At 50.2% G+C, this 133311-nt stretch overlaps 14 protein-coding genes, 1 long non-coding RNA gene and 1 pseudogene across 36 annotated transcripts in view; 8 read left to right on the forward strand and 8 right to left on the reverse strand.

Annotated features, from left to right (window-relative positions):
* Positions 1 to 12502: 12502 nt before the first annotated feature.
* LOC120869792 lies at positions 12503 to 19217 on the reverse strand (annotated as a pseudogene).
* A 2279-nt stretch (positions 19218 to 21496) lies between these two features.
* SMIM40 (small integral membrane protein 40) lies at positions 21497 to 21739 on the forward strand. Its single transcript, XM_040249054.1, has one exon. It carries the CDS (start codon positions 21497 to 21499, stop codon positions 21737 to 21739), a length of 243 nt encoding a protein of 80 aa, XP_040104988.1.
* Positions 21740 to 22879: 1140 nt separating this feature from the next.
* Positions 22880 to 28664, forward strand: DAXX (death domain associated protein). 5 transcript variants are annotated; one of them, XM_040249113.1, is made up of 8 exons: positions 24318 to 24421; positions 25295 to 25549; positions 25698 to 26526; positions 26651 to 26865; positions 26975 to 27200; positions 27365 to 27836; positions 27992 to 28214; positions 28416 to 28664. In XM_040249113.1, exons 2-8 carry the CDS (start codon positions 25343 to 25345, stop codon positions 28473 to 28475), a joined length of 2232 nt encoding a protein of 743 aa, XP_040105047.1. In that variant the 5' UTR covers positions 24318 to 24421; positions 25295 to 25342; the 3' UTR covers positions 28476 to 28664. The 5 variants fall into 5 exon arrangements, with proteins under 5 accessions (XP_040105048.1, XP_040105047.1, XP_040105049.1 ...); XM_040249115.1 differs by having other exon boundaries at positions 25298 to 25549; XM_040249116.1 differs by having other exon boundaries at positions 24332 to 24476.
* Positions 28665 to 28763: 99 nt separating this feature from the next.
* Positions 28764 to 32975, forward strand: ZBTB22 (zinc finger and BTB domain containing 22). Of its 2 annotated transcripts, XR_005722644.1 has the most exons (3): positions 28764 to 31955; positions 32583 to 32656; positions 32883 to 32975. XR_005722644.1 is itself a non-coding variant. In XM_040249118.1 (1 exon), exon 1 carries the CDS (start codon positions 29988 to 29990, stop codon positions 31992 to 31994), a length of 2007 nt encoding a protein of 668 aa, XP_040105052.1. In that variant the 5' UTR covers positions 28764 to 29987; the 3' UTR covers positions 31995 to 32609. The 2 variants fall into 2 exon arrangements, 1 of the variants encoding a protein (XP_040105052.1); XM_040249118.1 differs by lacking the exon at positions 32883 to 32975 and having other exon boundaries at positions 28764 to 32609.
* Positions 32772 to 42596, forward strand: LOC120869839 (TAP binding protein). Its single transcript, XM_040249119.1, has 8 exons — positions 32772 to 33018; positions 33144 to 33314; positions 33548 to 33808; positions 39328 to 39726; positions 40123 to 40464; positions 40555 to 40644; positions 40778 to 40812; positions 41502 to 42596. Exons 1-8 carry the CDS (start codon positions 32982 to 32984, stop codon positions 41511 to 41513), a joined length of 1347 nt encoding a protein of 448 aa, XP_040105053.1. The 5' UTR covers positions 32772 to 32981; the 3' UTR covers positions 41514 to 42596.
* A 701-nt stretch (positions 42597 to 43297) lies between these two features.
* RGL2 (ral guanine nucleotide dissociation stimulator like 2) lies at positions 43298 to 50705 on the forward strand. 7 transcript variants are annotated; one of them, XM_040249120.1, is made up of 18 exons: positions 43317 to 43429; positions 43625 to 43824; positions 45078 to 45161; positions 45419 to 45597; positions 45727 to 45777; positions 45867 to 46164; positions 46435 to 46686; positions 46765 to 46868; positions 46961 to 47045; positions 47123 to 47191; positions 47358 to 47432; positions 47966 to 47998; positions 48118 to 48239; positions 48335 to 48430; positions 48513 to 48624; positions 48710 to 49021; positions 49543 to 49657; positions 49787 to 50705. In XM_040249120.1, exons 2-18 carry the CDS (start codon positions 43666 to 43668, stop codon positions 49993 to 49995), a joined length of 2355 nt encoding a protein of 784 aa, XP_040105054.1. In that variant the 5' UTR covers positions 43317 to 43429; positions 43625 to 43665; the 3' UTR covers positions 49996 to 50705. The 7 variants fall into 7 exon arrangements, with proteins under 7 accessions (XP_040105059.1, XP_040105054.1, XP_040105056.1 ...); XM_040249121.1 differs by having other exon boundaries at positions 43326 to 43429; positions 48731 to 49021; positions 49787 to 50447; XM_040249125.1 differs by lacking the exon at positions 43625 to 43824 and having other exon boundaries at positions 43298 to 43429.
* Positions 50706 to 51196: 491 nt separating this feature from the next.
* Positions 51197 to 52515, reverse strand: PFDN6 (prefoldin subunit 6). Of its 4 annotated transcripts, none has more exons than XM_040249127.1 (5): positions 52394 to 52515; positions 52167 to 52245; positions 51856 to 51926; positions 51652 to 51776; positions 51197 to 51426 (listed from the first exon to the last, which is right to left on the reverse strand). In XM_040249127.1, exons 2-5 carry the CDS (start codon positions 52228 to 52230, stop codon positions 51297 to 51299), a joined length of 390 nt encoding a protein of 129 aa, XP_040105061.1. In that variant the 5' UTR covers positions 52231 to 52245; positions 52394 to 52515; the 3' UTR covers positions 51197 to 51296. The 4 variants fall into 4 exon arrangements, with proteins under 4 accessions (XP_040105061.1, XP_040105063.1, XP_040105064.1 ...); XM_040249129.1 differs by having other exon boundaries at positions 52167 to 52312; positions 52394 to 52499; XM_040249130.1 differs by having other exon boundaries at positions 52454 to 52498.
* Positions 52516 to 52801: 286 nt separating this feature from the next.
* On the forward strand, positions 52802 to 62355 carry WDR46 (WD repeat domain 46). Its single transcript, XM_040249137.1, has 15 exons — positions 52802 to 52958; positions 53058 to 53252; positions 53362 to 53442; positions 53577 to 53689; positions 53814 to 53901; positions 54038 to 54099; positions 54336 to 54440; positions 54548 to 54698; positions 54820 to 54955; positions 55273 to 55372; positions 60986 to 61299; positions 61444 to 61538; positions 61680 to 61775; positions 61902 to 62015; positions 62122 to 62355. Exons 1-15 carry the CDS (start codon positions 52890 to 52892, stop codon positions 62218 to 62220), a joined length of 1818 nt encoding a protein of 605 aa, XP_040105071.1. The 5' UTR covers positions 52802 to 52889; the 3' UTR covers positions 62221 to 62355.
* A 276-nt stretch (positions 62356 to 62631) lies between these two features.
* On the reverse strand, positions 62632 to 64304 carry B3GALT4 (beta-1,3-galactosyltransferase 4). Its single transcript, XM_040249138.1, has 2 exons — positions 64226 to 64304; positions 62632 to 64084 (listed from the first exon to the last, which is right to left on the reverse strand). Exon 2 carries the CDS (start codon positions 64059 to 64061, stop codon positions 62925 to 62927), a length of 1137 nt encoding a protein of 378 aa, XP_040105072.1. The 5' UTR covers positions 64062 to 64084; positions 64226 to 64304; the 3' UTR covers positions 62632 to 62924.
* A 779-nt stretch (positions 64305 to 65083) lies between these two features.
* On the reverse strand, positions 65084 to 69968 carry RPS18 (ribosomal protein S18). Its single transcript, XM_040249139.1, has 6 exons — positions 69878 to 69968; positions 69311 to 69409; positions 65691 to 65777; positions 65510 to 65611; positions 65308 to 65399; positions 65084 to 65197 (listed from the first exon to the last, which is right to left on the reverse strand). Exons 1-6 carry the CDS (start codon positions 69878 to 69880, stop codon positions 65122 to 65124), a joined length of 459 nt encoding a protein of 152 aa, XP_040105073.1. The 5' UTR covers positions 69881 to 69968; the 3' UTR covers positions 65084 to 65121.
* An 82-nt stretch (positions 69969 to 70050) lies between these two features.
* Positions 70051 to 85950, forward strand: VPS52 (VPS52 subunit of GARP complex). Of its 5 annotated transcripts, none has more exons than XM_040249132.1 (20): positions 70051 to 70377; positions 71187 to 71271; positions 71424 to 71476; positions 71653 to 71728; positions 71922 to 71989; positions 72280 to 72455; positions 73046 to 73196; positions 73490 to 73590; positions 73664 to 73796; positions 73921 to 73978; positions 74339 to 74472; positions 74900 to 75055; positions 75526 to 75644; positions 75907 to 76030; positions 76305 to 76400; positions 76493 to 76600; positions 76824 to 76889; positions 84612 to 84723; positions 84913 to 85031; positions 85237 to 85950. In XM_040249132.1, the coding sequence occupies exons 1-20, from the start codon at positions 70288 to 70290 to the stop codon at positions 85381 to 85383; spliced, it is 2172 nt and encodes a 723-aa protein (XP_040105066.1). In that variant the 5' UTR covers positions 70051 to 70287; the 3' UTR covers positions 85384 to 85950. The 5 variants fall into 5 exon arrangements, with proteins under 5 accessions (XP_040105066.1, XP_040105069.1, XP_040105068.1 ...); XM_040249135.1 differs by having other exon boundaries at positions 70297 to 70377; positions 71918 to 71989; XM_040249134.1 differs by lacking the exon at positions 70051 to 70377 and adding an exon at positions 70382 to 70461 and having other exon boundaries at positions 71918 to 71989.
* Positions 85951 to 95545: 9595 nt separating this feature from the next.
* Positions 95546 to 116555, reverse strand: LOC120869849. Its single transcript, XR_005722646.1, has 3 exons — positions 116545 to 116555; positions 103862 to 103867; positions 95546 to 95644 (listed from the first exon to the last, which is right to left on the reverse strand). It is a non-coding gene; the product is annotated as an uncharacterized LOC120869849 (long non-coding RNA).
* Positions 116556 to 116561: 6 nt separating this feature from the next.
* Positions 116562 to 120444, reverse strand: RING1 (ring finger protein 1). Its single transcript, XM_040249140.1, has 7 exons — positions 120310 to 120444; positions 120093 to 120215; positions 119233 to 119393; positions 118919 to 119134; positions 117670 to 118059; positions 117218 to 117494; positions 116562 to 116972 (listed from the first exon to the last, which is right to left on the reverse strand). Exons 2-7 carry the CDS (start codon positions 120168 to 120170, stop codon positions 116871 to 116873), a joined length of 1224 nt encoding a protein of 407 aa, XP_040105074.1. The 5' UTR covers positions 120171 to 120215; positions 120310 to 120444; the 3' UTR covers positions 116562 to 116870.
* A 1724-nt stretch (positions 120445 to 122168) lies between these two features.
* On the reverse strand, positions 122169 to 124241 carry HSD17B8 (hydroxysteroid 17-beta dehydrogenase 8). Of its 3 annotated transcripts, none has more exons than XM_040249146.1 (9): positions 124163 to 124241; positions 123790 to 124007; positions 123564 to 123680; positions 123359 to 123451; positions 123171 to 123256; positions 122994 to 123078; positions 122790 to 122832; positions 122555 to 122629; positions 122169 to 122361 (listed from the first exon to the last, which is right to left on the reverse strand). In XM_040249146.1, exons 1-9 carry the CDS (start codon positions 124206 to 124208, stop codon positions 122345 to 122347), a joined length of 780 nt encoding a protein of 259 aa, XP_040105080.1. In that variant the 5' UTR covers positions 124209 to 124241; the 3' UTR covers positions 122169 to 122344. The 3 variants fall into 3 exon arrangements, 2 of the variants coding, with proteins under 2 accessions (XP_040105080.1, XP_040105079.1); XM_040249145.1 differs by having other exon boundaries at positions 123338 to 123451; XR_005722647.1 differs by having other exon boundaries at positions 122344 to 122361; positions 122756 to 122832; positions 123338 to 123451.
* Positions 124242 to 124427: 186 nt separating this feature from the next.
* SLC39A7 (solute carrier family 39 member 7) lies at positions 124428 to 128500 on the reverse strand. The gene is made up of 8 exons (XM_040249144.1): positions 128357 to 128500; positions 127635 to 128049; positions 127377 to 127545; positions 127166 to 127219; positions 126868 to 127032; positions 126576 to 126716; positions 126173 to 126369; positions 124428 to 125284 (listed from the first exon to the last, which is right to left on the reverse strand). The coding sequence occupies exons 2-8, from the start codon at positions 128043 to 128045 to the stop codon at positions 125012 to 125014; spliced, it is 1410 nt and encodes a 469-aa protein (XP_040105078.1). The 5' UTR covers positions 128046 to 128049; positions 128357 to 128500; the 3' UTR covers positions 124428 to 125011.
* A 97-nt stretch (positions 128501 to 128597) lies between these two features.
* Positions 128598 to 133311, forward strand: part of RXRB (retinoid X receptor beta) — a 6812-nt gene continuing 2098 nt past the window's right edge. For both annotated transcript variants that reach the window (XM_040249142.1, XM_040249143.1), the window contains exons 1-7: positions 128598 to 129052; positions 129711 to 129958; positions 130455 to 130611; positions 130954 to 131133; positions 132239 to 132411; positions 132966 to 133095; positions 133305 to 133311. The exon at positions 133305 to 133311 is cut by the window's right edge and continues 126 nt beyond it. In XM_040249142.1, the coding sequence (XP_040105076.1) occupies positions 128821 to 129052; positions 129711 to 129958; positions 130455 to 130611; positions 130954 to 131133; positions 132239 to 132411; positions 132966 to 133095; positions 133305 to 133311 (1127 nt within the window). In that variant the 5' untranslated portion in view covers positions 128598 to 128820. The remainder of the gene's footprint in view (positions 129053 to 129710; positions 129959 to 130454; positions 130612 to 130953; positions 131134 to 132238; positions 132412 to 132965; positions 133096 to 133304) is intronic.

Raw genomic sequence — 133311 nt, forward strand, 5'->3', positions numbered from 1 at the left:
ATGCAGCCTAATTAATTAATTAAAAAAGAGGTGGGTTTTTGAGGTCCACACCTCCCCTCCATGAATCTAAACAGGTTTGTAAGTGTCTTGTAACCAACAGAAGGAAACAGAAGTCATGCTGCATGATTTCTGAGGCTAGCTCAGAAAAGATGATATAACTTCTGCCTTATTCACTGCAACATACCTTTGGAGCCGTGAGTGCCGTGTAAGAATTTTTATCTCAAGGTTTCCATGCCATGAAGAAACACAGGCTCTGCTTGGAGAGGACACGTGTAGGTGTTCTAGCCAACAGCCATAGCAGAGAACCAGCTGACAGCCAGCATCAACTGCCAGATGTGTAAAAGAAAGTGATTCCAGATGATCCCAGCTCTTATCAGGTAAGTCACCCGCCTCACCATGTCCTTTCTGATACAGTATTCTATACCAGTTTTGGTGGTGGTATGTTAGGTGGCAAAAGTAACTGGAGTAGTGTATGCGTGCGTGTGTGTGTGTACATACATAGTAAATTCATATATTCCTTAGTTTTATCTGCTGAGAAGGCCTAGAAACAATGGCATCATAGTAGCAATGAGAACATCTGGCACCTAGATCCTGGTTTCCAAATACTGCGCTGTGCTGTGCTTAGTCACTCAGTCATGTCCAACTCTTTGTGACCTCATCAACTATAACCCACCAGGCTCCTCTGTCCATGGGAATTCTCCAGGCAGGAATACTGGAGTGGGTTGCCATGCCCTCCTCCAGGGGATCTTCCCAACCCAAGAATCAAACGCAGGTCTCTCATGTTGCAGGCAGATTTTTTACTGACTGAACCACGAGGGAAGCCCAAGAATACAGGAGCGGGTAGCCTATCCCTTCTCCAGGGGAATCTTTCCAACCCAGGAATCAAACTGGGGTCTCCTGCATTGCAGATGGATTCTTTACCAGTTGAGCTACCTGGGAAGCCCCTTTCAAATACTATCTTTTGTTAAAAGAAGCCAGAGCCCCTTGGAGAAATGGTTGATTCTTGGGCTAAGTCAAGAAAAGAACAAGTTGAGCCTAGATTGCCTTTTGTACCAGAAAGTAAGGAAAGAGACTGGTCCAAGACGACAGAGTACAAGGATGTGCACTCATCTTTTTCTGCCAGAGCACCAAAATCACAACCAGCTTTTGAACAACCATCAACAGGAAGACACTGGAACCTACCAAAAAAAAGATACCCCGTATCCAAGGACAAAGAAGAAGCCACAATGGAATGGTAGGAATGGCACAATCACAACAAAATAAAATCCTATTGAAGAAGGAATTCACAGGGCCTGGACCTCATATGAGGCCTGTTCATGCTGATCACGCTTGGCCACCTCTCCAACGGACTCTGAACTCTGTGCTTAGTGCTTATGAAAACTACAACAGAAGGATAAGACCCCCTCTGGACAGGGGAATCTTGAAGATCACATCCAGGTTACTCATCGCCTAAGAGAAAACATACTCTAATCACCCCTGCCTCTGGACAGGTCATAAATTTTTTCTGTATTTATAGGAATGTAACCACAGGCTTATAGATTATTAACTGTTTGAACACATAACACATGAATGATGGGGGTTATTGTGATTGTATTTACCCTTCTTTTGTTTACGTAAGTCTCAAGGAATTTGGGGTGGTGGGTTCGGACACGTACACATGGGGTATAAAAGATTTTCACAAATGCTGGTCGGGGTCCTTGGCTAAGAGGAGACTCTGCCTTGGGCCGCCGGTGTAATAAACTGCACTCCACTATCTGCATTGTCCTTCTGAGTGAGTTTGTTTCCCGGAACGCATGGCTATAACACTATACCCACTGAGTGGGTGACCCAAAAACCAGAGAACATTAATACCAAAGAAATTCTCACACTGTTGTGAAGGTTCTAGACCCCACATCAGGCTCCCCAGACGGGGGATCCAGCCAAGGTATTGGGAATCCCAAGGGAATCTGACTTTGAAGGCCAGTGGGACTTGATTACAGGAGCTCCACGGGACTAGGAAAAACAGACTTCACTCTTGGAGAGCACAAACAAAACCTTGTGTGCACCAGGACCAAGGGGAAAGGAACAGTGACCCCCGCAGGAGACTGAGCCAGACTTACCTGTGAGTGTTTGAGGCTTTCCTGCAGAGACGTGGGTCAGCAGTGGCCTGCCATAGGGACAGGGCACTAGCAGCAGTCTTGGTGTTGCCAAAATCTTGGTTCTTTGTGGACCAAGGCCAAACAGATGCAGACAGAGTTATGGAGGAAAAAGAAAGAGCGGCTCTATTACTTTGCCAGGCAAAGGGTGAAGACAGTAGGCTAGGGTCTCAAGAACTGTGTTTCCCTTCCCTGGTGAGTAGGGAAAGGTTATGTAGTCAGGCAGGAGTATGTGATAAGGATCAAGGCAGTAACATACTTGTATTCTTTCTTCTGCAGTTTGCAAAGGTGGGGTTGCCGACAAGATTAGGGTGTATGCAGGGTTCTAGGTGGTCCATCTCTTAATCCTGCTGAACCTCTGCCTTAGGTGGTCTTGTTGCTTCTTCCTCTTTGATTAGCAACTGTTCTGCCCTTCGGAACTCAGAGGTCATGAGTTCCAGGCCAGAGTTCTGGCCAGAGTTCCGGTTCAGGCAGGCCAGAGTCCTGCCTACAAGGAATGGGGAACAAAAAGGCCTCTGTGCCCTGGAGTCCCACAGGGCTCTGCTTCGCATCACTGGGAGATGCATCTCAGTGTAAGTCCCCTTGGAGGTCTTTTCCAATAGCCCTGCCATAAAGCCTGTAGACTCCAGGACTGGGCCACCTCAGGCCAAACAACCAACAGGGAGGGTGTGCAGCCCCAGCCATCAGCAGACAATTGGATTAAAGTTTTACTGAGCAAGGCCCTGTCCACCAGAGCAAGATCCATTTCTTCCCACAACCAGTCCTTCCCATCAAGAAGCTTGATGCAAGCCTCTTATCCTTACCCACCAGAGGGCAGGCAGAAAAAATAAGAACTACAATCCCAGCAGCGTCCAGAACTAAGACCACAATCACAGAAAACTAACCAAAATGAAAAGAAATAGGAATGTGTTCCAGATAGAAGAACAAGATAAATCCCCAGAAAAACAACTAAATGCAGTGGAGATAGGCAACCTCCTAGAGAAGAATTCAGAAGCATGGTAATGAAGATAACCCAGATCTTGGGGAAAGAATGGAAAAGATGCAAGAAATGTTTACCAAAGACCCAGAAGAACTAAAGAAACAAAAAGAGATGAACAAGACATTGCTGCTGCTAAGTCACTTCAGTCATGTCCGACTCTGTGCAACCCCATAGACGGCAGCCCACCAGGCTCCCCCGTCCCTGGGATTCTCCAGGCAAGAACACCAGAGTGGGTTGCCATTTCCTTCTTCAATGCAGGAAAGTGAAAAGTGAAAGTGAAGTCGCTCAGTCGTGTCCGACTCTTGGCGACCCCGTGGACTGCAGCCTACCAGGCTCCCCAGTCCATGGGATTTTCCAGGCAAGAGTACTCGAGCAGGGTGCCATTGCCTTCTCCAGAACAATACATTAGAAGGAATCAATAGCAGAATAACTGAGGCAAAAGAACTGATTAGTGACCTGGAAGACAGAATGGTAGAAATCATTGCTACAAAACAGAATATAGAAAAAAGAATGAAAAGAAGTGAGGACAGCCTAAGAGACCTCTGGGACAACATTAAATGCCCTAATATTCACATTATAGGGGTCCCAGAAGGAGAAGAGAGAAAGGACCTGAGAAAATATTTGAAGAGATAATTAGCTGAAAACTTCCCCAACATGGGAAAGAAAATAGTCAACGAAGTCCAGGAAGCACAGTGAGTCCCAGCCAGGATAAACCCAAGGAGGAACATACCGAGACACACAAAAATCAAACTGACAAAAATTAAAGACAACGATACATTATTAAAAGAAACAAGGGGGAGAAAACAAATAACATATAAGGGAAATCCTATAAGGTTATCAGCCAATTTCTCAACAGAAACTCTACAAGCCAGAAGAGAATGGCACGATATATTCCAAGTGATGAAAGGGAAGAACCTACAACCAAGAATACCCAGCAAGACTCTCATTCAGATTTGATGGAGAAATCAAAAGCTTTCCTCACAAATAGTTAAGAGAATTCAGCACCACTAAACCAGTTTTACAATAAATGCTAAAGGAACTTAGCAAGAAACACAAAAGAAGGAAAAGATCTACAAAAAAAAAAAAACAAAACAAAACCCAGAACAATGAACAAAATGGTAATAGGATCATACATATTGATAATTAAGTATAAATGGATTAAATGCACCAACCAAAAGACATAGACTGGCTGGCTGGATACAAAAACAAGTCCCATATATATGTTGTCTACAAGAGACCCACCTCAGACACAGACTGAAAGTGAGGGGATGGGAGATGGTATTTCATGCAAACAGAAATCATAAGAAAGCTGGGGTAGCAATACTCATATCAGAAAAACAGACTTTAAAACAAAGACTGCTATAAGAGACAAAGAAGTAGACTATGTAATGATCAAGTGTTCAATCCAAGAAGTGATAACAACTATAATATATATGCATCCAACATAGGAGCACCTCAATATGTAAGGCAAATATCAACAAACATAAAGGGGAAAGCTGAGAGTAACACAAAGTGGGGGACTTTAATACTTGAAATACTTTTAACTATTTTTAAAGTATTTATTTTAAATACTTTAAAAATACTTTAAATTTTTAATACTTTAATACCTCACATTCATCAATGTGGAGAGATCATCCAGACAGAAAGTCAATAAGAAAACACAGGCCTTAAATGACACTTTGGACAACTTGGACTTAATTGACATTTATAGAGCATTCGATCCAAAAGCAGCAGAGTACATCTTTTTCTCAAGTACACACAGGACATTCTCCAGGATTGACCACACACTTGGCCACAAGGTGAGCCTTGGAAAATTTAAGAAAACTGAAATCATACCAAGCATCTTTTCTGATCACAACACTGTGAGATTAGAAATAAACTATGAGAAAAAAACTCTAAGAAACACAAACACGTGATGGCTAAACAATATGCTACTAAACAACCACTGGATCACTGAAGAAGTCAAAGAATAAATTTTAAAAATACCTAGAGACACAAGAAACTGAAAGCATAATGGTCCAAAACTTAGGCAAGCAGCAGAAACTGCTCTAAGATGGAACTTTATAGCAGTATAATCTTACCTCTAGAAACTAGAAAAATTTCAAATAAACAACCTAACCTTATACCTAAAACAACTAGAAAAAGAAGAAGAAGCCCAACCTAAAGTTAGTATGAGGAAGAAAATTATAAAAGATCAGAGCAGAAATAAATGAAATAGAGACAAAGAAAACAGTCACAAAGATCAATGAAACTAAAAGCTGGTTCTTTGAGATGATAAGCAAAATTGATAAACCTTTAGCCAGACTCATCAAGAAAAAAAGAGAGAGGACTCAAATCAGTAAAATTAGAAATGAAAAAGGAGAAGCTAAAACCAACTCCAAAGAAATACCAAGGATCATAACAGACTACTGTGAGTAGCTGTATGCCAATAAAATGGACAACCTAGAAGAAACGGACAAATTCTTAGAAAGGTACAGTCTCCCTAGACTGAACCAAGAAGAAATGGCAAATATGAACAGACCAATCACAAGCACTGAAATTGAAACAGTGATTAAAAACCTCCCAACAAACAAAAGTCCAGGATCTAATGGTTTCACAGGTGAATTTTGTCAAGTATTTAGAAAAGAGTTAACACCTATCCTTCTGAATCTATTCCAAAAAGTCACAGAGGAAGGAAAACTTCCCAACTCATTTTACAAGGCTACCATCACCCTAATACCAAAATCAGACAAAGATACCACACACAAAAAAAAAAACTTACAGGCCAATATCACTGATGAACACAGATACAAAAATCCTCAATAAAATACTAGCAATCCATATCCAGCAATACACTAAAAAGACCATACACCATGATCAAGTGGGATTCATCCCAGGAATGTAAGGATTTTTTAACATCTGCAAGTTAATCAATGTGATACACCATATCAACAAATTGAAGAATAAAAACCATATGATCATCTCAACAGATGCAGAAAATCTTTTGACAAAATTCAGCACCCATTTATGATAAAAACTCTCCAGAAAGTAAGCATAGAGGCTACATACCTCAACATAATAAAGGCCATATATGACAAACCTACAGCTAGCATCATACTCAATGGTGAAAAGCTGAAAGCATTCCAGGAACCCTAACACCAGGAACAAGACGAGGATGTCCACTCTCACCACTTTTAGTGAACATAGTTTTGAAAGTCCTAAATGCAGCAGTCAGAGAAGAAAAAGAAGTAAAAAAAGTCCAAATTGGAAAAGAAGTTAAACTGTCACTGTTTGCAGATGACATGATACTGTACATAAAAGATCCTGAAGATGCTACCAGAAAACTACTAGAACTCATCAATGAATTTGGTAAGGTTGCAGGTTACAAAATTAATACACAGAAGTCTGTTGCATTTCTATACACTAACAAGGAAAGATCAAAAAAGAGAAATTCAAGAAGCAATTCTTTTACTACTGCATCTAAAGAATAAAATACCTAGGTATAAACCTACCTAAGGAGACAAAAGACCTGTACTACAAAAACCATAAGATGCTGATGAAAGAAATCCAAGAAGACATAAACAGACGGAAAAATATACCATGTTCATGGAGTGAAAGAATCAATTTTGTCAAAATGACTATACTACCCAAGGCAAACTACAGATTCAATACAACCCCTAGCAAATTACCAATGGCATTTTTCACAGAACTAGAACAAAAAAAAAAATCTCAAAATTTTTATAGAGAAACAAAAGACCCTGAATAGCAAAGCAATTTGAAAATGAAAAACAGAACTGGAGCAGTCAGGCACCCTGATTTCAGACTATACTACAAAGCTAAAGTCATCAAAACAGTATGATATTGGCACAAAAATAGAAATATAGACCAATGGAACAGGATAGAAAACTGAGAAATAAGCCTATGCCCTTATAGTCAATTAATCTGTGACAAAGGAGGCAAGGCAACACAATGTTGAAAAGACAGCCTCTTCAACAAATGGTGCTGGGAAAACTGGACAACCATGTGTGAAAAAATGAATGGACTTCCTGGTGGTCCAGTGGATAAGACTCCTCACGCCCACTGCAGGGGGCCTGGGCCCAATCTCTGGTCAGAGAACTAGGTTCCACGTGCCCCAACTAAGAAATCATATCCCGCTACTAAAATCTGGTGCAGTCAAATAGATAAATAAATTAAAACAAATGAAATTAGGTCATCCCTTAACTCGACATGCAAAAATAACCTCAAAGTGGATTAAAGGCCTAAATGTGAGACCAGATACTATAAAACTCCTAGAGGAAAACATAGGCAGAACACTCTCTGACATAAATTACAGCAACATCTTTTTTGATCCATCTCTCAGAATAATGGAACAAAAAGCAAAACTAAACAAATGGGACCTACTGAAACACAAAAGCTTTTGTAGAGCAAAAGAAACAATAGACAAAACAAAAAGACAATCCATAGGTTGGGAGAAAATATTTGTAAATGTGACCAATAAGGAATTAGTCTCCAAAATTTACAAACAACTTGTAACACTTAACCAGCATCAAAACAAACAACCCACTAAAAAATATGGGCAGAAGGCCTGAATAGATATTTCTCCAAAGAGGATATACAGATGGTAATTAGGTACATGAAAAGATGTTGAACATCACTAGTCATGAGAGAAATGCAAGTCAAAACTACAGTGAGGTATCACTACACACTGGTCAGAACGGCTATCATTTAAAAATCCAAAAGCAGCAAATGCTAGAGAAGGTGTGGAGAGAAGGGAACTCTCCTGCACTGCTGATGAGAATGTAAATTGGTATAACCACTCTGGAGAACTTAAAAAAACTAAAAATGGAGTATGGAGTTTCCTTAAAAAACTAAAAATAGAGCTACCTACAACCACACTCCTGGGCATATATCCAGAGAAAAACACGGCCCCAAAAGATCCATGCACCTTACCATTCACTGCAGCACTGTTTACAGTAGCCAAGACATGGAAGCAACCTCAATGTCCATCGACAGAGGACTGGACGAAGAAGATGTGGCACACATATACAGTGGAATATTACGTGGCTATTAAAAAGAATGAGATAAGGCCATTCACAGCAACACGGACGGACCTAGAGAGCGTCATACTGAGCAAAGTAAGTCAGACAGAGAAGGAGAAATACGTGACATCCGTTATATGTGGAATCTAACAAGAAATAATATAAATGAACTTATTTACAAAGCAGAAAGAGAATCACAGACTTAGAAAACAAACTTATGGTTTCCAGGGGGAAAGGGATAGTTGGGACTTTGGGAAAGTCAGGTATACACTGCTACATTTAAAATGGGTAACCAACAAAGACCTATTGTATAGCACATGGAACGCTGCTCAATGTTATGTGCCAGCCTGGATGGGAGAGGGGTTTGGGGGAGAATGGATATATGTATGTGTATTGCTGAGTCCCTTTGCTGTTCATCTGAAACTATCACAACATTGTTAATTGGCTATATCTCAATACAAAATGTTTTTGGGGTTAAAAAAATAATAAAATTTAAGAAAAAAGAAAGTAAGGAAATGATCAAATAATATTGAGGATATTGCAGAAGGACACAGAAGCTAGCTTGAAGGACTTTCCCATTTGCCAAATTGGGATAATTTTTTTTAAACTTACTTTCTGGTTTAATTCATTTTGCCAAACACACACAGTGAGAACTTTAATCTGACTAACTGTACAGAAAGTAGAATCTGTAGCAAACATAACAGCATATACCTAAGTCCCTGGCAAGCTGAATCCTCATCAACAAATCACCAAGATCCCCCTAAAAGTGGCCTTCTGAGAGGGAGGTCCTAGGAGGAAGAAGCAGAGATCTGCCAGTCACCCAAGGAACTGCTTTGGGTGGGGGCGGGGTGGTGGGGGAGGCACAAAAAGTAAGAGAACTTATGTTACTTGGATCTCTGATCACTGCACACAAAAGAGTTGTCTCTGATTGCTGGCCAAACTCAAAGTGTTGTCTGCCCAAATCTCTAGTCGTGGGCATCCTGTCTGTATCCGTAGGGGATTAGTTTCAAGTTAAGTAGTTCTGAAGCTTCTGCTTTTCCAGAACATGCAGTATAAACTTGGGGGGTGGGGTGGGGATGAAAGTGGGGAAAGGTAGATAAAGTCATAATTGCTGGTGTCACCAGTGCAGAGTCTGAGGTCCCAGACTTCAGGACCTTGCTTCAGGAGGCAACAAGAGAGGGTGCCAAGTCACCAGCAAAAGAGTCCAACTGCCCTAAGCCTCAGTACTGTCAAACAGTGCCCCAGAGGTATAGGGAGTTCAACAGCAGTGGCCTGAGGTCTCTTCTAAGCCGGCAGGGGTCTGGGAGTCCCAAAGGCCAAAAGGGAGCTTGTTCACATTCTGTCACTTTTTGCAGATGATAGCCAAGGGCAGCAAGACTTCCACAATGGCTCAGTGGTAAAGAATCCACCTGCAATGGAAGAGACACAGGAGACGTGGGTTCAGTCCTGGGGTCAGGAAGATCCCCTGGAGTAGGAAAAGGCAACCTGCTCCAATACTCTTGCCTGAAAAATCCCATAGACAGAGGAGCCTGGCAGGTTACAGTCCAAAGGGTCACAAAGAGTCGGACGTGACTGAGCACACACACACAGCCAACGGTCAGCAGGTGATCCTTCTCACCGAGCTCTTGAGATACAGGTGAGGATGCTGCCCTTCACATTCTTCATCTTCACCCTCATCAGCACCAGGATGTCTCACTGCTTGCCCAGCTTGCACAGGAGCTCCTCAGTGGTGCCTGATGACAAGTAGAGGGGTCCAAGCCACTATCAGGGAAATGCTTCCCGCTTCTCTCTCCCTGCACCAGCTAGGAACCCATGGGGCACTGCTGCTGTAGCAGCTCAGATGCCTGTGAACTTCACTTGCACCAGCAGGCCCACGGGCTTCCCATTCTCTCCTGTGGGAGTGGTAGGGGCTGGTGGGCATGAATCTTGGAACCTGGAGATGCCCAAATTTGGGATAACTTGTGCATGAAATTAATGATGATAATAGTAACTGATTACAATCAATGAAACAAAATAGAAATGCATGGGCCCAGACAATATAAATACATATGGTAATAATGGATTACAATTCATTGAATAAAATAGGAATCCATGAGTTCATATGAAATAAAGAAAGGAGAAAGAAATTCCTCTTTATAGTAGACTGTTTACTGAAAACTGAAGAAAAAATGATGGAATAAAAAAATCACCATTTAACAAATATCGTCATGCTTATTCTGATGAGAGTCATCAGTGAATGATGACACAGCAGAAAGGGGGAGATCTGATGAAGTGCCAGATACTTAGGAATTACAAAGGGACAGTCATGGCTTTAAGGTGGAGAAACCTGCCAGACTGGTTTGGCAGCATCAAGAGTGAGATGGTTTCATTTCCTGTAACTTCTGATGTGAAGCAAGGAGAGGGGCACATTATTTCTCTCTTCCCCTTACATGCACTGAGGTTTGTCTCTATAAGAGACATCTTACAGAAATGAAAATCTTGTACTCTTTAAAAGTGATTCATGGAAGATGGAGAAATACAGAAGTACTGCTCACAAGTACTGTGGAAAATTCTGAAAGAGATGGGAATACCAGACCACTTGAACTGCCTCTTGAGAAACCTGTAGGCAGGTCAGGAAGCAACAGTTAGAACTGGACATGGAACAACAGACTGGTTCCAAATAGGAAAAGGAGTACATCAAGGCTGTATATTGTCACCCTGCTTATTTAACTTATATGCAGAGTACAGCATGAGAAACTCGGGGCTGGAGGAAGCTCAAGCCGGAATCAAGACTGCCGGGAGAAATATCAATAAGCTCGGATGTGCAGATACCCACACCCTTATGGCAGAAGGTGAAGAAGAACTAAAGAACCTCTTGATGAAAGTGAAAGAGGAGAGTGAAAAAGTTGGCTTAAAGCTCAACATTCAGAAAACTAAGATCATGGCATCTGGTCCCATCACCTCATGGCAAGTAGATGGGGAAACAATGGAAACAGTGGCTGCCTTTATTTTGGGGGGCTCCAAAGTCACTGCAGATGGTGACTGCACCTGTGAAATTAAAAGACACTTACTCCTTGGAAGGAAAGTTGTGACCAATCTAGATAGCATATTCAAAAGCAGAGACATTACTTTGCCAACAAAGGTCCATCTAGTCAAGGGTATGGTTTTTCCAGTAGTCATGTATGGATGTGAGAGTTGGACTATAAAGAAACCTGAGTGCCAAAGAATTGATGCTTTTGAACTGTGGTGTTGGAGAAGACTTGAGAGTCCCATGGACAGCAAGGAGATCCAACCAGTCCATCCTAAAGGAGATCAGTCCTGGGTGTTCATTGATGTTGAAGGTGAAACTCCAATACTTTGGCCACCTGATATGAAGAGCTGATTCATTTGAGAAGACCCTGATGCTGGGGACGATCGAGGGTGGGAGGAGAAGGGGACGACAGAGGATGAGATGGTTGGATGACATCACTGACTCAATGGACATGGGTTTAGGTGGACTCCAGGAGTTGGTGATGGACAGGGAGGCCTGGTGTGCTGCGGTTCATGGGGTCGCAAAGAGTCGGACACAACTGAGTGACTGAACTGCTCACACTGAAGGAGACTGCAGGTATGTGACAACCAAATGCGATATGTGATCCTAGAACAGAAAAGACAGAGCCATTAATGGGACAGCTGATAAAATCTGAATTGTACCTATGAACTGGATACTCGTATTGATTTCCTGAATAGGATGGTGTATTACTTTCCTAGGGCTGCCACAGCAAAGTACTGCAAATAGGGAAGCTTAAACAGCAGAAATTGATCATCTTACAATTCTGAAGGCTAGAAGTCAGAAAACTAAGTGTCAGTAGGGTTGGTTCTCTCTGAGGGCTATGACAGAAAAGTCTATACCACGCCTCTCCCATAACTTTTCATGGTTTGTTGGCAATCTTTGGCATTCCTTGACTCGTGGAAACAGAAACCCTATCTCTGCCTTCATGTTCATATGATATTCTCATGATATGCAGGTCTGTGACTAAATTTCCCTTTATAAGAACATCAGTCATATTGAATTAAGGGTCCACTTACTGTAGTATGATTTCAATTTAATTTAACCAATTACATCTGCAACAACCCTATGTCCAAATAAGATCATATTTGGAGGTACTGGGAGTTAAGGTTTCAATATTTGAATTTTGGAGAAACACAATTCAGCTCATAACAGACAATTACATTGGGGTTGAGAGAAATAAGCAAACAGAGCCAAATGTTGACAAATGGGGAACTGGGGAGAAAGGACACCAGAGTCCCCAGTACTGTTCTTAAATGTTTTCTGTAAGTTTATAATTGCTTCCAAAAAATTTTAAATTCAACAAAGTGCTGGGTTTATGTATTACACAAGATCCTAGTTGTTTTTTTTTTTTTAACCATATGTCCAATTCAAACTTTATCTATTTAAATGTTGTATTTGTCTCCCACTAACAAATCTTTATTTCACTCAAACTTGGAACAATAAATCTGCCACACTGATGTATCTTACTTGCCTAATTCAATGGAAAAAATCAAAATCATTAGTAAAGAAAATTGTAGGGGTTAATACACCTTTTAAAATATTTTTAAGGTTTAAAAATTGCTTAAAGTTTTAAATTTATAGTAAGAAAACATTATCTGAATGAATACCCTAACGGCAAACCATTGTAAAATGTTTTCAGCTGCATTTGGGGCAAAGGGGTAGGGATTATCTTCAAAGCACCCCAGCTTTCTTCATGAGAAGGTCAGAAGTACACTGGTTTGTATTATTGCAACATCCATTAGGTGATCTAAGTTGCTTTTCCTCCAGCAGGGCTTTATGTCAGAAGGGCATTATGCTTGACCTCCAAATTTGGCCGACAATTTACTGATGAGATTCCTAACCTGTGGGTTGCTCTGATATTCTGACATATTTGCCAGGTTCTGGGCCACATCCTGGAAGGCCACCATAACTTCTGGATCCTGCGTGCCTGCAATGCAGGACTTCTGGATCACTAAGAATTTCATTGAGCCTAGGCTTTCCCAGCATTCCAGGCATGCCCCCTCCCATTCCAGGCATTCCTCCAGGAAAATTACCAGGCATTCCCCCAGGAAAGCCTCCTGGAAAAGAGCCATACTGAGATCCTGATTGTCTTCTGGCTGCTTCCTCCCTCTGGGCTCTCTCACGTTCTTCCCGAGCCTTCTTAACCCTTTCTTTGATCTCACGCCCTTCACGTTTTCGCTCATACTTCCTCGATGTTCAGCAATTTTCTGGGCCCTTGGTTGAACTTCCTTCAGCATTGCACTAGCATCTTCATCATAATCCAGCTTCCAGGCAAGGGCGAGATCATGGGCAGCTTCTTCCCAATGGCCCAGAAGTCTGTGCACTTTCCCTCGCCACTTGTATGGCTGAGCTGAATCAGGATTTATTTCAATAGCTCTGTCACAGTCTTGGATGGCAGCATTTGGCTTCTGTAATTTGATGAAGACACTGGCTCTCTTGGGATACAGAATAGCCAAACGAGGATTTAGCTTGATGGCATCTGTGAACCAGTCAATGGCTTTCTGTAGTTCACCATCATTTAGGGCATCAATGGCAGCCACTTTTTTATCATTTGCCTGACCCATCATCTCCTCAGTTATCTCTACATTCTCATCTCCCATTTCTTGAGGTGCATCAGTGTCTGGTTCAATCACACCTTCATTGTCAATTTCTAGATCACTTTCCGCACTTGATGGTTCCTCTGTCTTTATGTTTTCCTCCGCCTTCTTACTATCTGTTTTTTCTTCCTTGGTATTTTCTTCCAATTTAGTTTTATGAGCAGCAGGTGGTATTTTACCCCCCATGCTCTCCACCCACTCCCTCAGGAAGCGCATTTCCTCGGTGTGCAGAACGCTGGGGTCCTGCTTACACATTTTCAGGAAGGCTCGAAGCTCGCTCACTTTGCGGAGGGTCCATAGTCTAGCGGTGGCGGGAGGCGGAGGGCGCGGAGAAGGCGGAGGCCCGATTCCAGGCCCTGGGCGCTACTTCAGCGTGACCGCGTAAAGGGGAAGATCCTAGTTTTGAACTTACCATGAAGAAGGAACTATAAGGAGATGATGAAGGTGTTTGGGTGGCATTATTGCAAACTTATCTGAGACATAGTGAGGGTATCAGAAATTGATACATTATATTTACACAGCATTTCATGATTTACACAAAAGAAAATCTTATTTCATTTGTCATTCATGACATCAGGTGACTTGTCTAAGGTTCTGCTCACACAACTGTTAATGTTAAACTGAAGCATGTTAACACTTTTAAGTTTATTTGAGCAAAAATGCATGGAATGGTACTGCGTCAAACCAGAAGTGGTTATGAACACTCCTCAGACCTGTTGCTATTGTTGTTAAGTCACTAAGTTGTGTCCAACTCTTTTCCATCTCATGGACTGCAGCACACCAGGCTTCCTCTGTCCTTCACTATCTCCCAGAGTTTGCTCAAACTCATGTCCATTGAGTTGGTGATACCATCCAATCATTTCATCTTCTGTTACCCCCTTCTCCGGCCCTCAGTCTTTCCCAGCATCAGGGTCTTTCCCAATGAGTCGGCTCTTCGCATCAGGTGGCCAAAATACTGGAGCTTCAGCTTCAGCATCAGTTCTTTCAATGAATATTCAGGGAATTGTTAGGTATCCTTGCTGTTCAAGGGACTCTCAAAAGTCTTCTCCAGCACTACAGTTCGAAAGCATCTATTCTTCAGCGCTGTTTTCTTTATGGTCCAACTCTCACATCCATACACAACTATTGAAAAAAAACATAGCTTTGACTAGACGAACCTTTTTCAGCAAAGTGTTGTCTCTGCTTTTTAATATGCTATCTAGGTTTGTCATAGCTCTTTTTCCAAGGAGGAAGTGTCTTTAATTTCATGACTGCAGTCACTGTCTGCAGTGATTTTGGAGCCTGAGAAAATAAAATCTGCCACTGTTTCCATTTTTTCCCCATCTGTTTGCCATCAAGTGATGGGACCAGATGCCATGATCTTAGTTTTTTTCATTTTGAGTTTTAAACTAGCTTTTTCACTCTCCTCTTTCACCTTGATCAAGAGCTCTTTAGTTCCTCTTTGCTTTCTGCCATTAGTGTGGTATCATCTGCATATTTGAGTTCGTTGATATTTATCCCGGCAATCTTGATTCTAGCTTGTGATTCAGCCCAGCATTACACATGATGTACTCTGCACAGAAGTTAAATAAGCAGCATGACAATAGACAGCCTTGTCTTACTCGTTTCCCAATTTTGAATCAGTCCATGAACACTATGAAAAGGCAAAAAGATATAACACTGAAATATGAACTCCCCAGGTCGGTAGGTGCCCAAAATGCTACTGGAGAAGAGTGGAGAAATAACTCCAGAAAGAATGAAGAGACAGAGCCAAAGGGAAACAACGCTCAGTTGTGGATGTGACTGGTGATGGAAGTGAAGTCCGATGCTGTAAAGAACAACGTGGAGTGTAAGGTCCATGAAGCAAGGCAAATTGGAAGTGGTCAAACAAACAAGAGATGGCAAGAGTGAACATTTACATTTTAGGAATCAGTGAACTAAAATGGACTGGAATGGGTGAATTTAATTCAGATGACCATTATATTTACTACTGTGGGCAAGAATCCCTTCGAAAATATGGAGTAGCCCTCATAGTCAACAAAAGAGTCTGAAATGCAGTACTTGGGTGCGATCTCAAAAATGACAGAATGATCTCTGTTCATTACCAAAGCAAACCATTCAATATCACAGTAATCCAAATCTATTCTCTGACCAGTAATGCTGAAGAAGCTAAAGTTGAATGGTTCTATAATGACCCACCAGACCGTCTAGAACTAACGCCCAGAAGAGATGTCCTTTTCATTATAGGGGACTGGAATGCAAAAGTAGGAAGTCAGGAGATACCTGGAGTAACAGGCAAGTTTGGCCTTGGAGTACAAAATGAAGCAGGGCAAAGGATAACAGAGCTTTGCCAAGAGAACACACTGATCATAGCAAACACCCTCTTCCAACAACACAAGAGAAGACTCCACACGTGGAGGTCACTAGATGATCAATAATGAAATCAGATTGATTATGTTCTCTGCAGCCGAAGATGGAGAAGCTCTATACAGTCAGCAAAAACAAGACTGGGAGCTGACTGTGGCTCAGATCACGAACTCCTGATTGCAAAATTCAGACTTAAATTGAAGAAAGTTGGAAAACCACTAGGAGAAGGCAATGGCAACCCACTCCAGTACTATTGCCTGGAAAATCAGTCCATGGGGTCTCGAGGAGTCGGAAACGACTGAGCGACTTCACTTTCACTTTTCACTTTCATGCATTGGAGAAGGAAATGGCAACCCACTCCAGTGTTCTTGCCTGGAGAATCCCAGGGATAGGGGAGCCTGGTGGGGTGCCATCTATGGGGTCACACAGAGTCGGACACAATTGAAGTGACTTAGCAGCAGCAGCAGGGAAAACCACAGACCATTCAGATATGACATAAATCAAATCCCTTATGATTGCACAGTGAATGTGACAAATAGATTCAAGGGATTAGATCTGATAAAATGCCTGAAGAACTATGGACGGAGGTTTGTAACACTGTACAGGACGCGGTGACCAAGACTATCCCCAAGAAAAATAAATGTAAAAAAGCAAAATGCAAAAAGTCCAAAAAAAGGCTTACAAATAGCTGAAAAGAGAAGAGAAGCAAAAGGCAATGGAGAAAAGGAAAGATATATCCATCTGAATGCAGAGTTCCAAAGAATAGCAAGGAGAGATAAGAAAGCCTTCCTAAGTGATCAATGCAAAGAAATAGAGGAAAACAATAGAATGGGAAACACTAGAGATCTCTTCAACAAAATTAGAGATACCAAGGGAACATTTATGCAAAATGGGCACAACAAAGGACAGAAATGGTATGGACCTAACAGAAGCAGAAGATATTAAGAAAAGGTGACAAGAATACACAGAAGAACTACACAAAAAAGGTCTTAATGACCCAGATAACCACAATATTGTGATCACTCACCTAGAGCCAGACATCCTGGAATGTGAAGTCAAGTGGGGCTTAGGAAGCATCACTAGGAACAAAGCTAGTCGAGATGATGGAATTCCAGTTGAGCTATTTCAAATCCTGAAAGATGATGCTGTGAAAATGCTGCACTCCATATGCCGATAAATTTGGAAAACTCAGCAGTGGCTCCTGGACTGGAAAAGCTCTGTTTTCATCCCAATCCCAAAGAAAGGCAATGCCAAAGAATGTTCAAACTACCACACAATTGCACTCATCTCACATGCTAGCAAAGCAATGCTCAAAATTCTCCAAGCGAGGCTTCAACAGTACATGAACCAAGAAATTCCAGATGATCAAGCTAGATTTAGAAAAGGCAGGGGAACCAGAGATCAAACTGCCAACATCCATTGGATCACAGGAAAAGCAAGAGGATTCCAGAAAAATATCTACTTCTGCTTCATTGAATACATTAAAGCTTTTGACTGTGTAGCTCACAACAAACTGTGGAAAGTTCTTCAAGAGATGGGAATACTAGACCACCTTACCTGCCTCCTGAGACATCTGTGTGCAGGTCAAGAAGCAACAGTTAGAACCGAACATGGAACAACAAACTGGTTCCAAATTGGAAGGAGTCAGACAAGGCTGTATATCGTCACCTTGTTCATTTAACTTATATGTAGAGTACATCATGCAAATGCCGAGCTATATGAAGCACAAGTTGGAATCAAGATTGCAAGGAGAAATATCAATAACCTCAAATATGCAGATGACACCACCCTTATGGCAGAAATCGAAGAGGAATTAAAGAGCCTCTTGAAAGTGAAAGAGGAGAGTGAAAAAGCTGGCTTAAAACTCAACATTCAGAAAACAAAGATCATGGCATCTGGTCCCATCACTTGATGGCAAATAGATGGGGAAACAATGGAAACAGTGAAGAACTTTATTTTGGGGGGCTCCAAAATCACTGCAGATGGTGACTGCAGCCATGAAAGTAAAAGACGCTTGCTTGGTCCTTGGAAGAAAAGCTATGACAAGCCTAGTGAAATGAAGTGAAAATTGCTCAGTTGTATCCGACTTTGCAACCCCATGGACTGCACTGTCCATGGAATTCTCCAGGCCAGAATACTGGAGTGGGTAGCCTTTCCCTTCTCCAGGGGATCTTCCCAACCCAGGGATCGAACCCAGGTCTCCCACACTGCAGGCGGATTCTTTACCAGCTGAGCCACAAGGGAACCCCAAGAATACTTGAGTGTGTAGCCTATCCCTTCTCCAGCAGATCTTCCTAGATTGAACCCAGGTCTCCTGCATTGCAGGCAGATTTTTTACCAACTGAGCTATCAGGGAAGCCCATGACAGCATATTAAAAAGAGAGACATTTCTTTGCCAACAAAGGTCCGTCTAGTCAAAGATATGGTTTTTCCAGTGGTCATGTATGGATGTGAGAGTTGGACCATAAAGAAAGCTGAGCACAGAAGAACTCATGCTTTCAAACTGTGGTGTTGGAGAAGACTCTTGAGAGTTCCTTGGACTGCAACAAATCCAACCAGTCAATCCTAAAAGAAAATAGTCCTGAATATTCATTGGAAGGACTGATGCTGAAGCTGAAGCTCCAATACTTCGTCCATCTGATTCGAAGAACTGACTCATTGGAAAAGACCCTGATGCGGGGAAAGATTGAAGGCAGGAGGAGAAAGGGATGATAGAGGATGAGATGGCTGGATGGACATGAATCTGAGCAAGCTCCAGGAGTTGGTGATGGACAGGGAAGCGTGGCATGCTGCTGTCCATGGGGTCGCAGAGTCAGACACGACTGAGCAACTGAACTGAATTATTTTTCCATGTCTGGTTCTATCTATTGCTTCTTGACCTGCATACAGGTTTCTCAAGAAGCAGGTAATGTGGTCTGCTATTCCCATCTCTTGAAGTCTTTTCCACAGTTTGTTGTGACCCACAGCCAAAAGCTTTAGTGCAATCAATGAAGCAGAAGTAGATGCTTTTCTGGAATCCTCTTGCTTTTTCTATGATCCAAAGGATTTTGGCAATTTGATGTCTGGTTCCTCCACCTTTTCTAAATCCAGCGTGTATATCTGGAAGTACATGGTTCATGGTACTGGCTTGAAGTAGGTTCAGCCTAACTTGAAGGATTTTGAGCATTACCTTGCTAGCATGTGAAAGGAGCACAACTGCATGGGTAGTTTGAACATCCTCAGACCTGACCCAGCGGAAAGGCTTTAATGGAGAAAATGTGGAAGTAAAGAAAGGAAATTATTTGATTGGCTATAGCTTAGCCCAGTTGGCTGTGTGTGACTGTCTTCCAGTGTTTCTTTTTTTTTTGGCGAGTTGGGGGAGCGGGTTTGGGCCTGCCCATGCAGCATTTGGGACCTTAGCTCACCCACCTCGGTGGGACCTGCAGTGGAAAGTGCAGATTCTTAACCACTCTGGGGAAGTCCCTCCTCTAGCTTCTTGATTACCTGATCTTGAGTCATTTATAGGTTTAAATTTTGGCTTAAGTAGACCGCCAGGGCATCAGAGTCACCTCAGTCTCAAGTTCTCCTTGTTTAATTAACACAACTCATAAACGATTAGTATGGGGTTTCCCTGGTGGCTCAGTGGTAAAGAATCCGACCACCAATGCAGGGGACAGGTTCTGGGTTCAATTCCCAATGGGGAAAACATCCCACATGTTGGGGAGCAATTAAGGCCACGTGCCACAACTACTGAGCCTGTGCTCTAGAGCTGAGGGAGCAGCAACTACTGAGCTCAAGTGCTACAGCTGCTGAAGCCTCTGCGCACCTACAGTACTCGCTCGGCAAGAAGAGAAGCCACTGCAATAAGTCCATGCATAGGCGGCTAGAGAGTTGCCCCCGCTTGCCCCAACTAGGAAAAAATGCCACACAGCCACAAAGAGCCAGAAGAGCCATAAATAAAATTATTTTAAAAATAAATCTGTGACTGATTTAAAAACAAATGATTAGTTCAGACTCCGATCTAGTTTCTTTCTTTCTTTTGACTGGTAATGTGGTTTCCTGGGGCGGCCGCAAACGATAATATGAGTTGATTCTAAGCGAAACTGTGACATCCGTTGTACTATTTTGGGGTAAACAAGGTCTTCCTAAGAAAACAATGTTTTTTTATCAAGGTCAAAGTGGAGTTTAGCTAAGAGGCCCTAGAGACTCCAGATATGAGGTCTAATTACCTATTGGGCTGTTCCCTCCCTCCGCAATCCACCCACCAACCACAATTTATGGGGGGCGGGGTTGGGCAGGTCTCCATATGGACATTGATTTCCCTCACCAAGCTTCAGGTCAGTGCCTGGGGAACAGAGTCAAGAAAAGGCCTTCAATCCTTGTCCCAGTGTCCTCATTGACATTTCCCACCAGCAATTCTCAGATCAGGGCCCCTCAAGCGCAGCTCACCCTTCCTTATTATTGCCTCAGTAGTTAAGTCCCTATCGTTAACCATCGCTCCGCTGGCCAACCACGGTCTTTCTCGTTTTATAAACCTCTGCTTGGGCATCCGCAGTCCAGTTATAATCGTACTGGAAGTCACAAAGAGAGCATGCCGCGTTTCGGCGCAGCAAGCTCAGCGCCCCCCGACCTGGAGAAAAACTACGCCTGCGCAGACTGGAGCCTCCTCAGCTTCTGCGGCCCCCTGTCCGGCCCCTGCCGCCCGCACACATGCGCCCCCAACCCGCGCCCCCTGCTCCCGGCACTGCCGCCCAACCGCGCCTAGGTTAGGTCGTTCCTCCCCACCCCTCCAACCCCCCGCAGTGTTGAAGTGCTTGAGTGACCCCGGCTCACAGTAGGTACTAGGTCCTGGGCTGTAGGGGCCCAGTACCTTGAACCTTAATCTTAGAGACCTAGAATGACTTGGGCAGCTGCAGCTGGCGTGTCTCTGTTGGGACTTCAGTTTCTGAAACACAAGTTAAAAAGCTGGACGTGGGTGTGTGCGTCCTCAGTGGCTCAGTGGTGTCTGACTCTTTGCAACTCTATGGATTATAGGCAGCCTCCTCTGTTCCGGCTCCAGGCAAGCATACTGGAGTGGGTTGCCATTTCCTCCTCCAGGGGATCTTCCGGACCCAGGGATCCAACCGGTGTCTCCTGCATTGGCAGGCGGATTCTTTTATCACTAAACCATCTGGGAAGCCCAAAAGCTGGACAGAGTTTAGGAATTATTTATTCCAGAACATTCACATTGTATTGATCGTTCAAAGACTCAGAGGCCCTCCTCTCCTTTTTTCCTCTTGGTTGGGGGAATTAGGGTCAAGCTGGGCAGGTGCAGGACTTGCCGACATCACTCCCCTTAATCCTGGCAAGGCTGACTAAGGGCTTCCATCCCAGCCTCCTCGCTCAAGCCGGCGGTCAGACTGTGGGTTAGAATGGCCGAGGAGGAGGGCGATGTGGACGCGGAGGATGTGTTCCTGGCATTTGCCCGACATCCCACTCCTCCCAGGGGTCCCCTGCGGCGGGCCATGGACAAAGCCTTCTTTATCTTCCTGGTCCTCATCGTGACACTGCTGATGCTGGAGGCTGTTTGCAAGCTGCTATGGCTGCTTCCTTGGGCGAAGTTTGAGGACTGGCTCCTGAGAACGCCTGAGAAGGAAGAGGAGCTGGAATTGTGACCACCTTTCCTATAACCTTACTCTTGCCCTGCCACAGAGGTGAGAGGGGGGAAAGGGTGGAGGGGAATGGCACTGTTGGGGGCTTTGGAGGGACACTTGGATAGTTGAGAGCAGCTATCTTAAAATTTCTGCACCTATACTTCAGGAAATAATTTTGAAAAAGTTTGTTCTTCTCAAGCACTTCTAAGTAAGCATCTAAACTTTATCATCATAAGTTAACATTGTTTCAACGATGTAATTCCTGGGATATACAAAATATTCACTTTTAAAATAAATCAATCTTTTGTGTGTCCAGGGGAATTGAAATATCAGAATGATGATATCCACTAGCCCTCATTAAAAAAATATAATTGAGACTCTGTCCTTTTCTTAATCCATCATTCTCTATTCTCCTAGAACTCCTATTACCATTTGACTTTCCCACAATTTTATGCTTTTATACTTCAAAGTCTTTTATTGACCAGTTTATCACACTTTAAAAATTTTTTTTTTTCTTTGGTTGCACCCATGGGGGAATGTGAGTTCCTCTATCAGGGATCTAAGGCCGGTCCCCTGCAATGGAAGCACAGTCTTAACCACTGGATGACCAGGGAAGTCCCCTATCACACTTTCTTACACATATATATCATAATTGAGATGAAAAATATTATTCTTTCTTGTGACCATAAAACTCTAGGTTTTTAGAAATATTTCTTCTGGGTTTTCATTACAATTATGAGAGCAGAAGTGATAAAATAGCATAAAGATTGTACACATTTTCATAACTTAATATTAAAAGTACATTTAAAATGAGATAAAAGAAATAGGCTACATGTCTTTTTTTTTTAATTAGAGGATAATTACATTACAATATTGTTACATTTCTATTTAAGACAAGGTAAGGGAAATCCTTGATCGTCCATCAGTTAGGACTTGGTGCTTTCATTGCTGGTGCTGGGGGCCAGTTCCATCCCTGGTTGGGAAACTAAGATCCCTGCAAGATTCAGGGCGTGGCCCAAAACAAACAAACAAAAAACAACCAAGGTAAAACAAGATAAAGTTATCCCTAGATTTCATGGTTAAGACTATACCTTTTTTTCCTTTTTAAATAGAGAGGGAGAAAGTCTATTGTAAAAGAGAAAAGGAAGGAGAAGCTCTAGTGCAAGCATTTATTCAGGAAAACAAATTTTGGGAAAACTGAGAATCTGGAAATTAATCCTTTATATGTCCCAAATCCAAGTATCCTTAGGTGAGTCTTCATGTCTCCCAATTTAAGACTACAGACTTAGACGACTGGAGAGAAGTGGTGTAGGATTCTTTAATGGGAGTGAGGGTTTGAGGTTTTGGAACTCTTGAGAGCTTGGGGATGTAAGAGACTGTGGTCCTAGAAAGTGGCAAGATGCTCACCCTCTGTGGAATTCTCAAGGATGCGGGAAACTCAGAGATTGGAACCATGTTAACCTTTCCAGTTTCCTCAGAAGTTCACCTTTGGGCCCAGCTTTGCCTCTTCGAGCCCCTCGAGTTTCCCTAAAGTTGGTTTAGGGTGAGGGTGTGGGCGAGACGGGCGCCAATGTTGGTTTCTTCTCTCTTCCTTCGTCAGCTCTCCCAGAGGAAGAGGAGGAGACGAGACTCAAGGTATTTTACGAGCCTCGAGCCTCGTTTCTTCTCACAGCTCTTACAGATTCTGCTCAGAGCCCCCTCCCCACATTGCCTGTCCTCAGGCCCTAGAGGTCCTGGACAAAGCACAGCCTCCTTGTCATCAGCGCCTGCGCCTCGGGAACCCCCTCCAGAAAACGACGGAGAACCAACTAGGTCCCACCTACTTGGTTGGTCATTAGTTCTGTGGTGGAGCTTGGAAAGCACGCCAACAATCGCAATAATAATAACAACACATTTGTATAGCGTGTTGTGCTCGTCTGTATGCATGGATTATGACTTCTTGATTGGGAGATGTGGCACCTGGATGTAGAAGTAGCTTCTGGGCAGCTGCAAGGGAGCGCGCAGACCATAGAAAGGAATGACAGGTACAGTCGATTGAGCCGCGGAAAGTGGGACCCGGCAGGTAGGAAAGTAGCGCCACAAGGGTTGTCAAAAGCCCAGCGGATAGAACAGGTTTTATTTCCCTCTTAAGGGACTCCTGCCTTCTCGTGCCTCCCTGTTCAGCCTTGGAGGGCCCAATTCCTCACCCCGCGCTGTTCCGTTATTTCCTCCCCCAACGCCGCCCCCCCCCCCAACGTAGAAAGGTGGATCAGTCCTCCCCGCACGCGACTAGCGGTGGTTGGGCCGGGATGCGGGAAGTTTCTGATTGGCGGAGTCGCGGAAGCACCGGGTGAAAAGAGCTCCACAGACGGCGTGCCCCGCTGCCGGCGCAGCCAGAGCCGTACGGCAAAATGGCGGCCCCCAGGTATTTAGGACGCCCGGAGGCGACAAATCCGGCCCCTGCAGGTCAGGGTGAAAGGAGCCGCAGACTAGGGGGGCGGCCGTGGAGGCTCTAGGAGGGGCGGCCCTCCCTCCCTTCCTGCCTGCCTGACGGCGGCACAGGATTCCGTGCGACAATATGGCCGCGCCCAGAGCGTGTGGGCGGAAGCTCCGCGGCTTCCGGTACGGAGTAGGGCCTGCGGTGGGAGGGGGAAGGAAGACGGAGGGAACCATGCGAGGTTCTGAGATCAGCGGAGAGGGTCGCCTCGAGAGACCGTTTGTGAGGTGGGGGCCGGACGGTGTGGGGAGCGAAGGCGGGGGCAGGAATGTCGAGGGAGAGGTACTGGGGAGTCCCGGGCGCTGAGTCTGAGGGGCAGGCTGCGGGATCCTCCTTCCTATCCCTGACGGGGAGTGGGGCGGCCAGGGGCTGAACTGGGGGAGGGGGACTTGGCGGGAAGCTCGTTGAGGGGAAGGACTGGACTCAGGGCTGGGGTCTGAGAGGAGTCGCGAGAGCCCAGCGTGGAGCTCACGATCGGTTACAGGTCACTGAGAGAGCACGGGGAAAATCAGGGTGGGGTGAGAAGGAGGGGACTTGAGGTGAAATATCTTCAACCTAGCGCTTCGGTTTGAGGAGACCCGTCAGAAGGTGGACTATAGCGATAATTTAAGTAGGAGAAAAGGGAATGGATTCTCAGAGGGTCTCCGCGTTGGGGTTATCTGTCAGGATGGGGTGAGCGTATAGATTGGACGTGTGTGAGAGCGAGCGAACAGGGAAAACGGTGGTGCCGGCGGGGCTGTGGTGTCTGTTGGAGAGAATGTCAGGGAAATCTGGAGTGCAGCGTGCGAGGTCGTCCAGGGGTTGAGGGGAAGACCCAACTTGCCAACTCTGAGAAATAGTGGGGAAAACGAGACTGGAAGACGGGATACAGGCGTGGGGGGTGGAGCTGGGGGTGGGACTTCAGGTTTTCAGAAGGTTTGGAACTCCCCCAGTAAAGGGCCAGAAAAACGTTCGGTACTAATGCTTGCTGAAGCTAGGAGATGAGGACCCTGTGGGGCATGGCTGGGTGCTTTTGAAACCCAAGAAGACTGGAAAACGTGTGAGATGAAGGGATGGGGCGATGCTGGAGGGGCTCTGTCTGAGGCCCCATCCCCTTCCAGCAGGAATTAGGAAATCCCCAACACTTCCTCCGGGGGATTTGATCCCCTATGGCCACCGCTAACAGCATCATCGTGCTGGATGATGATGATGAAGATGAAGCAGCTGCTCAGCCAGGGCCCTCCCACCCACCCCCTAATCCGGCCTCACCCAGGGCAGAAGCCCCTGGCTCCTCTCAGCCCCATGGGGCTGGAGGAAGCAGTAGTTCGGGCGGCAAGAAATGCTACAAGTTGGAGAATGAGAAGCTGTTTGAAGAGGTGAGCTTTAGGGGAGAAGACTTTCGTGCCCCAGGGAGGGGGATGGCTGCTTGGCTCTGTCCTTTCTCCCCCACTAACCCCACCTTACCTTTCTCTCAACCCTATCCTTTGTCTTTTTCCCCTCCCTTTTCCCCCGTGAACCTTCCAGTTCCTTGCACTGTGTAAGATGCAGACGGCGGACCACCCCGAGGTGGTCCCATTTCTCTATAACCGGCAGCAGCGGGCCCACCCTCTGTTTTTGGCCTCGGCGGAGTTCTGCAACATCCTCTCTCGGGTCCTCTCTCGGGCCCAGAACCGGCCAGCTAAGCTCTATGTCTACATTAATGAGCTCTGCACGGTTCTCAAGGCCCACTCAGCCAAGAAGAAGCTGAACCTGGCCCCTGCTGCCACCACCTCTAGTGAGCCCTCTGGGAATAACCCTCCCACAGACCCCTCCTCGGACCCAAATGCTGAGACCACTGGCTCTGAGGCCCCAAGGACCCGTGGTTCCCGGCGGCAGATCCAGCGCTTGGAGCAGCTGCTGGCACTGTATGTGGCAGAGATCCGGCGGCTGCAAGAAAAGGAGTTGGATCTCTCAGAATTGGATGACCCAGACTCCACTTACCTGCAGGAAGCAAGGTTGAAGCGTAAGCTGATCCGTCTCTTTGGGCGGCTGTGTGAGCTGAAAGACTGCTCTTCACTGACAGGCCGGGTCATAGAGCAGCGCATCCCCTACCGTGGTACCCGCTACCCAGAGGTCAACAGGCGCATCGAGCGGCTCATCAACAAGCCAGGGCCTGATACCTTCCCTGACTATGGAGATGTACTGCGGGCCGTAGAGAAAGCAGCTGCTCGGCACAGCCTTGGCCTCCCCCGGCAGCAGCTCCAGCTCATGGCTCAGGATGCCTTCCGAGATGTGGGCATCAGGTTACAGGAGCGTCGCCACCTGGATCTCATCTACAACTTTGGCTGTCACCTCACAGATGACTACAGGCCAGGTACGCATTAGTGAGATACTCCTTGGTAACCCTCGTTCGTCAGGTGTGTGTGGTGGAGGGGGCATCTCTTTAGACCCTTCTGGAGTTCTGGGTGACTACACTGACTTTATGTCTTCCCACACAGGCATTGATCCCGCACTCTCAGATCCTGTCCTGGCCCGGCGCCTGCGGGAGAACCGAAGCTTGGCTATGAGCCGGCTGGATGAGGTCATCTCCAAGTACGCGATGATGCAAGACAGGAATGAGGAGAGCGAGAGACAGAAGAGAAGAGCCCGGCTCCCCCAAGCCACCTCTTCCCACTCTGAAGATACCCCCAAATCCTCGCTGGATTCTGGTGAGGTATGAACGGAGAGACCTTGTCCTTCCCTGCACTGTCCAGGAATGCAAGAAGCATTCCTTTGAGAATGGGGCAACAGATTCCTTCAGGAAACTCCTTTGTCCTCTGCAGGGCCCTAGTGGAGTGGCATCCCGGGAGTGTCCTACCACTTCCAAGGCTGAGATCGATGATGAAGAAGATGAGGAAAGTGAAGAGGAGGAGGAGGAAGAGGAGGAAGACGAGGAAGAGGAGGAAGATGAGGAGGAAGAAGATGAGGCCACAGATTCCGAAGAAGAGGAGGATCTGGAACAGATGAAGGAAGGTCAGGGGGACGATGAAGAGGAGGAGGAGGAAGCAGGTATGTCAAGGAAACAGTCTTCTGGTGTGTCAGTTCTCTCTACTCTGTTGGGCACGAGCCCCCTCTTTGAGATCCTTTGCTTCTTCCTCTCACTCTGTGTCCTCTCAGCAGTTTTCTTTCCCCCAGTTCTTTTGCTACCAATCTGCTCTTTTCTTTTTTTCCAGAGAAGGATGGAGATAAGAGCCTCATGTCCCCACTACCGGTCTCCACTGAAGAGAACCTGGAACCTCATAAAGGGAACAGTGGGTCTTCAGAGGAGCAGCAAAACAAAAGACTCACAGAGTCACCATCTTCACCGGCAGAAGAGCCCCCGGCCCCCTCCAGTGTAGTTGCTGAAAGCAGGGACGAGCACCTCGAGGAGTTGCCCCTGGAGGAAGAGAGCCCTATGTCTCAGCTCTTCGAGCTAGAGATTGAAGCCTTGCCCCTGGATACGACCCCTTCCCCTGAGGAGCGGGACGTTTCCTCTTCCAAGAAGTCAGAGGACCTCCTCACCACTGTGCTGGAGAATGGGGCCGCCATGGTCACCTCCACTTCCTTCAATGGGGGTGTCTCTCCTCACACCTGGGGGGATTCCAGTCCCCCCCGCAAGAAATCTCGGAAGGAGAAGCAAACAGAAGCTGGGCCATTAGGAATGAGGTAACAGCAGCAAGGAGAAAGAGGGAAGCCATGGAGGGGCTGAAGGGGCTTTCTGAGAGAAATATTGTAGAAAGGAGTCTGGGGAAAAACTGCATGTTCCCCCTCCAGCCTCAGGCTCCACACCCCTCTCCTCCCATGTGTGTTTCTGTCTCTAGCCATGTGGAAGTGCAAAGGGCAGTGCAGAAGAAGAACGGGCAGAAGACACATGCCCTGGCCAGCCCGCCTTCCCCCCTGGCTTCTATGGCTCCAGTTGCTGATTCCTCCACAAGGGTGGACTCTCCTAGCCATGGCTTGGTGACCAGCTCCCTCTGCAGCCCACTTCCAACCCGGTTGTCCCACACTCCCCAGTCACAGCCCTCCAGGCCTGGTACTTATAAGGTAAGAGGGGGTGGCTGTGTTTCCTAACTTCATTCCCTTTCATTATTCATTTGGGGTTCTCTGACTGAATGTTACACCCATTACCTCCTGCCTCTCTCTTTTTTCCCACCCTAAGTTTTGATCTCTGATAAAGTCCTTCCCTGGCTTCTCCTCCACTATGTTCCAGACCTTTCTGACTCTTTGTCTCTCACTCCCCTGCAGATGAGTGTGGCCACACAGTGTGATCCGGAGGAGATCATTGTGCTCTCAGACTCTGATTAACCGCCTCCCCCTCCTCCCTGTCCCCAAAATGTTTGGGATGGTATTTGGAGGATGGTAGGAAGCACATGACTGAGGAAGGGATGGACTGAGCTAATCGCCTTTTGGTGGTTTCTTTTTAAAAACAACAACAACAAAGCTTAAGTTTTACACAGAAACATTAATGAACAATAAAGTTCTTTTCTTATTGTATCCCTGTCTTTTCCTTGTCTCGCCCTCACCAGCTGGTGATTGGCACCAGCTGTTCTCTGGCTCAGGGTTAGCCGTTCTCCCGGGACAGCACTGGATATGCCCTGTCCAGCTGCCTTCACGCCTCTGTTGGAGTTTTTCTCATCCTCAGGCCTCCTTGCCCTCTGCAAGGTACTAAAATGTGCTTCAGCCTCCTGAGTGCGCTTTTCTTTCCCACTTCGAGCGGTAGCAGTAAAAAAGCCAATCAGGGGCCGACTCAAGGTTATCTAGCCAATCCAGGACCAGAGGTGGGGGGCGGGGCTTCAGGAGGACTGTCAGAAGCTGGGCGACCAGGGCGGTTAGACATCGTAAACGCGCTAATGGCCACAGCTCAGGGGCGGAGCCCAAGCAGCGAAGGCCTAGACCCATCGCCAATAGGAAGAGGCAGGCTTACCAAATTAAAGGGGAATGAGAGCTTCGGCAGACCCGAGTCCTGAGTCCTTAGCGGCGTAAGAGACGTGGTACCTTTAAGGTGGAATGAAACAGCTGTTTTTTAAAGGAGAAGTGGCCGAGTCGGCCGAGTACTGCCCAGCGGCTCGGGCGGGGTGCCCGCCTGTGCCTTTAAAGCCTGAGGGGCGGGAGGCGGAGCGGAGGCGGAGGGCGGAGGGAGTCGGCGCAAGATGGCGGCGGGAGGGGCCCAGGCTGCGGCTCTGGCCGCCGAGTGAGGGGCGGGGGGGGCCCGGGGGCGCGCGGCCCGGTAAGCGGGGACGCGCGGGGTTGGGGGGCGCCTTCCGGGGGGGAGGGGAGGTCGAAGTACCGCTTGGGGCGGCGCCGCGGGGGGCGGGGTCCTATGTGGGCGGGGGTACTCAGGGGCGGAGCCAAAAGGCCACGGGGCGGGCCTTGAGATGGGCGATTAGGGATAACTGGGGGCAAGGGGCGTGGCTAGCCAGGGGCATGGCCTAAAGGGAAATGGTTTTTGATGCCAGAACCGACCTGTCCCCTCCACCCAAGAAAAGTGTACAAAACCCCAGTAAGGTAAATTTTATTAAGTTGGGGTCTCAGGCAAATGGGGATTTCTGAGGGGAGGCACCCCATTCCCCAGGAGTACCTTATTTCTCTAACCTCCAAAGAAAGAGCACTGGATTTGGAGTTAGGACTCCTGCGTTTGTGGGTGTTGCCACTTAATGGTGTGACCTTGGATAATCTCTTAATCTTTCTGAGCCTCAGTTTCGTCATCTGTCAAATGGGGTTGAGAGGAGTGCCTACCTTATAGTGTCCTTGTAGGGGGTTACTCAGATAATAAATGTGAATGTGTTTTTAAACTGTAAAGGGCTGTGTCATTATGAGATGTTATCATTCGTCTCTCTTTTTCTTTCCAGAGACCCCCCCCGGCCGCCCTCCTCCTTCCCTTGTTCCTGTGGCTGGGGGGGTACCCCTTCCCTCCACACCATGGAGCCATCTCCTCTGTCTCCCAGCGGGGCAGCACTCCCCCTGCCTCTATCGCTGGCCCCGCCACCACTGCCCCTGCCTGCAGCGGCGGTGGTACATGTGTCCTTCCCAGAGGTGACCAGTGCCCTCCTGGAGTCTCTCAATCAGCAGCGGCTGCAGGGCCAGCTCTGTGATGTGTCCATCCGGGTGCAGGGACGGGAGTTCCGGGCTCATCGTGCTGTCCTGGCTGCCTCTTCCCCTTACTTCCACGACCAGGTCCTACTCAAGGGCATGACTTCCATCTCGCTGCCCAGCGTCATGGACCCAGGAGCCTTTGAGACTGTCTTGGCTTCAGCTTACACTGGCCGCCTCAGCATGGCCGCTGCTGACATTGTTAACTTCCTCACAGTGGGGTCCGTGCTCCAAATGTGGCACATCGTGGATAAGTGCACTGAACTCCTCCGAGAGGGCCGGGCCTCAGCCACCACCACCACCGTCACAACTGCTGCAGCCACGTCGGTCACTGTCCCCGGTGCTGGGGTGCCTTCAGGGAGTGGGGGCACGGTGGCCCCTGCCACTGTGAGCTCCGTGCGCTCCCATGCCTCCAGCCGGGCCAGTGAGAATCAATCCCCCAGCAGCAGCAACTACTTCAGCCCCCGGGAGTCCACTGATTTCTCATCTTCCTCCCAGGAGGCCTTTGCAGCTTCTGCAGTGGGCAGTGGGGAGCGCCGCACGGGCGGCCCTGTCTTCCCTGCCCCTGTGGTTGGCAGTGGGGGTGCTACCTCTGGCAAGCTGCTGCTGGAGGCAGATGAGCTGTGTGATGACGGTGGGGACGGGAGGGGTGCAGTGGTCCCTGGGGCTGGGCTCCGCCGGCCCACCTATGCACCCCCCAGCATTGTGCCACAGAAACACTGGGTATATGTGAAGCGGGGTGGAAGCTGCCCAGCATCGGCACCCCTGGCTCCGCAAGACCCAGACCTGGAAGAGGATGAGGAGGAGGAAGACTTGGTGTTGACCTGTGAGGATGATGAAGATGAAGAGCTGGGGGGTGGCTCCAGGGTTCCAGCAGGGGGAGGACCTGAGGCTACCCTTAGCATAAGTGATGTCCGGACCCTGTCTGAGCCTCCGGACAAGGGAGAGGAGCAGGTCAATTTCTGTGAGTCCTCCAACGACTTTGGTCCCTATGAAGGTGGGGGTCCTGGGGCAGGGCTTGATGATTCAGGGGGACCAACCCCTTCATCCTATGCTCCAGCACACCTTCCAAGGCCCCTGCTCCCACTGGACATGCAGGGCAACCAGATCCTAGTCTTCCCATCCTCTTCCTCCTCCTCCTCCTCCTCACAGCCGCCAGGGAGCCAAGCTGAACACGGGGCGGTGACCCTGGGGGGCACACCAGCAGGAGCCCTGGGTGGGCCAGGTGGTACCGGCGGGACCCCTGGAGGGACAGGCAGTGGGGATGGAAATAAGATCTTTTTGTGCCACTGCGGGAAAGCCTTCTCCCACAAGAGCATGCGAGACCGCCATGTGAACATGCACCTCAACCTGCGGCCCTTTGACTGCCCCGTGTGCGACAAAAAGTTCAAGATGAAGCATCACCTGACGGAGCACATGAAGACGCACACGGGCCTCAAGCCCTACGAGTGCGGCGTCTGCGCCAAGAAGTTCATGTGGCGAGACAGCTTCATGCGCCACCGGGGACACTGTGAGCGCCGGCACCCCTTAGGCGGCGGGGGCGGGGCTGGCCCCGGCCGCGGGGGCAGGCCCAGCGGAGCGGCCGTGCCGCCCAAGAGAGAGTCCCCCGGCGGCGGCGGGGGCAGCGGCGATGAGGCGAGTGGGGCCACGCCCCCGTCGGGCCGCTGCGTCTGGTCCCCGCTCAGTGTCCACAAGGTGGAAATGGGCTTCAGTGGGGGCGGCGGAGCAAACTGAAGGGGCGGCCCACCGGGGTAGCTTTCCGGGAAGAGAGATTAGGGATCACGAGTCTGGGGGCACTGTGGACCCTAGGTGATCTCCCAACTCACTGTCTTCCTGTCTCTATGGACTTGTGTATATATATCCTGGAGGGGGAACCGCGTCGCACCATGGGCTACCCCATTCCACTCCTCAGCCCCTCCTCCCCAAAGTATCCCTGTAACTCAGCCCTTCCTTCCCTGCAGATGGGTGCACAGAAGCCCCAGCTCCCGAGCAGGGCGCATGTGGGGTGGGGGTGGGGGTGGGGGTGAGGGGGCTTGTTGAGCATCCAGGAGTCACTGGGTCAAGGGTCAGGTGGTTGTAGTCTGTACCTGAAGTCTGTGTTTGTGTAGTTGTGGGGACCAGGCCTTAGAGCCCCACCCTTGTCCTAGAATATAGCCTGCCCCGCAAAAGGATGTGCCCTTTATTTCTACCCTAATCTCTCCTCCCCCACTTTGGGGGTCCCCAAACTCAATTCTCACTGGGGAGAGAGGGGGATGGAGACAAGGAGGGACTAAGTTGTAGGAGTACAGGTTTTTATTTTAAATCTTATTTTTTTCTAAACAGTGATTAAAATATTTATTGGTCATTTCATTTGGCTTCCCGACAACCCCGATGTGTCTGCTTGGGACCCGGCACAGGTGGGGGAAGGTGGAGTAATGGTTCTCAGGGAAGTGGATTCGGGGGCGCCTCGGGTGTGGGAAGGCTCCCGGACTCTGCGGCGCTGGGTAGTCCAGGAGGGCTGGGCGGGATTGAGGTCCCCAGACCGGAACTCCTCAACTGGAGAGGATGTTCCGGGAACCCTGCCCGGCGCAGGGGAGGGGGGAAGGCGGGGAGAGAACCTGCCTCCCACGAGCTTTCCCCTAGCCTGAGAGGGGATTTCCTCCGCCCCACCTGCTGGCCTTTGGAGGAAAGTGAAAGCGAAAGGAGGAAGAGGCGGCTTCAGAGCTGAGAAATCCGAGCGCCATGAAGCGCCTGTCCCTGCTCCTCGCTGTGGCTTTGGGTGAGCGACCCCCGTGACTCCTTGCACAGGGAACGGTGGGAGGTGAGCCCCGCCACGTCCGGGGATGCGGGAGGTCGGGTCACCTGAGGTTGGGGCCGTGCCTTCACTCGCGCCCCTCTCCCCAGGCTTGGCGACCGCTGTCTCGGCCAGACCCGCGGTGATTGAGTGCTGGTTCGTGGAGGATGCGGGCGGGGGCAAGTTGGCCAAGAAACCCGCTGCCCTGCTGCTGCGCCAGGGCGCGGAGAGCCCACCTCCTCGACCGGACCTCGCCCCAGAGCGCTACCTCAAAGTTCACGGTGAGTCATCCCTGACTCGCTCCCAACTCTGTTGCCTCCCCCGAAACCCCCCAGCCCTTTGGGTCTCAGTGACCTCGGGCCTCAGTTTCCCCCAGCTGTAAAGTGAAACGATCCGCCCTCTCAGTCTCTCACGACCGGCTAGTCTGCACCTTTGAAAGTCCCTGGACGCTGCCCTCCCCTCTTCTTTCCTGGCGGAGAGTCTATGCCTGCAGCTCCTCTCTCTGCGTTCACAGACCCCGCGGGCACCCTTCAGGCCGCCTTCAGACAGTATCCCCGGGACGCCCCCGCGCCACGCTGCGAAATGAGCCTTTATTTCCCGCTCCCAGCCTCGGCCAAATGGCTCAGCGGCTTGACCCCAGAGCAGAGCTGCCCGCGGGCCCTGGACGGGACTTGGCTCATGGTCAGCATGTCTAGCCCGTTGCTCAGCCTCTCCAGCCTCCTTCGACCACAGTCGGAGCCTCAGCCCGAGCCTGCTCTCATCACCATGGCAACAGGTAGCTATAGAGGGGAATGGGAGATTATTGGGTAGATTGTAAGGGTCCAGATCAGCCGTTAACTCGCTCTGCGGACTTGAGCGAGTCACTTCCCCAGTCGAGTCTCCGTTTCTTTATTTGTAAATCAAGGCAGTTCAGTTAAAATGTCTTTACCGCTTCATCTAGTCCCAACCTAATCTAAAATAAAATGCGGTTTGGGGCGGGGTTTTGGAGAGGCGGGGGTTCCGGACATCTGACCTTAAGAATGGAGAAAGAAATGGCAACCCACTCCAGTATTCTCGCCTAGAGAATCCCGTGGACAGAGGAGCCTTGGTGAGCTGCCGTCTGTGGGGTCGCACAGAGTCGGACACGACTGAAGCGACTTAGCAGCAGCAGCAGACCTTAAGCAACTCGCTAGGCGAGGGGCTTGGGAGGGTCTCAGAAGCAGGAACTTTTGCTCCTTTCCTCCAAGATCTTGCTAGGCGCCCCCACCTTTGCTGTTCACCATGTTGTTTTTTTTTTAAAAAAAAAAAAACTGCCTTCACGCCCCACATCCCACATCCGGCGCTGCAACAATCAGCAAAGCACAGGCTCTTGTGCTCAAGCGCGTTAACCTCCCCTGACAGCCTCCTCTTAGGGCTCGTGATGATGCGTTGACTCTGTGGTCACTGAATGTTGGGCTTGAGTGCATGGAAGGGAAGCGGCGGGGGACCTGGTGGTTCCGGCTGCAAGGACGGACCACTTGCTGCATTGTGTAACCCGCTTCGAGGCCCAGGGCTTGGGCACTTTTCGGGTCTTGGGCGCAGGGAGTGGGCGGATAAAGCAAAAGTGGGGAAGATGCGACCTGGATTTGGCTTTCTTGGAGCTCTTCTCTGGAGGGTGATGGGAACAGAGTCCTCGGCAATTCTTAAACGTGTGATTTTATGGAAAGGATACAGCCTGACCTGCCAGTCAACCCCTACTGAGCCCTACACCCTGCCTTCCCCAGTACCTTCTCCCTGACATTCTCCTCACTGAGAGAATCACCCATGGGACTCAGCACCCACTACACAATCCTTACCTCTGCATCCATCTCCATTCTTTGTCCCCAGACCTTGCCCAGGGCAGGAACAGAGGCAAACTGCTCCTTGTGGGGACGGTGGTTGTCTCTAGTGGGCAGGAATATTTCCAAGGCTGTTGGTTTCACGGGGTAGGGTACGAATGTCCCTTTTTTCTCTGAATCTGCTTTTCCAACTGTAAAATGTGGATGGTATTTCCCATCTGCCTTCCTGTTGTTGTGACAATCAAGGGAGACACTTTGTTAATTTATTCACTGGTTTAATAAATGTTTATTATCACCAAGAATAAATTGGGGCCCTGTAGTTCTCAGTTTGGTTTGCAAATAAGAATCCTTAAAAATTTCACTCCAGGTGAATTAAATCAGAATCTCTGGGGCGGCCTTGAACACTTTTAAGGGTCACAGAGGTGACCAGATGTAGAGTCTACTCTCAGAAACGTTCTCATCAGATTTGTCATGGGATAATTGTAGAGTAGAAAGTGACTTGAGCCCTAAAAGAAGTGCGGACAGGGAACCAAGGGCCGTGGCCAGGTGAGAACGCTACTGCAGCTCACCCACCACCGGGGGTGAAAACTAGTTGCTGTGCTCAGTCTTTTCAAACATTCTTGCTTGATTAGGGATTTAAGAAAATGAAATGTTTCTTTTTAATGTAAAATTAAAAATAGACTCTTTCCAGGGTCACAGATCAATAATTTTGCCGGTATGGATTTACTTATACTTTATTTCTTACCAAATAAATTATTAAATACTCTAAAATGTTAACAAATATACTTTCTTAATATATTTTGTGTGTATAGTATTTCTCATCATTCTTTAAAAATTATTATAGAAAGTTTCAGTGATACACTAAAGTAGGAGAGGAAAATGAACCCACCATACACCGTATACCTACTTGTATAGTTATTACATTTACCAAATATTTTAATGGGAATAACATCTTATTTATTATTTTTGGCTGTGCTGGGTCTTCGTTGCTGGGCGTGGGCTTTCTTCAGCTGCAGTGTGAGGGCTTCTCATTGTGGCCGTTTCTCTTGTTGCAGAGCACAGGCTCTACAGTGCAGACTCAGTAGTAGTTATGGCACATGGGTTGTTACTCCAAGGCATGTGGGATCTTCCTGGACCAGGGATTGAACCTGTGCTCCCTGCATTGTAAAGGGGATTCTTAACCAGGGAAGCCCTACCAAATTGTTACACCTATCTTCCTCCAATCTTCTATTCTTTTTTGGAAGTGTTTTTAAGTATATCCCATCATATTATTTTACTCATAAGTACTTCAGTAAACATCTCTATTACATAAGGACTTTAACATCCCCCCTACACACAATAGCATTATACCTAACAAAACATAATAATTCCTTAATATGATTTAATTTCCAGCCTATACTGAATTTTTCCCAATTGTCTCAGTGATGCTATTTTACAGTTGATTTGTTTGAATCAGGATCAAAAAGATGTCTGTATTTTCTCTTTGGTTGTTGAATCTGCTTGGGCTGCCATCACAGAATATCGTAGAGTGGGGGGCTTAAACAACGGGAATTTATTTTCTCACAGTTCTGGGGGCTAGAAGTCCAGGATCAGTGTGCTAGCATGGCTATTGTCTGCTGAGAACTCTCCACTTGTCACAGATGGCTGCCTTCTGGCTGTGTCCTCACAGGGAGGGAAGAGAGAGAGAGAGAGCTTTGCTATTTCTTCCTCTTCTTATAAGGGCACCAGCTCTATCAGATTAGGGCTTACCTGTGACCTCATTGACTTATGTCACCTCGTCCAACTCCCTGTCTCCAGTCACCTTGCAGGTTAGGGCTTCAACATATGAATTGGGGTTGGGGAAGGCAGAGCCGCAAACATCCAGTCCATAGCAGTTTTGTCTCTTGAGTCTCTCTTATTGTAATTGCCCCATCCCTTTAAATGCTGTTGGCTTGTCATCTGTTCTGTAGATGTCCCCATATTCTATATTTGGCCAGTTGTCTCCTCATCCTGTCATTTCCTGTGTCCCTTTTCCCTCCATGTTTCCTATACATTTCCTATACATTGATAGTTAGAGCTAGAGGCTTGATTAGATTTGGGTTTCATTTTTTTCAGTAATACCTTATAATAGTTGTTATCATTCACTTTTAACAAAAAAGCATAGACCTATATAATACAAACTGTGAAACAGTAGAAATTTCCTTACCAGCAGGTTCTGGCCCTGTTATGTTTACATTTATATTTTTACAGAGTCCAGGTTGTGGAATGCAGGTCTAAAATTGCTTCAATTACCCATATTAAAGAGCACTGTTAGCTTAAGATTTGTTTATAAATTCTACAGATTGATTCACACAATTCAAAAGTGTGTTCTGGATTTAAATAAACTAAATGAAATTGCTTCCTTTTTTTACTCTCTTGAACAAAAACAGTCCTATGAGGTTCAGAGAAGTTTAACTTTGTAGGCCTTAGAAGCTAGGATTAAAAGTTACATAAAAGGGAATTCCCTGGTGGTCTAGTGGTTAGAACTCTGCTATGCTTTTACTACCAAGGGCTCCAGTTCAGTCTCTGGTTGTAGAACTAAGATTCTGCAAGCCAAGTGGCCCAGCCAAAAAACAAAAATAATCACAAGAGGAAAAAAAAAATTACTTGCACTTGGAAAACCAAGACATTTCTGGCAGTTGAACAAAGCGAAGAAAAGCCCAGTGACAACAGATTTTCTACTGGTCATAGAAGGGCTTCTTCGTGGCTGGTTCTTAGGGTACAAGAGAAGTCCGGAAAGGTAGGTTGGGGGCTAGATTACCAAGTTCCTTGAAAGCTGGGGCTTATGATAGTGAATCATCAGAAGTTTCGTGTGTATGTGTATGTATGTGTGTGCCATTTTTCCAAAAGCCTGTTGTTTTACATGATTCCTACAAAAGGTAGGCAAGGATCAGTCATTGGACTACTGGGAAAAATAGATTAAGTCATTTTTCCAAGATACCCTGCAAATCCTTCACCCTGATGACAGTAATGAAAGTAGTAACAGCTAAGCATTTTCTATACACCAGCTCCCTCCTGTTCTAAAGCACTTTATAGGCATAATCTTATTTATTCCTCTGAATAACCATAAGAACTAGGTACTGATGTTATACCCATGTCACAGATGAAGAAATATGAGACAGAGCAGTTAGGTAACTTGTCCAGGGACGCACAATTTGTAAGAAGCAAGGCTAGGGATTGAACCTGGGCCCTCTAGCTCCAGCCTCTGCTTTTAGTTGCTAGGTTCCTAGGTAACGGATTTTTAAACAGGCAAGTGCCCAGGTCAGACTTGCAGCCATGTTATTTGGTTATAGTGTGGAGGATGAAATGAAGGAGAGCAAGATCTGAGAGGAGGCTGCTGTAACTGCCCAAATGTATATAGATGAGCACTTGAGTTGGAAACAAATGTAACATCTATCTGGGAGACAGAGTTAGGGCCTAGTGGGGATGGCGCATAGCATGTTGTGTTTGGCGATCTGTCTTTCTTATCAGACTGTACAGTTTGAGGGCAGGGGGCTGCCTGTCTTGTTCACCACTCATCAACTTTGAACATCCTAGGTGCTCAATCAATATTAGTCGAATGAATGAATTAGAAGGAATCTTAGGAATTGCAGATGTTTTGGCTTTAGTGCCTGGGGGCTGGTGGTGATCATTTAAGGCAGGGAAGACCGCCACTGGAGCTGGCCAGGAGATGTTCTAGAGATGTTGTTCAGCTGGGACATGTTGTTTGTCTAGCAGATGACTGGCTGTAATCATAGCAAACACTTTTGTAGATGTACTGCGTTCCAGGCACTATTCTAAGCAGCTTTTATATATAGGTGTCTTTGTTATCCAGGTCGGTAGCAGATATGAATTGACTTACCCTTCACTGCTCCAACTCCTTGGGATGAGTGCTAGCATCATCATCCTTATTTAGGAGAAGGGAGACTGAAGAGTAAGCTAACTGGCCCAAGGCCATATAACAGCTGCTGAGTTGGGATTGATCAGGGCAATCAGGCTCCAGGCACTTAACCAACCCATACTTGCTTCAGCAGAGCCCAGAGGTCTGTGTTCAGCTTTAGTCTAGAGCCAGAACCTTCCAGAGTCAGTCAGTACTCTGTGTAGCACCATAGGATTGACAGTCATGAGTCATCACTGTCTTCACCAGCAAACCAAGGAAGGCCTGGCTCCTCAAGGGTGGATGTGGAGACTGGTGGGCTGGTTCAGGTTGTGTCACAAGTACCCTCAGATCCCTCATCCCCAGGGCTGGTGCAGTATGGGCTGTGTGTTCCTAGCAGCCTTTAGAGGCTGCCCTTATTCACCTTGAGACCTCTCTGCTCACTCTGAGTTACAGTGGGTCCCACACAGTCCCAGGGCAAAGGGGATTTGCAGGGAGGGCTGGGAGATGGTGAGTGTCCAAGGAAGTGTCCTTAAGAGTTAACTCCTTCCCGTAACCCAATTTCTCTATTTTTTCTCTTTCTTTCTCTTCCCTTCCCGACTCTTCTTTCCCCACCATCCCCAGCTGTCCTGACTGTCTTCACTCACACCCCCACCCCTTGCATCCGAATAGGACAAGATGCCTTGCTGGACTTGAGCTTTGCCTACATGCCCCTCACCCCCAAGGCTGCTGCTTCTCTGGCCCCAGGTCCCCCTCCCTTTGGGCTGGAGTGGCGACGCCAGCACCTGGGTAAGGGGCACCTGCTACTTGCTGTGACTCCTGGACTGAATGGGCAGGTGCCAGCTGCCCGAGAGGGGGCAGTGGCATTTGCTGCTTGGGATGACGATGAGCCCTGGGGGCCATGGACCGGAAATGGGACCTTCTGGCTGCCTGCAGTTCAGCCCTCCCAGGAGGGTACCTATCTGGCTACTGTTCACCTGCCATACCTGCAAGGGCAGATCACCCTGGAGCTTGCTGTACAGAGTGAGTGAGGATATGGGGATTCTCATGGGTAGACGATGGTCTCTAGGACTGTACGGTCTCCATGATGGGAGGATAGTGGAGAAAAGGGTGGTGGGTGAATATGGGGAGATAGACTGGGATCCCTGGGAGTCAGAGGGGCAATGGGTAAAGGGATCCTAGGGATCTAAGGGGCTTTGGGATGGAGATTCCCAAATCTGAAGGAGAAGGGGTCCCTGAGGCTGGGGACACGGCATGGAGATTCCTGCGAAACACCAATGGGGAGATGGTGGGCTCCCCAACCTGGGAGGAAACCCCTAAACCCCTCTCAGTACTGGGGAGCCAGAGGGCACACAGAGGGCCTCTGAGGGAGCACTTTGTAGATCAATTCCTCATGTTCCTTTCTTCCTCTCTCCCCAGAACCCCCAAAGGTGGCCCTGACACCAGCGCCTCTTGTATGGGCTGCTCCTGGGGAGGCACCCCCAGAGCTGCTCTGCCTCGTGTCCCACTTCTACCCCTCCCAGGGCCTGGAGGTGGAGTGGGAGCTTCGGGGTGGCCCAGAGGGTCGCTTTCAGAAGGCTGAGGGCCAGAGGTGGCTCTCGGCCCTGAGACATCACTCAGATGGCTCTGTAAGCCTCTCCGCACACCTGCAGCCTCCCCCAGTCACCAGTGAGCAGCATGGGGCCCGCTATGCCTGCCGGGTCCACCACCCCAGCCTGCCCGCCCTGGGGCGCAGCGCTGAGGTCACTCTGCAGGTGGCTGGTAAGAGCCTGGAGGATGGAGAAATGGGGTGGCGCTGGGGGGTGTGCCTGGGAATTTCAGACTCACTCTCTTGCCCCTTTTGCCTGCTAGGTCTCTCTGGGCCCTCTCTGGAGGACGGCATCGGCCTCTTCCTGTCTGCGTTTCTCCTCCTTGGGCTCCTCAAGGCACTGAGCTGGGCCGGTGAGTGTGAGCCCCACCCAAATTGGGACCCCTGAGAAGCAAGACATTATCTGCCTCCTCCCAAAGAAGTCTGACACTCATCCCTCTGCCCTACTGCTCCCCCATCCCATCTCTTCTCAATCTCTCTCCACAGCTGCCTACCTGGCCACACGGAATTCAACGGAAAAGGTAACAACACTCCACTTTCCTTTACTTTTCCCTTCTCATTTTATCCCCTTTCCCCAACTCCTCACCCAAGAGGGCGGCTGCTGGCCTGGTGGGCAGAATCCAGCCTTGGAATTCACACAGACCTACATTAAATCCTGCCACCTCAAACAGGCTACACCTGTTTCCTTGGGTGTAAGGGGGGGAAAATGACTTAGGCAGTGATATCCTATAGAAATATATCACAAGGCACATATATAAAGTTAAATACATAGTCTAGGGACTGCATTAAAAAGGTAAAAGATATCTAATATATCCAAAATGTTGGCACGGCAACATGTCATCAGTACAAGAAATTATAGTGTTTTCTCCATCCTGAGTCTCCAAAAACAGTGGTTTATTTTAAACCTCAGTTTGGACTAGCCACATTTCAAATGCTCAACAGACACAAATGAGTGGTGGCTACCGTACTGGTCAGCAGAGCCTCAGAGGGCTGTTGGAAGGATTTAAGGAGATAGGGCATCTCCTTTGAAAGATGCAGGAGCAAAAGCACTTGGTTCAGCATCTGCCAGGCTTAAAATACACAGAAAATGTTACCCTCTTTCTGCTGCCACCTCTGTGCCCACGACATCTACTTCTCTGGACTGACCATGAGCACTTCGCCCTGCTTTCTAATACCCTGAATCCCTCACCTCCTTTTATTTCTCTTCCAGAAACTAGAGTGAGGCCAGCTCAGCACCATCCTGGGGAAGCCACCATCCTCTCTGGTCTAAGCTACTGTAATAACTCCCCAAACTGTATGTCTTCTGTTCCTGCTCCCTCCAGTCTCTCTCCACTGAGCCACTGGAATGCCTCCTGAAAAGACACATGGCATTCACCTCCTTAGGACTCTAGAGCAGCGGTTCTCAAAATTTTTGGTCTCAGGATCTCTTAAAAATTATTAAGGACTCTATAAAGCTTTCACTTATGTAGATTATAAGCCACAGGTATTTACTGTACTGTTCTCAAAACTGAGAACAATTTATTACACAGGAAGACACAAGCACACGTTCCATTAGCTGTGGGGACGATGTCAGTACACGTCATGTAGCTTCAGGAAAACGCCAGTGTAGGTTCTTTAGTGAACCGAGAGTGAAAATGCAAGTTAACAGTTTAGGATTATTATGAACATAGGCGAAACCTCACGTAGCCGTTGAAATAGTCTCAGGGACCTCTGGGACAGGAACCGGTGCTCTAAAGGCCAAATCCATTCTTTCCTGCCCTGACTCAGTGCATCCCTGCGCTCCAGCCACTGCTCACCTTTTCAAGCCCGCTTAGCGCTCTCCCGCCCTCCTCCCGATGCTCATTACACCTAAAGCTGATCCTTTTCTCCAACGGCCTCCCACTCCCACTGGGTCCTAGAGCGTTGTTCTCTCTGCCTGGGCTACAGACCAGGTCAGCCTCGCCCCCTCAGACCGCCGCGTGTCCCTCTAGTGCGGTTCACCACGGTTGTATTTAAGTGATTGTGCGAGTCGTTGTTAAAAGCCTGCCTCCCTGCCCGGACTGTTGCCTCCTCGAAGGCTGGGACGACCCTGTCCTTTCCCTGCGGTGTCTTCCGCGCCTGCACAGGGCCCGCTGGAGGGCGCTCAATTTAAGAAGTTAGTTTTTTTCGTCCGAAAGATTAAAAAATGTGTTGAATCAAATAAACTGCTGGAAGAAGGAAGCAGCGGCTCGGCTGAGGGGTCCTTCGAGGGCCAGGTCGGTCGGACCGACGGACGCAGGGTGCGGGTCTAATCGTGTGGGAATAAACTCGTTCCAGTGTTTTCAAAGGGATGTCTCAGTTCTACCTCAGGGACCCTCTTTCCAGGCGCTGTGACACTTCCACTCACGCGTGGTTCCTTCTCACGGCCCTGCCTCTAACGCCTTGGCGGCACCCGATGCCCCTTTGGAAGGGACAGAAGCCGGCGCCACCCAAGGCCGACAGCGCGCCCTCAGGTGATCAAGGCAGCGGAGAGGCCGACCTCGGCGCCGGAAACAGCCCCCGGCGCGCGCGCTCTGGGGCCGGAAGTGGCGGCTTCCTGCCCCGCCCACTCCCGAACCGGTGGGAACCCCGGGCTCCCCGGAAAACCTGGAGTGGATTTTGACCCGCTACACGCGTGGGTGGGGGCGGAGTGGAGCCCCCGCGGCCCGGAGAAACTGGGTCCGTCCCCCCTGACACGCTCCCTGCGGGAGTTTTAGCCTCGCGGTGCGCGAGGAGCGGAATGTCAGATTCGGCTGTCGCCCTTCCCCGGGGGCTGGAGACGGGAATCCCTGTCCCCACTCAGCGCAGGGCAACGTGGGCTCCAGGCTCCCCGAGCACAGTCGGGCTGGAGACCCGGGCTCCTGGGTCCCGGCCCCCAAGCGTCCGGCGCTCCTCTAAGTCCGCGGCCCTGGCTCCTGTCCTCATTTCCTTCCCTTTTTGGCTCCTGCTCTCGGGGCGGGCGGACGTCGGGGGGGAGCGGAAAGGGCGGGAGGGCCCGGGAGTCTGGCGGGGCGGGGGGGGGGGCGTACAAGGGGGTGCGGAAAAGCCGGGGACAGGCTCGGTCCGGGGACGTGATCGGGGGCCGGAGACCGACGGGAACGGCAACTCGGGAGCCGCGCTGCCCCCACCCGTCCTGAGCAGGTCAGAGCCAGAGCCCCCTGTAACCCCGCCCGAGCCCGTGCTCCTGACCCTCGTCCACACAACGCCAGGCCCGTGTGCCCCTGCGGCGTTGCCCCCCGCCCTGCCTCCCCGCGGGGCTCCCCGGAGACTACCTGGAGCCCACCTTCCGGGGCCCCGCGCCCCCTGACCCCCCTCCCCGCTCCTGTCTCTCCTCAGGCGCCCCCATGGCCCGACCCCGCTGACTCCTTCAGCCGGCCATGCTCCCGCGGCCCCTGCGGCTGCTGTGGGACACGAGCCCCCCCGGGGGAGTCGTGCTGAGCAGCTTCCGGAGCCGAGACCCCGAAGGGGGTGGGGGCCCCGGTGGCCGGGGCGGGGGCGGGGGGCAGGAGGAGGAGGAGGACGACGACGACGACGAGGTGAGGCGCGGGTGGCGTGTGTCCCGGGGACTCTCCCCGCTGCGAGTCTGTGTCCCTGCGTCTCTTCCTGCCTCGGCCCCTGCCGCGCCTCTCGCCGGAGTCGGCCCGTGTCCCGCAGCGCGGAGCCCCGGCGTTTCCGAGGTTCTGTGCGGCACAGACACTCAGGAGCCTGCCCCGTTCCCGCCCGGCGCGTGTGGCGGGCTGGCATGCGGGTCCCTAGCCCTCTCCGCCCGTGCCCGAGTGGCCCGTCCCTCCGGGCGTGGAGTCTAGGTCCCTGTCTCCCTCCGGCTGTCTGGCAGGGAGGGGTTTGTTTCCACAGTAACCCGCTCCTCAGACTCCGGGATTGGGGAGGGAACCCTTCTATTTTGTGACCCCTCCCCGCTCCGCCGCCTGGGGCTGGGCGGAGGTGGGGAGCCGAGGCTCTCGGACCGTCGAGGGCCGTCCCGGGCCGAGTGGCTGGTGGTCACCTGCTTCTCTTCGGGGCTAATGGAGGTGGCAGCAGTAGGATTCGGGCCTCAAGAGGGGCCGAAAGTTGGATTTGGGGCCCCGAAATTTTGGACGCTCTTGTCCAGAGTCAGTGAGGACTGACTGGGTGACTAGCAGGGCTGGTTTTTCGGGATCGGTTGGGGGAGCGGCCGGGGTCACATGACTCTGTGAGTCTAAACCACCCCCTGCTCCAACACACACACACCGTCCCCACTTCCCCTTCTCCTTCCTGTATTGGGATCGGCGCCGCCGCCCTGAGGGGGGTCTCCAGAGCTGAGGAGGGACCCGGGGAAAGGGGGCTAAGGCGACTTACTCTTTGGGCTTGGCTAATTCCTGCGGGGGAGGGCGGAGCATGAGGTTGTGCCCGTGACTGAGGTCTCAGCTTCTCAAGGTCTCTGCCTCAAGCTTTCTGCCTCTCTTGCTTCCCCCTCCTCCTACCTTTGCCCCTTGATTCTTGGCTGTTCAAGCGTTCAGCTCTTGGGGGGAGGGGCTGCAGCGGTCCCCAGGCTCAGGGTTCCTGCATTCCATCCAACTCCCCACTGCAACCCCTTAGACTCCACCGGGCCCTGAGGCGGCTTGGGGGGGGCTGTCTGGGCCCCAGTGGGGAAGACCTGGGGTCACCAGCTCCCCCCACCCCTCGTACTCGTTGGTACTGTCCCCCTCCGCAACAGGTGAGGGGCGCAGAGGGAGGAGCAGGGCCTAGGGGCGAGGCTTGGGCAGTGGGGCGGGGCGTGGAACCGGCTGACCCCCCTCCCTTGCTCCTCCAGGCCCCTGTGTCTGTCTGGGAGGAGGAGGAGGATGGTGCTACCTTTACAGTCACAAGCCGCCAGTACCAGCCTCGTGATCCTTTGGTGAGATTATTACTTTGACGTCTCACCTCTGACCTACCACCTCCCAGTTCCCCTGCCTCCTGCTGACTTTCTGGCCAGAATACTAGCTTGGAAGTTTGGAGACTGGACTCAGCTGTGTGACTTAGTTCGAGTCATTTGCCCTCTCTGAATCCTAATACAATGAGGCTGAATCATCTCCTAGGTCTTGGATTTCTCCCAGAGATCTAGCGGGGGAGAATTGAAAAAAGGGTCAGTGGCTGGCGCTCTGTCTCCCCCAGGCCCCAAGGCCTCCTCCGCGTTCCTCCCGGAAACTCCGAGCTGGCACCCTGGAGGCCCTGGTCAGATACCTGCTGGACGCCCGTACATCAGGGGCTGACGTGACCTTCACAGCAGCCTTCCTGGCCACTCACCGGGCTTTCACCTCCTCGCCTGCCCTGCTAGGGCTTATGGTTGACAGGTCAGGCTAATAAGGGACCAAGGGTCATTGACATGTCTTGACTTTCTAAAGCCAGAACATCCCACCCAAATAGTCAAAACCACTAGGGTTTTGAAAACACGGACACATAGAATCTCTTCCCTTCCCCAGGCTGGAAGCTCTTGAATCTCATCCTGCTGATGAGCTAGAGAGGACAAAAGGGTAAGTGACCCCTGATTCTTGACTTCACAGTTTTCTGCGGCCAAGCAGCAGCCTGACATCTAATCCCTGGTGAATTCCCCTTCTCTCAGGGTAGCCATCTCTGTACTGTCAACCTGGCTGGCCTCTCACCCTGAGGATTTTGGCTCTGAGGTCAAGGGTCAGCTTGACCGGCTTGAGAGCTTCTTTCTTCGGACAGGGTATGCAGCAGGGGAGGGTATTGGGGGGGGCAGCGCTGACCTCATCCGCAACCTCCGGTCCCGGGTGGACCCCCAGACCCCCGAACTTCCTAAGCCCCTGGCCCTCCCCGGCGATCCCCCTGCTGACCCCACGGATGTCCTGGTGTACCTCGCTGACCACTTGGCCGAACAGCTGACCCTGCTAGATGCGGTGAGACCCTGACCTCTGACCCCATGACCCCTGCCCCCCTACTAACCTGTCCCTAACTCCACATCCTTACCTGGCTTCCAGTCCTTCCTGGTCCAGCTCCCAGCCTCCTCTGTCCACCCAGTTTTGACCTTTCCCCGTTTCCCCTTGATTGTTGCCCTTCAAACCCCATGCCCCTCTGGTTCCTTGGCCACCTGAGATCCTCACACCCCTGACACTGGAAGGCTGACCTCACTTGACTGTGAACTTTAACCTCTTACCTCTGCCCTGCAGGAGCTGTTTCTCAATCTGGTCCCCTCTCAGTGCCTGGGGGGCCTGTGGGGTCACAGAGACCGGCCAGGACACTCTCACCTCTGCCCATCTGTCCGGGCGACCGTCACACAGTTCAACAGGGTGGCAGGGGCAGTGGTCAGCTCTGTCCTGGGGGCCACCTCAACCGGAGAAGGGCTTGGAGAGGTGACCGTACGGCCGCTTCGTCCTCCCCAGAGGGCCCGGCTCTTGGAGAAGTGGATCCGCGTGGCAGAGGTAAGAGAGAGGCTTGGCCCTGTTGGGGATCAAGGTGTGGAAAGAGGTCCCAAAGCTGTGATCTCTGTGACCCCACAGGAGTGCCGTCTGCTCCGAAATTTCTCTTCAGTGTATGCTGTGGTATCAGCCCTTCAATCCAGCCCCATCCATAGGCTTCGGGCAGCCTGGGGGGAAGCAACCAGGTGGGGAGGACGGGGCCCTGGAGGGGAGTCAGGGCTGGGAGCGGGGAGCTGAGCTAGGCCCCTCCTCAAGGCCGCTGCCCCCCACCCCCCAGGGACAGCCTCAGAGTCTTCTCCAGCCTCTGCCAGATTTTCTCTGAGGAGGATAACTATTCCCAGAGCCGGGAACTCCTCCTGCAGGTGAGGCCCCATTCCCTGGCATTCCCGCCATCTCCTCCCTCCCCACCCCCCATGTCACCTTGTTCTGTCACCGTCAGGAGGTGAAGCTGCAGCCCTCTCTGGAGCCAAATTCCAAGAAGTCCCCGAGGTCTGCCTCCCGGGGCGGGGTGAGTGACCACTGGGGGTGGAAGCGCTAGGGTTGGGAAGAGGGGCACAGCAGGGGGAGGAGAATTAAACTTGTTCTGGGGCAATGGGTTAGGAAAGTGCAGAGGGAGGAGGAGCCCTGCGGTTAGTGGCAGGGGTGATTGACCCTCTGATTCTCACACACCTCAGGGTGTGGTCCCATACCTTGGCACCTTCTTAAAAGACCTCGTCATGCTGGACGCAGCCTCTAAGGATGAGCTGGAGGTCAGTAGTGTGTGTGTGTGTACGCGTTATGGTGATGGAATGAAGAGACCTCAGGGTCAGATAGGCCACCTCTTTCCAGAGGGGGCTGCAAGGCAGAAGCAGTAAGGGCCAGGACTCTATTATTTTGGCAAATCTGCTTAACCTTGTGCCTCAGTGATCTGTAAGTGGGAAACTAGTGACAGTATCTACATCAGCCCTTTATTATGAGGGTTAAATGAATTACTGTTTGGAGAGTGCTCGAAGCATGCCTGAGGTGTAAGCATATGTACACAAAGTTTGATAAATAAACCAAAGCTGGGATCTTGGGCAAGTTCCTTTTCTGATCTCTAGTTTTCTTCTCTGTAAATTGGCCACAATTTCTACCTGTGATGTTCAATATAAAGGGTAAGGTAGCGGGCTGAGGGCGTGATGGATAAGAGGGGGAGGAGCGGGGGCCGGAAGAGTTACAGAGGCCAGTGGCGCCTGTGTGTGGGGGAGGGGATATGCTCTCTGTGGCAGGGTCGGACCCTCACCCCACCCCCTTCCCCTTGCAGAATGGATACATCAATTTTGACAAGCGGAGGAAGGTGAGGAGAACGCTTGGCCAGATGCCAGCCATCTGTGGCTCCGTCCCAGGAAGGGGAGAGGAGGGCAAAGTCAGGGCTCCCTGGATTGGGCCTCCTGCAGACTGTGGGCTCCTTCCTAGGAGTTTGCTGTCCTTTCTGAGCTGCGGCGTCTCCAGAACGAATGTCGTGGCTATGACCTCCGACCTGACCCCGATATCCAGCGGTGGCTACAGGGGCTCCGGCCACTGACAGAGGCGCAGAGGTGACTGGCTGGGTGCGGTTGGGACTCCAGGGCACAGGCTGAATGTGGGGGTCAGTGTGTCACGTCCTGACTTCTGCCCATTGCTCCCTCCCCAGCCATCGCGTGTCCTGTGAGGTGGAGACGCCTGGGAGCGGTGACCCACCTGCCCCACGGGTGCTTCGGCCAACACTGGTCATCTCGCAGTGGACAGAGTGAGGGAGTCAGTGGTTGGAGGGCAGTCTCTTGGGGACTTGTCCTCCTCCTTCTGACCCTCCCAATCTCCTGCCACTCCAGGGTGCTGGGTTCTGTTGGGGGTCCCACCCCCCTCGTCTCCTGGGACCAGCCCAGTGTGGGGGCAGAGGAGGTGCCTGGAACCCCTGCCCCGCTGCTGACCCGGCTGGCCCAGGTGAGCTCTGCTCCTGGCCTCGGATCTCTACCCAGACCCCGACTTTGTGAATCTTTCTCCCCTGGCTTTCCTGCCTTCATGCCAGTTCCGTGTTGTTGGTCCCCAGCACATGAAGTGGCCGTCTGTCTCATCTCTGGACTCCGCCCTGGAAAGCACCCCAGCCCTGCAGAGTCCAGCTGACCCCAGCCACCTCTCTCCCCCAGCTTCCTCCCCGCGGCCTTCTCGAGGTCACCGCCGCTCAGCCTCCTGTGGGTCCCCACTCAGTGGGGGTGCAGAAGGGGCCTCCGGGGGGCCTGGATGTGGGGGAGGGGCGCCTGGGCCAGGGGCCTCTGATTGCCGAATTATCCGAGTCCAGATGGAGCTGGGGGAAGACGGCAGTGTCTATAAGAGCATCTTGGTGAGAGCTGTGGGTTGGGAGGTGGGGGTGGAGATGATGTCTTAGATGTCAACAGCTAAATGGGAGGATGATTTTAGTTTTAATTGACCTTTGGTTTTAGCAGCCATGTTTTATTTTCAAAGTTACTTTGTATTAGCTGCTGTGCTTTGAACTTTGGGTGTCCTCTGAGATTTTCAGAACCAACAGTGGTTTCCCCAGAGGGAACAGCCCGGCAACCATGTGGGCTGGCCCATGGGGTACAGGGAGCCACCATGTTGGGTTTCCCTGATAACTCAAAAGTTTGGACAAGGGCAGCCTTCTCTGTGGAGAAGGGCATGGCAACCCACTCCAGTATTCTTGCCTGGAGAATCCCATGGACAGGAGCCTGACAAGGTACAGTCCACGGGGTCGCAGAGTCGGACACGACTTGGCAACTAAGCAGCAGCAGCCTTCTCTGGGTGGGATCCGTGGCTAGGGTTGGAAGGATGCCAGGCCAAGGTCACCATTACGTTAATTGCTCTTTTGGTCTGCTGTCCTGCCAGGTGACAAGTCAGGACAAGGCTCCAAGTGTGATCAGTCGTGTCCTTAAGAAAAACAATCGTGATTCTGCGGTAGCTTCGGAGTACGAGCTTGTGCAGCTGCTCCCAGGGGAGCGAGGTCAGGGGCCGGGAGGGAAGGCAGACTCGGGAGGAGTGGTGCCCAAGTGGTGTCCGCCGGTGGGAATGGTGCCACACCCGGGGGTTGTGCGGGAATGACTGTGCTTGACATCTTTCTCCGAACCTGCAGAGCTGACCATCCCCGCCTCGGCCAACGTCTTCTACGCTATGGATGGAGCCTCACATGATTTCCTCCTGCGGCGACGGCGGCCCTCCAGCACTACAGTGGGCCTCGCCAGTGGCCCTTCTGCCTCGGGAACTCCCCCAAGCGAGGGAGGAGGCGGTTCCTTTCCCAGGATCAAGGCCACAGGGAGGAAGATTGCCCGGGCACTGTTCTGAGGAGGAAGCCTTGTTGGCTCATAGAATTCATGGTGGCCATTCCAAATGTGGGGAGCCATCCTGAATGGTGGCCGTTGCCGCATGGGGAAAATATCCAAAAGGGTGGCCAAGGGGCAGGGAAGCACCACTGGTTTACCAGACAGCCAAGACTCAGCCCTGTGCAACTGGTAATCTTGGTGCCTAAGCTGGATGGCTGTGTATAGCTTCTCACCTGCCATGAACGCAGCCCACAGCTAGTGCTGGGGAAAAGATCTGTTTTTGATTCCTGGCCACATCCTAGCATGCCAAGGGCCAAGGAAAGGCCTGGAGGAGGGAGAGAGGAAAAGCCTAGAGGCTCTGAGTCCCGGGGGAAGGGAATGGCAAGAAAAAGTTGCTCGCAGGAGCCTCCTCTTCCTACTCTGGAGGCTCCTGTCACCGTGGCAACACTAATGAACCAGACACTACGTGAGCTCCACTCCTGCCCTCAGGCTGCAGACTGGCCGCCAGGGGCGAGGGGCTGGCGGGAGGCAGACCCTGTGGGGAAGGGGTCCAACCGCATCTGTCCGCAAAAGCTGGATGCAAGGGCTTGGTGGGAACAGTTTCCTCAGAACGGTTTATGCCTCCCCAGCAACCTCCCCACCCCTGGTCCCTTTATTGGCTCTTACATTTTTCTCCTCAGTTGTTACGCACCCACATCAAGTACCCAATTAAAGCGATCGGTATGAAAAACACCCTTGGCTCTGAATTCCTAAGACAATTTTAGGACAAAGAAATGGAAGAACCACTTCGTGGACAATGTACAAACTTGGAGGTCTTAGAAGATCACACTGCATTATGTGCTGGGATCTGAAATCAATTTAAGCTACATTTAAACAAAGTCTAGGAAGAAAAGAGACCAGGGCTATTTTGAGGATGACAAGAAATCAGCAAAAGAGGAAGATTAGAGAATTGTGAGTTTTTCAATGAAACTTAACTTTCCCCCAAATTGTTTCACTGTCAATTCCCTTTTCTTGGTTGCTTCCAATGAAGAAGAGAGTTAAGGCTTGCATATACAGGCAAGGATTAGGTTTGAGACATTTCGGAGTTTAGTCTCAAGAAAGAAGGGTTACTCTACCACACAGAAATTCCAGTGCACAAATTTGGATCTGAGTGAGTAATGCAGGTGATATATAGGTGAGGGGGAAGGGACCAGAGGAAAGGATGGAGACAATTACAACAGAAGTGGCTGGTCAGAACACGCTAGGTATTTTCACATTTTATTAGCTACAGTATAGACCCTAGAGCTGCCTCATTCCTCCCCACCCCCACCCCCCAGGACAGGGTCAGGCTTTCCCAGGAGCCCCTGCCTTTGCCGCCTGCGCCCGCTGAAACTCCTGCTGCAGCTGAGCAAGGGTCTCCCTCTGTTGTTCTGACTGCTGCTCTAGGTCTCGGAGCTGGGATTCATATCGCTTACTGAGGAAAGGCAAAAAAGCAAATAAGGAGAAATTAGACTCTTGAGGGTGCTGAAGATGAGATTGGTCAGAAACTTGAGCTCTAAGGGGAGTATGAAGAAAAGGGAAGGAGTTCAAGAACCTGCTCAAATGGGGGCTACTCTGGAGAATGACTCTACAAAGGTTTCTCAACACCTTTATTCCCAACGGATCAGGTACATCACAGTGGGGTGGAAGGAAGACTCACATCTCAGCTGTGATGTAGTCCAGCCTTTTCCCCACTGTGGCCCGAGCTTCCCCCAGCTCCTGTTTGACCAACACGGGCCCCAGAAGTTTAAACACCACGTTGGACCCATCCAGCAGGGCCAGTTCCTGATGGAGGAGTGGGAAAAACATCAGAATCACTTCCAGGACAGGTCCCCCCCTCGCCCCACAAATCTCAGTCTCTCACCTCCTTCACGATATTATTTTCTGTTAGTTGTGCCTCTAGTTTCTGCCTCCCTGACATGGATTTACTCAAGTCTGGCGGATGAAAAGGTTTGTTTAGAGACATCTCATGTGCCACCCGACCACCACAGTCCTGTTAAGAAGGCGGAGCTGAGGAAGCAGGCAAGGCTGGGCAGGCGGGACAGGGAATGGAAGACTACAGAGAAGGGGAAGGAGCCGCAGGCTGGGGCAGGGGTGGGACAGAATACATTATTCGGGTATAGACTTGGGTTGTGAGCGACTTGCCGCCAGGTCACGCCTACCCTGCTCCCTTACCCTTCTGCAGCTGTTGATATTTCTCCACTTCCCCCTGCAGCTTCTTCTGGATTAGCTCAGCCATGGCGGGGACGAAAGCCTGCGGGCAGCGGGAGAGGGGCGCTGGGTCTCACGCTCTGGAAGGTACCCGGGCTCCCCTTTCTGGCCTGCGGAGGTGACAGCCCTCTTGAGAGGCAGCCCCTCGGGGCACCCACGGCAGTCTCTCCTGGTCCGGGATATCGACTCACCCCCAGCCTCAGGGAGTGGCAGAACCCCGAACTCCTCAGCCGAACCGCTCCCCGACTCACGCTCTCACTTCAGTATTGGTGAACCCGGAAGTAAATAGAGAATGCTGGGGAAAGACGGCACCGGAAGCTGTGATTCGGGACACGCCGGGAAATGTAGTTCTAACATGATCAATGTGTGGCGTTCTGCTAAAAAGACCAGACGCGGAAGGATTTAAGGCAAGATGGAGAAACCGAGATGGGAAAAGAAACTGCAGGGTTGCTTGGGTCTTGGCCTCGGACTGCCCTTCTTTCATCACTTGGGCATAAGTTGCCGCATTGGGGGCCTTGGTCCCGCCCCTCAGTGGGGAGCGCGCCCTCATTAAAGATGGCGCCTGGGAGGCTTCAGACCTGGAACGGCGCTGATTGGATGAGTCTCGGAGGACTTCCGGGAGTTTTCCATCAGACTGTGGGACTGTGGCGAGGAGTTTGCACGTGGATCGTGGTTCGAGTGGGCTAGATGGAGACTGTCCCCAAGCCGGGCAGTAATGTTCCACCCAAGAAGGACAGACTGCAAGCCAAGAAGAAGGTAGGGATCTCCTTGGGGTGGAAGGGAAGTTTTTATTTGCGGGGTTCGAGGGGCGGGGCGAAGGGCAGCGGAATACGAGGCATCCTGTTCTGCCGGTAGAAACTGCGGCGATACTGGGAGCAAGAGACCACTGGGACAGCGGCCGGAGCTTCTCCAGGTCCCCCTCATAAACGGAAGAGGAGTCGAGAGCTCCGCCCCCAGAAGGCAAAGAGAAATGACACCTCAAAGAAGTTTCGGATCTCCAAGAAGCCCCGAGAACGGAAGAGTCCGGGGCCTCAGCGGACCTTTTCTGGGGTGAGCCTGGGACCTCCCGGGGTGCCGAGGCAAGTCGCCTTGTGCTTTCAGGGTCGGGGGGTTGGGGTCAGCTCGAGCCTGTTTCTTAATTGCCTCCTCCCTGCCGCAGGCCCAGGACCCATTTGCAGGCCCCGCCCCTGTCAGTGTGGAGGTGGTTCAGAAGTACTGTCGCATTGACAAATCCAAGGAGGTGAGGACTAGTCGGAGAGTGGGGAGCGGTTGCAGGAGGGAGTGTCTGGGTGAGTTGAATGGAGGCAGGGCTCTCCTGTGACCCCCACATCCCTTGGTCCTTCTCTCACTCCATCCGCACCACCGATGTTTTAGCTACCACATCCGAAGACCAAGACACGAAGCCGACTTGCGGTGGCTGAAGCACAAGAAGAGGAAACAAGTGTCAGAGCTGCTCGATCTGAGCTTCTGCTTGCTGAAGAACCCGGGTGAGTGGACCCTGATGTGGGCCTCCCCAATCCCTGCTTTATGGGGCTCTAATTTCTGATTGTGATGCTGGGACACCCACTTCTTATTAGGAAGCTTTAATGCAACTATCACGCTCACTTGCAGGTTTCTGGAAGGAGAGGATGGGGAGGACACGGCAAAGATTCGCCAGGCTGACATCGTAGAGGCTGTGGACATTGCAAGTGCAGCCAAAGTGAGCCTGAGAATGGAAAAGGGGCCAATGGGTTGACTGATGGTGCAGAGTAAGACGGGAGTGGGGACTAGAAAATTCCTGAAAGGAACCAACTCTCTTTTTTCTTTTCTTTTTTTTTCACTATTCCTTTTTCCAGCATTTTGACTTGAACTTGAGGCAGTTTGGACCCTACAGGCTAAATTACTCTAGAACTGGGAGGTAAGGTTGAATCCCAGTGACTTGAGCCTAGCCCACCTCAGCCATAGCAGTGCACGTCTGGGTTGCTGACGTGGGGAGGGTCTTGTTATCTGCTTGCATGTGTGATGAGCGTGTATGGTAACATCTCTCCTCTCACCTGGAGAGGAGGAGCTGGTGTGGGACAGACCCTTGAGTCCGGCACCTGCCCTACACACCCACCTTGTACTGACACCCTGCCTGTCCTCCACCTTCAACAGACACCTGGCTTTTGGAGGACGCCGGGGTCACGTGGCCGCCCTCGACTGGGTAACAAAGAAGCTCATGTGTGAGATCAACGTCATGGAGGCAGTGCGGGACGTCCGGTCAGTGGCCTTGGTCAGCAGCCGGCGGGGGATGAGACAGCCTGTCACTGATCGATCGACAGCCGGTGGCTCCCTTTCACGTTGCTCTGCTCCTCTGCCCCTCTCAGGTTTCTGCACTCTGAGGCACTGCTCGCTGTCGCCCAGAACCGCTGGCTTCACATTTACGACAACCAGGGCATCGAGCTCCATTGCGTCCGCCGCTGTGACCGGGTCACCCGACTTGAGTTCCTGCCTTTCCACTTCCTCCTGGCCACAGCTGTGAGTGACTGCAGAGTGCAGGGACCGGATGGCAGCCCTGAGAAGACTGACCCTCCCCTGGGGCCCCAGAAGTGGGAGGACAGAGGGCAATCCGGGCTCCTTCCCTTCCTCTCTCTCACAGTCAGAGACAGGGTTTCTGACCTACCTGGACGTGTCAGTGGGAAAGATCGTGGCAGCTCTGAATGCGCGGGCTGGACGGCTCAGCGTCATGACTCAGAACCCTTACAACGCCGTCATCCATCTCGGACACAGTAACGGTTGGTGCCTGGCAGAACTTTAACCCTCACCATCCTGTCTTGCTTTTCTTTTTTTGGCCATGCCACGTGGCTTGTACAATCTTGGTTCCCTGACCGAGGATTGAACCTTGGCCCATAGCAGTGAAAGCTGAGTCCCACCCCCTGGACCAGCAGGGAATGCCCCAGCTTTTCGTCTATATTTGTACTTAACGAGTCCCTTCGGGTTGCCCCTCTGCTCCCCTCTTTTGTTACCTCTTGGCCCTGAATCCCCATCTTTCGCAGGTTTAATCGCCTCAGCGCCCTATTAGTAACTTCAGCTCTTCTCCTCTGATGCACAGGGACTGTGTCTTTATGGAGCCCAGCCATGAAGGAGCCACTGGTAAAGATTCTCTGTCACCGAGGTGGAGTCCGGGCTGTGGCAGTAGATTCTACAGGCATGTAAGTCAGTTGTTTGGGCCTGAGGTGCTAGGGGTTGGGGCGGGTCGGGGGAGGGGGGTGGTGTCTCAGTCTGAGAGAAAGTCCTCGAAGGCAGTGTGCCTTTGGGAGCACAGACACTGCACCCAAGCTGCTTGGGCTTAAATCCTGGTGTTACCCCTGACCAACCATGTTGGCAGGCATGTTAGGTGACCTCCGTGTACATGGTCTTCACCCTGAGACTGGGGATATGAGTATCTTGCTCAAGGGCCAGAAGACTTTAAGGAGCCTGATAGTAAATATTTTAGGCTTTGTTGGTAACGGAGCACAACTGAGTGTTTTATGTAGGTTCTTAAATAACAAGAGGAGAAACAATGGATGGCAAATCACTAATGAAATGAGAAAGCAACTGAATGCAGTATTTGTGTGACAGAGGTCTACTGTTGGAAAGAACTGGATTCCTGTTTCTGTTTGTTTTTCTGCCATGCCACGTGGCATGCAGGATCTTCAGTTTTCCAACCAGGGATGGAACCCCCCCCCCCCCCCCCCCCCCCGCCCCTTGCATTGGAATTGTAGAGTCCTTACCCCTGTACTGCCAGGGAAATCCATGAATTCCTGCTTTTGAGCATATAGCACTTAGCTTAGTTGAGGTTCAACGTTAGTGTTCCAAATCATCCAACTCAACTGCAAATGTTTATCTACAGCTGCCAATTTGTGAAGAGGTTTTGGGTATTTTTGGCTTCCCTGGTGGCTCTGACGGTAAACAATCTGCCTGCAATGCAGGAGACCCGGGTTTGATCCCTTGGTCAGGAAGATTGCTTGGAGAACAGAATGGTTACCCACTCTAGTATTCTCGCCTGGCCGATTCCATGGACAGAGGAGCCCAATGCGCTGCAGTCCATGAGGTCACAAAGAATCAGACACGACTGAGTGACTAACACTTTCACTTTTGAGTATTTTATCTTTGCAAACATCTTTTCACACAGATAGATGATAAGACGGATGGTGCTTGAAATGCTCTGAAGTGATGTCTGTCACTGAGATTATAGTGTCCTTGGCAGCAGTGCGAAGAGATAAGATGTGGTGTTTACTTGACCACAATACTGTGCTACCTTAGCACAAAATCAGCCACAGAATAAGTAACCAAATGAGTGTAGCTGTGTCCCAGTTCAGTTCAGTTGCTCAGTCATGTCTGACTCTTTGCGACCCCATGGACTGCAGCACGCCAGGCCTCCCTGTCCATTACCAACTCCTGGAGTTTACTCAAAACTCATGTCCATTGAGTCGGTGATGTCATCCAACCATCTCATCTGTCGTCCCCTTCTCCTCCTGCCTTCAATCTTTCTCAGCATCAGGGTCTTTTCAAATGAGTCACTTCTTTGCAGCAGGTGGCCAAAGTACTGGCATTTCAGCTTCAGCATCAGTCCTTCCAATGAATACTCGGGACTGATTTTCTTTAGGATGGACTGGTTTGATTTCCTTGCAGTCCAAGGGACTCTGAAGAGTCTTCTCCAACACCACAATTCAAAAGCCTCAATTCTTCAGCACTCAGCTTTCTTTATAGTCCAACTCTCACATCAGTACATAACCACTGGAAAAACCATAGCCTTGACTAGACAGACCTTTGTTGGCAAAGTAATGTCTCTGCTTTTTAATATGCTGTCTAGGTTGGTCATAACTTTTCTTCCAAGGAGCAAGTGTCTTTTAATTTCATGGCTGCAGTGATTTTGGAGCCCAGAAAAATAGTCTCTCACTGTTTCCTCTGTTTCCCTATAGATTTGCCATGAAGTGATGGGACCAGATGCCATGATCTTAGTTTTCTGCATGTTGAGCTTTAAGCCAACTTTTTCACTCTCATCAAGAGGCTCTTTAGTTCTTCTTTGCTTTCTGCCATAAGAGTGGTGATAGCTGCATATCTGAGGTTATTGATATTTCTCCTGCAATCTTGATTCCAGCTTGGTGCTTTATCCAGCCTAGCGTTTCTTATGATGTACTCTGCATATAAGTTAAATAAGTAGGGTGATAATATACAGCCTTGACGTACTCCTTTTCCTATTTGGAACCAGTCTGTTGTTCCATGTCCAGTTCTAACTGTTGCTTCCTGACTTGCATACAGATTTCTCAAGAGGCAGGTCAGGTGGTCTGGTATTCCCATCTGTTTAAGAATTTTCCACAGTTTGTTGTGGTCCACACAGTCAAAGGCTTTGGCGTAGTCAATAAAGCAGAAGGAGATGTTTTTCTGGAACTCTCTATTGCTGTGTCCTAGTATGACTTTATTTATGAATACTGACACTGGAGTTTTCGAATAATTTTCACGTCTTGAAATATATTTCTTCTGATTTTTTTCCCAACCACTTAAAAATGTGAAAACCATTCTTGTAGGCTCTACAGAAAGTGGTGGGCTGGTTTTGTTGACTCATGGGCCGTAGTTTGCCAAGCTTGGCCTTCAATTAGCAAACTGTTATAGATGTGAACACCAGTCAAGGTCTTCAGAGGCGCACATGATGCCTGGTAGGTCAGGAGCGCTATTTCATCATCGTTGTTAAAGACGACTGTTCTCTTTAGGTCTGGCTGGTGCTGTGGGGGCTCTGGAGTGGCCTGTCCACTTTGAATTTCCACCCTTCCTGAGAGACTATTTGCATTTCCACAGCTGTTTTGTCTGTATGTCTGGATTTGGCAGACTTTCCCACAAGTTCCCACGTGTTTTCCTCAAATTCTTTCATGCATCAGGCATTCATTGGGTGCCAGCTGTAGGCTGGGTTCTGGGGTAAGGTTCTGGGGATATAAGGATGAATCTGCCCTGGTGGGGCGTTCCAGTTACACTGTATTTACAAACACAGCTGAGGAGTTGGTGGGCCAGGCGAAACACTCAGTTGTCTCCCATCACCCCACCTTTACTGTGTCCGTTGCTGGATGCTTCACCCCTGCCCATAGCTCCTCCCTGCCTGCTCCCTTTCTGCCATATTGCCCTCACCCAGAACACGACTTCTTGGACGCTAGCTGTCCCCATAGCTTCGTGTTCTTCAGCCATCGGTCATGGCAGACGCAGAATCACTGTTGGCTGAGTGCTCCTCGGGAGCCCAGGCCCTGCTGGTGGCTTTGGCTGCATCGCCCCATTACTGCTCACGACCTGTGAAGTCCTGGCTGCTTTTCCCCTCCAGGGTCTGCTGCTTGCCATTTCACAGTTCCAGCCTCTGGTTCTTCCTTCTTTTAGTGTGCCCTGTCAGAATACTTTTTCCCACATGGCTTGCTTCCTCGTATACCACCGTTCAGGAAATCAGGACACGAAAGCCCAGTGGCTGTCAGCTAAGGAAAGCCCACTGACTGCTCAGGCCCCCGGGGCCCCCTGGTTGTGTCTTTGTGGATCAGTGGTTTGGTTCTGCCCCTTTACTCCAGGTCTGTGCCAGTCTGTCTCTAGGAGAGTGGGGGGCCTCTTCCAGGGCCTTCTGCCTTCTGTGGACCCCTGGACCCGAGCTGGACTTGGCCTTCCCTGGGTTGCCTGGGTCAGCTGCTTCTGCTCAAGGCTCCGTCAGTTGTTCACAGAGGTTTGGCCAACAGCCCAATGCCAAACAGCTCTGGTCCTTGACTTTGGGCCTACCCGTGTAGCTCTGGTCCTCCTCAGGGCTGCCTCGGACCAGCCGCAGGCTCCAGAGATGCCACGGGCTGTCGTTCTCAGCAGGCTTCCTGGAAGCTTGCATTAGGATTGGACTGGACCCTCAAGAGTTGATCTGTTTCTTGCAAGTTCAGTAGGATGGTGGCATGGCCTGGATGCCCATCTGGCTACCGGGTGGGTGTCTGCACAGAGGCTCCCAGAGGTGGGTGTGGGGGGCAGGAGCCAGCAGGTGCCCTTGAGTTGTTGGCCCAGTGAAGGTTGTGACCTGTGTCCCAGGAGCCCTCAGCAAGTCCTGGTTTGTGCTCATGACCTCTCCCTCGGGTGGAGCTGGGCCCTATCTGTCTTGTCAGGACAGGTATCCAGCTAGGCCTTGCATCAGTCCCATCACAGGCCAAGTCTCTGCTCAGAGGAGCGCCTTAGTGTTTTCTTCCTGGGCTCACAGTCAAGGTTAAAATATGAGTCTTCGGCTTCTGGCAAACAGACATGCCCTGACCTGGCTGGCCGCCCTTCAGCATCTCTGAGCAACTTGAACATCCATAGAAACTCCAGCCTCTGAAAGTAAATGTCTTATGCGGTACACACATCCTTAAGAGGATTTTTGACAATTTTTTTTTTTTTTTTTTTAATTTGGCTGTATCGGGTCTTAGCTGCATCACATGGGATCTTTCTAGTTGTACCAAGCAGGCTTGGTTGCTCCATGGCATGTGGGATCTTAGTTCCCAGACCAAGGATCGAATCTGTGTCCTCTGCATTACAAAGCAGATTCTTAACCACTGGGCCACCAGGCAAGTCCCTTTCTCGAGAGATCTGGTCACCAACCTTGCCCTTCCTCCTTCTAGCAAAAGGGGCCCTCTAGCGCATAACTTCCTTGCTTTCTAAGGTTTTCTCAGGTCCACGCAGTCTCCACCTTGTGGCCTGTCACTGCCAGAGAACCATTTTGGGGACTGTTGGTCTCCCGTCTGACCTTCAGGAGCCTCTGCAGTTTGTCCCCTCCTGGCCATAGTCCACCAGCCAGGAAAACAAACTCATTTCCGTCTTCCTGTCTCTACAATCTGTTGTTCATTTATTTAAACCTGCTGTACATCTCTGTTTCTTGTGCTTTTTTAAAGTGAATTTCATTTAAACCTTTTGTTTTTGGCTCCCCTGGAGAAGGAAATGGCAACCCACTCCAGTATTCTTGCCTGGGAAATCCCATAGATGGAGGAGCCTGGTGGCCTGTAGGACTGAGCGACTTCACTTTCACTTTCATTTAAAAACCTTTTCAGTTTTCAGCTACAACCTTCAAATTGCTTCTTGTGCTTTCTATTTTTATTTATCCTCGCCTGTGCTGGGTCTTCACTGCTCCGTGGGCTCTTCTCTAGTTGTGGTGAGCAGGCTTCTCATTCGGTGGTTTCTCTTGCAGACCATGGACTTCAGGGCATGAGGGTCTCAGTAATTGGGGCATGTGGGCCCAACTCCCAGGTTCTAGAGCACAGGCTCAGGAGTTGTGGCACACAGACCCAGCTGCTCCGCGGCATGTGGGATCTTCCCAGATCAGGGGTTGAACCCTTGTCTCCTACATCGGCAGGGAGATTCTCCAGCATTGAGCCACCAGGGAAGCCCTCTTGTGCTTTCCTCACTTGATCTTAGCCAAAAGGCCAAGAAGCAATCCTCTTGTGCTTTCTTGAGTATTACCTGGAATGGCTCAAGTCCCACAGAGCCCTCCCTGACCACTGCCGGCCCCCTTCCCCTCTGCTGACCGCTGGGCTGCCTGTCTGTGTGGTGCGACCTTACACCTGAGTGTAGATTGTCACATGCATCCTCCCCTTCATTCACATGTGGTGGAAAAGACAGTAAAGACACAGCTCTAACTTGAATTCTAGCTCCACCACTCACCCCAATCCTTTCTTTGAGCTTCAGTTTTCTCTCTGTAAAAGGGAAATGAAAAGAGGCGCGTAGTGGTAGTGGTCCTGTCCTTATCAGTCTTCTACCCCAGCAGACCTGATGCTTCATGTTGTGATTTAACTTCCCCCTCTCACTCCCAGGCACATGGCCACCTCTGGCTTGGACCACCAGCTGAAGCTCTTTGACCTGCGAGGGACGTTCCAGCCTCTGAGCACTCGGACCCTGCCCCAGGGAGCGGGGCACCTGGCCTTCTCCCAGCGGGGACTGCTGGCGGCGGGAATGGGCGACGTGGTCAACATATGGGCAGGACAGGGCAAAGCCAGCCCTCCTTCCCTGGAGCAGCCCTACCTCACGCACCGGCTCTCGGGCCACGTGCACGGCCTTCAGTTCTGCCCCTATGAGGATGTGCTGGGGGTGGGGCACAGCGGGGGCATCACCAGCATGCTGGTCCCCGGTGAGCAGGCAGGGCTGGGGCTCCAAGTGGTGACCTTGCGGTGGAGGCTCTTGTGGGCCGGACCCTGAGACAGTGGGGGGCACAGGGCCCCGTCAGGCTGGAGCAGGTTCCTGTTATAGTTCCACGTGCCCCCTCTTCCTCCAGGGGCTGCTGAACCCAACTTCGATGGCCTGGAGAGTAACCCATACAGGAGCCGGAAGCAGCGGCAGGAGTGGGAGGTGAAGGCGCTGCTAGAGAAGGTGAGGACGCGCCTGTGCCCCCGTGGGCTGGGGCAGGGGTCTTAGGAAGAGAGGGTTTCAGCAGCGCGTGTGCTTTCCATCCCTCTGGTGTCACCTTCCTGTGGCTCCTTACCCGTCCCTGTTCTTTTGTGTCGCATCCAGGTGCCCGCCGAGCTCATCTGTCTGGATCCACGAGCTCTGGCAGAGGTCGATGTCATCTCTTTGGAGCAGGCAAAGAAGGAACGGGCAGAGAGGCTGGTATGGAGCGGGGTCCCAAGGGCCTGGGTGCCTCTCACCCACGCGTCCCATCCCCACCGTGTCCTCAGAAGCACAGCTCCCTGCCTCGGAGGCTACTGCAGCTTTCACTCCCCTCCCCTCCCTCAGGGCTACGATCCCGACGCCAGGGCTCCCTTCCAGCCTAAGCCGAAGCAGAAGGGCCGCAGCTCGACCGCGAGTCTGGTAAAGAGAAAGAGGAAGGTCATGGACCAGGAGCACAGGGTGAGCAGGCACTGGGGGTGGGCCGGGCGTCCCATGGGCAGCTCCCTCCTGCTGGCCCTGCTGGCCTCACCCGCCTGCTGCTTCTCACCTGTCTCTCCCCACCCAGGACAAAGTCCGCCAGAGCCTGGAGCAGCAGCCGCAGAAGCAAGAGAAGGCCAAGCCCACGGGGGCCCGGCCGTCGGCCCTGGACAGATTTGTGCGCTGAGTCAGGCTCCTGGGCCCAGGAGAAACATTCTCTCCCCACATCCACTTGTGGGGAATGACCCGTCCCTGGAATGAGGAGGGAGCAGGGAGCCCCCTTCCTCCTGGGTTGGACAGCTGGTTCCTGGGGTGGGGGGTGGTCGGTATTAAAAAGGAACGTGGACTTTTGGATACCATGTCTCGATCATCCCGTGAACCTGTTCCCTGCCCGCGTGCACCCTGGGGCTGCTCTCGGATGTGAGGGGCTATGTCTCCCCTCTGGCTGCACCCATCTTGCAGGCGCTGTGGCCTTGACCGGCTCCCTAAGGCCTTCCTCCAGGGAGAGGTGTGCTCCAAGTCCCTGGAGATGGCCTTCCCCACCAGCAGGCTCTGGTAGCCTCTGGGTTTCCCTGGAGAGTCCTGGACCACACTGTACTCAAAGAGCAAAAGAGACAAGTTTATTGAGGGGCCTGTGCCCCTCCCCTGACGTGGCTGGAGAGAACAAGCCAGCGTGTGCAGGTCTTCCTGACGACCATCTCTGGGGCTGGCATGCCAGGCAGCCCCCTAGGTCCCTCCTGTGTCCCTCAGTGACAGCCCGAGCACCTGTGTGGAGCAGCTTGCTCAGCTGCAGCCAACCAGCGCTCCTGTTTTGGGCCTGGGAGAAAGAAGGTGGCAGGGTGCTGGCTGGACCCTCCATTGCACACCCCTCTCCTGGGCCCCCAGGCCCTCTCAGCTGTGAAGCCAGGCTATTAACCGGCATCGGAGGATGCCCAGGACCCCCTGGAGCCAGGAGCAGAAGGGTACAGTTCTTTCCCCATCAGAGCCACCCACTAGCTTCCAGGCTTCCTGCATCTCCCAGGGGTCCAACTTGTGGGATGTCAGCAGGAATTTCCCATAGCAGCACCGATCCAGGGGGTAGTGGGTGGCACCAGCCAGCTTGACACAGTGGGTTGGGGCAAGGCCTCCTCGGCGGGCACTTAGCCCCACAAAGACATCCTCCAGGGGCAGAGGGGGTGCCCGGCTGGCCACCTTCAGGATGAGCTGCACAGCAGAGGCTGATAGCACATAGCCCGTGCCTGAGGCGTAGGGGGGAAAGGGACCCCAGGAGGGAGGCCACTGCTCCTCCGATACCTGGTGCTTGCCTCCCGGTGACCGAGAGGGGTGCACCCGCCAATGCACGCGACCCAAGTACAAGAGAGGCACTGGCTGGCTCCCCAAGGTGGGGCTTCCATCCCACTTCGCATCTCCAGCCTCCGCCTTGCTCGGGGGCCCCACGCCCGTCTCCCATTGCTCCCAGCGGCCTCCCCGCCTGACCAGCTCCGACACCAGTTCGGGGACGTTGACGAACACATCATCGTCGGTCTTGAGGATGTAGCGGGCCGTGGGGCAGTGCCTGTCGGCCCAGCTCAGCCCGCTGAGCGTCTTGAGGGTGAGGTTGCGGTAGGAGTCCCGGAAGGCCGCCTGCATGATGTCCCCGTGGGCCGCCGACTCCCACACCAGGTCGCTCCCGCGCGACCCCCAGCCGGGCTCTCCCAGCAGGAAAACAGTCTGCACCCTGAACCCGCGGGCCTCGCGCAGGCGGCCCCAGGAGGCCCGGATGGCATTTCTTTGGTTCAGGTTGTCCGGGGCGGTGCACACCAGGATCAGCAGGAAGGGAGGGGGGCCGGGCGCACTGCACGCCGCCTCGTTGGGTATCAGGAGGCGGGGCAGGGCCAGGGGCGGCCCGGGCGAGGCCGGGCCGGGGAGCAAGGAGGCCAGGGAGAGGCTCAGCAGCTCCTCCCAGAGGCCGGAGGGCCCAAAGAGGGTCCAGACGAGCAGGAGCAGCAGGGCGGCCAGGAGCAGGCGCCGGGAGAGGCCGGGGCGCATGGTGCGGTGCGGCCAGAGGGCACCTGGGGGGAGAGACCGGGCGCGGTTAGAGGACGCGGAGCGCGGCTCTGTCAACGGCCTGCAGCGGGCCACGCCCGGGAAGGGGCGGCGGCCGGTGCCGGCGCCCTAAGCTGCCCTCGCGGCGGGGCCCGCGGGGACGTTACCTGGTCGGCGCGGCCGCCGAGGCCCGGCTCCATGGCCGGCCGTCTCCGCTGGCCGCCCCTCCCTGCCGGAAGGCGTGGCGTACGCGGCCCCCGCCGGAAGCTCCGCGGCTGCGCGCTCGGCGGAACACATACCGGGGAGAGCGGGGGAGGCGCCAGGGAGTCTTGGCCCCAAACGGGAAGCGGGGTGGGATCCGCGTGCCTCGGCCACATCGGCCGGACGCTGTGCGGCCGGCGCCTCCCCACACCCACCCCCGCGCGCCGGGGCTCAACGTTTCCGGGTCACCAACACCAGCGTCTCCAGCCATCGGATACTCACCTAACCGGCCGCTGGCTAGGCTCCGCTACCTGCACAAGCCCCAACAACCCCTCCAGGCAGCAAGAGGGAGCCGAGCCTCGGAAAGTCTGAGGGCGCCCCCTCGAGGGTGAATGTGCGGCTCCTCCCTCCACGCACCTGGAGAGGGGCACCAATAGGTAAAAGGTTGCTTCTGGTAATGGGGCGTGGCAACAGCACAGCTTTAATCAAAACCAAGAGTGTTGCGAATTCCCTCGAATATACCTGTCAACGCAGGGGACACAGATCCCACCCCAAGTCCCGGAATGCCGCATGCCCTAGGGCAACTGAGCCCAAGGGCCACCACTATGGCGCCTGCACACTACCGTGCCACGGAGCAACGAGCAGCCATGCTCACAACTAGAGAGGCCGAGCGCAGCAAACGGAACAGAAAGACCAAGACAAGGTCTGGGCAGCTGAGGGGGTACATCAAGCAAGTGTGAAAAATGACCAACAGGGCCCAGTGTGAAAGCATATTCCCTATTAGAGTTTCCAGAAAAACGCAAAGAACCACAAGAAGGAAGCCGTAACTGTATAAACTATTTATTCACACAGCGCCCACACATTATTTCTTCTTGGACACACCCACAGTGCGACCACGGCGGCCTGTGGTCTTGGTGTGCTGGCCTCGGACGCGGAGTCTGCAAGGAGAAAAGACAAAGGTTACTCACCACACCAAGCAAAGATCTGGGAAAAGACAGCATGAGAGTCCCCTGGGAGTCTAAGGACAGACAAACAGGCCCCCACTCACCCCCAGAAGTGGCGCAGCCCCCTGTGGGCCCGAATCTTCTTCAGGCGCTCCAGGTCTTCGCGGAGTTTGTTGTCTAGACCATTGGCCAGGACCTGCACAGACGGGAGACAGTGAGCGATGGCTGTTCTCCGCCCTGGTCTCCTAGGGCCAGTCCCAACCAGACAGCCTACTTTTCCCTCAGCTCTCCCTTCTCCACACATACCTGGCTGTATTTTCCGTCCTTCACGTCCTTCTGTCTGTTTAAGAACCAATCTGGGATCTTGTATTGGCGTGGATTCTGCATAATGGTGATCACACGTTCCACCTGGCAGGCAGGACGAAGGTCAGGTCCAGACAGCCCCATCTCCAGGCAGGCCCACCCCCAGCCTCCTCCCTGTCCTCACCTCGTCCTCGGTGAGCTCTCCTGCCCTCTTGGTGAGGTCGATGTCCGCTTTCCTCAACACCACATGAGCATATCTTCGTCCCACACCCTGAGGAGAGGTTTTAGAGTGTGTGAGTCTGACCTTTTGGGTTTCCTCTATAGACCCATGATTCAAAAAGCACACAAAAGTAGGGTCCAAAATAACTTATCCTCTTCCAGATACAAAGCCTAATCATTAAAGGGAACAAAAAAAAGTTTTGATACCCCCGAAAGCTGCAGCACCCAAGAGTGGCACCTTCTCATTTCTACACTGTGGAGAGAAAATTGATGCCTCTCACAGTCAATGGAGCATCAAGGCAACAAGATCAACGTTCTCTCAATTAACGGTTAAGGGACAGATAGCATTTAGTTGCCCGTGATGTCAAAGGGCAACAAGCCATGATCCTTTGGGCAGGTCACTGCATCCCTATGATCAAAATAAACACTGAAACCAGTGGCATTCTATCACTACCAACACCAGCAAGGTGCTCCTTGAGACCTGAACTCACGAGCCAAACAGATTTGGAAAGTGAAAGACTGTGTGCTGGGTTGAATAGTGTTCCACCAAACTTCTGTTCATCTGGAACCTCAAAACATGGCTTTGGTTAGAAATAGTTAAATCCAACAACTAGTATTCTTATAAAAGGAGAGGACACAGACAGGCAAAAAGGCCATGTGATAAGGTGAAACACTAGAGTGATACAGCTGCCAAGACAAGGAAACCAAGGATGTTTGGCATACAGAACTGAGAGATTAAGTTTCTGTTGTTTTAAGTCAACAAATCTGTGTCACAAAGGTCCCAGGAAATTGGATTTCCTCTAAGAAAGTGACCTGGAGGTCAAATTACCAAGTTGACTGAGAAGAGACTTAAGATCTAAGTGTCTCTCAAATTTAAATATTTACAGGTGTTATGCCTGAGAGTTGCTTTAAAATACAAGTGGGTAGAGAAAGGTAAAGATAAAACAAGATTCTAATTTTCAGCTAGATGATACAGCGATTGTTGTTCAGTCGCCCAGTAGTGTCCAACTCTTTGCCACCCTGTGGGCGGTAGCACACCACGCCTCCCTGCCCCCCCCACCTCCCAGAATTTGCCCAACTTCATGTTCATTGCATCGGTGATGCTGTCCAGCCATCTCACATCTGATGCCCTCTTCTTCTGTCCACAATCTTTCCCAGCATCAGATAACCAAAATATTGGAGCTTCAACATCAGTCCTTCCAGTGAATATTCAAGGTTGACCTCCCTTAAGATTGACTGGTTTGATCTCCCTCCTGTCCAAGGGGTTTTCAGGAGTCCCTTGGATGCATCAGTATTCTCTCCCTACTTTTTGATAAACAGCTTTTTAAAAATTTGCTGTCAAGCTTTTTGAAAGCCCTATTCAGATATTGGCTTGCCAATTATGAGAACCAATGGGTATCATCATCCAGTCATTGTGACTAGTTCCAACCATGTTTCCAAACAATGCAGATGACCAGTTATCCTGCTTTAGAGGAAGGACAGTCCAACCTTAAGGAGTATTCATAGCAGAAGTGTACAAATGGAAAGAAAAGAAGGGATCACGGCATAAAAAAATCTTGCAAATGTGTTACCTTAGTAAATACCGTTTTCTGCTTATGTCACCTTTGATACCCCAAAGTTAATTTCCCAAATTTTTTGAGTAATCCCTCCTCCTACTCAGCCACCACCCCCAGCAACTCCCTTCCAATTTCTAAGTATTACTTGACTCCACATTCCAAATCATTAACAAAAGACCAGGTACCTCTAAGCTTTGGCTGTCTTACCAGAGAAGAGCCAGCAAAAGCTGAAACTCAGTTAGCAAAACCCCAAGTAACTGTGTATCTCTAGAATAATCTTTCCCAGTGATAAGCAGGGCATGAGGTTCCCTAACAGATTTTTATCAAAATACTCATTAAGTACTGGAAACTGCTTTCAAAATCTGTTTTAAGGTTAAGACATATACTTAAGGTAACAAATGGGAAACTAGTTAATTTCAAAGAAGCAGAGAGAAAGGGTTTAATAGAAGCATCCTATCATCCACACTCATCTTTTATTTTTACTATCTGACCTAAGCATTCTAGCAATCTTTAAAAACAGAAGCAACCTCAGAGATACAGCAGGTTCAGTTCCAGACCACACCCAACAACACTGAAATAAAGAGTACTCTTGCCTGGAAAATCCCATGGACGGAGGAGCCTGGAAGGCTGCAGTCCATGGAGTCGCTGAGGGTCGGAGACAACTGAGCGACTTGACTTTCACTTTTCACTTTCATGCATCGGAGAAGGAAATGACAACCCATTCCAGTGTTCTTGCCTGGAGAATCCCAGGGACAGAGGAGCCTGGTGGGCTGCCGTCTATGGGGTCGCACAGAGTCAGACACGACTGAAGTGACTTAGCAGCACATGGTATTCTGGTTTCCCAGCACATGTAGTTACATAATCTATTCAGTGAGCAACAGCCTCTTAAGAAAATCTATACATACCTTAATCAAACCTTAATCAAGACACTTTATTACTATGAAGTACTAACCATCATCTGAACTTTAAGGAAGTCTAAATCTTTTTGCAATAGTAACAAAGGTCACTGATCACAGATAAGTATAATAAATACACCAGTGAAAACTTTTAAAGTATTTCATCAACATGTAACAGACACACCATGTAAGCAAATGTCAGAGAACTGTTTTAAGAGCTGCCACAAAAAAAAACAGTATCTGCAAAGCCCCATAAAATGTGAGCCTGAACTGTATTTTTCACTGCCTTACTAGTTTCACAGAAAAAGATGAAAAGATGAAACGTACTATTTAAGAATGAAAGCTGTGCTCCTTGAATTACAGAATGAAAAAGTAAATGTGACAAATCTCACCAAGAAAAGCTGACGTTGATTTGCTGTTTTAAACAATCTATAAAATACTTATCATAGTGTCTTCTGGGGTTCTAAGAAAGGCCTATCCTTGGCTCCAAGAAGTGTAAACATACTGGCAAAAAACATTCAGTCATTTCCACAATTTTATCTGGAAGGCTGGGAGTTCATTAGGTTAAGGGAGATATCCAAGCTTGCCTTCACTGACATAGTAACTATAGGTTTCTTCATATCTGGAATCTCTTGGCATTTCTACTTATCCTTCAAATGGTACAATTATCCAACTTCCCCATTCCCTAGGTGAAATTTCTTGGTTTGACCTGAAAGGACTCTGGCTTTTCTCACTTACCTTTTGGGACAAATGGGGCAAGCAGTTAAGTGGACTAATTGCTCTCTTAATCATTTTTTTTTTTTTTAAACCTAGCAGACAAGGTCATCTGGTTGGAACTCCCCTCATCCTGCCACACTTTCAGCTCAGGTGTTGACAACTCAAGTTTCATCTATAGTCTCTAGTCCTCACCCTGCGTGTGTTAGTCGTTCAGTTGTGTCTGATTCTGTACGACCCCATGGACTGTTGCCCCACCAGGCTCCTCTGTCCATTGCAATTCTCTAGGCAAGAATTCTGGAGGAGATTCTCCAGGGGATCTTACAAACCCAAGGATCAAACCCTGGTCTCCCGTATTGCAGACAGATTCTTTACCGTGTGAGCCACCAAGGAAGCCATCAGTCCTTACCCTACGTTACCTTAATTGCAGTGATGGCAAAGGCAATTTTCCGCCGCCCATCGATGTTGGTGTTGAGTACTCGCAAGATGTGCTGGAACTTCTCAGGAATTACTAGAGACTGATAAGAGATTAAGAGAAATCAGACACAGTGAACTACTGTCAAACCGTAACCTCAAACACGAACGCTAAGCTTGTCACACAGGGAGCAAGAAACCCCCGTCAGGTCTTCACGACACAACAAACTCCTGAGTCCTGCAGACAGCAGGAACATGAAGTGTTCAGGCCTGGGAAAACGCAACCTCGGGGAAGAAGCGTATCTCCTACCCTTGCCCCAAGTACACTCTGAGTGGCGGAGACAGAGGTCCCCACACACGCCCAAGCCGTTCTAGTGCCCGGGGAGGGACTTCCTCTGACCCTAGTCCCCAGAACTGGATGTCTTTAGTTGTCCTTTTCCAGAAGCGGTATCCGAGGCTCCACCCAGAAAGTTGCAGGCCCCCAAGACAGGACATTTTCAACCCTCTGACAGCAAGACCTTCCCTGCCCCGGTCTCGATGTCGCTAGATCCCCGCAAGGATTGTACTCTTACCATGGCGGCGGCCCCAGCGCCGGCGTGTAGGCCTCCAGTGGAAGAGAAAACGGAAGTGACGCAGCAGCCTTATATTGCTACCAGGCGGAACGGGCGGAGCTATCTGAGCAAGGAACTTCCGGAAACTATGCACGACTCTGAATCGGGCGGCACGACTTCCGGTCCGGTTTTTCTTTACTGTTCCTAAAGGTTTTGTGTGTGCGAGGAACAAAGGTTCCGGATTGAGATTGTGCTTAAGAATTCCACTTATTTTCACTTGGGTGAAGCGGTTACAGCCGAAAGAGGAAGACTGGAGGCAAACAAATATCTGGGAGCGATTTCGCGCCGTGCAAGACACTCCAGGACCTGTAGTTCCCTTCCGGGGAACAGATTCGCCTGACTGACAGCTGCCGGAAGTGAGGCTGCGCGGAATGGCCGCCGCTGCGACCATGGCGGCAGCTGCTCGCGAGCTAGTGTTGCGGGCCGGGGCCTCAGATATGGAGGAGGAGGAGGGCCCGCTGGTGAGAAGCAGGGCTGTTTCTCCTTCACAGTCTTGTCCAGTCGCCTCACGTCAGGAAGGCCTGGGCTGGGTGTAGGCAGCCAGGGTGGGAACTCGCAGCTGCCAATGATGCTACCCAGCTTGGCTCTCCATACGCCTCCGTGGGATCCGACCTGAACCTGAGTATGGCCGAGACTCTGGCTCTGGGGCCACAATTTCAGTTAACTTCCAGATGTTTGGGCAGAATAGAGAAGCAGTATAAAAGTCTAGGAACATGGCTTCTGCTTGGGCTTTAACTCAAGCTCTGCCTCGTATACTCTCTGTGTCTTCGGGCAAGTTTAACTTGCCTCTCCATACCCTTATTTCCACACCTAGAAGGTGAAAAAAGTAAGACCTACTATATATGTTGTGGGTTAGGATTGGGTGAATGAATATATGTAAGATGGCACCTGGCAGGTAGGTAAACACTATGTATTAGCTGGTAGTTTTAAAGAGGTTGGGGCGCCCCAGAGGGATGGTGATAGAACATTTAAGGTAGCAGCAGTCTAGAGATCCTAAATTCACCTGCAAGTTCTGCTCTGCCCTCTGCATCTCCTAATTTTCCTCATTTGGTTACCTTCACCCTTCGTGGTTTGCCTGGCTCCTTGTCCCGTTCGTATCCATCAGCCCCCAATTAGTTGACTGAGACAATATGGAACTTTTGACATTTTGTGAACTCAGAATTTACCTGTGATTCCCCAGTGAAAGTCCCTCTTCTCTGCTTGAAGGGTTGGTGACTATTCCATTATATTTTGTTCTACTTCTCTTTCCCATTAACCTGTTCCTCTCCAGGGGAGTGGTCCAGGTCTTCGGGAGCCATTGCAGATTGGAGAGTTGGACATCACCTCTGATGAATTCATCCTGGATGAAGTGGATGGTAAGTGATGGCAAGGGGTGGTGGGTATGTGGTCCTGTAACCTGGGAGGCTGGGCTCTGCAAGTACTAGGGCAGGGACTGGTGTGCGGATGTTCAGTGTGGAGACAGATCTATAGAACTAGCTGAACCCTTATGATGAACTTCTATTTGCAGTTCACATTCAGGCGAATCTGGAGGATGAGTTAGTAAAGGAAGCTCTTAAAACGGTGAGGCTTTCCACTATACTAATCTGCCCCTCCCTGAACCCTCCCCTTAAAGGAAAGAAGAAAGTCTTTTGTGCTCCTACTATCACCCTGGTCTTTTTCTCTAGTTCTTCATTGACTCTCTGCCAGTGTCCCTTCACTGACTTCCTCCTGACCCTCTCAAGTTTCTGTTCTCCCAGGGTGTGGATCTTCGTCACTATTCAAAGCAGGTTGAGCTGGAGCTACAGCAGATTGAGCAGAAATCCATTCGGGATTGTATCCTCCAGCAGAGGAGAGAGATGCTGTTATTAAAATGGGCATTTTGTGGGGGTATGGTGCTGACAGCCCAGCTGGGGCCACGGTCTTCTCTCTGAGGTTTCTGTCACCTCAGGGAGAAATTGGAGAGGTCCTGCGGAGGTCTGAGAATCTCCATGTCCACAGTGAGGCTCCTTAACTTGTTGTGAGTCAGATATCCAAGAGAGTGAGAACATAGCGTCTCTGCACAATCAGATCACAGCCTGTGATGCCGTCCTTGAGGTTAGTAACCGTGCCCTGGGACCCCTCGTATCCCTCAGTGCAGATCATGGTCTTCAGGATGATTCTTTAGGCCATCTTCCTCAGGCAGGGACAGTTAGAGTCACTTTCAGGATGATCTCAGCAGCCATTTTAGTTGTTGCTGCCATGACTAACGTTGTTCTTTGCCTTTGTGGTACCTCTTTCCTTATCACCCACTACTCTCATAGTTGGATAGATACTAGAGACTTTACCTAGAAACTTGTCCCCTACCAATCGTATGGCTATTCAGCAGCACTTCTGCCTTCCCCCAGCGCATGGAGCAGATGTTGGGAGCTTTTCAGAGTGATCTCAGCTCCATCAGCTCTGAGATTCGGACACTGCAGGAACAGTCTGGAGCCATGAACATTCGACTGCGGAACCGCCAGGCTGTCCGGGGGAAACTCGGGGAGCTTGTTGATGGTCTCGTGGTGCCCTCTGCTCTGGTCACGTGAGTCACTAGTTTGAAGGGTCCTAATGTCATAGCTAACTCATTGGAAAAGATCCTGCTGCTGGGAGAGATTGAAGGCAGAAGACAGAGGATGAGATGGTTGGATGGTATCACAGATTCAATGGATATGAACTTGCAAACTCCAGGAGATAGTGAGGGACAGGGAGGCCTGGCGTGGTGCAGTCCATGGGGCTGCAAAAAGTTGGACACGACTGAGTGACCGAATAACAAAGGACAACAACGTCATAGATGGGCTGGTGTGACCTACCCTACTTAATCACGTGGGTCTCCTGGCTTCAGGTTATCACACACTTTCCAGGAAACGAGTAGTTGACAGCTCTTTTTTACCCTGACTCAGGCTTTAAGGAATAGGAATCGTCTGGGGTTGGGCATTGAGAAGGGGTTTAAGGTTGATGTGGGTGATGGAGGTATGTGTGTCCAGGAACAGAAAACTTTGTGCACGTGCTCTGACCCTATGACGCAGTGTACCAAGGGAGAGGAGACAGAAGCTGGATGCCAGGGCTATGGTTTAGAGTCTCGAGGTATCTGGGTCTCCCTCCTCACCTGTCCCACCCCTCCCTGCTCCCCAGGGCAATTTTGGAGGCACCAGTCACAGAGCCCCGGTTCTTGGAGCAGCTACAGGAGCTGGATGCTAAGGCAGCTGCAGTTCGAGAACAGGAGGCTAGAGGCACAGCGGCCTGTGCAGATGTCCGGGGCGTGCTTGACCGCCTCCGAGTCAAGGTGGGAAGTGGGGGTGGACACCCTAGAAACCACTAGAACCAGCCTCCCTTAGACCTCTACCCTGGATTGCCCTGGCAAAGCTCACTGTAGCCCACCCCCAAGAACTTCTTCTTGCCTTTATGTGGCAGGGCTCATCCTTACATCTCTGGGTTCCTCTGAAAGTCTTAACAGATATCAAAGAGGTGTTCTCTACTCTTGCTCGTCCAATATCAACTTTCGTTCCTTCCCTCAGTGCTTCCCAGGCAGTGAGAAGGCTACAGCTTCATGCCCTGTGTTTGGTCCCCCACATCTAGGCCGTGACGAAGATCCGAGAGTTCATCCTTCAGAAGATTTATTCCTTTAGAAAGCCAATGACCAACTATCAGATCCCACAGACAGCCCTGCTGAAATACAGGTCGCCACCCAGAGAAAGGGCGGGTGTCCCTGGGGGGCTGGCTGGGAGATTGACTGGTTCCTGGCTCCTCCAGGTTCTTCTATCAGTTCCTGCTGGGCAACGAACGCGCCACTGCGAAGGAAATCAGGGACGAGTATGTGGAGACGCTGAGCAAGATATACCTGTCTTACTACCGTTCCTACCTGGGGCGGCTCATGAAGGTGCAGGTAAGCCCGTGGAAGGAGAGGTGCTCTGGGCGCCTGAGCTGGGAGGAGGGACTGTATAAATAGACGTCTTTTTTTGTTGTACATTGGGAAGCTGTGTTCCAGTTCTCTGTCCTCTCTTCTCCAGTATGAGGAAGTTGCTGAGAAGGATGACCTCATGGGTGTGGAAGATACAGCCAAGAAAGATATCCTGGAGCTGAGGGGTGCTCATGCTGGGCCTGGAGAGGGAATGGCTTCTGGCTCCAGCCTCCAAGGCTCTGCTGCTTAACTTTTTCTGTGGGCCCAAAACTTTGCAAATGAGATCAAGGCAGGAGCCTCCCTCCCCAGAAAAATGCACAGATCATCCTTACACTGAGTTTTGCGTATGATGTCAGGGAGCGTAGAGGCTCCCTGGAGCCCGTTCGCAGATGTCAGGTGAAGTGGGGCCCCAAGACTGGGGAGGAGGGACCCCGAGGCCGTGTCTGGCTGCTGGGGCCCCTGGAGGTCCTGGGTCTTTGATCTTCCATCACAGTTGTGATCTGTTTCCCTTGACTCTGGTCCTTCACGATTCTTCTCAAAGCCATCCCTCCGCAGCAGGAACACCATCTTCACCCTGGGGACCCGGGGCTCTGTCATCTCTCCCGCTGAGCTGGAAGCCCCCATCCTTGTGCCCCACACTGCCCAGCGGGGGGAACAGAGGGTAGGAGGGCAAGCCAGCCTCAGCCTCGGGGTGGGGCTCTGAGTACAGAGCTCAGGGCAGAGCTTCCCGGCTGCAGGCCCCGGGGGAGTCCCCATCTCCAGTTGCCCCTGCACTCGGCAATGAGAGGAGGATTGGACCATTGACTCAGGGTGTTACAGAGGGTGATAGGTCATTAGGTGGGTGTGGCGGTAAATGTGGGAGCAGCAACAGCAGGTGGGGGTGGGCTCTTTTCGTGTATCCCTCCTCCCCACCCTGCCCCTGCCCTTCAGTACCTGTTCGGGAAGCCCGTTCGCAGCCTGAATGAGGGTTAGATGGGGAGGGTCTTCTGAGCTACTGGTACCCAGTTGAGCTGATGTTCCAGCCATGTCCACAGAGAGCCAGGACTGGGGTCCACCGTCTGTGTCTCTTCCTGCCTCTCCCATCCTAGTATCCTTTCGAGGCCCTCTTCCGCAGCCAGCACTACGCCCTCCTCGACAATTCCTGCCGTGAATACCTCTTCATCTGTGAGTTCTTCGTGGTGTCTGGCCCGGCTGCCCACGACCTGTTCCACGCTGTCATGGGCCGCACACTCAGCATGACCCAGGTGAGCTCCCTGGCTCCTGGGCTCCTCGACCCTGTTCCCAGTCCTCGTCAGCACTGCAGTGAGGTCACAGCCCTGGGGCACTGAAGGCAGGATCCCCTCGTTTGAGAACACATGAGCCTTATTCTCACTGTATGACTCCCCACAAAACCATCAAAGCTTGGGGGTCCCTGAGGACCCCCTCCTGATTCACACCCAGGCAGTAGCACCCGAACACTTAGAGGCTCCTAGAGCTTGGTTCCCGGCCCTGAATTCTGCTGTGATGGGCTTGTGATCATAGATTAGGTGAGCAAGGCCGCAGGACCATGTGAGTGGCTGGTGGACAGGAAAGGAGGAGCATTTTCCATTTAGATCTCTCCCTTACCCCCAAGTGTCACGTCCCCAAAGAGCACTGCATCTGTCCATGGTCACTGGGAATGACAAAGGAAGAGACACTTCCAACCCTCTGCCTGTTTCTAAATCCTCAACCACAGAAACACCTGGAGTCTTACCTCGTTGACTGTTACGATGCCATCGCTGTTTTCCTCTGCATCCACATTGTCCTCCGGTTCCGCAACATCACAGCCAAGAGGGACGTTCCCGCCCTGGACAGGTCGCTGAGTTGTGGTCCTTGATGCCCCACTGTTCTTGAAGTCTTGGTCTTGCACAAGCCTGCCCGGACCCGTGGGCTCCCCCGACGTGAATTGTTGACCCTGGTCCCATTTGTCTGCCTGGAGGCAGTATTGCTGCTTCCAGACTCACCTCTCACACCCACTCCTGCCTCCACTGGTGGTCACCCCTCGATTAGGTTTCAGCCTCCCCCACCCCACCCGTGACATTCCTTGCCAGATCTCTGATTCTGATCAAGCCCACAGGTACTGGGAACAGGTGCTTGCCTTGCTGTGGCCACGGTTTGAACTGATCCTGGAGATGAACGTCCAGAGTGTCCGCAGCACTGACCCTCAGCGCCTTGGAGGGCTGGACACTCGGCCTCACTATGTGAGCGCGGGCAGGGGTGGCGGGGGCTGCTGAAAGGCAGGGCTGGAAGCCCTAGTGTGCGGTCACTCGGCCTTGGAGCTGTGTCTCTGGGCCTGGCTGGACATGTAGCCACGCTGTGTGGGGGCGCCCTGGGAGTGTGGGCTGGGCACTGTGGCAGGAGGGCCTGGAGGTGGGGATCGTCCAGAGGCTGGTTGGCCAGCTTCGAGGGAGTTGGGGGTTTTGTGGGTTGAGCCGGGGGTTGGTGTGAGTTTTCGTCCCACCTTCTTACTCCCAGATCACACGCCGATACGCAGAATTCTCCTCAGCTCTTGTCAGCATCAATCAGACGATTCCCAACGAACGGACCATGCAGCTGCTGGGCCAGCTCCAGGTGCGGGGCACGGGAGGGGTGCCCTGCCCCTGGGGCTGAAGTGGGGAGCCTTGCCTGCCCCTGTCACCCCCTCCTTTGGGTCTTTTTTTCAGGTGGAGGTGGAGAATTTTGTCCTCCGGGTGGCAGCTGAGTTCTCCTCGAGGAAGGAGCAGCTTGTGTTTCTGATCAACAACTACGACATGATGCTGGGTGTGCTGATGGTACCAGAGGCCCCTTCCCCCGGCGCCCTCCCCCGAGACCCCGGGGGCCCGCTCTGCCCCCTTTCCTCCACGAGTGCAGAGATCATGTTGGCCTTGTCAAGCGTTTTCTTCTTGGAGTCTGACGTGGTGTCCGGCTCCATACGGTGAATGTGGAAGGACGGGGATATGCCAACGTGAAGGGCAGCTTCTCCCCAGACTTGAGACTCTCCTCTGTCTTCCTCAGGAGCGGGCGGCGGATGACAGCAAAGAGGTTGAGAGTTTCCAGCAGCTGCTCAATGCACGGACACAGGTAGGGGTGTGGGGCGAAGGCAGCACAGTCCTGTGCTGTTTTGCTGGTGACTTTGGCTGCACTGGCTCTCTGTCGCAGCGCTCCAGCTTCTCTTGCTGCCGCACACGGGCCCTAGAGCACCGGGCTCAGTACTTGCAGCTCGAGGGCTTAGTTGCCCCATCGCATGAGGAGCCTTAGTTCCCCAGCCAGGGGTTGAACCCACATCCCCTGCGTTGGAAGGCGGATTCTTAACCACTAGACCACCAGGGAAATCACGTGTATGCTGTTTAGTTCAGTGTGTGTGTGTATGTGTGTGTGTGCACACGCCTGCTTGCAGGGGCAGTGGACTCCAGGTCCACAGAATTGGAATTGTGATACAACTCTTGATTCACAACATGCTGTCATTATTGGTCTATTCTTTTTTTTTTTTTTTTTTTTAAGATAGAGACATCCACAGAGCTACCACACACCTTGGCAATAACTAACATCAAAGTCTGAATTCTTCCTCAGCCCCTCTCTCTGTCCCTCACATAGAGGCGCTTATTGACCTAAATGTTATGTTTATCATGCCCTGGCTATAGGCAATAATAGAGCTATAGGAAGTCCCTGGCAGTCCCTTAGTTGGGATCCTTGGCTTCTACTGCAGGGGATATGGGAAACTAAGATCCTGCCTGCTGTGCAGCACACAACCAAAAAGGAAAGAAAAAAAAAAATTGTATGCCAAAACACTAACTATTCCGTTTTGGTTTTGGGTGCCATAGTAACAGGGTCGCAGGATTATTTCACGCGTGATTTTTCTAGTATTGTCCTGTTATGACATGAGGCTGTAGCTCATTCTTTTTAAAGTCAATTAGTTTAGTTACTTACATTAATTTTTGGCTGTGTCAGTCTTCGTTGCTGTGCGCGGGCTTTTTCTAGTTGTGGCAAACGGGGCTTCTCTCTGGTTGCGGAGCACGGGCTCCAGGGCGAGTGTGCTCAGTAGTTACAACTCTCCGGCTTAGTCACCCCGTGATACGTGGGATCTTCTGGAACCAGGGATCTACCGTTTATTTAGGAGTAGTTACTAAGAATAATACTTGAAATTACTAGAAATAATGACCTCATTTTTTTCCCTAATTGTTTGGACTTTATTTTTTAGAATTTGTCCTTTAAATAAACTGTTAAATACTATCTTTTCAAAGGCAAATTTACTTGTTTGAACTGGTATATGAAGTGCTATTGATTTTTGTATATGCATTATATAGCCAGCCACTTCCTAAATTATTTCTAATAATACTTCTGGAGATGTGTGTTCCTATGTAGGCATTCGTCATCTCTGGATTGTGACAGTTTCAGTTCTTCCTATTTTATTCCTATGTCTCATTCTCTTACTACACGGGCTAGTACCTTGTTTAAAGTTGAATGGTTGAACAGAAGGGTGATAGTGAGAACCCTTACCTTTTCTTAATTTTTAAAATATATTTATTTATTTACTTGGCTGTGCCGTGTCTTAGTTGTGGCATGTGGGGTCTAGCTCTTTGACCAGGGATGAAACCCAGGCCCCCTGCCTTAGCCACTGGACCACCACGGAAGTCCCTTCCTAACTTTAAAACAAATGCTTTTGTCATTTCCCCTTTAAGAGTACTGTTATTTTAGGTTTGTTTTTTTTTAATAGATATCATTTATCAGGTAAAGAAAATCTCTTTCAATCCCTAGCATTCCAGGAGTTACTATTGTTTTTAAATCATGAATGGGTATTGAATTTTTAATCAGGGATGTGTGCTTTTTCTGCAGTTGTTGAGGTAATCATATATTTAATTTTAAAAAATTAGGACTTTGGGATTAACGGATACACAGAGCTATATATAAAATAGATAAACAACAAGGATTTACTGTACAGTACAGAGAAATAGATTTAATACCTCATAATAACCTATAAAGGATAAGAATCTATAAAAGAATACATATATATGTATACATGTATATTCATTCAATATACATGTACTCACAACATTGTAAATCAACTATACTTCAATTTTTTAAAAAAATCTATCGTGGTATATTACATTTGTAGATTTTAGAATGTTAAGCCATTCTGGATTTGGTCTGATTCATATAGAGTTTTTGCTTCTCTGTGCAGAAATGAGATAGGCCTATGCCATTCTTTTCTTATCGTGCCCTCATGTGGTTTTGGTAACAAAGTCATACTGGATTTGTAGAGGCAGGTGGGAAGGAAGGATTTCCTCATTCTTTTTATTCTTAAAGATTTTGAGATTGAAATGATCTCTTCCTTTAAAGTATCTTAGAACTTACCAGCACAAACATCTAGGAAGAGTTAAAACTATGAAATTCTCTCTAAATACTGCTTTTATTGAGTTCTGTGGGTTTGAAAATGTAGCATTTTTTTTATTCAGTTTAAAGAACTTTGATATTTCAATTATTCTTTAATCTGTGAGATTTTTTAGAAGTGATTTAAAATTTCCAAAAGTCTTTTTGTTATTAATGTTTAACAGTTGCATTGTGAATGGAAAATGTGGCCTTTTGGTATTGAAAATCTGAAATGTGAAATTTTTTTAGATTTGCTTTGGCCTAGGACATTATCACGGAGAAGGCAATGGTAACCTACTCCAGTACTCTTGCCTGGAGAACCCCATGGACGGAGGAGCCTGGTGGGCTGCAGTCCATGGGGTCTCTAAGAGTTGGACACGACTGAGCGACTTCACTTTGACTTTTTGCTTTCATGCATTGGAGAAGGACATGGCAACCCACTCCAGTGTTCTTGCCTGGAGAATCCCAGGGACGGGGGAGCCTGGTGGGCTGCTCTCTGTGGGGTTGTACAGAGTCGGACACGACTGAAGCGACTTAGCAGCAGCAGGACATGATCAACTTTTGAAAATGATGCATATGTGTTTGAGAAGATTGTGTGTTCTTTGGTTGCCAGGTGTGGAAATCAAGCTTTTTAGTTGTTATTTACATCACCTGTATCTTTACTGATTTTTTTTTGGTCAATAGTTGAGAGAGCTGTTTTGAAATTCATGTTTATCACTTTTTTACTGCAGTTTTGTCAGATCTTGTTTTATATAGTTTCAGCTTATTTCATCTAAATTCTCAAAAGTTTAGAATCATATGATCTTACTATATCATGACCCATTTTAGCCCTAATAGTTTTCTCTTAAAGCCTATTATATTTTATATTAACATAGCTCTTACAGCTTTATTTTAGTTAATATTTGCTTCTTAATTTATTTCCACTTTTTAAAAATTTTCCACTTTTTTACTTACTTTCTTTTTACTTTCCTTTTCATATTTTCACATTTTAAGTCTTTTAAAAATAAAAGTAGCTGGAATTTAAAAAATCTAATTGAATTATCTCTGCCCTTTAATTTGTCTTTGTTTTCACTTATGTTTATTGTGATTAATGTGACATTTCTACTTTTTCATCCATCTTTAGTTTTCTCTTTATGTTGTGTCTTTTTTCCTTCTTGCCTTTGTTTTTCTTACAACTTTTTTTCCATCTCTGTTTGGATTTTGTACTCCATTCTTTTGGAATTTGTCCTTTAAATTTTACCTCATATATTTAGCTTAACATCTAAACTTAATATTTAACCCCTGTCTCAAGTAATACATGGACTTTTAAACATTTTAAATGTTTCAATGCTTCAGTCACCCCTCCCCTTCTGTTTTCCCTGCTAATTATTGACTAGTTTTTTTTCTGTCCTACTTTTGTTCTTTAAATGCCTTTATGTTATTTACTTTACTTTTCTCTTGGCTGAACCATGCGGCTTGTGGGATCTTAGTTTTCCCACCAGGGATTGAACGCGCATCCTCTGCAGTGAAAGCACAGGGTCCTAACCACTGGATAGCCAGGGAAGTCCCTATATTCCTTTTAAATGTGAAATATTGTCTGTATTCCCTGTGCTGTATCATATCTCCTTGTAGCTTATTTATTTTGTACATAATAGTTTGTACCTCTTCGTCCCCTATCCCTGTCTTGCCCCTTCTCCCACAGCCAGTATTTTTTTAAACGTTGCTTCCCTCCTATCTTTCTTTCCTGGAATCTGGTCAGTTATGGGTTAAAATGTCCTGTTATGTTTTCTCTGTTTCATAAAATAAATGTTTAGTTCGATGAGAAAGGAACATGTTGTCCTCAGCTGCACAGTTAGGTGACCAGAGGGAATGTCAGCTCCGCCTCCGGAATCACGATTCTCTCGACCCTCTGACCCCAGAGATGTGCTCAGTGAGGACTCTGCTGTGAGCCCCGAGGCCCTGTGGGATCTGCCAGGGCGGGGACGGTCCCTGTGCCGTCAGGTGGGCTGCTGCTCAGTACTGTGTGGGAGAGACTATGAGCCGAAGCCCAGCGTGCTCTTCCTCTGGTCCCTCCTCTGCGGTCAGAACACTCTCTCCTGGCGGTCCAGAAGTTAGGACTCTGCGCTTCCACTGCAGAGGCCACAGGTTCGATCCCTGGTGGGAAAACAGATCCCACAAGCGGGGCTGCAAGGTCAAAACAAACAAACAAACAAAAACCCATTCTCTTTGGCTGGATAGAGAGCTTAAAGAAAGTCCATCCAAGTCTAGACCACTGCTGTCCCGTAGGAATAAAGTACATGCCTCAAATTTTCTAGTGTCTAAATTTTATAGACAAAAAAGAAACAGGTGAAACACATTTAATGTTTTACTGAGAACACTGTGTCCAAGATACTACCATTTCAACATTATCTATCCACAAGTAAATGAGTAATGATTCATCTGAAAAGTTTTCCTATGTGAAGTCTCTTAGCCTAGTGTGTATGTTCACAGCACATTTCAGTTGCAACTACCCTTGTTTCAAGTGATCAGTTGTTACATGTGATTTATGGAGACTGTGTTAGGACAGGTCATCTCTGTTAGTTGAACTTAGCTGTGCATCCACCCCCTTTGCCCCCGAATATTTAAGAGTGTTGTGGGTTTATTGCATTTAGGCAACTATAATAGGTTGAATTTGTTACTTGATCTCTGTCCCAAATCACATCACAAATAAAAGATTCTGTAATTATGGAAAGGTGTGTTCTCGGGAATGTCTTCCTCATCTTGTGTTAGTTATCTCACAGCCTCCAGTGGATATAAGTGGATGTTTTGTGGGAAGAATGGAAAAGATTTTATTTTTATTTATTATTGATATATCTGGAGAAGGAAATGGCAACCCACTCCAGTATTCTTGCCTGGAAAATTCCACGGCGGGTTGCAGTCCACAGAGTCTCAAAGAGTCAGCCACGACTAAGCAACTGAGGACATTATTGATATATAGTTGATTTCCAGTGTTGTGTTAATTTCTGCTGTACAGCAGAGTGACTCAGTTATACACATGTGTACATTCTTTTTAATATTCCTCTCCATTATGGTTTGTCCCAGGGTACTGGCTGGAACCCCCGTGCTCTGTGGTAGGACCCTCCATCCTACATAATAGTTTGCGTCTCCTAACCCCAGACTCCTAACCCATCCCTCCTCCAGCTCCCTCCCCCTCGGCAACCACAAGTGTGTACTCTATGTCTGCGAGTCTGTTCCTGTTTCGTAGATAGATTCATTTGTGCCATATTTTAGATTCCACGAAAGATTTTATTTTAAATATAAGTACTTTATTTTTAAGTGAAATAAAAGTTCTGCTTTCACCTTACCAGATCTTGCTATTTGGGTTGGGTTTTTCTTTTCTTTCCTCTTCTTTTTTTTTTTTCTACTTTAATTCCACCCTTCCATTAAAAAAAAAAAAAAATGTATTTATTTGGCCGCATCAGGTCTTAGTTGCTTCGCCCAGGATCTTCTGTTGCTGCGCACAGACTCTCGTTGTGGCGCATGGGCTTTGGAGTGAGAGGGCTCAGTTGCTGCTTCCTCCGCAGCATGTGGATCTTAGTTCCCCGACCAGGGCTCGAACCTGTGTCCCCTGCATTGCAAGGTGGATTCCTAACCACGGGACCACCAGGGAAGTCCCTCCCTTGCACTGTGTTTTATTTGTTTGTTTGCCTTTTCAGTTTAACTTTGTGTTTTGGGAAATCTCAAATGTCCGTGCTATGTAGAGGATAGCATGGTGAGCCCCCAGGCGCCATCACAGATCTTCAGCCAGTGACAGGACAATTGTTTCATCTGTATCAAAACCCGTTCTTCATCCTCCCATCCGTCCCCCAACCCTCAGTGATTTTGAATTAAATTCTGTACACCACTATCACTTCATCTGTGTCAGGATATGTTTTTTAAACCACAATACTTTATCACACTTTTAAAAAAAGATAGGACTTGGGGCTTTCACTTGAGGTGGCCTGGAAAAAAAAAAAGAAAGTAGCTAGGATTCAGATATCCCCACTTATAAACAGTGGTTCAAGTCAGGATCCATATACAGTCCATACATGCCTCTCTCTCTTTTTTTTGTTTATTTGGCTGTGCCGGGTCTTAGTTGTGGCATGTGGGATCTAGTTCCCTGACCAGGGATCAAACCTGGGCCCCCTGCATTAGGACTGTGGAGTCTTAACCACTGGACCACCAGGGAAGTCCCCGTATGTCTCTTTTTAATCTATAGATTTCCCTTCTATCTCCTCCATGCAATTTATTTGTGGAAAAAATTGAGTCATTTGTCATGTAGAATGACGTACAGTCTGGATTTTGCTGACTGCCTTGCATAGCATGCCTAAGCTGTTCCTCTTTTCCCATAAATGTGTGATTCAATGGAAATGCTTGACCAGATTCCAGTTAGATTTTTTTCACAAGGCTGTTTGAGAGGTGGTGGTGTGTACTTCTCTCAGGGCACTTAATGTCTTCTTGGCTTTCTTTTTGCCAGTGGCCATCAGTGATCACCACCCAGACCATTAGCTTTCTAAATCTCTCAGTGTCTCAAAAATTTCCATCTCCTTATCTGTGCTGCATTTTGACTCATTTCTTCAATTATAAATTCCAGTTTACTCAGTCATTTTTCCAGGTACATCCAATCTGCTGTTTAGCCAGCTGACATTTTAAAAATTTTTTTAAAAATGTTTTTTTCTAAATCATTTCTTTCAAATCCCATTTTGTTTCAAGTCTGTTTCTGATCTCGGTAATAGGTCACGTTTGTGTCTGTGTCTTTAACTTCTTTGAACATTTCATACAGAATGTACGACTGCTCTGTATGTGACAGTTCTAACACTGGCAGTCTTTGGAGGTCTAAGTCCACTGCTTACTGTCTATTCTGACTCGTCGTAGCTTGCTTGCTTCTGTGACTGGGTATCTTTGGGCTCTTTTCTTGGTCTCAATCAGGAGCAGTCATCAGGGCCTAAATGGGGATCAGGGAGATTTCAGAGAAGACTTGCCTCTGCTTTTGTAACAGCTGAAAGATGCCACATCCACCTGGGTCTACACTGGCACCTCTGAGAGGCTCTCATGAGATCAAGCCCAGCGTCTCCACTCAAGGCCTGCATCAGTTCAGCTTCCTGATAGCAGAGCTGCCGTGACCACTTACTTTTCTGTAGCCCTGCCTCTCCCAGGCGCTCAGGGCCCACTTCTCTGGTTCTGGCCCTCTGCTCCCAGCTCAATTATTTTTAATTTAGCTAAACAAAGGTTTTGTGGCTTATTTTACTTATTTTGAGAAGGGAGGAGATTTCCCCTACCTCTTGTGAGACCAACAGTGTCTTAAAGTATTATGACTTTTCTAGAGGTTTGCTGTTGTTATGGGAGTGTTCTAAGGAACGAGTTGGTCATGATGCCAGAATTGGGAAAAATCTGCCCACCCCAGGAAACTCAACTCTGTATGTGTGTGTATTCCTACAGGAATTCATTGAAGAGTTGCTGTCTCCCCCCTTTGGGGGCCTGGTGGCATTTGTAAAGGAAGCTGAAGCTTTGATTGAGCGTGGACAAGCGGAACGACTTCGAGGGGAAGAAGGTCTGAGGATGGGGTGGATGTGGTGGGGTGAGGGGAAAGGTGAAGGGAAAAGAAAAATTCAGGGATGCAGATTACATGGGGAGGGCGAACACCAGAAAAGGGGTTGCAGGGTGAGGACGGCTGTACCTTGGGGAGGACCTAGCGGGATCAGACATCACTTAGCCGTGATCTTTTTCCTCCTCCTCTCAGCCCGGGTTACTCAGCTGATCCGTGGCTTCGGCAGTTCCTGGAAATCATCCGTGGAGTCTCTGAGTCAGGATGTGATGCGGAGCTTCACCAACTTCAGAAATGGAACCAGCATCATCCAGGTAACCTGCGACTCCCGGTCCCCACTCCCACCCCGCCCCATCACTGGTTTGCCCTCCTCTTTTCTCGGGGCCCAGAATCATACAGGGGACCCTTGATCTTCAGCTACCAGCTGTGCCCAAAGTTCTGGCCAAGCCCTAAGCTGACGGCTATCACCATCCTTAGAATCCCCCTGCATCTCATCCCTCCGTGACTGTCTCTGAGCAGGGAGCTCTGACCCAGCTGATCCAGCTCTATCATCGCTTCCACCGGGTGCTGTCTCAGCCGCAGCTGCGAGCCCTCCCTGCCCGGGCCGAGCTCATCAACATCCACCACCTCATGGTGGAACTCAAGAAGCACAAGCCCAACTTCTGATGCACCGGGCCCTGGGGGCCGCCAGCCCTCTCCACGGACTTCTGAGCCCCATCCCGTCCCCCTTTTCACCCGGGGCTCCCTGCCAGTGCCCCCTTGCCTCCTTGGCTCTCACAGGCCTCACTCTGCCTTCATTCCTGGGACCGTGCCTCGTCAGGATAAGCCGGATCCCCTTGGCTTTGGGCATCTCGTGTCTCCAAGTTTCCCAGGACCACTTCCTCCTGGGCTTCCAAAATAACCTCGGTTATCTTTCCAGTGTTGTCATTCCTCTCTTTACTCCCACTGCCCCACCCCCAAGGCCTTTTTCTTCTCCCAGTAAAACCTTCTGGTTCACTCAGCTCTTGTCAGCGTGGCATGAGGTGTGAAGCCTCGACTCTTGGAATTGGTGTGGCAAGGGAAGACTGTCTCATAATGGTTGGCTTTTTTTTGCCCTTCCACTCAGTGATTTATTTTCTGTAGCTTTTTGACCTAAGATCTCAGCAGCTTGAACACTAATCAGTCGCCTCCTGGCTTCAGAGTTACGTCAAGGTCAGTCTGCAGAAAACAATAAATACTTAATATGATGCAACACTCTTTTCCCGTTTCTTTTCTCCTCCTCCTGGGGCCTTCAAGTAGCCCCGTCTCTGCCCCAGGATCACCTTTGCTCTCTGCCTCCTGGGCCTGCATCCCTTTCTGGTGGGTGTCCAGAAACTCGGGGCACGCCGTTACCTCTAACCTGCAGCTCCTTCAGGCCAAAGTGGCTGCATTGGTTTTAGGGCGGGAACTGTTTCAGGAGTAACCAACCTGGCGGAGGAAGTGACCCTGGTGAAAACGGCAGATGCAGGCCGCCTCGGCTCCCCTAAAGCAGACACCGGCTCTCCTTGCCTCTGGCCTCCCCAGGTTGACGCTGGGATTGCCTTCTCTCCTTGAGGGTCAGCTCCCTAGCTCCTCCGGTGTGACCGTCACAGCCCTTGCTAGGGGGCTGCAGTTCCATTGCACTGGGCCGTGAGCAGGCCTGGTCTGCAGTGTGGCCATCTCATCCCTTCCTGTGTCTTGGCCCCTTCCTGCTGCTGCTGCCTTATGGTCCGTTTGAACTCAGACTCTAGACCGAGGAGACATGGGGGTGCCTGTAAATGCGGAGGGGGAGGGCCAGTGCCGTCAGGGGAACATGGTAACTCGGGGACGTCCCCCCACCCCCCGACCTTCTCGTTCCCCCGAGTGGCTGCTTGGGCCCTCTGGATGCTGGCCCAGCCCGCACATGGAGTCGGGGAGAATCAGGGCGCCCGCGCTTCGCGGGGTTAGGGCCGGAGAGCGGCAGCGCCAGCCGCCTCTCCCGCTCGCGCCTTTTCGGGGTGCAGCCCCGGCTCTGAGAGCGGCGCGCGGACCAGCCTCGGGACCTGCACCTCGGAGCTTCGGCCCCGGATGGTCTGAGGAGCCCGAGGGGATGGCGGGGGTGCAGGGAAGAGGCCTTAATGACCGCACCCCGCGTCCCCGCCACCCTTGCCTCCTCTGGCATTCTCCCGGCTTTGCTCGCCCTGACTCCCCCGCAGACCTTCCCTGAGGCCCGCCCCGCTCTGGGCGGCGGTGCTCCGACGGGGGTACCGCGAGCTGGCTCCTGGGCGCCCGCGGCCCGGGAACCTTCCGACCCCCACCTTCCTTTCCTGTTCCTCGCCCCCCACCACTCCACGGGGACCCAGATGTCCTCACGCTGACCTGATTCCTGCCCCAGCTCGAGGAGGATGAGAAGGACCCAGGCTTTGGGACTAGGGAGACGTAGGTTGCTTTGACAGAGCAGTTTCCCAAAGAAGGGGGTCGGGGTGTGGGGGCGTCTCTGGATAGCCCGCGAGGGAGATTGCCGACACAGGTGTCTTCGTCGAAGGACAGCTAAGGCGCCAGCTGGAGAAGGGCCGTGCATGCTGGTACCTTGGTTTTCGAAGTTCTGAATTTCCCTTGTGCTGTCCCTCTCCAAACCCAAACCCACACGCTGGACAGAGAAGCATGTTTTTCGGCAGGTCTCCCCGAGGGGCATTGCTGGAATCTGAGGGGGCTTACATACTGGGGCCGGGAAGCATTACGGTTATATTGGAGCATACAGTTTCCGGGGACGTCGAACCGACCCTGGAATCTATAGCCACCCTCTGAGCCAACCCGCGGTCTCAGGACGGCGTGAAGACCAAGAGCGGGAAAGGGAGCCGCGGTCCCCACGTTGACCTCCAGGGGGCAGCATCGACCGGGGACTGGAGCTCGGCCGTCGGCGGTCTGCGGCCGCGTCCGCTCTGGAAGGCAGTCAGGCCTCCCCCGCTTGGCATCCGCCGTCCACCGCGAAGCAGCTGAGGGGCTTTTCTTTCAGTCCAAAGACACGCAGTCCCTGTGGCTTAGGTGGGTCCTTGTGATCCCCGGGCTGAAACGCATAACTTCTGGCTAGCGCCACCGCTCCTTAAACTCCCTCACTTTTTCTCTTTTGCTAATAACGGACCCACTGGACTCACAGACCCAGAAGCATCAGCGATCACCACCTCGGACAGGACTGTGTCAATATCCTCCTTCCCTTTGCTCATCTGTAAGATTCACGTCTGCATCTGCACACTGGTCCCTGTCCTTACCTAGTGTCTATAGGAAGGAATTGGAGACGTCCCTATGGCTTGTAACAGCCCCCCAGTGCTATTAAGGGATCTCTGTCCTTTAAAGAAATATCATTTCCTTCTATTTTTACACCTCTGTGTCCTCAGCTTGTCCTGAGTTGTTTACTGATTTACTTTTGGCTGCACTGGGTCTCTGAGCAAGCTTCTCGATGCAGTGACTTCCCTTGTTGCTGAGCGAAGGCTGGAGGGCTGGGGGTCAGTGGTTGTGGCTCATGGACTTAGTTGCCCCTCGGCATGTGGAATCTTCCCAGACTAGAGATCGAACCCATGTCCCTGGCATTGGGAGGTGGATTCTTAACCACTGAACCACTGGGGAAGTCCCTGAGTTTTTTTCAACTGGACTCTCTGGGAAACATTTATTCTGTGTTCAACAGCTCTGTCTCTGCACAAAACAGAAGGGCCATCTCAGCATCAACTCCAGAGCTATTGAATGTGGATATGTACCCTGAGGACAAAAGAAACGAAGTTCCTCCTTTCTTCCCAACCTATTAATATGGACCCACCCACCTCGCATTTAAGAAAGGTGGCTTTTTTGACTTTCAGAAATCAGGCATGAGGGGAAGCAGGCAAATTCCCTGGGTTCCAACACAGATTTAGGATAAAGATCCAAGGAAAGAAGGAGAAAGCAAGATTGAGACAACTTTGAAATCAGCTCTCTCCACCCTGGAAAAAATGGATACTGCAATTCATGTTGCATTTCAGTTTGCAGGGAGTTTTGGAAACAGTATTCATTAAACCAAGGCATATGTATTTTTAAAACTGGGGAGTAGTTGCTTTACAATATTGTGTTGGTTTTTGCTATACAACGAAGTGAATCAGCCGTATGTGTACGTATATCCCCTCCCTCTTGGACCTCCCTGCCCACTATCCCACCCCTCCAGGTCATCTCAGGGCACCGAGCTGAGCTCCCTGCGCTACATGGCAGGTCCCCACTAGCTAGCTGTTTTACCCATGGCAGTGAACGTACATCAATCCCAATCTCCCAATTCATCCCACCCTCCCCTTTGCCCCCGTGTCCACATGTCCACTCTCTGTGTCTGTGTTTCTATTCCTGCTCTGCAAATAGGTTCATTTGTACCATTTTTTCTAGATTCCACATATATGCATTCAGTTCAGTTCAGTTCAGTCGCTCAGTCGTGTCCGACTCTTTGCGACCCCATGAATCGCAGCACACCAGGCCTACCTGTCCATCACCATCTCCTGGAGTTCACTCAGACTCATGTCCATCGAGTTGGTGATGCCCTCCAGCCTTCTCATTCTCTGTCATCCCCTTCTCCGCCTGCCCCCAATCCCTCCCAGCATCAGGGTCTTTTCCAGTGAGTCAACTCTTTGCATAAGGTGGCCAAAGTATTGGAGTTTCAGCTTCAGCATCAGTCCTTCCAATGAACACCCAGAACTGATCTCCTTTAGGATGGACTGGTGGGACCTCCTTGCAGTCCAAGGGAGTCTCAAGAGTTTTCTCCAACACCACAGTTTGAAAGCATCAATTCTTCGGCTCTCAGCTTTCTTCACAGTCCAACTCTCACATCCATACATGACCACTGGAAAAATCATAGCCTTGACTAGACGGACCTTTGTTGGCAAAGTAATGTCTCTGCTTTTGAATATGCTATCTAGGTTGGTCATAACTTTCCTTCCAAGGAGTAAGCGTCTTTTAATATCATGGCAGCAGTCACCATCTGCAGTGATTTTGGAGCCCAAAAACATAAAGTCTGACACTGTTTCCACTGTTTCCCCATTTATTTCCCATGAAGTGATGGGACCGGATGCCATGATCTTCGTTTTGCATTAATACACACTATTTGTTTTTCTCTTTCTGACTTACTTCATTCTGTACGACAGTCTCTAGGTCCACCCACATCTTTACGAATTACCCAATTTTGTTGCTTGTAATGGCTGAGTATAGGTACCGTATCTTCTTTATCCATTCATCTTGCTCCCTGTGTTCTCTGACAGCTACTGTGGATTCAGCCAACAATAAGTCAAGTTCCCTGAAATCACAGAGCAGACGTGTCATCTCACTGAATTCACACCCCTGCCCCCGGAAGTGTTCTTCCTGTGTTCTGTGCTGGACTAAGTAATGAACCCAACACACACAGCCACTCAGCGGTTTGAACCTTCTGTACCCCAAATTCCCTCTTGTGCCATGACTCCAGGCTGGGAGCCCTGGAGCTGAAGAAGCAGCTGTCAGGAGAGAAATATCGCATTAACTCTAAGCATGAGTGAAAGTTGCTCAGTTGTGTCTGACTCTTTGCGACCCCATGGACTATACAGTCCATGGAATTCTCCAGGCCGAAATACTGGAATGGGTAGCCGTTCCCTTCTCCAGAGGATCTTCCCAACACAGGGATCAAACCCAGGTCTCCCGCATTGCAGGCAGATTCTTTACCAACTGAGCTATCAGGGAAGCCCTAACTCTAAGAAGTAAGAAGAAATTATTGAAGGACCTTTCAGAGGAAAGCTGAACAGGCAGGATTTGGGAAGGACTGAAGCCATGACAGTTCCAGGATTTAGGGACCAAGGGTAAGAAGGCTGGTGGGCAGGAAGCAATATGCTCTCCTGACCTGACTTCCTTTCCACTCCAAGACATTACTGGCTCTAAGACAAGGCTCTTAGCCAGCATCCCAAAGAATCTGTGAATGAGGATGGGGAAGAGTATATTTTATTTCCACCAACCTCACAGTGAAATTCAGTATTTCTTCCAAGGCAGCTGTCTGTAGAAAATTTTAAAATAATACTAAAATAGACTTTTATGGTTACCACACACCAGCAATAATACAACGATAGTAACAGAACATTCCTCCCCATGGCGCAGCCCCCTCCCACTCCATCTGGCTTGGTATATCACCACACACAAGGGAATGAACCACTTTCAGTCATAAACACACATAATCTGTGGAGAGTTGCTTTTACCCTCAACTCCCGCTCTCTCCTGAGGTCTCCTCAGCCTGATAGTCTGTAATCCCACCTGCTGCAGTGTTTTGATGGCCATCCGACCCCCTTCCACCAGGGGTCGGAATACAACAGCCAGCTTCCTCTGCATTCCTCAAGGACAGGAAATCCATACCAGCTGCGTGCCTAGTAAAGAAGAGGAGCTTCCTACCTTGTCCGACCTTTGAACACTCTATTCAAAGGTGTTCTCTGATCTCCTTCAGCACCGGTGGAACACCCTCCAGATCCATTGGATGACATATATTTTTGATGTTGACAACTCACTCCTGGTACATTCCGGATGGCCCATCGCCTCTCAGGTCTTCAGTCCAATTGCTTCTGTTGCAGGGACAGTTTCTACTTGTAGATTTTGTACTTCTTTTTTGAAGCACCATATCACTCCTTCAGCTGGAACTTTGCCACTTTGTAACTTATAGTTTCAGCTGAAACTTTGCCACTTTGTGATTTTTATTGAGATAGTATAGTTGGTTTACCATGTTGCTTGCAGCAAAGTGATTCAGTTACACCCATACATATACATTCTTTTTCATATTCTTTTCCATGATGGTTTATCACAGGATATTGAGTGTAGTTCCCTGTGCTCTACAGTAGGACCTTGTTGTTTATACATTCTATATATACCTGTTTGCATCTACTAACCCCAAGCTCCCAGTCCGTCCCTCCCTGTAGCTTCTAATTTTATCTTCATCAAAGAGCTTTAATGCAAGATCCAAAGATTCCTTCTTCAAATAACAGCATAGCCCGTCTCCTTTAAGATTTCTTTGGTTATCTTTGTAAAAAAAAAAAAACTTGACCTTAAATTTTTCTGAGGATCTCTCAAAATAATGCAAAATTTGGATGTCAGCTGTGTAAATTCACACACTACAACCTCTGGAGGCAAGTCAGATACATCATGCATCTGTATTTCTATCTTTATCAACATGAAACCATCTCGATTCTTTCTTTTATCTCCCCTCTTTTGGGGATCAGTGGGTTTGAGTTGTTGTTGTTGTTGTTGTTGTTTTTGCGGAAGTTCCTCTGCATCTCCAGCATTGACGTCTTGTATTTTTGTGGTAGCTGCTGCTGCTGCTGCTAAGTCTCTTCAGTCATGTCCGACTCTGTGCGACCCCATAGACGGCAGCCCACCAGGCTCCGCCGTCCCTGGGATTCTCCAGGCAAGAACACTGGAGTGGGTTGCCATTTCCTTCTCCAATGCAGGAAAGTGAAAAGTGAAAGTAAAGTCACTCAGTCATATCCGACTCTTAGGGACCCCATGGACTGCAGCCCGCCAGGCTCCTCCGTCCATGGGATTTTCCAGGCAAGAGTACTGGAGTGGGGTGCCATTTGCAGTAGAGCTAGACACAATATCCTTAGAGTAGCCATAATTGGCCTGATATGTAGCAGTGAAACCTTCTGTGGTCGTGAGGAACCAAGTCTTCCATCCAGACCCTGTGTGGGCAGTGTCCCCAGGCTGCTGGCCCCAAAGAGTCCACTTTCTCTACCAGAATCCTCTTGGTTGTCTTTGATCTTTAAGTCATTTTTGCATTTGCAGCTGCTCATCGAACTCCTTGTTTCCATCCAAGGGTCGCTATCCTACCTAGCACAGGGCAGGGGCCAGGACAGCCAAGAGCCGGCTCCACCAGGCTTGGGAGCCACGACCACGTTATCTGAGGCAACTGTTCAGACATTGTTCTCAGTATTTAACACACTAAGTCACCGAATCACAGGTTGGCTCACAGCAACCCTGTCAGGTTGGAACTATTGTTATCCCCATTTTACAGATGCGAATATGAGGGTCCAGAGCCCTTGACCAAAGTCTTGCATGGCAAGGCTCGGATTTGAATTAGGAGGTCTGCTCCACATCCTGAACCACCGCTTCTCACAGTTTCCCAGAGACTGATGAGATGATATCCAGCCTGCCTGTGAGTTCCCTGACCCACCTAGTCTACGGCGTTACTGTTTCCAGAAGACTCTGTGCTTTTTGGCTCCGACCCACCCCCTGCCCCCCTGACACGCGTTCTAATAAGCTGGGAGCCTCCTCCTACCCCTCACTTCTCCTTGGAGTGCTCCCTTACTTCCTGACTTCCACTGAAATTGAACTCTCCCTGGAGGGTACCACCTCCTCTGCAAGCTTCTAAAATGAGAGATGTTTGTTTTCTCATATGTGAGGGTCCTTTCTTCCCCCCAGATGGCTGCCTCCAGACCCTCATCCTCCACCCCCAGTTTCTAGTATAAAATAACTCACTGCCTCTGAGGCCCAACTGTTGGGCTAAATTGCCATTTTCCTTCCTTTTGACTACTGTCTGCCTCACTGCCTCACTCAGGGGGCCACTGGCACTCGGCAGACTGCCTCTTTCCATCCCATCATCCGAGGAGAGGACCCTTTCCCCACCTAGCTCCTCAGCACGTTGGTGACTTCGTGACCTGGACCGTCTCCCCTTCAGCTCAGCCACCGCTTCACACTGTCACACCCTGGCCCTTGTCATCTGAAGCAGCTCTTCCAGAATCACTCAGCTCCCATCCATCCCTCCTCCCATCCGTCTCTGCTCCTCTCATGACCACTTTCCAGTCTCCTAGGACCTCCAGGTCAACGGAGCGTGCCTTCTTCCACCAGCCCTGCCTTATGCAGCTTCACCTCTGTGGGTCTTCATTTCATCAGCTCCCTTGCCAGTATCCCGAACTCCCTCACGCTAGTGTATTTTCATCCTTCATACTTCTCAGGCAAAAATCTCAACCCTGGGTGAGCCTAATGATCTCTTTTCTCCAAGATTTTACTCTGCAAGTCAAGAAACGGAGGCAGTCTCCAGCCAGTAAATTGTCACTACTACTCATTCGTGGTCCCTACGAGGCATTGCCTAGTGACCCAGCCGCACCAGGCTGGTCAGCGACCGCTTTAAACTCCCCGAACCTGGAGCCTAGGAGGTGCCTCTCTGTCTCTCTTGTGGTGATCTTGCTTTTACACCACAGAGAAAGCTGGAGCCATTAGAGGTGGACTCCTTCGACCACCTGTCACCAAATTCACAATGACCTGTGCTCATCTCTCCCTCTTGCTTCAGAAAAGAGTGACGGTTCTCCAACCTGGTGCATCAGAATTGCCTGGAGAGCATGTTAAAACATGTTTCCTGGATTTGGAATCCAGAGTGCTAACCATTACATGAGGGAGTTTCAGGATCCCTGAGGAGGAACATGGCCTCCATCCAATCAAGGATGTGGTTCGAGAGACACCACTTCAAATGCTGGAAAAAATGAGAGAACACATGGAATTTGGGGTCCTATGAACAGAACAAAAGGATTAGCAAGCAGAAATACCAATAAAATTATAGCAACAGAAAATGATAACAATCCCTTTAGAAAATATCATTAAAATGCAGATTCTGGGCTTCTGACTTTAAAAAGTCAGAGAATTTTTAGTAGATATGGACTGTTTGCAGATTGAAATGATTTTTCTCTTAAAGTTGGCATTGCTTTTGTTATTGTCCTAAAACTACACTCTGGTCCCTCTAACAAGTATACATATATACATACACACACCTACAATGCTACATAAGGTGCATTCATATAGATATTTTAAAAGTCCATAAGTATAAAAAGCATGTTTTGAGATTGGTTCGAGATGGTGGAGAGGAAGGACAGGTACTCATTACCTCTTCTGAGAGCACCAGAATTGCAACTAGCTGTTGGACAACTATCACCAGGAGGAGCCTGGAACCTACCTAAAAACATACCCCCACACCCCAAGGCAAAGGCAAAGCCACGAGGAGATGGGAGGAGGGACAGAATCACGATGAAATCAAATCCCATGCCTGCTGGGTCGGTGACCCACAGACTGGAGAACAGTAGTGCCAAAGAAGTTCTCCCACTGTTGTGAAGGTTCTGAACCCCATGTCAAGCTTCCCAGCCTAGGGATCTATCAAAGGGATTAGGAATCCCCAGGGAATCTGACGTTGAAGGCCGGGGGGTGGGTGGTGGTTAATTGCAGGACTTCCACAGGCCTGGAGGAAACAGAGGCTCTGCTCTTGGAGGGCACAAACACAGTCTCGGGTGTACCAGGACCCAGGGGAAAAGAGCAGTGACCCCACAGGGGACTGAAGCTGGCCTACCTGCCTGTGTTGAAGGGGCTCCTGTGGCAGTGTGGGCCAGCAGTGGCCTGCTGCAGGGGTGCAAGCACTGGCAGCAGCAGTCCTAGGGGGTGTCCTTTGGCATGAGCCCTCTCGGAGGCCACCATTAGCCCTACTGTAGAGCCTGTAGACTCCAGGGCTGGGTTACCTCAGGCCCAACAACTAACGAGGGAGCGAATGCAGCCCCACCCATTAGCAGAAAATCAGAATTTACTGTTTTACTGAGTAAAATTTTTAAGTTTTACTGAGCACAGCCCTACCTACCAGAGCAAGACCCAGTTTTTCCCACTGCAGTCTCTCCCCTCAGGAAGCTTACACAAGCCTCTTAGCCTCCTCCACCAGAGGGCAGACAGAAGAAGCAAGAACTACAATCCTGCAGCAGCCAAAATGAAAACCACAACCACAGAAAGTTAATCAAAATGAAAAGGTAGAGGATTATGAAGGGGTAAGATAAAATCCAAGAAAAATAACTAAATGAAGTGGAGATAAGCAACCTTCCAGAAAAAGAATTCAGAATAATGACAGTGAAGGTGATCCAGGATCTTGGAAAAAGAATGGAGAAGATGCAATAAACGTTTACCAAAGACCCAGAAACTGGCTTCCCTGATGGCTCAGTTGGTAAATAATCCGCCTGCAATGCAGGAGACCCTGGTTCGATTCCTGAGTGGGGAAGATCTGCTGGAGAAGGGATGGGCTACCCATTCCAGTGTTCTTGGGCTTCCCTTGTGGCTCAGCTGGTAAAGAATCTGCCTGCAATGAGGGAGACCTGGGTTTGATCCCTGGATTGGGAAGATCCCCTGGAGAAGGGAAAGGCTACCCACTCCAGTATTCTGGCCTGGAGAATTCCCAGGACTGTATAGTCCATGGGGTCGCAAAGAGTCAGATACTCACTGAGCAACTTTCACTTTCACTTTTCAAAGACCCAGAAGAACTAAAGAGCAAAGAAACAGAGATGGACAATACACTAGAAGGAATCAATCACAAAATAACTAAAGCAGAAGAGTGGATAAGTTACCTGGAAGACAGAATGGTAGAAATCACTGCTGCAAAACAGACTATAGAAAAAGGAATGAAAAAAAAAATGAAAACGGCTTAAGAGACCACTGAGACAACATTAAATGCACCAGCATTCACTTATAGGCGTCCCAGAAGGCGAAGAGAGAAAGGGCCTGAGAAAATATTTAAAGAGATAATAGCTGAAAACGTCCCTAACATGGGAAAGGAAATAGTCAGCCAAGTCCAGAAAGCACAGAGTCCCAGGCAGGAGAAGCCCGAAGACGAACACACTGGGACAGACAGGAATCAAACTGACAAAAATTAAAGACACAGGTAAAATATTAAAAACAACAAGGGAAACTGACAAATAACATACACGGGAACTCCTTTAAGGTTATCAGCTGATTTCTCAACAGAAATTCTACCAGCCAGAAGTGAATGACATGATATATTTAAAGTAATGAAAAAGAAGAATCTACAACCAAGAATACTCTACCCAGCAAGACTCTTGTTTGGATTTGGTAGAGAAATCAAAAGCTACACAGACAAGAAAAAAGTTAAGAGAATTCAGCATCACCGAACCAGCTTTCCAACAAATGCTAAAGGAATTTCTCTAGGCAGGTAGTTCAGTTCAGTTCAGTTCAGTTCAGTTCAGTTCAGTAGCTCAGTCATGTCCAACTCTTTGAGACCCCATGAACTGCAGCACGCCAGGCCTCCCTGTCCATCACCAACTCCTGGAGTTCACTCAGACTCACGTCCATCGAGTCGGTGATGCCATTCAGCTATCTCATCCTCTGTCATCCCCTTCTTCTCCTGCCCCCAATCCCTCCCAGCATCAAAGTCTTTTCCAATGAGTCAACTCTTCACATGAGGTGGCCAAAGTACTGGAGTTTCAGCTTTAGCATCATTCCTTCCAAAGAAATCCCAGGGTTGATCTCCTTCAGAATGGACTGGTTGGATCTCCTTGCAATGCAAGAGACTCTCAAGAGTCTTCTCCAACACCACAGTTCAAACGCATCAATTCTTCGGCGCTCAGCCTTCTTCACAGTCCAACTTTCACATCCATACATGACTATTGGAAAAACCATAGCCTTGACTAGACGGACCTTAGTCGGCAAAGTAATGTCTCTGCTTTTGAATATACTATCTAGGTTGCTCATAACTTTTCTCCCAAGGAGTAAGCGTCTTTTAATTTCATGGCTGCAATCACCATCTGCAGTGATTTGGGAGCCCCCCAAAATAAAGTCTGACACTGTTTCCACTGTTTCCCCATCTATTTCCCATGAAGTGATGGGAACGGATGCCATGATCTTCGTTTTCTGAATGCTGAGCTTTAAGCCAACTTTTTCACTCTCCTCTTTCACTTTTATCAAGAGGCTTTTTAGTTCCTCTTCACTTTCTGCCATAAGGGTGGTTTCATCTGCATATCTGAGGTTATTGATATTTCTCCCAGCAATCTTGATTCCAGCTTGTGCTTCCTCCAGCCCAGCGTTTCTCATGATGTACTCTGCATAGAAGTTAAATAAGCAGGGTGACAATATACAGCCTTGACGTACTCCTTTTCCTATTTGGAACCAGTCTGTTGTTCCATGTCCAGTTCTAACTGTTGCTTCCTGACCTCCACACAGGTATCTCAAGAGGCAGGTCAGGTGGTCTGGTATTCCCATCTCTTTCAGAATTTTCCAGTTTATTGTGATCCACACAGTCAAAGGCTTTGGCATAGTCAATAAAGCAGAAATAGATGTTTTTCTGGAACTCTCTTGCTTTTTCCATGATCCAGCGGATGTTGGCAATTTGATCTCTGGTTCCTCTGCCTTTTCTAAAACCAGCTTGAACATCTGGGAGTTCACGGTTCACATATTGCTGAAGCCTGGCTTGGAGAATTTTGAGCATTATTTTACTAGCATGTGAGATGAGTGCAATTGTGTGGTAGTTTGAGCGTCCTTTGGCATTGCCTTTCTTTGGAATTGGAATGAAAACTGACCTTTTCCAGTCCTGTGGCCACTGCTGAGTTTTCCAGATTTGTTGGCATATTGAGTGCAGCACTTTCACAGCATCATCTTTCAGGATTTGAAATAGCTCCACTGGAATTCCATCACCTCCACTAGCTTCGTTCCTAGTGATGCTTTCTAAGTCCCACTTGACTTCACATTCCAGGATGTCTGGCTCTAGGTGAGTGATCACACCATCGGGATTCTCCGGGTCATGAAGATCTTTTTTGTACAGTTCTTCTGTGTATTCTTGCCACCTCTTCTTAATATCTTCTGTTTCTGTTAGGTCCATACCATTTCTGTCCTTTATCGAGCCCATCTTTGCATGAACAAGAGACGAAAAAGACCAACAAAAAATAAACCCAAAAGAATTAGGAAAATGGTAATAGAATCATACATTTCAATAACTACCTTAAATGTAAATGGATTAAATGCACCAACCAAAAGACATAGACTGGCTAAGTGGATGAAAACATGTGCATGTATGCGCTTCTACTTAACACATTACTTAATCTCCCAAACTGTACATAATTATTTTATATTGTTAGGTTAATCATCTTCCCATTAACTTGATAGCTATAAATATAAACTAGTTACAACTATCAACTTGATAGTTACAAGTTACAACCTGATAGTCGTAACTATCATTTTTTTGTCTGGCTATTGATTGTGAAAATTGATAAGAATCTTTTATCATTATAATAATATGGACCACATGGACCACAGCCTTGTCTAACTCAATGAAACTAAGCCATGCCGTGTGGGGCCACCCAAGACAGACGGGTCTTGGTAGAGAGGTCTGACAGAATGTGGTCCACTGGAGAAGGGAATGACAAACCACTCCAGTATTCTTGCCTTGAGAACCCCATGAACAGTATGAAAAGGCAAAATGATAGGATACCGAAAGAGGAACTCCCCAGGTCGGTAGGTGCCCAATATGCTACTGGAGATCAGTGGAGAAATAACTCCAGAAAGAATGAAGGGATGGAGCCAAAGCAAAAACAATACCCAGCTGTGGATGTGACTGGTGATAGAAGCAAGGTCCAATGCTGTAAAGAGCAATATTGCATAGGAACCTCGAATGTCAGGTCCATGAATCAAGGCAAATTGGAAGTGGTCAAACAAGAGATGGCAAGGGTGAACGTCAACATTCTGGGAATCAGCGAACTAAAATGGACTAGAATGGGTGACTTTTACTCAGATGACCATTATATCTGCTACTGTGGGCAGGAATCCCTTAGAAGAAATGGAGTAGCCATCATAGTTAACAAAAGAGTCCAAAATGCAGTACTTGGATGGAATCTCAAAAATGACAGTATGATCTCTGTTCATTTCCAAGGCAAACCATTCAATATCACAGTAATCCAAGTCTATGCCCCAACCAGTAACACTGAAGAAGCTGAAGTTGAACAGTTCTATGAAGACCGACAAAACCTTTTATAACTAACACCCAAAAAAGATGTCCTTTTCATTATAGGGGACTGGAATGCAAAAGTAGGAAGTCAAGAAACACCTGGAGTAACAGGCAAATTTGGCCTTGGAATGCGGAATGAAGCGGGGCAAAGACTAATAGAGTTTTGCCAAAAGAATGCACTGGTCATAGCAAACACCCTCTTCCAACAACACAAGAGAAGACTCTACACATGGACATCACCAGATGGTCAACACCTAAATCATATTGATTATATTCTTTGCATCCAAAGATGGAGAAGCTCTATACAGTCAGCAAAACCAAGACTGGGAGCTGACTGTGGATCAGATCATGAACTCCTTATTGCCAAATTCAGACTTAAACTGAAGAAAGTGGGGAAAACCACTAGACCATTCAGGTATGACCTAAATCAAATCCCTTATGACTATACAGTGGAAGTGAGAAATAGATTTAAGGGCCTAGATCTGATAGACAGAGTGCCTGATGAACTATGGAATGAGGTTTGTGACATCGTACAGAAGACAGGGATCAAGACCACCTCCAACAAAAAGAAATACAAAAAAAGCAAAATGGCTGTCTGAGGAGGACTTACAAATGGCTGTGAAAAGAAGTGAAAAGCAAAGGAGAAAAGAAAAGATATACCCATTTGAATGCAGAGTTCCAAAGAATAGCAAGGAGAGATAAGAAAGCCTTCCTGAGTGATCAATGCAAAGAAATAGAGGAAAACAATAAAATGGGAAAGACTAGAGATCTCTTCAAGAAAATTAGAGATACCAAGGGAACATTTAATGCAAAGATGGGCTCAATAAAGGACAGAAATGGTATGGACCTAACAGAAACAGAAGATATTAAGAAGAGGTGGCAAGAATACACAGAAGAACTATACAAAAAAGATCTTCATGACCCAGATAATCATGATGGTGTGATCCCTCACCTAGAGCCAGACATCCTGGAATGTGAAGTCAAGTGGGCCTTAGGAAGCATCACTAGGAACAAAGCTAGTGGAGGTGATGGAATTCCAGTAGAGCTATTTCAAATCCTAAAAGATGATGCTGTGAAAGTGCTGCACTCAATATGTCAGCAAATTTGGAAAACTCAGCAGCAGCCACAGGACTGGAGAAGGTCAGTTTTCATTCCAATTCCAAAGAAAGGCAATGCAAAAAAATGTTCAAACTACTGCACAATTGCACTCATCTCACATGCTAGTAAATTAATGCTCAAAATTCTCCAAGCCAGGCTTCAGCAATATGTGAACCGTGAACTCCCAGATGTTCAAATTGGTTTTAGAAAAGGCAGAGGGACCAGAGATCAAATTGCCAACATCCGCTGGATCATGGAAAAAGCAAGAGAGTTCCAGAAAAACATCTATTTCTGCTTTATTGACTATGCCAAAGCCTTTGACTGTGTGGATCACAATAAACTATGGAAAATTCTGAAAGAGATGGGAATACCAGACCACCTGACCTACCTCTTGAGATACCTGTGTGGAGGTCAGGAAGCAACAGTTAGAACTGGACATGGAACAACAGACTGGTTCCAAATAGGAAAAGGAGTACGTCAAGGCTGTATATTGTCACCCAGCTTATTTAACTTCTATGCAGAGTACATCATGAGAAACGCTGGGCTGGAGGAAGCACAAGCTGGAATCAAGATTGCCGGGAGAAATATCAATAACCTCAGATATGCAGATGAAACCACCCTTATGGCAGAAAGTGAAGAGGAACTAAAAAGCCTCTTGATAAAAGTGAAAGAGGAGAGTGAAAAAGTTGGCTTAAAGCTCAGCATTCAGAAAACTAAGATCATGGCATTTGGTCCCATCATTTCATGGCAAATAGATGGGGAAATAGTGGAAACAGTGTCAGGCTTTATTTTTCTGGTGTCCCAAATCACTGCAGATGGTGATTGCAGCCATGAAATTAAAAGACGCTTACTCCTTGGAAGGAAAGTTATGACCAGCCTAGACAGCATATTAAAAAGCAGAGCTATTACTTTGTCAACAAAGGTCCATCTAGTCAAGGCTATGGTTTTTCCAATAGTCATGTATGGATGTGAAAGTTAGACTATAAAGGAAGCTGCCTGCTGAAGAATTGATGCTTTTGAACTGTGGTGCTGGAGAAGACTCTTGAGAGTCCCTTGGACTGCAACGAAATCTGACCAGTCCATCCTAAGGGAGATCAGTCCTGAGTGTTCATTGGAGGCACTGATCTTGAAGCTGAAACTCCAGTACTTTGACCACCTGATGTGAAGAGCTCACTCATTTGAAAAGACCCTGATGCTGGGAAAGATTGAAGGCAGGAGGAGAATGGGACGACAGAGGACGAGGTGGTTGGATGGCATCACTGACTCGATGGACATGAGTTTGGGTAAACTCCAACAGTTGGTGATGGACAGGGAGGCCTGGTGTGCTGCAGTCCATGGGGTCACAAAGAATCAGACATGACTGAGTGACTGAACTATGTAACTATTATTCATTTTCATACCATCATATCATGATTGGTCAGAAAATAATAGAATTCTGTATCACTAAAACTACCATTTAATATAAAAACCTGAAATCACTTTTAAGCATATTAAGTATCTTGGAATTTTTTGAAAAATACTAATGTCCAGATATTGTTTTTTTCTCCAGAGCTCCAGATGTGAGTCTAATGAGCAGCCATGTTTAAAAACAACCATACTATATGACGATCTTTTACTTTTATCTAGTTTGATTCCCTTTTTCTATTTCATATTCAGTGTTTCCATTTCTTTTAGTTTATGTTTTCCAGTTTTTTCATCTCTCTTTTTTTTGTTCTTAAACCTTTATGACATGTAGTAGAAAAGCTTTTGTATGCATATATATTGATAAATAGTATAGAATATAATTTATATATTTTAGAAAACACAATTTTTTCTTAGCTAAAAAATCAATGACATTTTGGTTCCACTTGTTTGACTAAGTATGAATAGAATGCTAGATTTCTTATATTCACTCAAATTTTGATATAGTTCCATTTATTCTGGCATCTAGTATTACTGCTAAAAGGAAATGCAAGAAGGCAAGTGGTTATCTGAGGAGGCTTTACAAATAGCTGAGGAAAGAGGAGAAGTGAAAAGCAAAGGAGAAAGGGAAAGATATACCCAACTGGATGCAGAGTTTCAGAGAATAGCAAGAAGAGATAAGAAGGCTTTCTTAAATGAACAACACAAGTAAGTAGAGGAAAATAATAGAATGGGAAAGACTAGAGATCTCTTCTATATAGTTCTTCTGTGTTTCCTTGTCACCTTTTCTTAATCTCTTCTGCTTCTGTTAGGTCCTTACCATTTCTGTCCTTTATTGCACCCATGCTTGTTTGAAATGTCCCCTTGATATCTCCAAGTTTCTTGAAGAGATCTCTAGTCTTTCCTATTCTATTATTTTCCTCTACTTACTTGTGTTGTTCATTTAAGAAAGCCTTCTTATCTCTTCTTGCTATTCTCTGAAACTCTGCATCCAGTTGGGTATATCTTTCCCTTTCTCCTTTGCTTTTCACTTCTCCTCTTTCCTCAGCTATTTGTAAAGCCTCCTCAGATAACCACTTGCCTTCTTGCATTTCTTTTTAGCAGTAATACTAGATGCCAGAATAAATGGAACTATATCAAAATTTGAGTGAATATAAGAAATCTAGCATTCTATTCATACTTAGTCAAACAAGTGGAACCAAAATGTCATTGATTTTTTAGCTAAGAAAAAATTGTGTTTTCTAAAATATATAAATTATATTCTATACTATTTATCAATATATATGCATATGCGGATAACCATGATGTTGTGATCACTCACCTACAGCCAGTCATCCTGAAGTGTGAAGTCAAGTGGGCCTTAGGAAGCATTACTATAAACAAAGCTAGTGGAGGTGATAGAATTCCAGGTGAGCTTTTTAAAATCCTAAAGGATGATGCTGTTAAAGCGCTGAACTAAATACATCAGCAAATTTGGAAAACTCAGCAGTGGCCACAGGACTGGAGAAGGTCACTTTTCATTCAAATCCCAAAGAAGGGCCATACCAAAGAATGTTCAAGCTACCATACAGTTGCACTCATTTTGCATGCTAATAAGTTTATGCTCAAAATTCTTCAAGCTAGGCTTTAGCAGTACGTGAACAGAGAACTTTCAGATATATAAGCAGGGTTGAGAAAAGGCAGAGGAACCAGAGATCAAATTGTCAACATTTGTTGGATCAGAGAGGAAGCAAGGGAATTTTAGAAAGACATCTACTTCTGTTTTATTGACTACACGAAAGCCTTTGACTGTGTGGATCACAACAAACTATGGAAAATTCTTAAAGAGATGGGAATACCAGATCACCTTACATGTCTCCTGAAAAACCCGTATGCAGTTCAAGAAACAATAGTTAGAACCTTACATGGAACAACTGACTGGTTCAAAATTGGGAAAGGAAAAAGACAAGGCTGTATATCGTCTGTATATATTTACTTATATCCAGAGTACATCATGTGAAATGCCCAGCTGGATGAAGCACAAACTGGAATCAAGATTGCTGGGAGAGAAATATCAACAACCTCATGATACCACTGTAATGGCAGAAAGTGAAGAGGAACTAAAAAGTCAAGAGATGACAGTGAGAGAGGAGAGTGAAAGAGCTGACTTAAAACTCAGTGTGGGAACAACTGAAATCATGGTATCCTGTCCCATCACTTCATGGCAAATAGAAGGGGGAAAAGTGGAAGCAGTTACAGATTTTATTTTCTTGGGCTCCAAAATCACTGTGGATGGGAATGCCACTGTGTAATTAAAGGATGCTTGCTCCTTGGAAAAAAATCGATGACAAACCTGGACAGCATATTAAAAAGCAGAGACATCTCTTTACCAACAAAAGTCCATATAGTCAAAGCTGTGGTTTTTCCAGTAGTCATATACAGATGTGAGATTTGGACCATAACGAAGGCTGAGCACTGAAGAATTGATGCTTTTGAACTGTAGTCCTGGAAAATACTCCCGAAAGTCCCTAGGACTGCAAGGAGATCAAACCGGTCAATCCTAAAGGAAATCACTAGTTGGGAAGCTCCAATACTTTGGCCACCTGATGCAAAGAGCCAACTCATTGGAAAAGAGCCTGATGCTGGGGAAGATTGAAGGCAAGAGGAGGAAGGTGGCAGAGGATGTGATGGTTAGATAGCATCACTGATTCAATGGATGTGAATTTGAGTAAACTCCAGCAGATAGTGAAGGGCAGGGAAACCTGGCATGCTGCAGTCCATGGGGTCACAGAGTCAGACTAAGCAACTGAACAACAATGATGTTGTTTACAATTAAAAAAAAACAGTAAATGAACATGTGTTATTAAGTACAGTACAGATTTTGTTCAAATTTCACAAAATTTTACACTGGTTTCCATAATTTGTTTTCAGGCCCTAGTCAAGATTCCACATTGTATTAATTGCATTGAGCAGCTTCAACTGCATGCAGCAAATTCTGTGAAATTGTGTTCTCATTTTTATTCTGTTATGAATATTTTCTAATTTTCCCTGTTATGCCTTCTTAGATACACCCATCATTTAAAAGTAAACATTTAATTTCCAAACATACAGGATTTTTAAAGTATCTTTGATATTAATGTCTCATTTTGATATTAATTTTTCATTTAAATGATTTCTTCTCTGTAGTCACCTTCTGTGTTTTTCTTTTAACTTTATTTAGTCTTTTGATGGCTATGTCAAAGATCTTTCTTGGATTGCACTTGAAAACATGTGGGTTACTTTCAAATATCTTTTGATATTGATTTCTAACATAATTCCACAGTGTTAAGAGAACAGACTCTGTATGATTTCAATATCTTTAGACCACAAGATTTTGCACCTTGTTTTATGTCCCTGGACATATTCCAGTGTCTCCTGTTTTACAGTCTATGGAAACTTGAATAGAATATGTATCCTGCTGTTGTGTGAAAATTGCATACATCTTCAGTATGTTGAATTGGTTCATAGTGCTTTTCAGGTCTACGGTATCCTTCTACTTCTCTGTCTATTCATTCTATTAATTTTTGAGAGTTTAATATTGAAATGCCAACTAAAAATTCTTAATTTATCTACCTAAAAAATAATTGTAATATATTTTGGAACCATATGTAACTTTGTTCTGTATTTTCCAGGTCTCCTGTAAATGTATTATCATACTTTTATAATTTAGAAAAGGAAAAAAAACACGTTTCCTATTCAGTGTTGGGTGGGTGGGGCTAGAATTTTCATTTGTGACTAGTTTCCACGTGATGCTCGATGCTACTGGCTGAGGACCCCACTTTGAGAACCCCTGGAGCAGAGGCATTGGCCTCCTCCTCAAAGCCAGTTCTCCCTGTGACCGTCCCTCGTCTTCCTGATTAACCCCACTCCCCCTCCTGAATCTTCAGCCTCTCCCTCCCAAAATAAAACCCCCAAAGCCAAACCCTTCTCCACCTCATCTCCTCCTCCTCTGACTGTTCCTGGTACACCATTCAGCCTCACTCCCACATTTACAGCATGTGTGCCTTGATCAGATCTTGATTTGAAAAAGACACATATAAAAGAAATTTGGGTTGGGTTTTTTTTTTTAGTATATGCTATAAAGAATACACTAAAGTATACTAAGTATATTCTGTAAAGAATATTTGATAAAGAATCTGCCTGCATTGCAGGAGACACCAGAGACTCAGGTTCAGTCCCTGGGTTGGGAAGATCCCCTGGAGGAGGGCATGGTAACCCACTCCAATATTCTTTCCTGGAGAATCCCTTGGACAGAGAGCATGGCGAGCTACAGTCCACAGGGTTGCAAAGGGTCGGACGTGACTAAAGCGAATGAGCACGCACACACATGTATGTATAAATGATACCAGTTGTTACATTAAGAGCAGTGGCGAATTTACAACTGATCATTGTACTATAGTTTCAACATTTCCACATATTTAACTGGAAAAGACTCTGATGCCAGGAAAGATTGAAGGCAGGAGAAGGGGATGGCAGAGGATGAGATGGCTGGATGGCATCACTGACTCAATGGACATGAGTTTGAGCAAGCTCCGGGAGCTGGTGATGGACAGGGAGGCCTGGTGTGCTGCAGTCCATGGGGTCGCAGAGTCAGACACGACTGAGCGACTGAACTGAACATGTTTATACGTTTTAATAAAAAGCTCGGGGTGGGGGGGAATTCTCTCTCTTGTGCCTCATGCCCACCCTTTCCTTAACACGCTTGAGCTGGTATCTACCCTCCCAAGTGCATTTTCTGTGAACCTCATGTCATTAAATCCATTTTTCAGTTGTCTTCTGCTTGACCGCTCACCAGTATTCAACACTTTGGACCATTTCTTTACTGAAGCACAGTCTGGTCTTTCCTTGGTGTTCAGGACTGAGAGCTCTCCTGTGCTTCTTCTCTTCCCCTGGCTGCTCCTTGCACCTTTGTGTGCTCATCCTGCCCTTTCTGGCCATCCTGGAGATGCTCAAGGGCCGTGCACCCTGGACCCCTCGTCTTCTCACGCTACATTCTCCCTCCAGGGGATCCATCATGACTGAGCCTTGGTTTTAGTTGCTATCAGCTGATCACTCTCAAATGTATGTCTTTCCTCTGGTCTCCAGGCTTGTGGATCTGATTTCCTACCTGACACCCCTACGTGGATGTCTCAAAGGTCCCAGAAACTTAGCATATTCAAATGTGAAAATGAATTCAAAGCGAATATGAATATGATCACAAACAGTGTCATCCTCAGATCTGGACCTTAGAGGTCCTGCCCTGGTCCACAGACTTCAGAGGACCTCCTCTATCACGTACAGCATTTATGAGACAATCCTGGGTACCTCTGTCACCTGGGATCTGGCTCTCAGTTCTGGCACAGCACACCCTGAAACCCCGAACATCTGCTCATAGTTAACACTCTTCTGGCCCCAGGGAAATGCTTCTGCAATCTCTTGCTCTATATCCTGGAAACAAAAGATGACTACAATCGAAGCCTGTGAAAGGCTGAGCTTGAGCCTCTGCTAGATTCCCAAGCACACACTTCTGAAGGGTGGGGAGAATTTAATCAGCAACCCAATTAAGCAAACCCTCATTTTCCCATCATCTCTGTTCCTATCTTTTTCTTTCAAAATAATTTTTAAAAGCATTATAGTTACAGCCAAAATGCATCCCATTTCTCTCATTCCTGGGTGGTAATTATCATTCTGAAGTCATTAGAAATTATTCCCATGCATATTCTGTACTTTAACAAATATGTTTGTTGCAAGTTTGGGGGAGAATGGATATATGTATATGCAGTGTCCCTTCACTGTCTACTTGAAACTATCACATTGTTAAACAGCTATACTCCAATAAAATAAAAAGTTAAAATGGTAAAAAAAAAAAAATTTTTTTTTTAGATCTGGAAAGGAGCTTAAAAATCTCCCCTGAGTAAATCAAGTTTAGAACTCACCGATAAGGAAATAAATAAAACATTAAAAATATGCTTTTTAAAACATGTATCATTGTTGGTATATGTTATTTATTTGGCTGTGCTGGGCCTTAGTTGCAGCACTTGGGGTCTTTAGCTGTGCTATGTGAGTGCTTGGTTGCAGCATGTGGGATCTAGTTCCCTAATCAGGGATCGAACCCAGGCCCCCTACAGTCGAAGCATGGAGTCTTAGCCACTGGACCAACAGAGAAGTCCCTGTTTGTGTATTTTTAAACTCATAAATGTCATACAACATCCAGTTTATTATAAAATAAATTGTAACATCCACTGTTGCAACTTTCCTTTACTCAAATATTGGTAAACATAGCTATAATTCATTTATTTTAACTGTTGTGTAGCAGTGCATTGTAAGAATAAACTGTACTTTATTTATGCATTCCTTTATCTTAAGGATAGATTAGATTGTTTTCACATTCTCTGGACCATCAAATGATACTGCCATGCCCATTATCACCCTTGCTTCCTTGTGCATATGGAGAAACGTTTTCCTAAGGAATACATCTAGAAGCCAGGTCGTTAGGTTTTAGGGTATGTGTATTTTCAGCCTGAAGTGTTGCCAAATCTCCCTTCAAATCTGTTATCGTTGTTCACGCTTCGATCCAAAATGGCTGAGTTCCTATTATCCCACATTTTTGTCAACACTTGTTGTTATCAGAGTTATTTTGATGTTATTGCTGCAGTGAAGTAGTACACAGTTTGAGTTAGGGACGTTGAGCGTCTTTTCATGTTTGCTGGCCATCTGGTCTTCTTCTTTGGTGATCTGCCTGGTCACAGCTTTTTCTCATATCTTCCTGCCTTGTCCTTTTCTTGTTGATCTACAAGGGTTTTTTCTTTCTCTTTTTAATTCCCCTTTCATTGACTTTGCTTGGTATGTGGGAATTCTTTCAGCTTTATTTTTTACCATATCGTGTGGCTTGCAAGGATCTTAGTTCCCCAAACCAGGGATCGAACCCCGGCCCACGGCAGATAAAGTGGAGGTTCCTCACTGCTGGACTGTTAGGGAATTCCCTGCAAGAGTACTTTATAAATCCTGAATACTCATCCTTCGCTGGTCATATAGATTGTAAATAGTCTCTAAGTCTGTGGCTTGTATTTTTATTTGTTATGTTGTTTCTGGTCTCATCACAGTTTAAAAAATTTTTTAAAGTAGCTTATGTGTACATCTTTTATCACCTGTGCAATTTGGTCTTAAGAAATCCTGCCCTATGCTGATATTGTCAATATATTCTCTCGTATTTTTTTCGAAGAATTTCAAGTTTTATTTTTCACAATTGTTAAGTTATCTGTTATTTATTTTTGGATGTGTTGTAATGCAGGAACCTATTTTGTTTTTTACTGGGACAGGCAATTAACCGCAGACAAGTTAAGAAATAGTCCATCCTTTTCCACGTCAGTTTTGTCATATACCGAGTCCTCATAGCTTTGAGGGTCCAATTTGTCCGTATGCCAGGACAACACTGCTTTAAATCACACCAGTGTTATGGGGCTTCTGCCCAGGTTTGATCCCTGGTCAGGGAACTAGATCCCACACCCCACAACTGAAAGTTCCTGCATCCCACAACTAAGACCCAGGGCAGTTAAATAAACAAACAAATATGTTAACAAAAATCACTCTCGTTTTAAAGCTGTGATATACGGTGAGGCAAACACTCAAGTATTCTCCCATTTCAAACTTGTTTTGACTCTTTTTTGGCCATTTACCCTTCTACAAAAATTTTAAGACCAGCTTGTTAAATAAAATATCTATCTAGTACAAATAGAACTGTACTAGATTTAGAGACCTGAGGAAAATGATCAATTTTATATTGAAGTTTCCTCTTCATGAGCATGGTGTACTTTTCTGTTCTTTTTTGGGGGGGTCTTATTTTCATGTTTTCCAAAAGAGTTTTATAATTTTCTTCATAAAGATCATGCACATATCTTGCTATATTTATTTCTAAGTATAATAAATTTTGTTGCTATTACAAATGCTATTTTCTTAAAACACAATCTTCTGTTTATTACTGTTGTATAGGCATATTGGTGTTTGACTATTCATCTTGCCTCCAGAAAGCGATGTGTTAGTTTTGTCTGAGGGTTCTCATAAGTTTTCTTTGTAGATAGGCAATTATCTGTGTACAGTGATGGCTTTCTTTTTTTTTTTTTTTCTTATTGTGTCAGTTCAGATACCCCGTCTCGCCAGTACAAGTTGAGTAAAAACAGTAAAAACTAGTATCTGTGTATTAATGTTGGAAGTTATTTTCTATTCCTAGTTAGCTAGTATTAAACATTTTCCCGTGCATTCTCTGTACCTATTGAGATAATCATATTTTTTCCTTTTAATAAGTCAATATTGTAAATATCATTAACAGATTTTTAAGCAGACCATCCTTGTACTCCTGGAATAAACACTGCTTAGTCACATATACACACATGCATACATACATGTGCTTGCATAAACTCCACTGGACTCGGTATGCTAATATTTTATTTAGGATTTTCACTCCTATAAGTTCAGTTGGTCCTCTTTTTCCATTATCTAAGACAGTCTATGTAAATAAATACACAGTTCCTTCAAGAGTTAGCAGAATAATACTTATACAAACCATTTGGGTAGCGTGTGTGTGTGTGTGTGTGTGTGTGTGTGTGTGTGTGTAAAATTTCCCATTCAATTTATTAGGATTGATAGGTTTGAGAATCCCAGGGACAGAGGAGCCTAGTGGGTTGCCGTCTATGGGGTTGCACAGAGTTGGACACGACTGAAGTGACTTAGTAGCAGCATAAGTTTGTTAGGCTTTCTATTTCCTCTTGGGTCAACTTTGGCTGCCTTTTATCTAATTTCCCTACCTCTTCAGGATCAAGATCTAATCTGTCCCTGGGGGGCTGATAAACAGCCCTTAGTTAACAGAACCAGTTCCTTCCCTGCCCCCTCCTTGGAACTGTAGCTACAGGCAGCTCATTGTCTGGTTTTGAGTTTCCTTTTTGTTTTTAGACCAAGGATTTTACTTTCCCTTTGAGAACTCAGTCATACATTTAATTTTTTTTCTTTTTATCCAGTATTTCTAGGTGATAATGCTTTCAGATTTTCCAGTTTCTCCATCTTGCTTGATTCTGTTGTTCCCATTTTACAGATAAGAAAGTTAGGGTTCAAAGTGGTTTAAAAGTCAGCTGAAGGTCACATCACTAATACTTTTATCTAGTTATTGAACCCGGATTTCTGGTTCTGAATCCTCTGCTGTTGCCACATTATACTGAAGCCAACCAGGCAAAACCAGGAAGGGGCATTAGAAAGTCAAAGCGGTGGTGGGGTGGGAGAGAGGCTGAAGAGGGCGTGGATATATGTATACATACAGCCCATGGAATTACAGAGTGAGCTACGACTACGTGAGCTGATTCACTTTGTTGTACAGCAGAAACTAACACAACACTAAAGCAATCATACTCCAATAATTTTTTTTTTTAAGTCAAACGAGGAAGGGATCTCACGGGCAAGGTGGAGGAGGCTGAAACGGGGACACCAGGGTGGAGATGGATGATGCCAGGAAACACTCAGGAAGGAACGGTGTTGGGGAAATGACACAGGAGACTTCTGGGCTGCAGCTGCTGGAGAATCACTGCCTCAGTCCGTTCTGAGATCCTGAAATATGCAAGCCCCTGCCCCAGACTCAGGCGCGCATGCATCCTTCCAACCAGCATTTCAACTCAGTATTCACGGAGTGTCCAGTTCCGGGTCCCAGGAATGCTGAGAAGGAGCAGGCGCAGTCACGGCTCCTGCCCTAAGGGACCTTACGTTCCAGGGGAGCCAGACTCCAGTCAAACAATCCCCCCAACACGTAGACCTGCGACCTCGCCCAGCGCCTTGGAGGAGGAGCGCGCCTCGGCTTGGGCGCTCCGAAGAGGGGAATTTGACCCGAAAGGAGGGTCTGGGTACCTTCCCTGAGGTTATGGTAAAGGTAAACGAGCGGAGACTTAAGAAAGAACAGGAGCTAACTTAAAAGAGAAATGGAAGGAGACTTTCAGGCAGAGGGTCCAGGCAGCGGGAGAAAGCAGGAAGCGCTAAGGAGTGAAGGCGGGTTGAGCGGAGGCCGGCGGGGCAGACCTCCCAGTGCCTTAGAGGCCAGGTTAACTACCTGGGTCTTTAACCTAAGGTCAGTGGGAAACCATTGTCTGTGCTTCAGCAAGGTGCCCCAAACCATCAGATTTGCATTTCAGAAAGGTCTGTCTCACACAGCCCTCTGCTTGTTTATTGAAGGCCTTTCCCAGCCTCTCCAGCGATCTTCGTGATTCAAAGAAGAGTCCAGGTGGCGGATGGATCAGGGAGGGGGAGGGATGGAGAAGAGTGAACAGATTTAAGAGTGAACAGACTTGAGAGATATTATAATGGCTACCCCTGATAGGACTTGATGCTAGATTCAATACTGAGACAGTCACCATGAACCCCTGAGATCAAATCTCACACACCTGTCTGTGGTACCCAGGTCCTAGAACACGTGGTACCCAGGTTGTGACATGTGGTGGACTCAACACATAATTCCTGAAATGGTGGAACTGACCAGCAGCCTCTCAAGCGATCCTTTCACCGCTAAGGTTCTTTAATCCCTTCTTACGTGTGGCAACAACCAGCTTCTCTGATACATCACTGGGAGAAATCTGCCAAGTTCTAAAGAGTATTCTTTATAAAGGGGAAGTTAATACAAGAATGAAGGTCTACCTTATCCTAGAACACGAACAGTAACAATACATTTATTGAAGGTGCCGTCCAAGGGTCCAAGGGGTAACTCTCCCAGCAGAAACTTTTACAAGGGTTAGTGATGACGCCGCTTCCCGAGTGGTCTAGTGGTTAAGAACCCACCTGCTAATGCAGGGGACAGAGGTTCAATCCCTGGCCCGAGAAGATCCCACACACCTCGAAGTAACTAAGCCCACGTGCCGCAACTACTGACCCAGCGCTTTAGAGCCTGGACTACTGACGCCCTCGAGTCTAGAGCCTCTGCTTGGAAACGAGAAGTCACGACAGTGTGCGCTGCCGCTAGAGCAGCGCTTGATCGCCGCAAATAGAGAAAACGCGAGCGCAGCAACGAAAACCCAGCGCAGCCAAAAATAAATAAATGAAAATTTAAACAAAAACAAGTCAGTGATGATGGTGCCCTTCTCAGGGCTAGGCTGGGCCCAAGGGTGCCCATCTTGAGCGATGCTCCTGGGACTCCCTGCTGATTCTTGTTCAAAACCAGTTTCCCGGCACATGAACAAAACAGTAAGTGAGCAGTCTTGTGGAAGAAGTACAAATGCCAGGAAGTGCTTGCATTGGTCAGCAGTTCTACTTTTTCTGCATCCAGAACCTCCCACTTTGTCCTCCAATCTCCCTTGGCTCCTTCCTCCTCTGGTCTCCATCTCCTCCATTTCCCTGCTGCCTCCCTGGATATGTGCCTGTTTTCACCTTTTAATAAGAAGCCCCCGGTACTGCTGGAAAGAGCAGCCTTTGTCTGGGCTTTATTTCTTAGCAAGAAGTGTGGTGAAGCTCACAGAAAACCCTGCCATGGCCTGTGGGGCCAGGAGCAGGCACAGGGAGATGGCCTTGTCCGATGGGGTGCTGGGTGGAGCAAGAAGCACCCAGCAGCCTCTGGGGGGAGTGATGGGGCTGGGTGGGAGTTTTTTGGGTGACTAGGATTTTGATGGTGGGGGTTGTCATGGAGATCTCTGGGGATTCAGTTGTTTCTATAAAGTGATGCTTTCAAAAAAACCACAGGGAATCGAATCCATCTGAGATGACAGCAGGTCCCAGGCAGCCTGGTTAAACTGCTCAGGTGGAGGACAAGAGATTGAAAGTACAGATTCCTTCGTAAGAAAAACTTCTCCCAGGGGATTAGATTATGGAATAGAAGTGAGGTGGACCGGGCCGCTGCAGTTCCGAGTCAGTGGCTCTGGCCAGAATGGGGTGCGGTGGGGAGCGTGCTCCATCATGCCTCCCACAAGGAGGCAGTTGCTCCCACTGTGGGGGGAGTCTGTCCCCAGGGCCCTCCTCTGTCCTTCCCACTGGGCGTGGATGGTTGTCAAGGCAGAAGGGTGTTTGGAGCGAAGCCACAGCTGTGGAAGCCGGAGCCGTAGGGCCTGTCCCCTGTGGGAGGCGGGCAGGGAAAGCACCAGGCAGTGCTGGGAGGGCTGGGGGCAAGTGAAGAGGAGGTCCGCAGGCCAGGCTGGACGGGGCCTCGTGGTGGGGCAGGGTCAGCAGGGGGGTGACGGCAGATGGGGGCCGGGTGTCTGTCCTGCCTCCTCCTCCTCTGCCTGGGCCCCCCACATGTGGGGGAGGGGAGTGAAGGTGAGAGCAGCCGCTTGCGGGGGGGCAGGGAGCCAGAGGGATAGAGATGGTACAGGCAGGCTGAGCCCTGCCCCCCGCCAAATGGGTGGCCTCAGGCCTCAGTGACTCCTGCCTTCTCCCCCGAGGAGCCCCGGGTTCCTGTGAGGAGTTTGCCAGGGTTTGGGCGGCAGCCAGGCAACAACAGAGGCCTCAGGGTTAGGCCTCAGCTGGGCAGGGAATCTCCTGCAGCCCTGGGCTCGGGGGCTCAGCTTATGCACGTGGACACATAATCTGCAATAGTCTGGGGACTAAGAAGCCTGGAAACGATAAAATGAGAGGAAGAAGAGGGGAGAGAGAGGCTCCCCTTGCTCTTCCGTTCCCCCCAGCTCCCCTCCCTGGAGGCACCTTCTCTGTGAAGCTCTCCTTAACCACCCTGCGGTTTCCAGCGCTTCTTAATCACTCCGTACCACGTCTGGGACCCCTCTTGCAGGGACCACTTGTCATTCATCGTCTAAGGACCAGAGCAATCTACCGCAGCGGTTCTGTACCCCCCCCACACACACACACCCCGTGCACATCAGATTGGACAAGGACAGTCTTTCCTTGTACACATGCAGGTCCCACCTCACAGGCCCTTTCTGAAGCAAGGTTGCATGGTTTGTAAGCAGCCGTCAGAGATCTGCACCACAATCTATTATTCGCCTCCTTTCCTCTGTATCTTGTCCTTCAACAAAAGTCAAGGTCCCTTTTGTATACTTGGTGTCTCACTCTGCCTCACCCGCAGGTGCGGGCCAAACTGGCAGAGGCCGAAGGACTTGGGGCACTAGCCTAGGGAGTGGGAGGGACGGAGCTGGCGCCTCCTGCACCCGCTTCGGCCCGTACTGGGGAAGAGAGGCGTCGGGTCAGGGCCGGGAGTCAGTTTTTCTTTGTTGTGCGCAAGGAAGATGTCCCTGGGGCGACAGCTCTGCGCGGCACTCACATGGAGTCATCACAGGGAAGGCAGCCTGTGAAGTTGTCTCGGGGGCGGGGGATGGCGAAGGAACTCGGCAGCAGGGCGGGCGGGTGAGGGGGGCGGGAGAGGCAGAGGGCGAGGGTGAGGCTGTGCGGCCTGGGGCCCGAGGAGGGAAGGGACCGGGCGGCCTGCTGCGACTCCAGGGTGAAGCAAGAGGGCGGGGAGCAAGCTGCTGAGCTGGCTGGGAGTGGTGGTGGTGGGGTTGGGGGGGCGTGTGGTCGCTCCAGGCAGCCCCTGGAGCCAAAAAGAAGCCGGCTTCATTCCAGATTCTTCGGCTCCCACCTCGGTACTCCCTCGACTCCTCCCCATCGGTTTCTCTCCTTTGAAACACTGGGAGAGACGCCTACCTTTCCCGTCGCCCTCACATCCCAGGGGCATCTCCCCCCAGGATGCCTGAAGTAGGAGAGAAAGGGAGCCAGGATGGAGGCTCCAGGAGAGGGGATAAGGGGCTCCTCCCTGGAGGGGGAAGCGGGTGTTGTTCGTTTCTGCAGGGTGAGCGGTTTCAGGGGTGGGCGCCCGATCACCAGGGCTGCAGAGGACTCCCCCTGTCCGCCGCACAGAGGGTGGTGGGCACGAGAGGGCGCCATCGAGAAATGCTAAGCGTGCAGTGGGGTGCCCTTTGGGTCGGCAGGTCAGACCCCCAGGCTGACCCCTCTGCTAGGACGGCCGAGGCTGAGCCAGCCGCAGGAGTTAGGGGCGCATAAGGCGACGGAAACAGGAAGTACGAGGGGCAGAGAGGTCGAAGCGCGGCCGGGGGCAGCTTTGGTCCCTCCCGGAGAGGGACCCCTCCGCAGCCCCGCTCTCGAGGTGGGCGGGCACTGAGGGCTTCACCGAACACCCCCAGCCCTTTGCTCTCAACCGCCTCCGCGATGGTGCGGAACTACAATCCTGGGTAGGGAGGCGGGGGCCAGCACGTCTGCAGGCAGTTTCTCGCAGCCCTTCCCACCTCCGCGCCTTTTCCCTCCAGCTTCTTTGGCACGGTCAAGGAATCATCCCCCTTCCAAACATCAACGCCCGCCATGTCTACAGACACACCTTCCTCTCTTAAGATACTTTTCCTGTGGTACTGACACCCCTGATCCCAGCCTGGGCATTCAGGTCACAGGGGCAAGCTTGGGAACTGACTTCACACCTCTGCACTCTTCCAGCTTCACAGATCGTTCCTATTTTCCTACGTATTTGCTGATTTGAAGATTCAGGAAAATGGGCCCTACACACCATGAATAGCCTTTGACATATCCTCCCCATTTTCAAGACTGATTCTACATGCTTTCTAGGGTTCTCTCCCCAATCTTTGTTTCCATCGCCTTCTAGTACACCCCTGATAAACAGACACAGAACAGCAGGTTTCAAAGAGGAAAAAAAGCAAATTTGTTGCTGTTGGTAGGAGGGCATGGAGGGGAGGGCTTTTCACTCTCCCCAGCATCTTGTGGACGGGAGGTTGAGGGCAATAGAAAAGGCAGCAGACAGGGGCCAAGCCCCACTCTGTACAATATAGAAGAATCTGATATAGATACTTTGTATAAAAGCCACTTGTCCTGTTTGTGTCCTCTTGCTGGCTGGTCAGGCTGGGGGGCTCTGGGGGACAAAGAAGCCAGGCAGGGGGTGGGCCGGGACTCCAGGACACCCCATGGCCCCATTCTCTGGCCGTCCCTTGTGGGGTCACTTTGGATCCTTGGTGGGGGCATAGCAGAGCTCCAGTGGTCGGGACACCTTCCAGAACTTCTCATTCACCAGCTCCAGGGTCAGTGAGCCATTCAGTGTCTACAGAGGTGGCAGAAGGGGGAGCAGAAAAGTGAGTTGGAAAAGATGGTAAGATGAGAGGAAAAGTGACCAAAGGGAGAGGAAAGACAAAGAAACAATAAACGGGGCCCAGCGAGGACACGGGTGATGGGGAAGGACGGACACAGAAAGGAGACAGAGATGCAGAGAAGAGGGCGGGTCGCTGAGGAGGTCGGGTCTGCGGCTGCGCACCCCCCTCCCCTCCCCTGACACTCAGGGGAGCTCACCGTGAACGCCCCGCCCCCGGGAGCGATGTAGATGGTGTACTGCTTTTCGCTGACGCCCTCCAGACTGGGCAAGGCAGGCTCCTCAGGGCCGTCGGCTCCTCCGGCACCCCCACCCTCCCCTCCACCCCCATCAGGTCCCACGGTGGCATCAGAGGTGCCCCCTCCAGGCCCTCCCGGCTCCCCCGCCTCTTGCTGCTGCCTCCGCTCGAGAGCAATGCGCAGGGCCAAGTACTTGGAGAGATGGTCCACTGTGGCATTCCCAGTGGTCTTCACATACCTGGGTAGGAAAGGGGGCAGACTGAGGGCACGGACGCCTCAAATGGAGCAGCCAAGTGGGAGATGGGCACAGGGCCGCTGGGCTGGGGGCTCTTTCTGGGTCTGGACGAGGCCCACTTGTGATGCAGACCATGACCCTTGGTTTCTCAGTGGTCTGGGGAGGACGAGGCTCTCACCTAGTCTGGCAGTATTCTCCTTTCTCCACGAGCAGGGGGTGCGGCCGGAACACGAGCTCGATTTCTCCACCTGGCTCTGGGGGGCTGGGAGCCCCGGGAGGGCTTGGGGGGCCCAGGGTCCCCCCTCCCAGGGTTCCTCCCCGGTCACCCGAGTCTTCAGAGCCGGCGCCCCCACCCACCCCACCAGTGCCACCCCCCCCTGTCCCTACACTGCTGCCCCCTGCGCCCCCTCCTCGGGGTCGCTTGGGAGCAGGGCCTGGGGCTGAGTCCGGGGCCGAGTCTGAGCTCACGTCCTCTCCATCCCCCTCTCCCTCCCCAGGCTCTCCTTCACCCCCACTCATCGTTGTGGTCTGATCTGACCCGGGCATTGGCCGCCTCACACGCTGGGCCCTGTGGGAGCAAGTGGTCAAGATTAGAAAGCACCAAGGATAAGGGCTTTAGACTTTAAACTTCAGAGAATTAAGAAACCAGGGAAATCTCAACGATGATTCCTAATATTTATTCCATACTAATTATGTGCCAAGCACGTTGCTAAGTGTTTGCACTGATTGCCTCAAATTACACAAGTCCTACAGACGCAGGTAATTATACCATTTTTTAAATGGCTGACGAAACTGAGGCTTAGAGAGGTTAAATCATTAGTCTGAGATCATAGTCACTTTGCCTCTCAAAGTGTGGTCCAAGACCCAGTAGCACAGGCTTGAAGAAACACAGAATCTGGGCCCAACTCCTGACCTACCGAATTAGAATGTACATGTTAAAGAAAACTCTCAGGTAATTCAAATACACGTTGAAGACTGAGCAATGCTGCCCTAGGAGGTGATTTACTTCCCGGCAGTGTGACCCCAAAGCTTATGCTCAAAAGTCACTCTACTGCTCTAACTTCTAGAAAGTTAGAAGGTGAGGTATTCATTAAGAATAACAGTGCCAGGGACTTCTCTGGTGGTCCAGCCGCTAAGACTCTGCACTCTCACTGCAGGGGACCTGGGCTGATCCCTAGTCAGGGAACTAGATTCCACATGCTATAACTAAGACCCTCTGCAGCCAAATAAATAAGTATTAAGAAAGAAAACAATAGTAGTGCTAGTTGCTAACTAAAAAGCTATGGTTCACATCCACGACCTCCAGGCATGACAGTTAGATGGTGGTCGGCGCCCAGGATGCTGAGGCCTAGAAGCAGAGACCCCCAGGTGTCTGACCTATGGCTCCGTCCCATTGCCCCGCATCCACCTCCCTGTGGCCCCCAAACCTGTGCATGGCCTGCATGCGCAGCCCCTCCTCGATGCTAGAGCTCAGCGCCTGCTGGTTGTGCAGGCGGCTGAGGCGGATGAGCACCCGGTCTTGGTGGGCCTCGTACTCCTCCCGGCTGGGGTAGATCTTAGAGATCAGAGCATCGAAGTTGGGGTCTGGCCGCAGAGACCGCTTGGATACCAGCTTCTTTCGGCAGGTAGGGCACTCCTTATTCCTGGGGTGGGAGAAAGGTGGCCCTGAGCCTTCAGTCACTGGGGACGGAGGGCCCCCTCTCTCCCCCTGCCCCCACCTCAAACATGTCCCTCCTGTTACCCGCTGCGCAGGGCGGTGACGATGCAGTCAGAGCAGAACCGGTGGAGGCATTCCTTGGTTGTCATCGTGTTCTTCAGCATGTCCAGGCAGATGGGGCACATGAGCTCTGAGTGCAACGACCGGGGGGAAACCGCAATCTCGGTGCCATCCATGATGGCTTCCTGGAGACAGCGACAAGTGGAAAGGCGGTGGTGGAAAGAGGTAAAAGGGATCTTAGAAACAAGCGGTCCATGAAACTGGAGTCTTGAGAAATGCAGTGAGATGGCAGAATCTGGGTACCCCATTTGGCCACTTGAGGAAGAGAGAAATCCTAAGAGTAGGTGCTTTGAAATAGGATGATCTGAGGTTTGGTGATAGGCCTGGAGATGGGCACGGCACAGATTTTCCTTCTAGGGAAGACTTAGTCAACAGAATTTCTTCCAGTGCAGTCCTGGGACTGCCTGTATCAGAATCCCTTATGGTGCATGCTAAAAATGCATTCTGGGGTCCCATCCCATTACTGTTAGTGTGGGGGGGGGGACGGTGTGTGTGTGAGATCCGGCCCAGAATTCCATTTTTAATGCACTCCCAAGGGGAGTCTTAAATGCACTGACTTATGATGCGGAACTGAAGACCAGGGAAGTTAATTTCAGCCTGTTTACTATCTTTCAAGCGAAGACAATAATACTTGGCTCTACCTCTCTGGCACGTCAGTTTGAGAATTAAACGAGCTAAATGTGAAAAATGATTCCAAAGCAGGGTAGGGAGTGAGAAGCTGGGTAGAAAGGGGCCAAAAGTGGAAAAGCGGCTGTGAGAAGGGGGTCTGCGGATGGAGCCGTCTAGTGAAAGGCAGTAAGTTGCAGTCGGAGAACCCCTGTCACCTGCGGGGTCCGATGGAGCTCATACAGGCTCAGTTCCCACGTTTTGCTGGCGTTCTGGGCGTTCGCCGGCGTCGTCATGGTGACCGCACCAGGGCTGCCCCGCCGCCGCGCCGGAGAGGTGGGCTGGCGGATGGGGGAAGGGTGTCAGGGGGCCCGGCCCTCGCGCGGACCCCGCCCTCCGGGGCTCCCCGCACCGCGCCCCCGCGCGGCCCCTCACCCGGGTCCCGCCGTCGGCGCCCCAGCCGCCGCAGCGTCGCTCCCGGGACCGGGCTCTCCGGCCGAGGCCGTCCGGTCCCCAGCCGCCGCTCAGACAGCAGCTCGCACCGCCGCCGCCGCCGCCGCCATGGCCGGGGCGCTGGGCCCTGCGTCACTTCCGCCCGCCCGCGCCCCCACCCCCGGCGGCGGGGACGTCACCCGGAGGCGCGCGCGGGTGGCAGCGCCGTGGACGCCGGTCCCCGCCACCGCCGCCGCCATGGCCCGGGCGCTGGGCCCTGCGTCACTTCCGCCCGCCCGCGCCCCCCACCCCCGGCGGCGGGGACGTCACCCAGAGGCGCGCGCGGGTGGCAGCGCCGTGGACGCCGGTTCCCCGCCCCCGGGGGCCGCGCTCCTGTCCCCGGGCTGGCATCGTCCCCTCCCCGAAGCCCCCGTGGGGTCCTCCGCTCCGCAGGGCGGGGCCCGGTGTCGCCGGACCCCGGGGAGGGGCCGCCTCCCCCAGGCCCGTGCTCCCGGCGGCTCTGGGGGCCTGCGTGCTCGCTTCCCCCGCACGGCTTCTACGCAGTCCCAGCCCGGGATCCCAGGGCGGAGGGGGGGAAAGCCGCAGAGGAGTCTCTGCCGCTGCCGTCCTCCGGCCCCGTGAACACGGCCGAGTTCCGACGTGCCCGGGATCCCCTCCCCACCCGGGGGACCTGCGCCGCCCTCCGCCTTGGCTCTCCCTACACCCTCCGACCCGCTCTCCCCCTCGAGGTTTGGGGGCGACGGCTCGGGACGTCCAGACTCAACTCTCGGCCAGAGCTAAAGACTCGAGAATTGCGTTTGGACAATCAGGAGCCGCGGCCCGGGGCGGGGGAGGGAGGCGCCCGGGAGGTACGGGGGGATGAAGGCACCACGCGGAAGCAGGGACACACACGCACCCGCACGAGGTGGGGCCCCTCTCGGGGACCGCGTGTGCGCGTGTCGTGGCGGGGGCGGGGGGCCCGCCAGGGGCCGAATGTCCGGAGCGGGAAGCGGGCATAAGCCTCCTCCAGGACTTCCCAGTAAAGGAAGGGTCGGGGAAGGAAGAGAAGAGGAAGGGGCAGACCATCCCCATTGAGGGCAGGGGATGAGAAGGGTACGGGGGGCGGGGTAGGGGGAGAGATCCTGATGGGCGTCCTGTCTCCTCCAGCCTGAACTGGGGTTCCAGGACTTGGGCTGCAACTGCCAGGGGGTGGCCTGTCTCTGGGGCAAGGCCGCAGTGGGTCCCCTCACCCCCGCCCCCGGTTCCCTCTACTTCCCTGTCCTCTCCTTCAGTCCGTGGCCAGTCCTTATGTGGGCTCCAGAGTCGATTAGCGCGGACCCCCTCCCCTTCCTCCTCCTCCCAGCCCCCTCCCTTCCTTCTGCTCTCCTCCAGCCCCTTTCATCGGCTGGCCCACTCCCCTAATCCTGGCCCCCTCCCCTAATCCCCCCATCCGACCCCTGGCCGGCTGCAGCTATTGTAAGGTGGAGAGAAAGGGGAGGGGGGACTCAGAGAAAGGAGAGGGGTGGGGGAGGGCCACCTGTTCCAAGACCCCCTCTCAAGGCTAGACTGGACACCAGGATGGGACCATGAACAAATCACCCTTGGGGACTGTAAGGACCCAGGGAACTGGGGGGAAGGGACTAGGGCTACAGGATCAGTGGCAGGGGGTGGGGCAGAGACCCCTCCCTCCAAAAGACCCAGAGTGTCACGCACACACAGTGACACACACTCTCGCCTCTCACACCCGGCGGCGGGGGTTGCCCTGGGAGACCAGGCAGTGAAAGGGAACAATCCTTCGCAAAAGGGAAAGGAGGGGGAGGTGGGGAAGGGTCTGAGGACTTGGACACAAGAAGAACCGGAGGTGGCAGGGAAGAGGTTTTGGAATTTATTAGGGTCACAAGCACCCCTGCCTCCCATATTCAGCATTCCTGAGCCATACACAGCCACCCCTTTTGTAGCCTGGGAACTCCGAGTCCTCATCAGCAGGAGGCCAGCAGAGCAGTGGGGGAGTGAGCAGAGTCCAGGGTCCTTGAGGCAGTTACATGAAAAGACCTCCTGGGAGGGGCAGAAACATTTGGACAGATGTGTAGGTGGAGACACACCGGCTGCAGGGGAGGCGCCCACTTCTGTCCCTGGCCTCTGGGAACTCCTGCCCTCCCCTCGGTGGCTCCAGACTCCTCTCATTAGCTTTCTCCTATCGTCTGGGTTCGACTTCTCTGCCCTCTTCCTCCCCAAGATGGCCTCATACCAGTGACTTCCACTGATGCCCCTGTGATGTATCCACTGTCTTCAGATGCCAAGAATGCGACGACATCTGCCACATCTATGGGAGTGTAGGGGAGAGAGCAGAATCCTCACTCTCACAGACCCAAAGTAGCTGTCACCTCCCACCAGAATCCTACCCCTCCCCCCAATACCAATCTTGGTGAGACCTCCCCCCCGCAGATACCATAGACTTTCTGGTCTCTTCATTCAGTGCTCACCCTCAGGGTTCCCCATATGTGCCATTGGGATCATTCCAGTCACCTGTAAGGAAACACTCATGTGACTTAAAGTTTCTTTTGTGGGTTCCCTGTGTAGTTGTTGACTGTCTGCTGTTTGCCTTGCACTGAGCCCAAGCAGCCTCTCTCTGAAGCCTGGAGACGCTGGCCTCTGAATCATTCTGCCCTCCACCCACAGTCTCCTACCTTGTCCAGCACTTTCTGTGGCACTTTCTGGGTCATGGGTGTTCTAATGAACCCTGGGAGGACACTGTTGCACCGGATCCCGTGTCTGTGGAAAGGCGAGTGTCTGCTGACTCCAGGGAGGACTGAACACTGAGCCCTTCCTCTGATTTTTCACATGCCCCCAGGCGTCTGACCAACCGTCCAAGTTCCCGGGCTGCAGACTGGGTCAGCCCAATCACTCCAGCCTTGGATGCTGCATAGTTTGTCTGTCCCATGTTCCCCACCTATGGGTGCGCCGGAGACGTGGCATGAGTCAGGGGTCACAAGGAGGGGCTCTCCTCTCTGTGCCCACTTGACTGGCTCACCTCCTCCCAGCTCAGCCTGACCTTGCCTATGATGCTACTGATGTTGATGATGGAGCCAGGAGAGCCGCTGGACACCAGGGCTTGGGCTGCCGCCTGAGTGACGAGAAAGATGCCCTGTGGGTGGAGCGGGAAAGTCACAAGGCAGGAAGGATCAGTTGGGGTGACGGTCCTCCAACTCTCTCCCCAGGCTAGAGAACCCAGAAGTCACGGGTTCAGAGGTCACCACCTTGAGGTTGACAGCTATGACTTTGTCCCAGTTGTCCTCAGACATGTGGAGTAGAAATTCATCCCTGGTGATGCCCGCACAGGACACAACGACAGACGGCGGGCGAGAAAAGCAGGCCTGTGGTGGGGGGTGGGGCGGGGGTTACACACCGAGAAACCGTGTAGAGCCGAGGGCCGTGGAGGCAATGTTATAGGGCTTTAAAGGGGCGAGGGCGTCTGGCTTTCACCTGCACTTGCTCCAGCAGGCGCCTGGCGGCCCCTGCCTCGGACACGTCAGCCTGGAAGGCGGCGTGGGCTCCGCGGGGCGCCCCCTCCTCGCTCCCCGGCCCTCCCAGCAGCTGCACCGTCTCCCGCGCCGCGGCCCCGTCCAGGTCGCAAGCGGCTACGGCGGCCCCCTCGGCGGCGAGGCGCACGCTGACGGCGCGGCCGATGCCGCCGCCCGCACCTGGGACGGGAGAGGACAAGCGGGCGCGGGGTCAGAGGTCAGCGGGGCGCAGAGGTAGTGAGACCCGGGCCGGAGATCAGGGCGACTGCGCAGCCCGACGGCGCGCCCCGGACGTCACTGTGGCACCCCAACCCGCCCTGGAGAGGACCCCCCACCTGTAACCAGGGCCAACGCGGAGCGCAATCGGAGCGGAGTCGCCATGACGGCCGGCGGCCGGGCGGGGCCCCACGCTGGGCCACTCCGAGCGCAGAGGGGGCGCGGCTAGCGCGGAGCCGAGCCAATCGAAGCCCGGCGGGCGGCCACAGGCGGGGCCGGCCCCCAGCCGCGGGGGCGAGACCAGGCGCCGCTGCTGGGGGGCCTGGGGAGCCGAGGCAAGGGGGCCCCAACCCCCCGAAAAAGACAAAGACTGCGCGTGGAACGCAAGGTCCGAGGGTTTTATTTCCGGTCCCCACCCCTCCTCTATTCAAAGTAATATAAAAGAATAGAAACAAAAACATCAGGCCATGAGATTAGCAAGTAGCCATTCCCGCCCCACCCCCCAATCACTCCCAAATCAGGTCACACGATTGACGTTTATCCCCGACTTCTGCTCCTCCCTTTGTGGAGGGCTCTGGTCTTCCCTGGAGCCTCCACCACCGGGCGGGAGAGAGGGAGGGGGCCCCTGGAGAAGCCTGTGTGTGGCGGCTTGGTCCTCTGTGAACAGGTGGGGTGGGGGACGTGGGGTAGGCTGCCAGGACTCCTCTCTTTCCGCCTTCTGGCTCCAGTCCTCAAACCCAGCAACATGGTCAGCACGTGCCCAACACTATGGTCCCTCTGGGCGTCATCCTCACCTCTGCAGCCCCTGCATGACTGCCAGATCTTGACAGCCCTCAAGCCAAAGTCACCATTTCCCTAGGATACAACTCTCCTTTGGCAGATGTCCTAGGCCAGGACCCCCAGCCTCCACAGACCCCTGACCTGGAGGGCTTAGAGGCTAGAGGTTTGGGGCTGGTTTACCCCATCTCTCACTCGAGATGGGCAATCAACACCATCATGACAACTCCTCCCAACAGCCCCAGCACCTCCAGAAGTGACTGCAATGGTGATGCCTCCCTCAACAGCTCAGGCAACACCGACACCGTTGCTACATAGATAAAGCCACCAGCAGTGAATGGCAGAATCCAGCCAGGACCTGCGCCGCCTGCAACTTCACTGCCCACTGCCCCTCCTTCAGTTAGAAGGGCACAGGCTGTGCCTGCCAGTGCCCCTACTGCCGTCAGTAGTTGTAGACGCATCGCCTGGCGGGCAGAAAAGAGAGAGAGGCACTCATCAACATCTAAAGGTTATCGGTGGTTTAGACATGGCTGGAATGGTCTAGGAGTGCATGAATAGGGTGCATGTCCTTGGAAACTAAAGAGTAAAGCAAAAAGAGGGGGGCCTAGAATAGACACTTTCTGAAAGATCTTAGAACAAGAGTTCCCTTTCCACAGACCTTCTGACTCAACAGGTCACAGGAGGGGGCACAGTGTGAAAGACCCCTATACTATTCAGATGGTTTCTGGATCACAGCTCAAGAACTACTGAACTGCAAGACAAACATAACTTCCTCCTTTTCACTACTAGAGGATCCACTGCCACCAATACAGGCACACCTCAGAAATACTGTGAGTTCAGTCCCAGACCATCACAATAAAGCAAGTCACATGAATGGTTTAGTTTCCCAGTGCATGTAAGTTATGTTTACACTATCCTGTAAGTGTGCAGTAGCATTATACCTACAATGTAAGAGCTTAATTAAAAAATACTCTACCGATTAAAAAAGGCTAACCATCACCTAAGCCTTCAGCAAGCAGCAATCTTTTTGCTATAGTAACATCGAAGATCACAGATCAAGGTAACAATAATGAAAATGCTTGAAATGTTGCAAGAACTACCAAACTGTGACTCAGATGTGAAGTAAACAAACAGTGTTGGAAGAAAGGTATCAAAAGACTTGCTCAACAGAGTGTTGCTACAAATTTGTAAAAAATGCAGTATCTGCTAAGTGCCATACAGAAACACAAAAAAACAAAGTATGCCTGTAGTACAATTTGTTTCAAACTCATGAGTGGCAGCCTGGGTTGGGGCTAGGTGAGCAGAGGGTAAAGGGCTTGAGGCAACCATGTTTGGTGTACACCATCACCAACCTGCTTTTTGCTGCAGCCAGACTGGACCAAGATGGCAAAGTCTCCAACTTCATGGGGCACCTCATGTAGCAGAACAGTCATTGTGGTCAGGATCCCCAGCCCCCGGCCCCCTCGAAATGAAGCACCAATGGCTAGACCGTCCGTGAAGTTGTGTGCCAGGTCAGCAGCCAAGTTCAGGTACCCTGATACACGTAGGTCTTTTACAGGAGAAAGGGAAGATGAAACAGTTAGAGGCATTCATCACCCCTAGTCCCAGCCATGATCAGCCATCATCACATCTCCCCGAGAGACCACTTCATATCCAGCCCCAGTATTTCCCAGACACCTGCCATCACCCACAGCACTATTTCCAGCAATTCACAACTATGTCTCTTGCCCAAGCCTATGGAACCCTGGCTCTCACCTGACCCTGCTTTCTCCTCTTCAGTGTTCTGAGGTCTCACTGGCCCATCTTTGGGCCTTGTACTCCCCCCTCTCCTCTTCCTCAATGCCCCTGCCTCCTTTTCTTCTTCCTCTGAGCTCTGTTTCTCCTTCGAAGAACGCTCTGTACGTGAAAAAAGGAATTGGTGTAAGCGGAGAACAAAGATCTGCCAATATATCCTCACAAGGCTAGTCTCCTCCCACTTCAGAACCTTAAAATAAGGAGATCCAAAGGTAGGCAATGTGGCTTTCAGAAAAATTGTTCCTGGGCTCACCCTGTCTTCCATGTTCATGACTTCCATGTGTGTGACCATGAGCATGTCCATGTCCGTGACTGTGTCCATGTCCTCCTTTTACATGTCTCACAAATTTCTCCACCACAAGAAAGGCGACAATTCCACTGAGGACCCACAGTCCCACAGAGAGAATGGGGCCCTGGCCTGGGAATAGATGTATTGAGACCTTAAGGGAGATGTGGATTCTGGACTCTTCCTCCCCAAGCACAGGAGAAGAGCAGGAGAGATAGACCTTCTCCAGCACCCCAACCCGTGTCTCCACCCACCCCTTCCTCACCACTGTGGGAATGTCCATGTCCTGGCTGCTCCAGAGGGTGGTGAGAATGAGGTTCTGGAAGAAGAGAGAGAAAAGGCCCGATGAGGGAACCAAGCAAGGGGTGTGTATTTGCAGGAACATTAGAAGGTCAGGGGTCACAAAGGGGAAAGAACAGTCTTGCCCAAAGACTAAAATACATTAAGGTTTGAGGTAGAAGCTAAAGATCACTTACCCAAAGCATGAGGAATGAGGTGCAGGAAAGCATCTCCCAAGAGCCCACCAGAAGCAAAACTCAGCAAGATCTGGAGCAAAGAGCGGTGGCGAGGGGAGTTTGACTCCACAGGGATAAGAAAGAGGACGAAAAATGGAGCTGCAGAGATCAGCACCGTGGCCCCCAGTGCCTGGTGAGGGAGAATCAGGGGTTAAGAAGTGTGGGGTTTCCCAACAATACAGCATCAGCCTCCCTCTGCCCCATCCCCAGGGGACTCACATAGGCCCAGAGGGTGACAGTGTCCAGGTCCTGCTTGACGCCTAGAGCCCCAGACTCCCTATAGCCTCCATGGCTGTGCTCATGGTCATGTCCGTGTCCTCGGTGGTGGAGGCTCTCATGGGAATGGCCGTGACTATGGCCATGGTGCAAATCCTCGTGTGCATGTCCGTGGTCGTGACCGTGGGTATGCCCATGCCAGATGCTCTCGTGAGTGTGGCCGTGGCCATGGGCATGGCTGTGTCCGTGGTGGAAATCCTCATGTGAGTGCCTGTGGCTGTGGCCGTGGAAGTCCTCGTGCAGGTCTTCGTACAGGTCTCCATGACCCCCGTGTCCGGCCACTAGCAGCCCCAAGGCCGCCCAGGTCAGCAGTCCCACGGCCACCCAGCGCGGGGCCCCCAGGCCTCTGGCCATCACGCTGACCAGAGGGACAGAGACAATGACTCCACTTGGCCCTCACTTCTACACCCATGCGGGGTCCGCTTTACTCCGTCCGCGCCCACCGTCCACTTCTATGGGCTGCTCCCCCATTCCGTTCTGTTCCCACCCACATTGTTCCCGAGACTCTCTTTATCCCGAACCCCTTCCCTGATACCGGGCCCCCGGGATTCCGCTCTAGGCTTCGATCCTCCACTTTATGGACTCTCTGGGCTCTCGTCTCTATGACCCGCAAGGTGAGGAAAAGGGCCTGGAAAGGACAGTAGAGAAAAGCAGGGAATTCTCACCGGCTCCGGGATCCTCTCCTTTCCCGGTTTGCTCGGACGTGGCAGTCCCGCCCCTAGCTCCCGCGATAACTTGGGAGTCCCGTTCTACCTCGGTCCCAGCACCTTTACCAATATGGCCGCACTCCGGGGGGCGGGGATGCGGGCCAGCCCTGGCGCGCATGCGCGGACGTGGAGGTTATTTGAGGGGATGCCGGGCGAGACTGGCTAACAGGCGGGAGAAGACCGCCTCCTCCGTTTCCAACTAGACGAGGGGGCGGGAACTAGCGCGGAGACTTCCTGCCTATACCAAGATGGCTGCCACACTGGCGCTGTCATTTTGGTACAGGGCCGGGCGAAGCGCTTAGTTTGACCCGGTTGAAGCCAGAGTCGTTTTCTCTGGGGCTTCCTAGTGCTCGGCTCGTCCCCCCGAGCGGTCCTCGGGAACCCCTGGTGCTGCTCGGCGTCCCTACACTCAGCCGGGATTCATGTCTTGGGCTGCGCGCCCGCCCTTCCTCCCCCAGCGGCATGCCGCAGGGCAGTGTGGGCCGGTGGGGGTGCGAAAAGAAATGCATTGTGGGGTCGCGTCCCGGTGGCGGCGGCGGCGGCCCTGGCTGGATCCCGCGGCGGCGGCGGCGGCGGCGGCGGCCGGAGGACAGCAAGCCCCGGAGCCGGAGCCGGGGGAGGCTGGACGGGACGGGATGGGCGACAGCGGGCGGGGTGAGTGAGCCCGCAGACGGGCCCGGGCGCCGAGACCCCGACACCGGCGGCCCCTTCCCCCTCCCGGGCGCTCTCCTGGGCGCCCCCGCCCCCTTGTTTGTAAACACGCGTCCCCTCCTCCCGGGGGCCGCAGTGCCCTGCCCCCGGGGCGGGGCGGCCAGGGGGCGCTTCCGCTCTCCCAGCGGCGGCCGCCGGAGGCCCGGCTCCCCCGCGGTCCCCGGCGCAGGGCCCCGGTCCTCGAGCCTGAGGACCCTGGACGTTGGGAGGCGAGTTCCGCGCCCTCGGCGGGGTCTCTCTCCCCTGCACGTTCGGGCGGCGAGCTGGGAGTGCAGAGGCTGGCGGGTTCCCCCCACGTGCTGCCCCACCCACACGAGACGCCTCCGGCCTGGGGTGGCCAAATTCACTACTTGGAGCTTGCCTCCCTTCAGCTCTCCTCCTCTCGTTTATCAGCCCCCTCCTCCCACCACGATTAGGGCTTCAGCCCTTGTTTGGCAGTAGGCTGCCTCTGGACTTGGGAACGGGTGGGATGGGGACGCGGTGGGGAAATCAGAGAGAAAGAATGGAAGTCTCCCGTTGGGCTATGCAAGACTCATTTTCTCTTTTTGTCTCTCCTGTCTCTGTGTGTCTGTACCTGTGTGTACCCTCCCTCACCCCCCAGACTCGCGGAGCCCAGACAGTTCCTCCCCAAATCCCCTTCCCCAGGGGGCCGCTCCCCCTTCTCCTCCCGGACCACCCTTGCCCCCTTCAGCAGCTGCGACCCTTGGAGGTTCTGGGGCTCCACCCCCACCCTCGATGCCACCCCCACCACTGGGCTCCCCCTTCCCGGTTATCAGCTCTTCCATGGGGTCCCCCGGCCTCCCCCCTCCAGCTCCCCCAGGATTCTCCGGGCCTGTCAGCAGTCCCCAGGTGAGAGGTTGTGACCCACTTAACTGCCTCTCCACTTTCGTTTCCCCTGTTTTCCTCCTGACCCCAGATCTTTGTATGAACTTCCCTGGTCCACTGAACTTCTAGTCTTGGCAAGCTTGTGGTCCTTGTGAAACCCCTGGCTCTTCCTGTGGTGCCACTGAACTTTCAGTGCACGCCTCTTCCCCAGTACTATAAAAGAACCTATTATTCTTGATTTTGTCTATCAGTGATTTTTTTCGCCTTTTTGGTCCCATCTGCCCTTCTAAGATAAAAGCCCTTTGGGGCCACTGTGTTGCACAATTTCAGGGGACCGTTATGTCTCCTCTCTTCGGGGTTGTGCTCCAGGGGTGGCCCTTCCCAGGCACTGCAGCGTAGTGTTCTTTGTAACTTGCAGTGCAGGGCCCTGCGTAGGTGGTAGAGAATGATGTCCGTCCCCTCTGAGAGATTATCCTTCCCAATGAGTCTCCCTGTGACTTCCCTATTTCCCCCATCCCAGATTAACTCAACAGTGTCGCTCCCTGGGGGTGGGTCTGGCCCCCCTGAAGATGTGAAGCCACCAGTCTTAGGGGTCCGGGGCCTGCACTGTCCACCCCCTCCAGGTGGCCCTGGGGCTGGCAAACGGCTATGTGCAATCTGCGGGGACCGAAGCTCAGGTATGGGGCTCAGAGGACTAGCAGGGAGGAAGAGAGTATGTGTACCACGTACCATCATCTGGGGGATTCCCAGGGGCTCATGAGGTTTTGTTTGAGCTAGTGAACTGGGAGAGGCGTGATGAGAATTGAGGAACCTCCGGCTTAGATTTGGGGTGGGAGGTTGGTCAGAGGGGGGAGGGGACTGGTCTGGGGTTTTTGAACCCTGAGAAGAATGGAACTATATCATCCCTCACGTCCTGGTTCGCTAAGTTTGATGGGGGTAGGGTGGGCAGGAGGAGGTGGACGGGAGCCTTCGTGGCCCAGGGTGTACGTGCAGTCTCACTGCCCTTCCTCGTCTCACAGGCAAACACTACGGGGTTTACAGCTGCGAGGGCTGCAAAGGCTTCTTCAAGCGCACCATCCGTAAGGACCTGACCTACTCTTGCCGGGACAACAAGGACTGCACGGTGGACAAGCGCCAGCGGAACCGCTGTCAGTACTGCCGCTACCAGAAGTGCCTGGCTACTGGCATGAAGAGGGAGGGTAAGGGGCCTCCCCTTGTGCCCTGTGGGAGGAGGGGAGGGAGCAGTTCCGGGACCGCCCTCTCTGGAAGGCGGGGCCTCTCTCTCTCCTCCAGAGGGCGCTGTTTCATTCCTCTCTCCCATGCACATCCGCTCTCCTCCCTGGTACCCTGATCTGGTCCCTTGAGTTTCCTTCTTAATGGTTCTGCCATTCGGGCCTGAACCTCTGACCACCACCCACCCCCTCACCCCGGGCTGGTGCTAGGATCACTTTTCCTTCCCCAGGATGGTTTCTCTAGCTCTCCCTCTCTAACCGGATTAGCTTTTCTTCTCTTTGAGCCCGCCTTCCACTCTGGCCTCTTGCCTCCGTGGTATCTGTGTTGGCTTCTCCAGACTCTGGGACTGTGCTCTCTTAAACTGCAGCCTTTACTAAAAGACCCCCAAAACATCTTTCCCTCTTTTTTCTCTCTCTTTTAAGTCTGATTCTGAAATCCTGAGAGAGATGCTTTAGGGAGTTTACATTGGTCACCTGCCTCATTTTAGAGAAGATGAGCCTGAAGCCTGGCTTTCCCCAGTCATGCAACATAAGAGTGACAGGCCTGGGATCAGAACCCATGTCCCTGAAGATCCAGGCCCAGTGCACCTTCTGCTGCCGCTTGGTTGAGTCAGAAGAACACCAGATTTGCAGTCAGGAACACTTAGGTTTAGATGTATGATGCGCCATGTATCGTGTGAACTTGGACAAAGTGTTTTAATGAACTGCCTCAAAATTGTTATCTTTAAAAATGGGGTCAAGAGCTCACAGGGTGGTATAATACTGGAGTGAATGTTAAAGCACGCTTGTCATGTTTCTTCGTATGTAGTAGGCCTTCTGTTTAAATGTTAGCTTTCTGTCTAATTTTTCTGTCCACCTCTTTTACTTCTTGGAGTAGTCATCTGTTCTTTCATAACTCCTGTGTCTAGACTGCCACAAATATGCTGTGGTTTCAAGTGACTTCCCCAGTTTCTATAAATATCTTCTGAGTTAGGCCAGGAGACCCCGATATGGCCCTAAGGACACTTTGGAATCTCCTCATGGCTGGCTGCTGACTCTCCATTTTTCTCTTCTCCTTCCCCCTCCCCCTTAGCTGTGCAGGAGGAGCGTCAGCGGGGGAAGGACAAAGACGGGGATGGGGAGGGTGCCGGGGGAGCCCCCGAGGAGATGCCTGTGGACAGGATCCTGGAGGCGGAGCTTGCTGTGGAGCAGAAGAGTGACCAGGGCGTGGAGGGTCCCGGGGGGACTGGGGGCAGCGGCAGCAGCGTGAGTGCTCTCCTTCCTGCTGGGGTGGGGGGGGTGCGTGGGCTAGGTCTGTGCTATCTCCCGCTCCTGTCCCTTCCCCTCACCACCGCTTCACACTGCCAGGGGCTGGAAGTGCCCCCAGACACGGTCTCACATCTGACGTGGGCATGGTAGCGTCCTCTGTCCTCACTCCCAAAACAGCCACAGGCAAGTCACACATTAACGGTTGTCTTCCTGAATGCCAGAAGAGCAGGAGTGGGTTCAGATGGGGCTTGAAGAGACTGCAGATAAGGTGCTGGTTTAGTCGCTAAGTTGTGTCCGACTTTGCGACCCCATGGACTGTAGCCCACCAGGCTCTTCTGTCCATGGGATTTTCCAAGCAAGAGTACTGGAGTGGGTTGTCATTTTCTTCTCCAGAGGATCTTCCCCACCCAGGGATTGAACCTGGGTCTCCTGCTTTGCAGGTGGATTCTTTACTGAATGAGCCACCAGGGAATCGTCCAAAGTGTTTTATGGTTGGGGGTTTCCCAGTGTGCTTCCAAACCTCCCGTAACACTGAGCCCTCATCTCTGCAGCCAAATGACCCTGTGACCAACATCTGCCAGGCAGCTGACAAACAGCTCTTCACACTTGTTGAGTGGGCGAAGAGGATCCCCCACTTTTCCTCCTTGCCCCTGGATGACCAGGTCATATTGCTACGGGCAGGTCAGTGACCTTGGACCCCTCGGACCTCTTGTCTTTGGACCCCTCTTGGACCTCCTGACCTTCAGGGACCCCAGTGACCTTACCTTGCGTTTTCAGGGAGCCAGTTTCGTTGACCTCACCCCCTCTTCTCCCCTTCCTTCAATGTGCTCTCCACCCTGTGGCCTCGTCCCTGGCCCCTGACCCTTGTGGGCACCCCCCTGCCCCCCCAGGCTGGAA

Source organism: Oryx dammah, unplaced genomic scaffold, assembly GCF_014754425.2.
Source record: "Oryx dammah isolate SB20612 unplaced genomic scaffold, SCBI_Odam_1.1 HiC_scaffold_11, whole genome shotgun sequence".
NCBI classification, from domain to species: domain Eukaryota; kingdom Metazoa; phylum Chordata; class Mammalia; order Artiodactyla; family Bovidae; genus Oryx; species Oryx dammah.

Bases quoted from the DNA above. Each gene is read 5' to 3' on its own strand.
- SMIM40 (XM_040249054.1), top strand. From the start codon at position 21,497: ATGGCCGAGGAGGAGGGCGATGTGGACGCGGAGGATGTGTTCCTGGCA.
- DAXX (XM_040249114.1), top strand. From the start codon at position 25,343: ATGGCCACCGCTAACAGCATCATCGTGCTGGATGATGATGATGAAGAT. The intron at 25,550-25,697 runs GTGAGCTTTAGG...TGAACCTTCCAG, and splicing joins ATGAGAAGCTGTTTGAAGAG to TTCCTTGCACTGTGTAAGAT. The intron at 26,527-26,650 runs GTACGCATTAGT...CTTCCCACACAG, and splicing joins CACAGATGACTACAGGCCAG to GCATTGATCCCGCACTCTCA.
- ZBTB22 (XM_040249118.1), top strand. From the start codon at position 29,988: ATGTTATCATTCGTCTCTCTTTTTCTTTCCAGAGACCCCCCCCGGCCG.
- LOC120869839 (XM_040249119.1), top strand. From the start codon at position 32,982: ATGAAGCGCCTGTCCCTGCTCCTCGCTGTGGCTTTGG. The intron at 33,809-39,327 runs GTAGCTATAGAG...CACCATCCCCAG, and splicing joins TCTCATCACCATGGCAACAG to CTGTCCTGACTGTCTTCACT. The intron at 40,645-40,777 runs GTGAGTGTGAGC...CTCTCTCCACAG, and splicing joins CAAGGCACTGAGCTGGGCCG to CTGCCTACCTGGCCACACGG.
- RGL2 (XM_040249120.1), top strand. From the start codon at position 43,666: ATGCTCCCGCGGCCCCTGCGGCTGCTGTGGGACACGAGCCCCCCCGGG. The intron at 46,687-46,764 runs GTAAGAGAGAGG...GTGACCCCACAG, and splicing joins AGTGGATCCGCGTGGCAGAG to GAGTGCCGTCTGCTCCGAAA. The intron at 49,022-49,542 runs GTGAGAGCTGTG...CTGTCCTGCCAG, and splicing joins GTGTCTATAAGAGCATCTTG to GTGACAAGTCAGGACAAGGC.
- PFDN6 (XM_040249127.1), bottom strand. From the start codon at position 52,230: ATGGCTGAGCTAATCCAGAAGAAGCTGCAGGGGGAAGTGGAGAAATAT. The intron at 51,927-52,166 runs GTAAGGGAGCAG...TTCATCCGCCAG, and splicing joins ATATCAACAGCTGCAGAAGG to ACTTGAGTAAATCCATGTCA. The intron at 51,427-51,651 runs GTGAGTCTTCCT...GCCTTTCCTCAG, and splicing joins GACTACATCACAGCTGAGAT to TAAGCGATATGAATCCCAGC.
- WDR46 (XM_040249137.1), top strand. From the start codon at position 52,890: ATGGAGACTGTCCCCAAGCCGGGCAGTAATGTTCCACCCAAGAAGGAC. The intron at 53,443-53,576 runs GTGAGGACTAGT...CCGATGTTTTAG, and splicing joins GCATTGACAAATCCAAGGAG to CTACCACATCCGAAGACCAA. The intron at 54,699-54,819 runs GTGAGTGACTGC...TCTCTCTCACAG, and splicing joins ACTTCCTCCTGGCCACAGCT to TCAGAGACAGGGTTTCTGAC.
- B3GALT4 (XM_040249138.1), bottom strand. From the start codon at position 64,061: ATGCGCCCCGGCCTCTCCCGGCGCCTGCTCCTGGCCGCCCTGCTGCTC.
- RPS18 (XM_040249139.1), bottom strand. The intron at 65,612-65,690 runs GTGAGGACAGGG...CCTGCCTGCCAG, and splicing joins GAGAGCTCACCGAGGACGAG to GTGGAACGTGTGATCACCAT. The intron at 65,198-65,307 runs GTGAGTGGGGGC...TTCTCCTTGCAG, and splicing joins GGGCTGCGCCACTTCTGGGG to ACTCCGCGTCCGAGGCCAGC.
- VPS52 (XM_040249132.1), top strand. From the start codon at position 70,288: ATGGCCGCCGCTGCGACCATGGCGGCAGCTGCTCGCGAGCTAGTGTTG. The intron at 73,591-73,663 runs GTCGCCACCCAG...TGGCTCCTCCAG, and splicing joins ACAGCCCTGCTGAAATACAG to GTTCTTCTATCAGTTCCTGC. The intron at 76,890-84,611 runs GTAGGGGTGTGG...GTATTCCTACAG, and splicing joins TGCTCAATGCACGGACACAG to GAATTCATTGAAGAGTTGCT.
- RING1 (XM_040249140.1), bottom strand. From the start codon at position 120,170: ATGACGACGCCGGCGAACGCCCAGAACGCCAGCAAAACGTGGGAACTG. The intron at 119,394-120,092 runs GTGACAGGGGTT...CGCTGTCTCCAG, and splicing joins AGCTCCATCGGACCCCGCAG to GAAGCCATCATGGATGGCAC. The intron at 117,495-117,669 runs GTGAGAGCCTCG...TTTCCTACCCAG, and splicing joins GGAGAATACTGCCAGACTAG to GTATGTGAAGACCACTGGGA.
- HSD17B8 (XM_040249145.1), bottom strand. From the start codon at position 124,208: ATGGCGACTCCGCTCCGATTGCGCTCCGCGTTGGCCCTGGTTACAG. The intron at 124,008-124,162 runs GTGGGGGGTCCT...CTCCCGTCCCAG, and splicing joins CGCGTTGGCCCTGGTTACAG to GTGCGGGCGGCGGCATCGGC. The intron at 123,257-123,337 runs GTGAGCCAGTCA...GCGCACCCATAG, and splicing joins TCAGGCTGAGCTGGGAGGAG to GTGGGGAACATGGGACAGAC.
- SLC39A7 (XM_040249144.1), bottom strand. From the start codon at position 128,045: ATGGCCAGAGGCCTGGGGGCCCCGCGCTGGGTGGCCGTGGGACTGCTG. The intron at 127,220-127,376 runs GTAAGTGATCTT...CTCTTCTTCCAG, and splicing joins CCTCATTCCTCATGCTTTGG to AACCTCATTCTCACCACCCT. The intron at 127,033-127,165 runs GTGAGGAAGGGG...ATCTATTCCCAG, and splicing joins ACATGGACATTCCCACAGTG to GCCAGGGCCCCATTCTCTCT.